Raw genomic sequence first — 144,179 nt, forward strand, 5'->3', positions numbered from 1 at the left:
TCTGATTCGAAGAGAGACCCCACACTCTGAATTTGGTAACGTGTTTGGATTGGTAGAACTTTTCAATACATTTGTCCCTGTCTTACTGTATATACACAAGTGTATTATCCCATTGTTTCACTTCTTAAGACAACTCAGGCAAAGATGTCGACTACTGCAGAATTTTGTACGCTTGTTTTGAACATGCTGTTTTATCATTACCACCTAGTCTTGCTGAAGGCAACATGGACGATCACCAAGATTACGGACCTGGTTTAATGGGGGGGGGGAATCTATATAGAGAGGTAAGGATGACTGAAGCGAGAATTTCTCTACGGGCCCGGCGTGCGCAAAAGCTTGAGAACGAGAAGAACAGTGCACACTGAATAGGTTTTTGTATTTGTTAACTCACTTTGGTTAACAACTTAAACCAACCTTGGGTCACCAGTATCTCTAGAAAAGAGAGATGATAATGATAATTGCCAAAATAATTTGTGTTGTATGTATGTATGTATGTATGTATGTATGTATGATATTGACAAATTAAAAATTAAAACTCCCTTTTAACCCTTCTCTTGCGATAATGTGTATTTGTGTGTAATGGTATAGTAGTGTGTCAATAAACACTCCCTACCCTGAGAGAGAGAGAGAGATAGGGTGGGTTGGTGGGTGTGTGATAGTATGTTTGTGCGAAAGTATGTGTATATAAATACTTCTACCTTTTCGTTCGATGGTGTTTGGGGTTTGAACAGTAAGTTAAAAATTTGTTTTTCCATGACTCTATCACCTCTCGATCTTTTTTTATTTCACCATTTTAATATTACCATTCCCGTTTCTACCCATAAACACTTTTGACCTCATAATGCCATTCCCATGTTAAACCTACGGGCGCCTGTATAATCATTAAACCCACAAGTGCTACCCGCATGTTAACCTATGGGTGCCCCCCCCCCCCAAAAAAAAAATTGTGTTTGTCTTATATTTACAGTGGGTGTATTTAAGGCAATTTTCCATTTTCATTGTTGTGCGTAATTAAGAAAGTAATAATTATTATTTCTAATAAATTTGTTATGGTTCTTTTGATTTTATTTGCAAAAATTTAATAGAAATTTGTTACAGTTCTTTGGATTTTATTTGCAAAGGATTAGTTGAAAAGTGTAAAAGGTTTTCTCATAGTTTTATGATGAAAGTAGAGACTGACTTCAGATCGTCCTCTTAGATCATCACAAACACGTATTATCTGTTTTAGAAAAATTCATCAAAATGACAATATTTTTAATTTATAACAAAGGTATCCAGTTCTAAGAGTTTAATTTAAACAAATTATCTTGAAGTTTAGGATGTCCATGTATAAATTTCGTATATGAACAAAGAAAACACACCACATGTCAGAATAATCTTTGTTTGACAAATTCATGTTTACTCTCTCTCTCTCTCTCTCTCTCTCTCTCTCTCTCTCTCATTTGTTATATCTCTCCCTTTTTATAACACTATGATGGTTCCTAATATAATAGAACTTGATTATGCTAGGTTCATATACTTATATGTATAACCTGAGTATATGGTCGGATGAGATCAAGTGGGGACGGGGGGGGGGGGGTCAAAAGTTTATATCGGCCCGGTCTTTCCTCGAAAGGGCACCAAAGCTAATGTCTATGTGTTTATTTGCTCAATAAACTTACGCAAGAATAAAACGATGGCCGAAATTAAAGAGACTGTGTGCGTGTGTGTGCGTGTATGTGTGTGTGTGTGCGATATTTGTTAGTCGGGAGGGGGCCTATAACCCCGTACTCCTCCTCTATCCGGTTCTGTGAGTATGATTCTTTTCTAGTAGATCTCTGTTGCATTTTTTTAAATCTTTTCTGTTACAGATATCTTTCATTTACATAAAGTGTCATATTTTCTATTCCCAATTGAACCACTAATTACATGCAAAATTAGTTGCGGCTTGTTTAAGTTGATATCCACGAAGTTTTGGACCAATCATATCAAAATCTCGAAGAAAGGACAATGCCACTAATCATTTTTGAAACAACAGCTTAATGTAGCACATATAGAATGTTCATAATACATAATCGTTCATTAAAAAAACGATAAAAAAAACATGAAAATATCACCTTTTGATCGTCACTTTAACGGCTGATGACAGGCGCAGTTAGTTACGGTCTAATTAAACCTTTAAGAAGTTTTTGTAAAATTGATGCTCAATAACGACCGTGATTAGAATATTTGAACCCTGGACAAATATTGTGCCCATTTAAACTGAGGGAAACATTATTCCTCTTTTACTGTGATTTTTCTTAATAGGAATAACATTATATCTGTACTCAGTTTAATTACCTTTGACTTAAAGAAGCAATATTTTTTTTAAATTTTAAATTTCCATGCATTATTTTCACCATAAAATGATTTGTGAAACGCATGTAATTTTGCGGTTCGATCACACAATCTGGGGATTGCGAGCGACTCTTGTTCGCGATGGCAGCAGCGCACCTGTGTCCAGGTAAATTATCTATAACATTAATAACACTACTACTGCTACTACTACTACTAATAATAATAATAATAGTAATAATAATAATAAGAAGAAGAAGAAGACGAAGAAGAAAAAGAAAAGAAGACGAAGAAGAAGAATTGTAGTATTGTCAGCATTATTTAAACATCAATATATAGTATATTCCAATGAAAACACCATTATTGAAGAAGCATACTATATCTCTATTCGTGTCGGCTGAATAGTCTTGACCAATAGTAATCTTCAGGCCAAATCGTTCCGGGTCGAACTTTTTGGGATGCGAAATTACCTATACCTAGTATTAGTCTAGTCCTTGTGCTCTATCATTTGGGTAATCTTAGTCCTTTCCCTAGTACCAGATTGGAGTTGATCACCACCCAAATTTTCGTTAGTTTGTAATGTGAATCAGCTGTTGAAATAATGCAGTACAGATGAGTCTCTTTAAAAGACGAGGTTTGTGTAAAATAATAAGTTTGACGTGATTAGTGTGTGAGTTAGGATCAGGAATGTTTATTTCTGTTACCGAAATTGCGGCAATGTAGACATTTATTTTTCAGTAGCCAGGCTAAATAAGTTCGATAGACTACTGTATAGTCTCAATATACCTCCCCATTTGTTTGTACCCTACTATTGATTTAAAAGACAAAAAGCACAAATGAGATAAAAGATGCACAGAACATAGTTAGTTCATTTATTGATTTATAATTTCAAACCTGAGTATGCCCAGGTGGCTCCCTGATACCATTATCGTTAGTCCTACATGTTACACATCACGTTGATTTTGTTTAGGTACTATGTCTCGACCAACAAGTTGTTCTCCACCTTTTTTGTTTTGTTTGACTGGCGGCGGAAAAAGATATCACCGAAAATGATAAACCATGGCAAGATGTATATACACTACAAATATTAAATCTGGCTTGAAATTTGCTTGGAAATCTAAAGATTCTAAAGTTATGAACATGAATTTGTAGTTAAATTTATCGAATGCCTTCTCCTGATTTAGGCAGATGAAGGGGCAGGGGATTTATTTTTACTATGTATTGTAGCATATTGAATGTTCCAACCAAATAACCCATTTTCACATACCTTGTGACCAAAGAACCTTCGAACTTGTGTTCAAACTCATTTTTCAAATATTTTCAGTCAAGTGAATCTTTGATCCAATGGGTACTTTGTTATCAGAAAGCTTCAGACTAACCAAACCTTCAAACTTAACTTTGAACTTTTTGTTCAAAGTTACTAACTCTTGGATCAGTGAACCTTGAGAATGATGACCTCTTTGAGCTTGTGAATCTGGAGCAATTAAATCTTGGCTTAAAATGTTCAAAAAAAGAGCTGTTGTACAGTAATAGTTCAGACATTTTGAACAGTTACCCTAATTAAGAGTATCAGTCGATGGATAAAGTGCTTGGCAGATCCAAACCTATACCAATATAACAATGTGATATATTGGTACTGGTTTTGATGTCCCTGATATGTTTAGTTTCACTTGTAACTAGCCTCTTTACTTCACTCTTAAAACTTGGTAAAATTTCCTTTGATAGACATCATCTACCAAGGAAGATAAAAATTGTGTTTGCATGCAGAATGAACAAATAAAAATAACACCACTGCAAAAACATCTATCTATCGTTCCTTCATTTGTTAGCATGCTTGACACGTCACTGTGGTATCTATTTCAATGGCAGATTTGAAGTTATCCAGGCTTGGAGTATACCAACAATTTGTTCTCTACCATTTTTCTTTTGACATATATTTGGTGGCCACTAGTCATGTCAGAAAAAAAGGCAGAGAACAATTTGCTGGTCTAGGTTGGGAGCCACTGCTGCACATATTGGAAGTTAGTTCCAGTGAGCAACTGTCTGAGGAAAATATGAATGCTGATAAACATTCACCCTGCTCTGGTATATGATGCAGTGAATTGATGTGTCTTGTAGATCCTGCTGAGATGGCATGGCTGTATGGTACATTTATGCTGAGATGGCATGTTTCTATGGTACATTTGTGCTGAGATGGCATGGTTCTATGGTACATTTATGCTGAGATGGCATGATTCTATGGTACATTTATGCTGAGATGGCATGGTTCTATGGTACATTTATGCTGAGATGGCATGGTTCTATGGAGATATTGATGACTTAAAAAAGAAGTTAATGTTAGCATAGCTTATCAGTTGTTGCAATGAGTGATTGCCATTGTAAGTTGTTAAGCATGGAGGAAGCATGCTTAGAAGAAATACCAGCACACTAGTGGTTTTGTTGGTGATGTTATACTTCAAATTGTTACATAAGTTCTTCTATAAAGTGTGGATTATTGTGCACAATATGAAGACCTTTATCTTTGATGGTGAAGGTAAAATGCTGTGTGGATGTTTACCTTTATGGCATATTTGTGTGTCAAGTTTATTCTGTACAAGTGAGAGGTCATTGTTGTTGTTGATCTGCCAGTACATGGCTCAGTCATCAGCAGAAAGGCAGGCAGTTGCATGAAGGTTGTGAGCTGTCATTTATGTTGATTGGGATCAGAACTGGACCAAGCGCTGTAACCTGTGAAATGGCAGATATGTAATATGGTAGCAAATATTGATGTGGCACTGACAGTACATTTGCAGTAATCAATATTTTTAAAATAATGCAACAGATAGCATCTGCAATATTTGGTGCCACTTAACACAGTTGAGGCTTGATCTCAAGGCCTCAACAAATTCTCCATGTTTTTAGTGTTTCTGTTCAGTAACAGTGTATCAGAAAATGGGTGTTTATATTGTTCTGGCCTCTGTCTCAAAATGACTAAATCTTTTGAGTATTGAGAGTTATTTCAGAGTGTGAATTCTTACTTTAAATATACATATATCAACCTTTGATTTGTCATAGTATTTTTGTATTAGTTTAGACTAATGTCAATATTTGTGATAGAGGGGCCCAGTCTGTTGATCTGCTACAGTCCACTTCAAAACAGCTTGGTTATTTTGTTTGTTTATTGGGGATTTTTTTATTTGAAAGATCTGCAACATTACTGGCAATATAGTTGTCAAACTTGTTTGCCTTGATGGATTATTTTTGGTCTTTTTGGGGTTAAGAAGTCTGAAGTGGGCTTTTCCAGGCTTAACCATACATCCGATTTATACAAAATGTAAATCTTTACAGTTTTGGTCTTTGGTGCAGGGATCAGATATCATTGTCAACCAACATTCTGATAACACATCCTGTGTCACAGGCTTTGTGATCACCTTTGAAATGACAGGAAAAGCTGTCATATATGTTATAATTATAGCAACATCTGTTTCATTGTTATACACTGTATATAACAGTAGATTACATTTTCAGCTGGAAATATTCTGTTATGATTAACTGTGATATTGTTGTACATCTGATTCAGCAGAAAAATACTGTAATGAATCAGTCATAATATTGATAATATTCCTGTTGGGTGTCACAAACTCTAAGTATTGATACTGTTGTGAACAAAACTGAAATGAATAATCAATAATGAATGTCATAATAGTGATAATATTCCTGTTGGGTGTCACAAACTCTAAGTATTGATACTGTTGTGAACAAAACTGAAATGAATAATCAAACATTTGAATCAAAATACTTGTTTGTGAATTTTTGAATAAAAGACATGTTCATATATTTCTTTGCCAATGTTTAGAAGCAAACAAAGTGAAATGTAAACTACCCTTATGTTGAATTAGTCAACAGGAGTTCAAAATTAGTCAACAGGAGATCAACTTCAGCTTGTTGAAGTGGATATTATTATTTGGATTTATTATGAAAATTGTATAAATTTAAACAACCAGGGAGGTCATCAAACAGTTTTTGTCACTGCTGTGTTACATGACATAAATTTTAGCTTTATAACTTGTACAGATGTCTGTGTGTTGGATTTAAACTTAAACTGTACAGTTGTAACCTTTTGAATCAATATTTTCACTCAACTGGAATTTTTATTTATAAAAAGGTTACATGGGAGATAGACATACTTGAAATTGGTTGGATTATTTAATCTCTCTAGTTGTCATCCATTAGTCAAAACAACAGTCTGTGGCATACCATATGTCACAGTGAGAATAATAGAAAGGAGATTTACTTGAAATGAGTCAATAACTGATATATTTCTGGATGTGTGTGAAATTACTTTTTTCACCCATGAGATGAAATACATGTCATTAGCTCAGAGCACATACATTTTCTTTTTGTTTAATGTGCAGATATATTGGTTAGCAACATAACAAATTGTATTAGTATTTTTTCCAGTATCCAGCATAATATCAGCTGATTTACAGTGTATATTTTACTGTTTTGTTTGTATTGACACAGAAATGATCAGTATTAACATAATTCTCACACCTAATTCAAGGTAAAATACTACCAAAACAGCTGAAGAGATATTATGTATATGTACATTGTGGGATTTTTAACTTGGTTCATGGGGCCCCAAGTGGCCAAGTGGTCTAAAGCGCCCACCATTCCGGATCACTGCCATCTCACCTCTGTCTGTGTGGGTTCGAGTCCAAGGCTCAGCTAGCATGAGTACATGGGAAAGCCTGCCAGTAGCTTCTCGTGGGTCGGTGGTTCTTCTTCCACCAGTTATACTGGCCACCATGTATAGCCTATCTTGTGCTGAAAAATGGCGTTAAGCCCTACAACAACAACAACTTGGTTCATCTGTATGGTGGGTGGCCATACTCCACTCAACCAAGCAGGCATCAGATTTCTTGGTCATAATGTTATCAATGTCTGTCGATAAGGCAGTGAAAAAACATTTTGTTCATTCCACTCCATTGGATTATCAAATTATTTCTCTTGAAAAATCCTGAAATTGACAGCCTAGCATAAAATTTAATGTCAGAATTGGACGGCTATTTATGTTTTATAAATATGGTAAATTTCAAGGATAACATGCCTGTTGTAGAGGTTTAGCTTTAGACTTTTATTACCATATATACTTGCTTATAAGATGAGTCCAACTGTTAACAGCACAGACCCAAATCTGATGTTGCATAATGTGCCAGCAGATCTGGGCCTGTGCAGTTTGTTTGGAGTAATCAGTAGAACAAACAGCATTGAACCTGATCTGCAGGTGCATTATGCTATGGCAGATCAGGATATTTGCAGTTTGACTCGACTTATAAGCGAGTACAGATGGTACTATTATAATTGCACAAATCCAAAACTAAACTAATTTCTGTTTGTTGTTTAACATTTATGATTTTAAACCAGGATATATTGATAGATGTATAAAAAGCCTTGCAGAATTGCATCATATGTCTTATTGTATGTTTAAGTTTCTATCACAGAACTGCCAAAATGCATTGTATTACCTGTAAATTATAGTCTTAAGTTGATAATTTTCTTTTCCAGGTCCAAAAGATAATGAGATTGCTAGAGAAAATGAAATCAAGAGGAATATCACCCAGGAATTGTCAAAAGCTGTGAAGGCACTCCAGAAAGACAATGTTGCCAAAGCAGATCCTGTTTATAGGTAGGAAACATTATATACCATAGGCTGCTGTATTTATTGTTAACATTATATACCATAGGCTGCTGTATTTATTGTTAACACTATATACCATAGGCTGCTGTATTTATTGTTAACACTGTATACCATAGGCTGCTGTATTTATTGTTAACACTGTATACCATAGGCTGTTGTATTTATTGTTAACACTGTATACCATAGGCTGCTGTATTTATTGTTAACACTGTATACCATAGGCTGCTGTATTTATTGTTAACACTATATACCATAGGCTGCTGTATTTATTGTTAACACTATATACCATAGGCTGCTGTATTTATTGTTAACACTATATACCATAGGCTGCTGTATTTATTGTTAACATTTTGGATACATGCTGATATTGTTATGTACTCCGAGACCTCTTAAACTATCACTACTATAAAATGGAAAAATGATGTCATGGAATTTTAATTCCAAAATAATTAATATTACATGTACACATTTCAGGTCCCTTTTAGTTAAGGTATGCACTAATAGCTACCTACAGGGTCTCAATTTGTGAGGGTGGATGTCCTGGTAACTTCCACAAATTCTATCTGCATTCCCAAACAAACACAGTAGGACATCCTTATAAATATGTACATAAGGATAAAACCTGTTTTCCACACAGTTAGCAAGGTATTAGGAAAAGGATTATTGATTATAACTTGCTATTAATGTAATTAGATAGTTTTGCTGCAGTCTTCTTTCATTAGCGAAAATGGCTGGGTGCAAGTATGGTTACTTTATTGCATCTGGTAATGCTGTAATATTTTGAAGAATGAACCATTTTAATCATTTTCAAAATTTCCAAACTTTAGTACAAAGTGTCAGTCTTGCCGATGAGTATAATATATTATTCTGGTAGTCGGTTTACTGTCATTTCGCAATGTAGTTTGAGTGACTTTACAAGTATTAGCTGTTCTATGAACCAGGATCTTTTTGTGTTCTGTCATTTGCCCCCAAAATATAAATGATTGGTCCCCAAGTTGAATTTTCTCTAAGCTCAAAGAATATGTAAAACATTTAGACATTGCAAATTCTCAACAATCTCATACATATTTTAAAATCAGGTACTTTAAAAGCAGATGGTTGGAATACCTTGATTGGCTGCCTATTTAATATGCATTGTTTGCTAGTTTTTTAATTTATTATATGCTGTGGGTTATATAAAATTGTACCTTGTAGCCGATCATGTCCAAGATCAAGTTCGTGAGTGTGGGTTTAATAGGATCATTGTCAATAGAAGTAAACATTTACCTTGGTCTGAGTCTGGACATTGTATTTACCAGGTTCTTTATTTCAACCCTAGTAACAGATCTTGTTTAATTATTGCTTGTATTATTCTGGAAATGAACTTTAGTCCAGCATCCTGGCTGTTATATTTTTTTATATTAATTTTTTAAAACTATAATCTTGTTTACTGGAAAAATTATTTATTCCGACAATAACATCAGGGCAGAAATCATTTATATTTTTGTATTCAGATTTTGATTTGGTTTAAACTATTCTCTGGAAGTGCAAAGTGCTATATAATATTATTGGAAAGAGACATTAACTATGAATTCTAATAAATTAAAACAAGGAAACCTTGGATTATATTACTGTGATTCAATAAAAGAATGTTGGCACAGCAATACAGTTCAGGCCATTGGTACAGTCATTAGAGACTTCCAGCCACTAGAGACACATCAACACCTTCAGTGTTTGAAATTATTTGGAATACTACTAAAGATTATTCAGAACTTTATTCATTAGGAATTGTGTAAGTAATTTTAGGACTATTTGGGATTTAATTTGCAATAACATACATTTTTTTCTTTACATTTTCACTTTGTATTCTAGGTAAATAAATCAGGTTTTGAATTTCACACAGCTTGTTCCTTCTCGCACTTTTCTGTTACATAGTTTAAGACCATAGAGTTGTAACAGCTGAAATTCGTTATTAATTTGAAGATGTTTTGCAAAGTTTGACATGTCTCAACATCAAATGACTTTGCTAATCATTTCATGTAAAAATAATATTAATCTGAAGATTATATTTTGCCAGCATCAGGACAAGTAAAACGTTATTTTTTTTCTTCAGTATAATTTATTTAGAAATTTTCGTTTGTGCTCATGCATGCCTAGGTAAGGTAATTATAAAACACTACTAAGCATTTTCTTAGGACCATCCATTCCGTCTTTGCTTTTTGCAAGGTCTCTCAGTCATTGGATTGAAGAGAAAAGAAACTCTCCAGAAAAATTATATCAGCCAAGGTTTCAAAATATAATTAGTACAGGTTCAGGTGTAAACAATTATAATGTACCAGTCATGTGGTTAAATATATTAATGCTCCAGATGTGTGGTAAATATTTTGTGCTTCTGGAAGATGCAAGACTGTGTATAATTACTTGTCAATTATTTGAAAACTTTGATTGGGCAGATGCTAGAATCTGACATGGTTCAATACAATGATTTGTGTGTATTTGTGTTATCAAAATAAGCATGTCATGTACTTGTCAAGCTGACTTTGTGTTTTGTGTGTAGGATTAGATGTTTGTGCATTCTGAGTAAAGAATAAATGATGTACATCACAGTATTCCAGTTTTAGTTAATTATGTCTGATGCAGCCATCTCCCTCATGCTTCACTTGTGAGCATCCTAAGCTTAAATTTCTGGACATGCCTAAATCCTCTCTTCTCTCCTGTCACTGGATGACCAATCAGTAAATGAATTACCCACTAATTGTTAAGATCTTTACCTTCTACCACTCCCTGACTGTCAGTAAATGAATTACCACTCCCTAGCTGTCAGTAAATAAATTTCCACTACCTGGCTGTCAGTAAATGAATTACCACTCCCTAGCTGTTGCGTAGTACTAACATGATCATGTTAAAGACAATAAAAACAGTAATATCACTGAAAACCACTAAACATCAAGGACTTCCAGCATTTAGAATTGGGGCTTCCAAAAATGACACCCAGGAAGTACTGGACTTCCTGATTTAGGAAATTAGTGGAACCTCTGTCCAAACAGGTTAAGGTTCAACCAGTGACTCTTTTTTAATGACATGGAAATATCCAGTGATGCTGATCCAGTGTTGAACCACTTTCGCAATTTGATTAAAAACATTTGACCATAAAGAAACCAGTGTTGAATTGATTTTTGAATGCTGTTTTTGTCATTATATATATACATATATATATATATATATATATATATATATATATATATATGTATCAAGTACATGTATATCTGTTGCAACAGGTACTACCTTTTACATTGTTATTGCTATTCATTCCCTCTGCCTCTTTCTTGTCCACATTTAGTGTTATTCATTTACACCACCTCCTTCTTGTCAAGCACCTTGCCCACAGTTATTGCCATTCATTCCTTCTGCCTCCTTCCTGTCAAGCACCCCTATCCAAGTTATTACCATTCATTCTCACAACCTCCTTCCTGTTATTTACCTAGCCCAGTTGTTGCCATTCATTCCCATATCCCCTTTCCTGCAAAGCAGTTAACCAGTTATTGCCTTTCATTTTCTCCACCTCCTTCCTGTCAAGCACTTAGTCCATCGTAAGGTGGGATTGGATCACATTCTTTTTAGAAAGAATAAAAGAAGTTTTCATACCACGCTCAGACAAAAAATAAAATCCCCTCTTCCATGATGCTGTTGTGTTTGATTTCATTCATCATCATTTACAGTTCTGATGTAGCCAATGCTGTGTGCAGTGCACTAGAAGCTGTCTTCCTACATGGATTGAAAGGCTCAGTCACAAGAAAGGTAATGAAGAAATTGTCATTCATAATGTACAGATTATAAGCAAGTTGAAACATAAAACAAACCAGAAGATGTGCCGGAGTTCTGTCTTGTATCTTATGATACTACTCTTTATGTTTATTTTTAAGGGTTTGTCTTCCTAATTTGGCTTTGCAGTTTATTATATTTACATTTTTTGATGTTAATATACATGGCATAATATAGCCATTATTGTGTGGATATGCTGTTAAACTCTTTACAGACATCCATAGCAAAATTAACCACCATTATTTTCCTGAGGATTATGAAGCTGGTTTGCACAGTATGGTCTCACTTTCTCTTCCAGTTCCCTTGCACTCTTTCTCTCTCTCTCTCTCTTTTGCTACCGCTCCGGTGGCCTAGAGGTTAGAGCGTCCGCTTCGGATGCGGGAGGTCGTGGGTTCGATCCCTGGCCGAGTCATACCAAAGACTTGCAAAAATGGTACTAACAGCTGCTTCGCTTGGCGCTCAGCATTAAGAAGTTAGTGTTAGGACTGGTCGGCCCGGTGTCAGGATAATGTGACTGGGTGGGACATCATGCTACATGTCTGCGACATGATGCCCCAGTGCTAGACATCACTATAAACTGCCACATTTCAGACATCGTAGCGATATGACTGAAAAATTGTTAAAGCTACGTTAAAAATCAAAATCACATCACATCACACTCTCTCTTTTGCTAACATTTTGTAAAGTCATGCATTGTGTATCTTTCAGCAGTTGCTATTTTATATTTCTCATGTGAATTGCTAAAACTAGAAATATTTGTACATGGCCTGTCACACACCAGTAAACAAAATTTTAGCAAATTTGACAGAAAATGCCATGTTGTATTGGGAACCTTAAAAAATTGATGCTTATCTGCCATCAAATATGACTTCCATTACTAAAAATAGAAAAACACTTAACAATTTAAACAACTTCCTTATATAAAAATTGAACAGAATTTGACCAAAAATGACAAAAAATACTTTGGCATAGAGAGCATTTAGTTGTTTTTCTTTTGACAAATGATGCCAATCAGCAATCAACTATGGCCACCATTGCTAAAAACAAAAAACAAACATTTAAGCAGCGTATTCTGAACACATAATCGACAGAATTTGACCAGAGTTCTGGCAAGAACACCGATTTGGGATTTGTGAAATCACACAACAGAATTTGACCAAAGTTCTGGCAAGAACACCGATTTGGGATTTGTGAAATCATACAACAGAATTTGACCAAAGTTCTGGCAAGAACACCGATTTGGGATTTGTGAAATCACACAACAGAATTTGACCAGAGTTCTGGCAAGAACACTGATTTGTGATTTGTGAAATCACACAACAGAAGGACTGGTGTAAGATCTGTTTATCAGAGGCTGGAAAATAACTGTTATCAGCAGTAACCATTACAGAATGTCTTGGATTTTATGATTAAGTACATTATACAGTGAAACCCTGCTATACCGGTAACACACTTTGTTACAGTGAAACCCTGCTATTCCGGTAACACACTTTGTTACATTGAAACCCTGCTATACCGGTAACACACTTTGTTACATTGAAACCCTGCTATAACACATTGTTACATTATAACCCTGCTATAACAAAACTTAAATAAAATTGTATAACATAGTTGTTGCATGGCTCCTAAATTTTTACATCCTCACTTATCCTCAGTGATTTTTAATCACTGCAGAATATTTTTGGCAAAAGTAAATGGGAGTTTGATTTTTTAATCTGCTGAAATTTGTTGTATTCTTCAAGAAAAGGGTTTGTATTTCTTTAAATAAAAATTGAAAAGTTCTGTTTATAAATATTTGTTACAGATATGTTTGCACTTTGGTGTTATTCTCTTTTTTTTATAAAAGATATCTCCAAAAGGAGTTGTCGTCTTCTGATTGGCATTAACTCATGAATAATAACATTAATAATTCTTCATTGTGTCTGCTTCTAGTAAATTGTGTAAATTGTTGTTCAGTCCTGGGGAAACAATGACTACCAATGCTTGCTCAGTCAACCAGTAAACACACCCAGAATAGACCCCTCACCTGAATCAATAATTAATTTACCTACTTAATAAGTAATTGTAAATCTTCAATATTAATTTCACTGCAAGCTGTTGTTGAAAATACCGGTTGCTGATTAATAACAATTATGAAATGAAAGCTGTCCTTTTGCACATGTGGTTTGGCAATATTGTCTAGCAAATGTTGTGATGAGTCAGCCAGTGGCTGAAAATCAATCAGTTATTCTGTAAATAATAAGCTATATCAAGCAGTGTCTATTAATAAGTGGAATATATATGAATATATTGCAGAGGTCTGGAAAAGTTTTGTTGGACATTTGTAAGAAACAGTTTTGATCATTACCCTATATATGTGTCTGTGTGTGTGTGTGCGTTTCAATTCTGACTGGTTCCTTTTCATTTCCTTAAAGTAAAGTCAGAAATGCAGATGACATCAACTGCAGAACAGTCTAACGTATACAACCTATTGGTTATTGTAATACTACCCTGTTACATGTAATACTACTGGTATTGGATGCTGACTGGAACAGAACCATTCAAGTTTTAGGGATGGAATGATTTGCTCTTGTAGCCATAAAAGCTATTCCCTGTATTGATGAAGGACTTATTTAATTATTATTGTTTTTGTCTTTTATACTGTTTGTTGGAGGTTGCTCATTACCCATGAAATCAAATGGTTACTTCTTAACATGGCTGAGATTAGTTTCTAGGTCACACTATGCTACATGTTTTTAACAGAAAATCACTATGGCATTTTCACACCAGTTGATATGTTCAACTCAAGGACATTATGAGGTCAGATACCATACGAATAGCCTAAGTACAAGTTTCTTATTAGAAACTCCCAATATCCGATTTGGGCATTTTACTGTTGGTCAAATATCTGTCTTGTTGGACATGCCCTGCGTGAATATTTCCAACCATATATATATTTTCTATGGAATTATTATTTGAATACATTGTGATTGGTTAATGAGTAGATCAGTACTACATGCACAATTCAGTTGCCAGTTTTCTTACATGTATTCATCAATGCCAATTCTCTTGTACATATATGTATCAATTCCAGTTCTCTTATACATGTATCAGTGCCCATTCTTTTATACATATATGTATCAATGCCAACCCTCTTATACATGTTATGTATCAATGCTATTTCTCATACATGTATGTATCAGTGCCAGTTCTCTTATACATCTATCAATGTCATTTTTCATACATGTATATATTAGTGTCAGTTCTCATATGTGTATGTATCAGTGCCAGTTCACTTCTACAAATATTATCAGTGCATGGTTTTCTGCAAAATATTGAATATTGCAATAACTGTTTTAAGTATTTCTTGTTCAAGGCGCATCAATTTCAATTTGTAACTGCGTCACAAAGGCCCATGATACCTCCACCCCCAGTCATGTAGCCAAAATGATGCTCATGCAGTATTTTATTTAGTTAACTGACTGGTTGGGTTGATATGTTAAATGTCACAGTCACACTTTGGAGCCAGCCCTCATCTTAAAGGGGGGGGGGGTCACTACAATTTTTTTTACATCCATTATCTTAACTATGTGAATTCATCAGGTGATGTTATGTTAGGATAATGTACACTGACTGGCAAGGGACCTTGAAACAACAATCATGTATTACTGATATTATGTGATAAAATGCGTTTTTATTCTTCAGCTGGTTACCTATATGGTGGGTCAACAGCAGAATGATTCTACGCTATCAATGGTAAGATTATTGGTACGAGTATATGTTCAAGAGGCATATAGTGTTCCTTTTCCCTGCATGTAGTAGGTCGTATTTGTTATCGTGTACAGAAACAGCTAAATTAAAATTTAGACTTGTTTTTGTAAAGTTTGAACTTTTACAGAAGTCATATCTGTAATGGATGTTACTTTCTACTGGACTAAAAACAGCCTTCAAACTATGTGAAGGTTAGAAACATGTGCCTATTTTGGTCAAGGTTAGAACACTATAAGCTTTCATTATTAGGCACTTAATCATGAACCAGTGTCATACATTTCTCCCTCTTTATAATATAACTCCAGATATATTGGGATATTTCTATTGACCCAATGATGGCTGTTCCATTAAAAAGTGCATGGGACCTATGGAAGGCAATTTAATTTTTTTAAATAATTTTAATATGAACTCTGTGAAATAAAATTGCCCCAGTATATATTTTTAAAAACCGCCTTTCCTTGCTATCATGTATGTTTAAATGGAGCAACCCTTAAACTATAATCATGCCATTGTTTAATAATTATGGTTGAAAGAAAATAAGATGAACTTTATTAATATATCTTCATGTTCTTATCAAAACACCATTATTTAACAAATTTTTATAGTACCCATTATACCATGGTTGCATATATTACACTATTATCAATATATCACAGTTTTGTATTTATCGCTGTACTTAGTAGAGCATGGTTCACTACAATATAGTTTGCAGTTAGGGACCCTGATTACTGCATTATAACAAGTCTGAACTGTACTGTATTATATATACATCAGCATGATGTGTATACTGTCTCCAGCATATTCAAAGATCATTTTGGGTATTGATTGAAGGTTTGACCAAAAAGAAGGGAAAATGGTCATTTTGCATGTATGAAACCCCATATGTTTGTTTTTTCAGGCCCAGAATAATTATTTGTTCTGTTTTGGGTCAGTGCTTCAATACAAAATCAACATAATCATTTTGAGTATTTTGAAGATAAGGATATTATAAAAATCACATTAAAACATGACTTTCTGTTTTTGATTATTAAAAATATCAAATAATAAATACTTTGAATGTTTTTAATTTTATCAAGATATGCATTTATGCTGATTATGGCATAGTTTGAAAGCTTTTTAAATAGTAACATTCATTTTTTACATTAAAAAAATTGAAATTCTCTTCTTCAGAATGAAGTTACAATACAGTGAAATCTTGCTGTAACATGCTTTGTTATAACACAGATTCTGACATGGCATGATTGTGGCATGGCTTCAGCAATTTAACAATAATTGCACCAATATCTTGAAGCACTACAAAGTTTTATTGCCAAAATAAACAAGAGTTTGATTCAATAATTTAGCAAGATAAATCTGTTCTTGAAGAAAAAATATCACAAGATTCTTGCTTTTTTTTAAAAGAGGTCAGCTCCTTAAAGAACTGATAATTGTTAATTTGATTATTGTACCATCAACAATAACGCTGGCAAGTGTTTGTTTTCAGTGCATCCTGTGTACTGTCATTGCTTAGTCCAGGGAAGACAATAGCAAGATGTTTGCTTAGTTATCTGGCAAACACAATCAAGCACCAAACAATGAAGTTGTCTGAGAAAGTTTCTCAACCAAATTTATAAATCAATTAATTTACCTACCTATTGAAGAGAAAGCAATAGTCCACCAATTCCAGCCAAGTCAACCATCATACACACTCACTGAAACAACTTATGACCCAAGTTGACATTAACCGTTGTGGTCATTGCTACATACATATTCCCCATCACCACCACTCACTGAAACAACTTTAAGACCCAAGTTGACATGAACCATTTTGGTCATTGCTACATACATATTCCTCCTCACTACCACTCACCTCCTTTCATCATAGTCCTTTCATTTTAATATCAGAATATACAGTTATCAGCTCCAGATGATTAGCATATACATGGTCTACTTTTCATTGTGAATGCTTTAGTATATCAACAGCTGTAATGTTGTCAAACACTGATTGGAACATAATGCTTTTGTTCATAAGGGCTGAGGGATTTATTGTTGTAATTACACATGCTACACCCATTTTGCAATATTGTAAAGTCATAAACTTAATTTTCAGTGAATATAGGAATTATTTAATTTATTTCCTCGGTCTTTTAGAGAATTACAACATTTTTAAGCATATTACTCTTTACCCATGAAGTCGAACAATTTACTCCCAGACTTGCTTTTAGGTATTTAACATCTGTTGATTTTTTTTCATCTCAAGCACCTTATGAGGTCAGTGCCTATGACATGCTGTATGAAGATCATTTAAAGTATTTTCCAAGTCTAAATTCACATTTCATTGTAGAATCCCTCAATGTTTGATTTATGCATTTTATTGTCAGTCGGAAATAAGACCTTTTGGATATGTCCAGCAAATATGAATGGTTCAGGAAATTCAGTGTTTCATAAGTTAGTGTGAGTTTATTAGCAAGAAATGAAGTATTTGGATTTGAATGGACCTGACAGACAAATTATTTGAAATTATGCTTCTTTTTGCACATTTCTGATGGAATTACTATTGAGATTGGATGGTGAGTACACATCCTCTGTTTATTTTTAAGTTGCAGAATTTCATAAACATGTATAAGTATGTACCAATGAATGGTTCCCTGCCAAGAAAAGGAATTATTTTTTAAGTATTCTCTAATATTCATCAAGTTAGTAACTACATCACTTGAGTCTGCACACAGCACCCCCTCCCCCCTCATTCTGCGACTTGGTTGGAAACTACATGATATGTTACATAGCATGGTGGCACTTTGTGAATTGCAACCATCATGTTATAATGGGATTTCACTGTATATCTACTTCTAGGCATATTATAAAATATTACCCTAGGCTGAAAAGAGCCCTTATATTACCCCCCTTTATCACAAAGAAGGTGTATTTATTGTATGCATACATTTATCTGTACACTACTCATAACTCTAATGATTAGATTTGCCTTGAATCTCCGTATCTCATTATCAGCATTTTTTGCCTACTTTTAAAGGTTGGATGAGCTGCTGTTAATAGATTACTTTGTGTTGTTAGCATGCTGTGAATGAATTTTCTAAAACTCTGTCATTAAGAAAGTTATCAGAGGCATATACTCAGTTCTATTGTAAAACCTGATGGAGTGAGTGTTTTTGACATACATCTAGAATAGGCTGATTCAGGGGCTTAAATATATTCTCTTCGGATTATTATTTTTTGACAACCTCAGTGCAAGTTTGTATTGTATTATGTATTGAATCAAAGCATTCACATCAACGGATCATTTCTGAAGTATCTTGCAACTAATTTTGTTTCGTCTCAGCTGTGAATAATGTGAAAACTGAGACATTTGTTATATTCATCATCCATTGGAAATGGCTTGTGGATCAGATTACATGAATTAGAAGAACTTGCAGTAAGGTCCATATTATGGTATGTCAAACTGTTTATGAAATATACAAGTATGACTTTGCCCCATACAAGTATGACTGTATGCCCTATACAAATATGACTATGCCCCATACCAGTATGACTGTATGCCCTATACAAGTATGTCTGTATGCCTTATGCAAGTATGACTGTATGCCTTATACAAATGTGACTGTATGTCCTAAGTTACAAACAGTTGAATAACTTATTGTGTTGTTCAACAAGTTTAATAAGTTTCATGTCAGATGTTAAAGATTCAATTTATTGCACAATTTAAAACACTAGAAAATACTGCCATGTGTTGCATTATAACTTTTGCAAGATGATAGGTTACATTTTGAGATATGTTTATATGTGATGTTATGACATTGTACTATTATGTTTATGGTGTGATGTTATGACACCAGTTAATTACAGTGCTTTCATAATGGGATATATGATCTCTAATCTTCAGACTTTGGGTGGAGGTTGTACAGAAGAAAGATAGATGCTTTAAAATAATAGAAGGTCAAAGTCATGGTGATTGCATTGATTTCTGAACAACAAAATACATTTCCAGATTTTATTCCAAATACTTCTGATCAGATTTTATATCTCATTTCAGAATTTTTGGCAATTTGTCTCCAAGTTTACACATGCTGATGTTGTTGCCCAGTTGAAGCATCTTGGTCAGATCACCACAGAGATTGGTCTTTGTAGGGTGTGTAGTCATTTTTTCAGAGTGTCTTTGCTAATTTGTATACTTAGGGCCCTGCATCAGGATATTTGAGACCTGTAGTCTTTCTATCTGCCCACTGTTGCACATCTTTATGATCCACCACAACTCGGCAACCATAATAGATGAATTGCCTATTACATATAAAGGTTTTAAAGGTTTTCCTGTACAGGTCAAATTTTGATGCAGTTATTGCCCTTTTTCATCAGTATTACATTGTCACTATTGCAGTAAACAGCATAGCTATATATAATATTGATGCTTTTTTGTGTACACATTGTCTCAAGACCTAGATGTTGCAATGATTTGTTTTGTCTCATTAACTACTTGCATAGAGTTATAGACCTTGAAAGTTCATCTCTTCACATAGGATGTTGCTTGTAAGTGGCATAACTCAAGAACCTTAAAAAAATATTCTAATACAATCAATGGCACCTGCTTCAGGAGTCCATGGGAGGTGGATGAAAGGTTAGATCTACAGAATTGTCAATTACAGTGATGCTTTAAAATATTTTCTGATGAAGTTTATGTGTACAGTCATAGTTTGTATACAAAGAGTTTTGTATTAAGTCTCCAAGGTCACCTTTGGGAGGGTGGGTGGGTGGTAGTCTATGCAAAACTGAGCATAAGTGCAATGGATAGTCATTGCAGTTGCTTTGGTCAACTTATGTTTCTGTCGATAAAAGTCATAATTACTTCATGTCATAATATTATCTTTAGTATTAGATTTTGTGAACTCACTTCTGCATATTTGGAACTTATAATTTTTTTAGTGAATTGCTCATTGGTGAATCTATACAACTGAATTTAACCGCTCCGGTGGCCTAGTGGTTAGAGCATATGCCTCGGATGTGGGATGTTGCGGGTTCGAAACCCTGGCCAAGTCATACCAAAGACTTATAAAAATGGTACTAACAGCTGCCTCGCTAGGTGCTCAGCATTACGAGGTTATTGTTAGGACTGGTCGGCCTGTTGTCAGGATAATGTGACTGAGTGGGACATGATGCTACATTTCTGTGGTATGATGCCCCAATGCTAGACATCACTGTAAACTGTGACACTGCAGATATCATAGCAATATGACTGATAAATTGTTAGAGCTACATTAAAAATTCAAATCACACACACACAAGCAAGTAAATTTTAGAGTATTGAACTATCTAACTATATTTGCAAATATATTTTTATGCATGTAAAAATTATGGTATAGACAACAGATAAATTTTAGCTTAACAGAAGACAACACAGGTTTAGGCCCTTTGTCAATTTGAGGCAAAGCGATTTGCAGGAAATAGTTTATAAAATGCCAGATTGTGACTTGGGGTTGAGGCTGAAGCAGTTCATTCATGACTATTAACAGTTCTTTCAGATATTTCTTGATATACTTTTAATTATAATTGAATGTCACTATTTCTGCCCTCAATCTGTATGCACTGTTAACCCAGTGTTTAAAATGACATTTTTAGGCTGATGTCCCTATGGCTACCAAAGGTTTAAAGGTGCGTAAAGAACTGATTGGCAGCAGTTTCCTGTTTGATTTGGACCTTCCTTACACAAAGAATGAGTTTCTGTTTGTGCTATATAAAATCAGATCAGTAGGCTGAATTTAGACCAATTTTGTTAGTACATTTTTCCATAGTTGTTTTTTAAATGAAGTTTAGTCATTTTATTTTTAACATTCCCACATTAGAGTTGTGTTCCTTTCTCGGATTTATAATTACTTTATTTGTAGGTGTTCCTATACACCTTTTTACGAGATGATGCATTTGCATTATCACACATGCAACACTACCTGATGTTGTGAGCTTATTAGTATACAAAAAAATAAAATATGGAGAGAAAAAAATCTTCACACTTTGAAATCTACAAATTATAATCCTCTTGATTTATAAGGTCGCTGTTATTTTGTAATGATTTTTGCAGGCTTGGGTCCGGATGGCAGTCAGTGACTGTTTGATGGAAAGCTATGTTGATGCTGTGATATCTGACAAAGAGAGTCTGCAGTAAGTGGTGATGTGTTTAACATTACAACATTGTATATGGCATAGCTATTTTAGTGATTTAAACTGTATGATTTCTCAGCAGTTTTTTGGTTATTATTGCAACCATTTTTAGTACAGTTCCATTAAGGCACATGTCATGGAGTGGCTTTTAGTATTATCCATGCCAATCCATTCCGTCTGTCAGTTCCCAGTTCCTTGGCTGCTCATTAATTTTTAAATAACTTACCATGTTTACAACAAATTTAGTATCAAGATTTGCATCACGTAATTCTTGGTAAATTTTTATTTTTGTCAACTTTCTCCCACATAAATTGTCAGTTTTTGTCCCCATTTGTCAGTGTACAGTTGTGGTCTCCATTTGTCAATGTACTATATTGTTGCTGGTTTCTGTCTTTTATACATGTATCTTGTCTTGTCAATTCTTAGATTTCTTTAGTAATCTTGAGGCTTGAAAGGATAGATAACTCATCAGTAGAAGCTGTTTGTATTGGTCAAAATTTTTTATATTCATTTTGTGTATTATCCCCTTTTTTTAGTGCTGGGGATATGGTAATTTCCTTTGTTCATCCATCCATTCATTCATCTAGCCATAAGAGGACCTACTTCAAAGCCATTGGATACAGATTTACTAAAATTGTTTAATTAGTGGCCATCTAGTCACTATGAGCACCACCAACTATTGTCCCATATCATTGCAAGAAGCAACCGTGATGCCAGTACCTAAGTGGACCATACTATCACCACCAACTATTGTCCCATATCATTGCAAGAAGCAACAGTGATGCCAGTACCTAAATGGACCAGACTATCCCCACCAACTATTGTCCCATATCATTATCATTGCAAGAAGCAACAGTGATGCCAGTACCTAAATGGACCAGACTATCCCCACCAACTATTGTCCCATATCATTGCAAGAAGCAACCGTGATGCCAGTACCTAAATGGACCAGACTATCCCCACCAACTATTGTCCCATATCATTGCAAGAAGCAACCGTGATGCCAGTACCTAAATGGACCAGACTATCCCCACCAACTATTGTCCCATATCATTATCATTGCAAGAAGCAACAGTGATGCCAGTACCTAAATGGACCAGACTATCCCCACCAACTATTGTCCCATATCATTGCAAGAAGCAACCGTGATGCCAGTACCTAAATGGACCAGACTATCCCCACCAACTATTGCCCCATATCATTGCAAGAAGCAACAGTGATGCCAGTACCTAAATGGACCATGCTATTCCCTCTGACTATCATTCCATATCATTAATAAGCTTTATTTGCTTAACCATGGAATGGAAATTGGGGAGGAAAAGAATGTTCATTGAACTCATCTACAGAACACTAAATTCATAATTTGTCTTTATTCATATTTAAGTTAAGACCGTGCTTTTTATCCTGTCGTTTTCATTGCTTTGATTATATATTGCCACTTTTTTTCCTGTCTTTTCCATTAATATGATTATATAATGCCATTTTATCCTGTCATTTCCATTAATATGATTATGTATTGACACTTTTTATCCAGTCTTTTTCATTAATATAGTTATATATTGCCACTTTTTATCTTGTCTTTTCCATTTTAATTATGCTGTATTGCCACATTTTATCTTGTCTTTTTCATTAATGTGGGTATATATTGCCACTTTTTATCTTGTCTTTTCTATTAATAAGTTTATGTATTGCCAGGTACTACTACAGCAGTCTTTCCTATCTCAGGGACCTGGAACAGCCAGAAATACTGAAGACATATCTCAAAGGTTTACAAGCATTTTATTTTCTCAGATTCCTACAGTCACCATATTTGAATATGATTAGTTCTGCCCTTATAACTGTAACCTTTTCAAGTTGTGTTTTGGATGTTATTATTAGAATATAAACATTTTTCATATATTACGAAAAGTAGTTTCGGGTCATGTCAAAATAATTATTGAAACTACTCATGTATTCTACAGTAAAACAATTTTTAGTCTTGCCTGTTTTGATAGGTTGAGGCTAGCAAAATCCATTATATATGCCAATTTGGGATAAAGAAATCTTGTATGGGGATCAAATTTTGTAGGTAGGAACAAGCCTTGCCTAGATATGATGTTTATTTTTCTTTCTTATTTTGCTTGAAAATCATGTTGGAAAAAAATGGCTTATGTTTGGTATCTGTTGAATTCTTCTTCAAATATATTACCTGATCATAATACCTTAGGAGTACTACCTCTACCTCACAAACCTGGTCATTCCAGGCTAAAACGTTTAGCTATGAAAGCAAAACGTTGTCTGCCCATATAGGTGCCCCTCCCTCCCCCCCCCCCCCCCCGACATTGTGAACTTCCCTTGGTACACAGATTATGGCCAGATCCAGTTAATACTTAAGTCACTGCTTCCACTTGTGCCAAGTAGCATGCTCTTTCCTGGTGAGAGACCCTGCAAACTATGTTGAAGAATGTTGGAAAAGATATTCAACATTAGAACAAGTATGGTTGATTTTTTTGTCTCAGGAAAGTTTACTGTATCTGTATCTTCAATTTTTCATGCTTCTTTCACATGCAGAGTTGTTTTACAACTTTGTCACAAGCATAGGTGCCCTTCTGTACTTACCTGCATGGGTTGTTAGTGCATCGTCTGAGCTTGGGACATTGGTAAAGTAGTTAATAGACACTTTGTTGTGCAGGTAATTTTTGTGCTTTAGAAAACTCAGGGTTGCAGCAGTTATTTTAGTCGATGCTGTATTTGTATCATTGCATAATTTCCACTTTGTTGGATACATACAAGGAAGTTTTCTATGCATAATTTGTAATTTATAGTCATAGCATCTACATTTTAGTTATTATAAGCAAAACTTCAGTGACTTCACCTGCATAGACAGTCTCTTGGATGTTCTTACAGGTAAGTGTACACCTGATAATTTATAGGTCATCCACTTCATAGTTATTGAAAGTAAGCAAGTCACCAAAAAAGCAATTCTCTCAGAGACTTAGGATATATTTTCATTTAGGTAATGAAAAAGATAGAAAGAACACCCCAAGTACACTGCAGACAGCATGAAAAGGATAGAAAGACACAACTTCACTGCAGACAGTGAAGTAATAAAAAGGACAGAAAGACAAAACTTCACTGCAGACAGCAGAATAATGAAAAGGATAGAAAGACAAAACTTCACTGCAGACAGCAGAATAATGAAAAGGATAGAAAGACACCAGAAGTACACTGTAGACAGGGAAGTAATCAAAAGGATAAAAAGACGCTACAATTACACTACAGACAAGTAATGAAAAGGATAGAAAGACACCACAAGTACACTACAGACAAGTAATGAAAAGGATAGAAAGACACCACAAATAAGCTGCAGACAGAGAGACTGTCCTACTGATTCTATACATGGAGAAGGCCACAGTTTTCAAGAATATATGTGGACAAAAAGCAGAGAGAAGAGGTTCATTCTTGCCCCAGTTTCTTCTCATGACAGCCTTTCACATCAAGATATTATGACAGTCTCATGCCTCATCCTGATTACACCACAAAATGGCAAAGATCATTGATAAATGATGTTCTAAATAAGGCAGCAGAAACCCCAAGGAAGTAGTGCTATTTCCTCTGCTCAGCAATCATGATGGCAGGTATTTCATCTGAACTAAGAGCTGTTGAACCTGCACATCTGGATCTTAATAAATAAGCCCTCAGTAACAAATAGTTCTCCAGCAAGTGGTGGAGAGAGTCACCTGAGTGACTAGGTCCTCCATTTTAAAAGTATATGCATACATACCAACCATTACACTTTTGGCTTAATCATTGCACTTTTTTTCACTAAATTATGCCTTACGCATAAACATAAATGGATCACGCAATTTCGGTATATCCACCTTCCCCAAAAAATAAATAATTTGTTTTCTCATTTTTATTAACATCCCATTAATCCCACAGACCTTATTCTAAAAAAGGTGGCTTCTATGTAACTATGATATAAGAGTACGCTTGTCCATGAACTTGCATGCACTTTCCTAACAGTATTATGTTCTGTTTATAGCAGCTATACTATTTTCAAGAAACATGCTGGTTCTGCTTTCAAACTTTTGACCTCTGATTCTATTTATAGCAGCTGTATGTCTTAGTGAGGAGAAAACAGACTGATTTTCTAATTTTTAATCTTTATTCGCAGATTCTCTGTTTTAATTCCTATTTGGTACAGAGCCAGTCTATAGGTATTTGGCGCAGAAAAGCCTAATTTATTTTAGTCAGTGTGTGTTAGAACAGAAATATTTTTTTCTTCAAATAATTTCACAGATCAATTAGAAATAAACAAAAAATAAACAAAACAAAAAATAACAGAATCCTCCAAAGATGAAAACATGAATGACCTAATACAGCGTTCCTTTTGAGGGTAACATCACGTCCATTGCAGGCTGTATGGAAAGAATTTTTATATTTGGTGCTAAAAGTCTTCAGTTGGATTCTAGTTGATGTGTGTGTTAGAGCACAAATATTTTCCCCAATAATTTCACAGATGGATCAGAAAAAGACAAAAAGCCAAATCCTCCAAAGATGAATACATGAATGGCATAATACAGCGTTCATTCTAGGGCAGCATCATGCCCATCGCAGGCTGTGCAGAAACCATTTTAATATTGGTCATGGTGGTAAATTTGAGAAACACTTGAAAACAAAGAAACACATCAGATTAGCTCATCGTACTAACTCCAATACTAAGGTAACTTCTTATTTACAGCAGAACTTAAGTGCGGACATGAATGTTATAAATGCAGAGGTGTCTTTTGCTGAGTTCTTAATAGAAAACGGATTACCCCTAGCGGTAGCAGACCACGCTTGTCCTTTGTTCAGATGGATGTTTCTTGATTCCAGATTTGCTGAAAAATGTGCTTGTGCAAGAACAAAATCATCTGATATTGTTCGGTGTTTAGCAGAAGATACTTTACTTAAAATTGCAGAAGTCATAAAAATTGGGCCGTTTAGTATTGCCACAGATGGGAGTAGTGATTATGTCGACAAAAAAATTGTACCCAGTATGTGTTAGACACTTTGACAATGAAAAGTGCAAAGTCATGAGTGTTCTTTCATTGCTAGAATTAACAGTAGATTCCACTGGAGAAAACATTTTTGATTTGCTTGATAATGCTTTGAAGAAACATGACGTAAGTTGGCAGAACTGTATAGTGTTTGCAGCTGATAATGCATCATTGATGACTGGAATTCATACAGGAGTTGCATCCTATATTTTGAAAATGTCTTCATCAGTGTACATAACAGGTTGTCCCTGTCATTTGATTCAGCTTGCTGCTGGAAAGGCTGCTGATGAATTAGAAGTTACTGTAGATGTTGGTCATTTGCTAATTGATATCTACTACTGTTTGGAGAAAAATAGTAAAAGGAAACAAGCTCTAAAGTTGTTACAAGATCAGTTTGATCTTGAAGACTATAACGTTATAAAGCATATATGTACAAGATGGTTATCCCTGGGCAAATGTATTACTTGAGGTTTGGAGAGTACTACAAGCATTATTTTGAAATGAAAGTGAATCTGCACAGAGAAACCAGGGGGACAAAATGAAGAAGAGTAGCACAAAATCAGAGTCTGTTATTATAAGTCAGAAGAGAGCAAGAGATGAAAGTATAGATAGACATACTAACAATAAAGAGAATGGATTATCAGAAAGAAAGAAATTTAAATCCATGGAATTTTTATTTGAGAATCCTATATCTATCCAGCCTGAGGGCCTCCAGGCTCAGACCAAGATTGTGAAAGATAAATGTTGTGACAGAAAGTTTCTACCCATTGTTGGTAATCTAAATCAGCCAACTGGATCTGGTTCTTTAGAGGATAAATTGAGTACAAATGTAATTAGTAAGAAGCATACTCATTCTCCTAAGGGCAAAAATAGCAAAGTGGATACTAAGATGTCACAGAAAGTAACAGAATCTGTTCACTGTTTGGAGAATCAAAGTGTGAGATGGTTTTCAAAAATTTAATAGTCTATTTACAATGCTGTATTGCTTGTTTATGAAGAGTGCCATTCCATTGTTTGATGCAGCAAATGTTGTCTTACAGAAAGTAGAACCATGCATTCATATTATGCACATGATTCTGTCAAACCAGTTGTCAGATTTGTTAATAAGGTTTAGTAAGCCAGAAATCATTTCATCAGCCAAGCTTTTAACTGATACAGACTTTCATGGCAGAGCAAACCAGAAAGATAATGAAGATCTTGATATTGGTTACAGAAGCAAGAGAATTCATAGAACACAATTCTACTCTTGCTGTGAAGGTGTTCTATGATAATGTTAGAGATTATTATGCTACAGCCTGTGATTACATGCTCCAGAAATTCCCATATGGAGAGGAAGTTCTTTTAAATGCTTCAGTTGCTGATGTAAATGAGAAACAGTCAGAAAGATTTAAAAGTGTTAGATTCTTTGTCAAGAGATATCCCTTTCTATTGCCACCCTTGTCTACCTTGGATTATCTTAAAGGAGAATTCCTGAAGTATCAAGTTGGCATTCTACCTGACAATATACTTAATGCAGATAGAGTTGATGTGCAGTGGCACCTTATTTCCCAGCTAAAAGACCCAATCACTGGAAGATATACAGTTCCTCTTCTTTGTCAGGATATGAAAGGAATATTGGTTCTTTACCACTCTAATACTGACTGTGAGAGATTGTTCAGTATTGTTAATAAAAATAAAACTGAATTCAGATCCAGGCTCAGTAACCCAGTACTTAGTGCTCAACTGGTATGCAAAACATTCATGGTCTCAGCTGGTACAAAGTGTTTTGAAATGCAACATGATAATCTGTTGCTTTCTAAAGGTAAAAGTGCTACATATGAAAACTTGGAGCAGTAAAGGATGTTAAAAGACCAGAGGGGCAAATAAATCATTGTTCATTAAATTTAAGTGGATTACACTTTTTCCTCATCAGGGGTTGGCATGTATGTATATGAGGGGAAGTGTAGAACACTCAAAATGGTGTGAAGATGAACATGTTTCTTAAGACTTCATTACCACAACTATCTTCCTACTTTGGCTCGTTGATGATAAACAATGAGCTCTAATTGCAGTAATCATTCCACAATATCTGACAGATTGTATCATCACAAAATGAAGACCTCTCCAATCTTTTTTCAGATTTTGATTTCACGTGTCCAAAGGCATTGACTCGGTGCCCAGAGTGGAATCTATTAGGGGTTCTGAACTAGCCATTTGAGGCGGTCTTGAGAGCTTAATTGGTTTACCTCTCGTATAAGACTTGGTCAGTAGAATTAGCTAAATACATTGTCAGCTAACCCAAACTACATACAGGTCTGACTGGATGGGTCATGGGCAGTCAGTCCTTTTTGGTGAAACCTCTTTCTAGCCTGGACCCTTCAATTTGAGGTCATCTACAGAACCCGTTGACAGCTTTGAAGTGGTACCAGAAAAGAACTTAGCCAGTTCAAAGAGTGACATCCCATCTTTTCTTACCTCTGAAAGAGGGAAAGGGTGATACCAGTGCAAACTCTATCATCCCGGGTAAGATGAACTCTGCATACTGAGAATGAACCCAAAATCAAATAAATTTGTTACACATTTCAACTCATAGCAGGGTTTCCGCATGGGTCTGGAATTCTGGATAAAGTCTTTAATTTGTAAATTGCTTTTCCAGGCCTTGAAAAGGTCTGGAAAAATTTAAAAATGACTAAAACATCTGGAAAAAGTCTTAAATTTTCATTGTTCTGGATAACAGAAATATGACTGGTCTATTTGGAGCTCTTTGGGCATTATTGTAGAATGCAACATCTCAAGGCGCGTAATGCTGATAAATTTACGGGAGAAGGCCACACAATTTTGACTCGCGTTTGCTGACTCATTGAGGATTAATCATCATTGACATTATTACATCTGAATGTCTTAATGATTTAAAGGTCATCTGTTTATATTTAACATATATGACATTGGGCTTTATGTACAACATATTTGGTGGAAATAAACGAGAATATTATTTTTCAAGATGCAGTAAAACTAAATAAACAAATATATACACTGACCTACGACTACTTTTTAAATACTTCTGATATCATTTTACAAAGATAATGCTACAGTGTGTGAGAATATTTGAGGAAATCCCCCGAATTATGTCTTTTAAAAGCTCACCAATTCTAGCAAGAACAGTAACTCTTCCCAGCACTTGGGTCCATAAAAATGTAAATGCAACAACATAGGTTGAGGTAAAAACACAAAAAATCATTTTATAACAAAGCAAACATTTATACCAATTAATCAGATGATGCACATGTGTTTTCATTTATTATACTAAATGTATTCAAAACGTGTGGTAGAGCATTTTGAGGCTAGACTCAGTCTTGTATTCACAAATGACAGGTGATATCAAGAGGCATTGGTAGGCCTATTTAATTTAGAATTTTCAAATTAAGTACAGGTGAAAAGAGGTAAAATTTAAATTATTTTGAATTAAAGAAAATCAGTTCCTGGCATTTATTGTGAATATCAATCTATTCTGAATATTGACATTATAAAGAGTAAACAGTCGATCTGTACATATCACTTTATTTAAAAATAAAAATAATCATAAATATTTCGTGAGAACTCTCTGATTTCACAGTTTAATACTACTTCATGAACTGTATGATATTGCTCAGATTTGATCAGAATTATGAAGAAAGTACAAAAGATTGACATCCAAAATTTACTGTTGCAACATACACAATTTACACCATAGAAATGCAGATTTACTGTAATAATAAATTAGTGGAAAACCTGTACAGTATGAAAGAGTGAACAAGGAATTGTTCAAGAATTTTGTCCGTGTGACTGATATCCTTTTTAGAATTGTGGAAGTATTCAGTGTAAGTTATTTTTTTGTTTCTTTATTCTTTGTCATTAATTTTAAAGGCATACAAATTGACCAAAACTATCTTATCATAATTTGTTTCTAAATGGCAATTTCTGTTTTCTAAATTGCGATTTCAGATCAACATATAAATGTATAAGAATACTTTAATGATTATGCACTGTTTTACGATATAATTTCAGCTCGTGTATGACTTGTCATTATTATATTATATGAGAAAAATGATTGTGGAAGGGCACTTAAACAAGGCACAAAAAAGCTTCAGAAGTAACCAAAACAATGAAAAAGTAAATTTATTATTAAAGCTGAATGTTCACAAAACATTTCTATATTACCATATGTAAGAAATATGCAAATTTCAGCTTGAAATAACCACGAGATTAAAATTTTGCAAAAAGTGACCAAAGACCAATATTAAAATGGGGGATGGTCCATGGGTTTGGATGCATGGTGTGAATTTATTTGAAAAAATATAAAGATGAGTTCAATTTTGAATTCTGTACACACAAATTATGCATAAAACATTAAATTTTAAGAGCAACATATGACTTCAACATGTGTATATAGTATTTCATACAAACATGGAGGGGGGACCACTTGATAAAAATGCACAGGAAGTCATCCAAAATACCTGGAACAAAGGAAAAGTCTATTTATTCTTCTAGCTGAATGTTCACCCAACATTTCTATATACCCATATGTAAGAAATATGCAAATGTCAGCGTGAAATTGCATGTTAAGATTTTGCAAAAATGACCGAGGCCAATATTACAAATGGTGGATGGTGCGTGTGCTTCCTAAGAATGATATAATGAATATGAGCATGCTTGAATTGTGCAGAAAACATTCCATTTTTATTGATTCTAAAATTCTGAAAAATTCATCCCGTGTTGCTATCATTGGGTCAATAAACTTGTCACATGGTTAGGTCTGGAAAGTTTTAATTTTTGGTTTGGAAAAGGTCTGAAATCTTCAAAATCTGTGGCAGGAACCCTGTCATGGTGTTTGAGTAGTTAAAACAACTATTGCATTCAAGAAAACCTGTTCCCTAGCTGACATTATACAAGCAATGGAATGGAGTTTGGAATCGACTTTCTCTAGATTTTATATTAAAGGTCTTTCACTTTCAGTTAGACCTGGTGGGACCTATCACTGCAGTACCACAGGTTACCATGTTGGGTTGTTTGGCAGCTTCTTAAGGACATGGCATGGTGGCTTCTGCTGAATTTGTAGGAGGGAATATTTTTCCTTTTTCTTAAGCTATGTCTCAGAATATGGAGTCAATCTAGAAGCTGCCTTTACATACATTTAGGGACTGAAGAGGGACTCTCTAGATATGGTGATTCAGCTCCCTTGAGCTCTCTTACCAAGATATCATGGTCAGGTTATGCATTCAAATAAGAAACCTATATTTGGAGTAAAATACGTTTCTTCGATAATACTTACCTGATAAAAATATGTATACACCCTCCCAGCCTCCACACAGTTACATCCTACTAAGAACACATGCTTTTTGCTCCAGTAGTGACTGAAGTATTCATGGATTTGATACCAACCAATTCCTTTATCTAGAGCAGACCACTCCATCTTATGGCCACCTATGTTGGCAGACAACCTTTAGTTTTTATTGCTAAAATTTACCTGGGAAGATTGGATTGGCAAGGCAATCATAGTATTCCTATTAAGTTATTTTGATTGGGCAAGTTTCATCAAAGAAATGTATTTTACTCCTAAAATTGTATTTATAAATGTGTGGTACTTTCTTACAGCTTTTATATCAACACAACAAATCTAATACAAGTGAGACACCCAGTTCTACAGAAGGCTTCTTATAGACTGTATATGTTTTCTTTAATTTTGTTGGGTATTGTTTTTGTTTCAAAATGAAGTGTTATTGAATGTTTAAAATTTCCTCATATTATTAAATAGATTTTATGATCACCTGACCTTAAGGCCAAGTTACCTTATGGTATGACATGTCATGTGTCCTTCATATATTGGGTTGTCTGTGTGGCAGCAATTGCTTTGTATCATGGGGGACGCATATCTTTTAGCTGATTCTTCTTTCTGTCAAACTTGAAATGTGTACTTATCTGATCAAGATCTTGGACAAATTCATTAATGAGTGATATGATGCATTATTAATGAATCAGCCTTGCATTGGATTGGCTGAGTTTGTTGACGCTCTGAAAGTCTTATTTCAGATTGAGCTTTTATCCAACTTAAAATATTGGTTGGCATTGTCAAAATCTCCAATGGGGTCAGTATCATTTTGCTATGCATCAGTCAGGAGGTTAAACTACTTTGAATAGAATTTATCAATAAAGTTTAAAGTTAGCATCACCTTTTTTCTTGCATAATAGTCATTTGTTTTATACTCTGTGATGAACACTGGTATACTTTATTTCAGCAGGCAAGGGATTCTAAAGTTGGTTGCTATGGCAACCAGTTTCTTCCAAGACTTTTTTCAGATTGTGACAAAATCATGTGTTTTCAGACTTTATTTGCTGAGATTTATTCTTTCTTGCAAAATCAGTAATTCTTTGAACTTTATTTATTTATTATTGAGAAAACCTATATTTTGTAATTATTTTACTTAAATTGCCCAAATGTGACCCTAATATAGGCATAGCAAGTATTTTACTTTAAGAAAAGTCTTAAGATTGAACACTTAGAGTCAAAATTTCTTGTACTGTAAATTCTGTGTCTATATTTTCAATTAATTTATTCAGATGGTCTTAAACATTTACAAAATAAGAAATATTTTGGTCAAAAATTAAATTTGTTGAAATTTATAGCAAATAGTTTGGTTAATTTGATAGTTAAAATGCAGTGATAATATTAAGGTATTGGAGATGATTTTATAACAAATGTCCACAGTTTTATTGTGTTTGCATGAAGATGAAAGAAAGCTGAAGAATAATAGAAAAAAATGACATGATATGGAGAGAAAAGTATTATAAATCAGCCATATGCATATTTATTTACATATGAGGGCACACTCTACAATGTGTCAGTTCACTCAGTGTTGTTGAATTGTTACATCATCAGATAACCCTTTTGGCAATTAATTATCTGTGATATGTGTTTTTTCATCGCTTGTGCCCATGCCCAACCAGCCACAAGATATGCTGATAGTTCTATTGGAATTATATCAATCTAGTCTTTTTTTTCTGCATTCAAAATATTCAGATCACATCATGACTGTTACTCAGAAATTTCTGTTTTGGTGAAACTTTGACTGAACTGATTGTAAGGACTTTTAGTAGAAATCTTCTCATCTTATTACAGAAAAGCTGTTGACTGAAATTTTAAAATAACTTCATGTCACAACCATGAGATATTGTTTACAAATAACATACATGCTTTTCCATTGAAAAGATGAGCTCAGATTGAATTGAACTGCTGCAGTTGATTAAAATTTAGATAATATTTACTTTCTAGATTTCTTTTATTAGCTGTAGTTACAAATATATGTGCTTTATTTTGATAGTTCTGTCCGGAGTATTGTAATTAGGGTTGTCAGATATGGTTAGATCATCTTGTCAGATGAAATTGTATAAGATAAACATGTAAATACTAGTGTTACAGATACATATGATATACATGTAAATACTAGTGTCACAGATACATATGATATACATGTAAATACTAGTGTCACAGATACATATGATATACATGTAAATACTAGTGTTACAGATACATATGATATACATGTAAATACTAGTGTTACAGATACATATGATATACATGTAAATACTAGTGTTACAGATACATATGATATACATGTAAATACTAGTGTCACAGATACATATGATATACATGTAAATACTAGTGTTATAGATACATATGATATACATGTAAATACTAGTGTTATAGATACATATGATATACATGTAAATACTAGTGTTACAGATACGTATGATTCATTATATTTATGTAATGTTTTTTTTTATTTTTTAGGTCTTATGGCCTTTGAGTTTAAGCTGTCTTACAATTCCAGTGTCCTGAATTCGTGGGGTACAACTCCACTAATATTAGCAGGGTTTATAACTCCTGATGACTGCCCCCCTGCAATTATTAAACCTGCAGGTATGGATCTCATTAAGCATTGTATGTCATACTTACACAGTCACTTAATTATTTCAGTAATTGAGAATTACCTTTCACATTAATTAAATCATTTGGGAGAGAAAAATGTCCATTCCTCAGAGATAATTCTAAAAGCCTTGTATGTTTTACTGATCTAGATTACTCATATGACTAACAAGCATTGATAAATTGAAATGATATATATATATATATATATATATATATATATATATATATATATATATATATATATATATATAATGGAAGATCTTTATGTCACAAACATACATTATGTTCTGTTTGTGTGTGTATGTATATAAATATGTATAGAAAGCTCATTTTGTCACTAACATACAGTACAGTAAAATGTACAAATTTTGACCTTTGATAACTTCTGACAGAGATATTTTTGGGGGGAATTATTTTTCTTCAAATATTCAGACATTATTTCTCAGAACCATAATTTTGGTTACTGTTCTCAGGATTTGTATTTTGTCATCTGAAAAGCCAGTGATATTATAACATATATACATTAACTTCATAGATTATAAGAACGTGTTATGCATTAAATATAGCTGCATCAGCATTGAAAAAGAGTTGTTGTCAATGGGAACAATGTTATGTATCTACTTGCTTATAAGACAGGGGGGCCGAGTGGACTAAAGTGCGCTCCGTTACGGATCACTGCCGTCTCACCTCTGTCTGCGTAGGTTCGGGTCTTGGATTCGGCCAATGTGGGTATGTGAGAAAGCTTGCCAGTAGCTTCTCGAGGGTCGGTGGTTCTTTCCGAGGATTTCCCGGGTTCTTCCTCCACCATTAATACTGGCCGCCATGTATAGCCTATCGTGTGCTGAAAATGGCGTTAAACCCTACAACAACAACAACAACAACAAAAGCTTATAAGACAAGCCCAAGTGCAAACTGCAGAGACCCAGACCTGCTGTCACATAATGCAAAGGCCAATCTGGGTCTGTGCAGTTTGTAAGTAATAATCAGAAAAACAAATAGGTTAGACCCTGATCTGCAGGCGCATTATGCTATGGCAGATCAGGATCTATGTTGTTTGCAATCGGTCTTGGCTCATAAGTGAGTATATATGGTATATGACAAAGTATGGAATGTAAGTTTTATTGCACTGCTGGAAAAGATGGAAATTTGCTTGTAAACTGGATTGTATGCCTTAAAAACATCTTTTCATTATCAGGAGCAAAACTGCATCAATCATATAAGCCCTAAGATCAGTATCTAGTATTCAGTGTAGATCTGACCCCAAAACTGCATCAATCATATAAGCCCTAAGATTGGTATCTAGTATTCAATGTAGATCTGACCCCAAAAGTTTAAACTATATACTTGCTAAGAAATTCAGTCCAACTGCAAACTGCACAGACCCAGATCTTCTGGTCTTTGCAGTTTGTTAGAAGTAATTAGTAGATCCAACAACATCGACTTTGACGTGATGGCAGATTGGGATCTGTGTTGTTTGCAGTTGTAATTGATTTTTAACTGAGTATATATGGTACTACTCATTTGTTACTTGACAGTTGTACATAAATAAAGACAGTCCAATAATAATGAAAGTTTCTTTAATTTATTAAGCATAGAGACTGATTTCTCTTTTTACCTATGTTACCAAATGGTATTGAAATATGATTTTTATAGTAAATAAATCAATTTCATTTTCAGTAGAAATCTTTTTTATCTGACCAATAAACTTAGTTCACATGTTGTCTATCCAAGTAATTTGTATGCAGAAAGAAAACACCCTCACATGATGTTTAATGACAGACTTCCATAAGAACAATAAGATATTGTTTAGCTATAAAATAACACTTGGATAATCACTTGTTTGAGTTGTGCTAGAGTTATGTATGATTTAAGTCATGACAACAAATACTGACTTGTACGCTTATGGATGAAGCCACTGTTGTCACTTTGCAACTCATTACACAACTTTATAAGACAGGTGGGCAAAATATGGCCCATGGGCCAGATCCAGTTCATGACCTGGTTTAATCCATTAATTTACATCATAGGTTGACTGCTTCTGTGGCCTAAGTCGTTAGAGCCTCCACCTCAGATGCAGTAGGTCGTGGGTTCAAATCCCAGCCAATTCATACCAGAGACTTATGAAAATGGTACTCTCATTAAGAGGTTAATGTTAGGCCTGGTGATCCTGATGTCAGGATAATGTGACTAGGTGGGACATGATGCTACATGTCTGCAGCATGATGCCCCAGTGCTAGACATCACTATAAACTTCTACACTGCAGACATTGTAGCAGTATGACTGGGGAATTGTTAAAACTACATTAAAAATCCAAATCACACACACACATCATAGGGAGTGGCTTTAAAAATAACTTATCTGGTCGATGCCCAAGAGATAGTTGCCCATGCCTGTGAACAGATATTGTACACACAGCAAAGCAAATTTTTTTAAAAAAGAAAAACAATTTTTACCAATTTTTATGTAGGACATGTTAATTTCTGACTAATTAATATGTATGACATGTTAATTTCTGACTAATTAAGGAGTATGGAGCACTTTAATGTTATGATAGTCATTAAGAAGTGGGATTCATGGTAATGCTCAGTTGGAATAATATATAAAGCCACACATCATTAGATAGTATCCCAGATTCTGTCTACTCATATTATGCAGATTATGTTTTATTTATATACTAAATGGAGTGTTTCGCATGTTTTGCTGACTTCAGCCTTTTTTCCTCTCACAGTTTCTTCAACTGTACCATCCAGTTATTATAAAGAACCATCAGTCAATCATAATGGAAGTTCAGACATAGTATTTCCTACAGGAAAGTCTCACCCAAAGGAAAAAAGTAGCTTGACCAAGAACAATCGTGTTCTCAGGGCAATCACAGAAGATGTTGACAACCCAATGGCTAGGCCTGCAATTGGAGCTTCATCTGATACCTCGTACATCGTGTCACAGTCATATTTCACAAGGGAGGATGTTGAGAAGTTTAAGACATTATCTTGCAGAACAAACTCTTTTTTGAGTAACTCAGAGTGTTCTAGCTCAAGTCCCGTTTCGTGCCCAGACTTGCCAGAGCTTAATGTGAGTCCTGCAAACTATATTGATGAACCAGTCATGGAAAAGGCACCGGAAAGGAGATCTCAGCTACATCAGAGTGATCTTTTGATTATACCAAAGACGGACAAGGATATGGAAGATAAATTGTTGTTTAATAGTCTGAATTATTCTGAGATAAGTGAAACTGAAAATGTGAAAGATAGTCAACTCCAATTTTCGGAGGATGGAAGTTTATGTAAAAATGTACAGGACTTGCAAGATACACAGCAGTTTGATGAACCAGATTCATCAGTGCCACCAGACATTTCAATTAGGACAGACCAGGTATCTGAAAACAAGACTAGAGAACCATTCAAAGAAAAGACTATTAGCAATGGCAACATGACAGAAAAAAGTCAAATGGGCAACAAGGTAGGAGCCAATACAGACATCAAGTCCTGTTCTTTGGAGAATGTATCAGAAAGAGAGAAATTACTTGGAAATAAGCACAAATTGAAGCCAGAATTAAGCCCACCCAAAAGTGAGCTGCTGAAGCCAGAACTCTCTACTGCTGTGGCTGTGAATAATGAGAGGATGACAGATAGATTATCGAGACCTAGACTATCTCTTCCTACCACATCATTATCATACATGGCCTCATCTCACCATTCACTACCAAATTTAAATGAGAGAAAGAAGAATGAGGATGATATGAACAATTCTGTTCAGGATATCATGGGTGAGAGAGAGGCAGAAGTAGACATCGATCATGCTTCTGAGGAGGGAAAACAAGATGGAGATTTTGCATATAAAGCAAATGATGAGCGTAGACAAAGCCTTGGCAACAGTCTCGGAGCCTATCGAGGCTGGTCCTCTTCTTTTGAAACAGGTGCTGAGGATACGTTTCATAATACTCAAGAACCAGTGTCTGCTAGAAGTAAAGGTAAAAATATTTAGACCCAATTGTGAGACCCTGTGTAGCAAATTCATCTTGTACAATATCGCTCATTTAATGAACCTATCTTGTCTCTAAACCTGTGAAAGCATAATTAATCAGATATTATGATGCTACTGCCATTGCAAATTTATTTTGTTTCAATAGGTGAGAGAAATATTGCTTTTGTTTCTGTTTTGTGCTGTTGATTCTGTTTTGATCTGGATTTAGCAGATATTGGTTCACAAGGATAAAATAATGTCAGTACACAGACCTCATTTGTTTTGGAATGTAAACATGTGCACTGTGAACTTTTAGGTGTGGGCAGCAGTCACCATGGTAACAACGTTTTGAATTACCGGTTGTCATAACTCAAGGATGGTGGTATGATGCCATTGACATTAATATTGACTGCTTAATAAAATTATGTTATCCATGTAAACCTGTAGTGAGACAAAGTGTCACATTTTCAGTCAAGTAACATCAGTACAGTGGATCATTGTTGTATTGAAAGAAAGTGTCACATTTTGAGTCAAGTAAGATAAGTACAGTGGGTCACTGTTGTAGTGAGACATAGTGTTACAATTCCAGTAAAAATAACACCAGTACAGTGGATCTTTGTTGTACTGAGACAGAGTGTCACATTTCCAATCACGGTAATATTAATACAGTGGGTCAGTGTTGTGGTGAGACAAAGTGTCACATTTTCAGTCAAGTAACATCAGTACAGTGGATCATTGTTGTATTGAAAGAAAGTGTCACATTTTGAGTCAAGTAAGATAAGTACAGTGGGTCACTGTTGTAGTGAGACATAGTGTTACAATTCCAGTAAAAATGACACCAGTACAGTGGATCTTTGTTGTACTGAGACAGAGTGTCACATTTCCAATCACGGTAATATTAATACAGTGGGTCAGTGTTGTGGTGAGACAAAGTGTCACATTTTCAGTCAAGTAACATCAGTACAGTGGATCATTGTTGTATTGAAAGAAAGTGTCACATTTTGAGTCAAGTAAGATAAGTACAGTGGGTCACTGTTGTAGTGAGGCATAGTGTTACAATTCCAGTAAAAATAACACCAGTACAGTGGATCTTTGTTGTACTGAGACAGAGTGTCACATTTCCAATCACGGTAATATTAATACAGTGGGTCACTGTTGTGGTGAGACAAAGTGTCACATTTCCAATCAAGTAACATCAGTACAGTGGGTCACTGTTGTAGTGAGACAAAGTGTCACATTTCCAATCAAGTAACATCAGTACAGTGGGTCACTGTTGTAGTGAGACATAGTGTCACATTTCCAATCAAAAAAACACCAGTACAGTGGTTCATTGTTGTAGTAAGACAAATTGTCACATTTCCAATCACAGTAACATAACTACAGTATGTCACTTTTGTAGTGAGACAAAGTATCTCATTTGTAATCACAGTAACTCCAGTACAGTATGTCACTGTTGTAAAAGTTGTCAGATTTTTAAAAAGTTTCTTTTGAAGTTTTTGAAAGTCTGGAAGAGAAGCCAGAATGCAGTTTAGAGACAAGGTACAGTGTTACTAAAACCACTTGCTGTTAATTCAGTGAATTGTTTGTTCACACTTTAAGTAAAATCAGTATCTGGGGTGGATGCATCTTGTACACTATGAATTAGTTATGTATTAATTTATTTGGATTTTTGGTTTTTTTAATACTTTTAACTTGAATTAAATTTTATTTATATGTTCTTTACGAAGAATATGTTCTGTAGTACTGAATGCCTACTAGTAGTATGTTCTGTGCTACTTAATGCCTACTAGTAGTATGTTCAATACTACTGAATGCCTATTAGTAGTATGTTCTGTACCACTGAACGCCTACTAGTAGTATGTTCAATACTACTGAATGCCTACTAGTAGTATGTTCAATACTACTGAATGCCTACTAGTAGTATGTTCTGTACCACTGAATGCCTACTTGTAATATGTTCTGTATTACTGAAAGCCCACTAGTAGTATGTTCTATACTGTAGTACTGAATGCCTAATAGTAGTATGTTCTGTTCTACTGAAAGCCTACTAGTAGTATGTTCTGTATTACTGAATGCCTACTAGTAGTATGTTCTGTACCACTGAACGCCTACTTGTAATAGGTTCTGTATTACTGAAAGCCTAATAGTAGTATGTTCAATACTACTGAAAGCCTACTAGTAGTATGTTCTGTATTACTGAATGCCTACTAGTAGTATGTTCTATACTGTAGTACTGAATGCCTACTAGTAGTATGTTCTGTATTACTGAATGCCTAATAGTAATATGTACTGTTCTACTGAAAGCCTACTAGTAGTATGTTCTGTATTACTGAATGCCTACTAAGGGTGTAACGATATACTGATTTACCGGTAAATTGCGATACAAAATGTCTGAAACGGTACATCGCAATACGAGTTTAGTAATACCGGTATACCAGTTTTATTTTCTTCACCAACATTAGCCAGTCCATAACTAGCTTTGAGCACACCAATGTCTTTTATTAGTCTTAACGTAGTTACCAAAATGGCGGCTTCTGTGTATGAGCTAGTGAAGAACCCAAGAGCAAGGAGTTCTGTTTGGAATAATTTTTCTCTGAAAAGGAGTTTAGCACTAATACAATTGACAAAACTGTCGCTGTGTATAATATGTGCAAAACTGAAATCAAGCACGCAGGCGGTACGACGACCCTCATTTACGGCGTCACCATCGATCATTACTTTCCATAAGTACTGTGCGACAGTGACGCAACCTCTAACACAACAGCCGAAGGTTCCATTAAAAGCGTACATATTGTTTCAGATCGACAACCAAAGATTGCTGTTATGCAAGGTGCACAGACTAAATACAAATCTTCATCACCAAGGTCCACAGTTATCACTAGTGCCATTGCTAGTTTCATCGTTCACGATTTGCGGCCGTACAGTGTTGTATCAAACAAAAGATTTTTAAACATGGCATCAGTGTTAAGTAATTAGTCTCTCAGGTTCAAACCAAGAAAGGTTGGGAATCACTGATATTATTAATTTACTATATTATTCATTTTTCTAATCAAAGTAGGATATTTATCAATGTGATAATTTGCGATTATGTGTTGTTTTTCTTGTGTTTATCCCTTGTCATGTTTTGTACTACAAGAAATGAATCATTAGGTCATTTTGATTTGAAGACTTTCTAATCAGGCAAAATAATTCTACAACTCTTTTCCATAGTTTGTTTCTTGCTTGTAGAAGTTTTCACATGTTGATATATTTTTATTTTCTAAACAAATGATGTGATTATTACAGTTACTAGATGTTTTGGTTGAATTAAGAGCAAGATGGTTTCATTTTCTTCTTCATATTTTATTAAATGCAAGGAAATTGCTCATTATTTCAGTACAGAATATACAATATCAACATTCCAGTCATAAATGCTATCAATGACCAATACGTATTGATACGTATCACAATACAGACATGCAGGGATCGTCCTGGGCTTCGCCAATGTCGCAAATTGCGATTTTTTTCCTTATTGGCGACAAAAATATCCCATCTGGCGATTTTTTTGGCGACATACTTTTTGGTTATTTAATTTGTACATACAATCATAGATTTGGACTGGATAAATTAAAAGGGAGAACGAAAGGAAGCCACAAACTTGACTAAGCAATGCATTGGAATCAATCTGTTACACAAACAATCCTTTGTTCGTATTGACAACCCCATCTTTACAGTGCATTGTTACATCATATTCTGCTTATGCTGACATCTGGGCTGAGTATGCTGTGATACAGTCAATCATGCTACCGAATTATACCTACAACTGACCGACTTCTGAAGACGCGAATAGAACAGATACAATTAATTGAATGGCTAAATCTTCTGTTGGTTTTTTTTTTTTTTTTTACATATACCAGTACAATAGTTTTGCTGAACCTTCATAGAAAACTGATAACCTTTGAAGTACCGACTACTGTGTATAAATACAAAGCAAATGGAAAAATCTCAATCACAATTATGTCTGTCACCAGTGCAGCATTTTACTCATTGATCTTTTCCTTTTGCCATCAATCCGTGTTACGGCTGCTGAGACTTAAACTCCGAAACAAGAAATAGCACAAAACAAAAACAACAACCAGTTTTGCATAATTAATAATAATTATTTATTTCTCAAAATACAAGAGTGAAAGAATCTCTAAATTGGGTGTGAATTTATGCTTATATATACGGTCCAATATTGCCAGGTGTTGATTCGTGTAAGTTTCATTCGTGGGAATGTAGATCCTATTTTGTTTGTCGAGAAAATTTATACAGCATTCAGTGATCATTCTTGGGATTTAGGAAACAATTCACTACAAGCTTTGTTAAGCTAGCCATAAGGGGGAGGGGGGGGCTGCTGATAGACTACTGGTGTCACCTGTCAGTGCTGTGGACTGTGAACGTGGATTCAGTAAGATGAACCTCATAAAAACTGACATCAGAAATAAACTCTGCATCTCATCTCTCGAGAATTTCATGAGAATCAGCATGTACAGATGTGAAAAATTAGACTTTGAAACTGCATTCAACAAGTGGGCAGCCCTAAAATTGCGACGGATCTTCATGTAACACTTTGTAACATTTTGTTAATGCTTGTTGTAATTAAAGAATTAAGTAACCCATCTTTTGTAATTTTCATTGCCTGTTACATTAATAGACTAAATTAACACTTGGAAAAATGTACACTACTTGTTCTGGCGACACTTTTTGAAAATTGGCGACAAAATATTGAGGTTGGCGATTTTTTTGGCAACAGCTTTTTAAAAGCCAGGACCATCCCTGGACATGCCATATTGCAGTATATTGCAATACATATTTTCCTGGCAATACTCACCCCTAATGCCTACTAGTAGTATATTATGTACTACTAGATGCCTACTTGTAGTATATTCCATACTGCTGAATGCCTACTAGTAGTATATTATGTACTACTAGATGCCTACTTGTAGTATATTCCATACTGCTGAATGCCTACTAGTAATATATTATGTACTACTAGATGCCTACTTGTAGTATATTCCATACTGCTGAATGCCTACTAGTAATATATTATGTACTACTAGATGCCTACTTGTAGTATATTCCATACTGCTGAATGCCTACTAGTAGTATATTATGTACTACTAGATGCCTACTTGTAGTATATTCCATACTGCTGAATGCCTACTAGTAGTATATTATGTACTACTAGATGCCTACTTGTAGTATATTCCATACTGCTGAATGCCTACTAGTAGTATATTATGTACTACTAGATGCCTACTTGTAGTATATTCCATACTGCTGAATGCCTACTAGTAGTATATTATGTACTACTAGATGCCTACTTGTAGTATATTCCATACTGCTGAATGCCTACTAGTAGTATATTATGTACTACTAGATGCCTACTTGTAGTATATTCCATACTGCTGAATGCCTACTAGTAATATATTATGTACTACTAGATGCCTACTTGTAGTATATTCCATACTGCTGAATGCCTACTAGTAATATATTATGTACTACTGAATGACTACTAATATGTTCTCTCTGTTTGTGCAGGTAAACATTTATCATCCATATTCTAATATGTGTTTCAGCTGCAAGTTTCCGCACCATGCTAAATAACTACACTCCTTCCAATGCTTTAACAACTGCATCAATCAAGGATGTTATAGACAGTCTTCCAAGTCCAAATAGTATCCATTATACTTCTACTAAGAGTGACAGAGACAAGGTGAGTCCATTGTTGGCTTACAGTCTTAACCAAATTTGCATCTCTCTCTCTTGGGTAACTTGATAACATCTTTAATTTTGTTCTGTTGTCTATCAACTTGCATTTCCATACCATGTTCAAACTTTTCCTACATTCATGTTCACAATAATATAGAAGTATTTATCACCCTTATGTCTTGTGGTGCACCTGTATTACACATATCCTGTTAGTTTCACTTTTCATTTCAGTTTTGGTAAATTTCTGAGATTGTGTGTAAGACTTTCTTAGTTTGCACCTTTGTTGCCATTATTACTGTGATGTTCAATGTTAAATCTTCAAAAGTACTTGAAATAAACAGAATAATGTAGTTAAAAATTGCAAAGATTTTCTTCAAAAGAGTTATGCTGAAGATGCTTTTATTCTATGTGATATTTTGATAAGCATCTCAATCCCAATTAAGGACCAATAAGTTATTAATAGTTGATTTATGTCTTTTCTTGCAGTAAAATTGATTTTATTAAGATCGAGATAATATAACTTTTTATTTAGTCTGAATTCAGAAACAATTAGTGAAATACTTGCCAAAGATTATAACCTGTCCCAAGTATATTTTCTTTCAGGTACTGGATTCACTATTTTTTGTATGGTACCATTTTCCGTGAATTTGTGGTGGCAACAACTCATCAAATAAACATTTTTCTGTTTAAACAAAGGACTTCTTCCTTATCCCAGACATTGAAGTTTAGACAAAAATGATGAAACCCCAAAATTTATATCCATGAAAATTCTTAAATTAACAGTATCACACGAGTTTTAGACAGTGTATTCCCCAGGGGTTTAAAATTAAGGGTTAAAAAAAATGCCTTGTCAGAACTGTGAGTCAAATAACAAATTGGGGGGGATCAAAAATGTACTGACAAATTTTCAACTGACCCATACTTCTTCAGCTTGAAATAGGATACTGCAACTTGCACAACATTCTCTCTCTCAAAAAAATACAAATAAACCAACACGTACAATTAACACACAAATGCATTGTCCATTCAAAGAATAATTTTATTAGTTTATTTTTCTTTCAAAGTCGTACTTTTAACAGTCTCCTTAGAATCTTTTTGCAGCAATATTATAGACCAACACATTACATATAGGCCAATACAAAAAGCCAAATAAATATTTTTAACCAAATGACAGTTAATTTACTGCCTGTCATAAAATGTGTACTATCATCAGTTTCATTGTACTTGTCCTAAAACACATTTATCCAAAAATCAAGGAGGCTAATGGTTCATCTTTTTAATAAGTTACACTTGAACTTGTAGATCTTTCTTTTGTTGCAGCAAAGTTAAAAACCAACAAAATCTGCAATGACCCCTTGACTTTGTAATCCAAATAATGAATTTGTCTCTGCAAGATTACAGATTTTTCTTTTTGTGAAAGATTGTCTTGGATGGTAATGTGTTCTACAGATATCTTGTGGCGAACAAGGGCAGATTTTTTAAAATTCTTAATTCCTGTCACAAAAGGATTATTCATCTTTGCAGTCTTCGCAATCACATGACCCCTTCTGCATGTAATACCAGGGGTTATAGTTTTTGTTGTGTCCGTCTGTCTGTCTAAGGCCTGCTCATACATATTTTCAGTTCAAGAGCACTAGTTTCATGTAGTTCAAGATGTTTGGCCGAACTATGTACAGCTGCATGTAGGTGTCTTTTTGGTACTCTGAATTTTCTACTTTTAATACATTTCCCAATTACACTAACGTTGGGATAAATAAGGTTGCTATCACCAGAATCCAACCTTACCAAAAAACTAATCATTTTTTCTATGTGTTATATAGACACAGTGAATAAAGTCTTTACCATTGCTTCCCCTTGACCACCACTAGGTGGCACCAATTTTAAGCTTTGGCTTGATTCTATCGAGAAAGTTTACAAGAATTCCCAACATTTGTTTGAAAATCTTTATGGATTCCAGCTTTGTATACATAAAGCCTGTATTTTTTAATGTATTGAGGTTGTTATATTTTGGGCCTTCACCCTAAGATGGCATAATGGAGGATATCGTAATGGCGCCCCCCCCCCTCCAAATTTGCCTGCATAACAGTTACATCAGCCTGCAGAGCTGCTGTTCATGAATTGGTCCCAGACACTGCTAGATGTACAAGTTTGTCAGTTAGTGCTGGGGTTGTTGATGCAGTTTCAAAATGTGGGACAGTTTTTGCCCATACATCTCTAACAGCCCATATAAAGAACCCTCCCCTTTCATCATCTTTAATGATGACCATTCTCTTAGATTTGGAGAAAGTCAAAAATAATTCACAGCTCTCTGTGGTTTTATTCCAGGCTGCTTGCGTTATCAAAGGATCATGGAAAGTTCATGCCAGTTATTGACCTCAGCCTGATCAACAAATACATTGGAATCAATCAGATTTTCAATCTAAAAATATGTCATCATCTAGACTTCAGTTTTGCCTGTCACCCATGCCGGGGGATAGGCTGCCCACAAAAGATAGCCAGAGGCTTCTGTCCTGTGCCATCCCCTTGAGCTCATCCCAGGTGTGACCCATCTTAGTGATGTCTGCTCTGAGGTCGTGTCGCCAGGTGTTTCTTGGTCGGCCCATTCTTCACTTGCTTTGAGGGTTCAACCTCAATGCCTGTCTAGTAATGTTGGTTGGCAGCTTACGTAGGGTGTGTCCTATCCAACCCCACCTTCTCTTCTTGATCTCACCCTCTGCCGGAAGCTGGGAGGTTCGTTGTTACAGGCTGGTGATGCTGATAGTGTCTGGCCAGCAGATCTGGAGAATTCTTCTGTTGATGGAGGTCTGAACTCTCCTTAGGGTTGACTTGGTGGTTCTCCAGGTCTCTTGTCCATACAGTGGGACATTTAGACTTGATCAACATATATTTGTACACCCATATTAACTCGGCTTGGTAGAAAAAATATATCAGGTTTGTGTGCTCCCAGCATAAGCCCATGGGCTTTCACAAAAGTTATAAACGCCTATCATTATCAAGTCCAGGTTGACTTCATCAGCAATGATTGAGGTGTATCTCGACCGAATCCTCTAAAACCAAATGGTCAGTTCTCTTCAGGTGAAGTGCGGGAACAATCTCCTGTCCCTTATAGGGCTACCTAGGCTTTTAAGGTTAATAGGAGTATGTGGTACTAAACCCATCCATTGTTTTGTTCATCTAGACATGGAATTATTTCAACATCGTCCATCTTCCAGTTATACTTGTCACAGATCACATGACCATTAGTAGTGCTGCTTTCAAGTTGGGAGAGCAGTCTACCTTCATACAGGTAATGCAATGATTCTTCACTCAGAGGGTGTCTGTGGTGGAGTTAGGTCCGTCCGACTGTTACTTTTTAACCTGTGTTCAAAGGTGAAAACAAATTTTATTGTAATTTTGTTTCTCTGTGAATACCTAGTCCAATCACATTACAATAAAACCTCTGTGCTGCTTCACAAATGTGAAGGCACCTGTTTGATGTGTCAATCACTTTAAAAGTGGTACCACTCAGTTAGGTTGTCAAGGGTAAGTAATAAATAAGAGTTTCTTCCCTTCTCTGTGATATATATATATATATATATATATATATATATATATATATATATATATATATATATATATAGAAAAGATTAAGTTTTGACTTTTCAGGAGGCTAGCGTCAGCAGGTTGTAGGTTAATTATGCAATCATTAATAAGATCAGGGAAGTACTGTCAGAAAACGTAATTTTCAAAACATTTTTCATTTTCTTTATCCAGTATTTTTTTATTATCATAAAAATAAAGCATGTTATAAGTAGTATAAGAATTGAGAGTGTTGTTGTTGTTGTTGTTTTGGGGCTTAACGCCATTTTTCAGCACACGATAGGCTATACATGGCAGCCAGTATTAATGGTGGAGGAAGAACCCGGGAAAACCCCGGAAAGAACCACCGACCCACAAGAAGCTACTGGCAAGCTTTCTCACATACCCACATTGGCTGAATCCTAGACTCGAACCGCCACAGACAGAGGTGAGATGGCAGTGATCCGTAACGGAGAGCGCTTTAGACCACTCGGCCACTTGGGGCCCCAATTGAGAGTGTTGGATCATAGGCTACTAGCATGAGTAGCATACAAATTGAAACTGCTTGACCATAGTCTTCAGTCTTACAAAAGTTGGGTACAGATGTGGGATATATTATATTTATAAGACTCTTGTTTTTTAGGTCAGCCAACAACCTTTTCATGTAAGGAGGTTTTCATTTTATAAATTTTTGTTAAAAGGATGTCTGTTTGCATAATGTTACATTTATTCCAGGAAAATTTGGAATTCTTAGCAGATGACTTTGAAGTAGTTTCTGCCTTTACAGCATCACTGTCAGTAGATAAACCTGACTCAGTGAGTTAAACTGCAAAAATTATGTCTGCATGCTTTGTGTTGGCCAATTGGATTGTTGTGGCATATTTTCTGTAGATTTCTTCACCAAATTTAACTCTTTTTAAAAAAATCCTTGGATAGCACCAGACCCAACTTGAACAGTTAGTGAACTGGCATTTGTTACTTTGATTTCTAACAGTTTTATAGTTTAGGTTGACATTAGGCTGAACCTCCTTTAAAAAAGTAATTTTGAAATGAACTTATCCACCGCTATCCATTAAATATGGTAATTATTTTATTCAGAGTAAGTTTGGTAAATGAGTAAATTTAATGAACATTTGCACGCTTTTGATTAAGCAATTATTGCTGTGTGACAAATAAGATTTTGGAAATAATTCCGTCTAATTTGCATTTCTAGAAAAACCAAATTAATCTGAAAATCTGCAGAGAGTGCATTAAAATCAAGGTACCTATAATTTGGGGTGGGTGGGTATTTTTCCATAATTCATTCTTCAGATTGAAGTCTTTTTATTTACCAAACATATATGAAGAGAGAAAGAAAGCCTTTGAATGAAGAATTTTGAAGAAAATAAAATATTAGGCATAATGGTTATTAGAAACATACACTTTTGAATTACACTGGACAACAAATTTTTACAAAAGTCATGTTACTGAAATAAAATTAGTCAATTCTTATCAATTTTTATGTGCTGAACACGAATATGACAGTCAAATTGCAAAATTGGCTCTAGTTTTTTTGTAATCTGCAAGAAATTAATGTTTACATAACGAAATGCATTCCAATAGTAAAAGGTCAACTGTAATAGCCTACCTATAAAAAATCAAGTCATTGACTACATCTTAGATTTCTTCGCCTGTCTCTTGTACAGCTGTTCGGGAGCATCTCTGAGGAGTGTCCAGCAGTAGTCAGCCAGCATTGTAGTGGACCATTTTCCCTGGTATCTTTGTTCCATTGTTGCGATATCTTGATGAAAACGTTCGCCGTGTTCATCACTAACAATACCACAGTTGCTAGGAAAGAAATCCAAATGGGAATGAAGGAAGTGAATCTTTAGAGACATATTGCAGCCAAGTTTCTTATACTTCATCAACATGTCTTCTACTAGTTCCTTATAGTTTTCTGCCCTAACATTTCCGAGGAAGTTTGTAGAAACTAGGTGAAAAGCATTCCATGCTTGTTTCGCGTCACCTTCCAGCAAGTTGTTGAACCGGTCATCTTTGAAAAGCTCTCGAATCTGAGGACCCACAAAAACTCCCTCTTTAATCTTTGCTTCGCTGAGTCGAGGGAATTTTTCATGCAGGTATCGGAATGCTGGCAAAGTCCGGTCAATGGCTTTCACGAAGATCTTCATCAAACCTAGTTTGATGTGAAGGGGTGGTAGCAAGATTTTCTGAGCCTCAACCAGAGCTGGGTGTTGGATATTCTTCTCTCCAATGGCTACATTCTGCCTATGAGTCCATTCCTTCCTCATGTAGTGCATTTCCGTTGCTCGGCTATCCCACTCGCATAAGAAACACATGTATTTTGTATATCCTTGCTGCAGTCCCATTAAAAGGGCAACTACCTTCAAATCACCACAGAGGTGCCAGCTGTACTTGTTATACTCAATGGAATTCAGTAGCTGCCTTAAGTTATCGTATGTCTCTTTCATGTGGACAGCATACGCTACTGGAATAGATGGAAGAATGTTTCCATTGTGCAAAAGCACAGCCTTGAGACTCAGTTTCGAAGAGTCCACAAATAGTCTCCATTCTTGTGGGTCATGAGTGATTTTTAAAGCATTCATGAGGCCCTCAATATCGGAACAGAATATCAGATTACTTTCCTTTCTGAAGAAAGGCTCCAATTGCTGGTGGCGCTTTCGATATGCAGTAATTGTGACATCTTCTTCTAGAAGATTCCATTGTTGGAGTCTTGATCCTAGCAATTCTGCCTTGTTCTTTGATAAGTCCAAATCACGAATCAGGTCATTTAGTTCTTCCTGTGTTATTCTGTGTGGGGTTGATGATGCACCACAGTGAAAATCTGGATCACTGCATGCTGATGGACCAGGAGAAGAACAGGTCGACTCACCTTTGTCTTCGTCAGATGAATCAAGAGAATATTCTGCTGGAGGTTCTGGAATAGGAAGTCCCTCACCATGTGGAACTGGTCTCAATGCAGACGGAATGTTTGGGTAGACTATTCTCGACTTCTTTCGCTTCGTTATTCCGCCGGAAAGAGGAGGAACCAAGCAGAAGTAACAGTCATTTAGGTGGTTGCTTGGCTCTCTCCACACCATTGGGACTGCAAACGGCATTGATGACCTTTTGCAATTCAACCACTGTGAAAGCTGTGTTGTACATGTAGCACAGCATATATGCGGAGCCCAAGGCTTGTCTTGGTCACCAACCTTGCATCCGAAGTAAAGATGATATGCCTTCTTCACTTGAGAATTGATACTTTTCTTCTGGTTGGCAAATGTCACTTCCCCACAAATATAGCAAAAATTGTCCGCGGTATTAACACACTTTCGAGGCATTACTGTTCTTTATTGTACGTAAATGGATAAAATAATAAGTTTTATGTAACAGTAGCTTGAACTGTCTCGCACAACGTCTAAAATATTTTAAATGCTGAACCTATCTGATTGGGCTTTATATAGTACACTGCTTACGTCAGCTTCAGCAGCCGCCTGGCATTAGTATAATAGGCCTACACATGTATAGTACACTGCTGACGTCAACTTACTTCAGCAGCCGCATGGCATTAGTATTGCATTGCATCAGAAAATGATGCAATCAACTGTGGATGATGTGAGCATGATGGTATTATGCAATGTTACATCATTATTCCGGATGTTGCTGCAATCCTACTGGAGAAATGTACACAGTGAAACATAGAAAATGAGGTATATGAATATCTTCAAAACGAGAGCCAATACAAATTTTTCACGGTTATATTCGTGTTCGGCACACCAAAATACTACAGATTAGGGCCTTTTCAAGTCAGTAATGATTTCACTGTTGACCAGTGTTATGTGTCCATATAATCAGCAGCTATAAACACTTTTGGATTATCTGTCTGTATAATCAGTGACTATGCACATTTTTGTTTTATAATCTGTCCATTTAATCAGCAACTATGATTAAAAAGTATGTTAAGTGAAATGTGTGCATTTGGTTGTTGTTGTTGTTGTGGGATTTAACACCATTTTCCAGCACACAATAGGCTATGCATAGTGGCCAGTATTAATGGTGGAGGAAGAACCCAGGAAAACCCCGGGAAGAACCACCAACCCTTGAGAAGATACTTTTAAGCTTTCTCACATACCCACATTGGCCAAATCCTAGACTCAAACCCATGCAGACAGAGGTGAGATGGAAGTGATCTGTAATGGAGAGTGCTTTAGGCCACTCAGCCACTTGGGGCTCCTGTGCATTTGGTCAATATTGATTGTTAATATTTTGTAAATTTTATATTTCTGAATAAATATAGGGGTTAATTATTCATTTAATCCTAAACCTGTAAGTTTAAATTGAAAGTAATCAGATGTTAACATACATGCACTGAGGAAAGTTGAATTGTAGTGACTTGAAAATCAGTTACTACAATAAAAAGAATTTGCAAACTTAATTTATTCAGTTGTTACTTTCAGTTATTGATCATCAGCTCTTCAGATCTCTTCCCTGCATTTACCATAAGATTTTCAGACAAATATGTTGGATAGATTTTATATTAAGGAACATAATTTTCTGTGCATATTAAAAATTACATATTAAATCACATGAGAAATAGAATAATGCCATAGAAATGAAGCAAATACAGTAAAACTTCGTAATTTAGAAAACCAATCATGCTGTAGAAAATATGATCATAATTGACAAGTGTCCCCAGTCAGTAAATAGGATTTAACAAACCTAGTTGCTGTCGGGAAGTGATCTGTAGTTCTGGATATTTACAATGGGATGTTTTACTTTACAAAGGTTAAAACTGACATTATCCCAGTGTTGGTATGATCACTGCAGATTACAGGTAAATTTGGTTGTTCAGCAGTTTAAGACGTATCTGTATCTTTGTGTATGTGAGAGACTCATTATACCATCATATAAAAAACTTATGTCATTCTTCAAAGTGATTTATATCTATGAGTACTTAAATAAGCCATCCTGAGCACATGAAATCTTAATACTTGTCTTTTCCTCTCATTTGACATTAATACTATCTGAGTGTCCATGGATAATAAAAAAAAGGGTTGAATATGGTATACATGTAGCTTAACATAGTAGAAGCATTTAACAAAGCAATGCAGGATAATAACTATATTTCTGTCATTTTTAACAGACAGAAATAATTCAAAAGGAATATATAATAATCTGAACTGTATCATATTCAGATTTTATTAACACGCTTATCAAAGTTTTCTGGCTAAGCTGTCTTTAGCTTAGTTTATGTGTATTTTGTTGGTAGATATATAGAACGATGGTTGGTTTTTGTCTCAGTGCCATTGTCATGGGGACACATACAATAGATATCACTGTGTCATTATTGTGGTGACACATACAGCAAGTATCACTATATCATTATCTTGGTGGCACATACAGCAGCTATTACTGTATTATTATCTTGGTGACACATACAGTAGCTATAACTATCATTGTTTTGGTGGCATATACCACAAGTATCATGCATCATTGTGACACAAATACAGCAGGTATCACTGACTCTATCATTATCATGGTGACGCAGTAGGTTTTGTGTTTTTTTTTAATTTTTAACATAGCTTTAACAATTGTAGTCATATCACTATGATCTCTATAGTGCTGCAGTTTATAATGATGTCTGGCACTAGGGCATCATGCTGCAGACATATAGCATCATGTCCCACTTAGTCACATTGTCCTGACACCAGGCTGACCAGTCCTAAAACTAAGCTTTTAATGCTGAGTGCCAAGTGAGACAGCTGCTATTTGCATTTTTACAACTCTTTGGTATGACTCAGCTGGGGTTTGAACCCATGACCTCCTGCATCTGAGGTGGAAGCTCAAACCACTTATGCCACCAGAGTGGTCATTCAGTAGGTATCCCTGACAAATCAGCATTATGGTGATGCATACAGTAGATATCACTGTCATTATCATTGTGAGACATGCAGTAGATATCACTGTCGTTATCATTGTGAGACATACAGTAGATATCTCCATCAATATCATAGAGACACATACCATGGATATCACTATCAATATCATGGTGGCACAAAAGATAATATCATTATATGGTGACACATGCAACATATATCACTATCTATATCATGGTGATACATACAGTAGATATCACTATCAGTGTCATGGTGACATATACAACAACTACCACTGTATTATGATTGTGACACATACAGCAGTTATCAATATATCAATATTATGGTGACAAATACAATAGGTATAACTTTTCTGGTGATGATGGCATTATTTTCAACAATGTTATGTTTTGTATTAACAGTTTTGCAACTCATATACAGGGGGATATTCATATACAAGACATGACACAAGGTGCCACAAAACACTTTGACATACTTTTTACACCAGTTTTAGATGCCATATTAACTTCAGTTTTGCATAACATATTGACTTCAGTTTTACATACCATACTGACTTTAGTTTTACATACCATATTGACTTTAGTTTTACATACCATGTTGACTTCAGTTTTACATACCATACTGACTTTAGTTTTACATACCATATTGACATTAGTTTTACATACCATGTTGACTTCAGTTTTACATACCATACTGACCTTAGTTTTATTTACCATATTGACTTTAGTTTTACATACCATACTGACTTTAGTTTTACATACCATGTTGACTTTAGTTTTACATACCATACTGACTTGAGTTTTACATACTATATTGACTTTAGTTTTACATACCATACTGACTTTAGTTTTATATACCATATTGACTTTAGTTTTACATACCATACTGACTTGAGTTTTACATACCATACTGACTTTAGTTTTACATGCCATACTGACTATAGTTTTACATACCATGTTGACTTTTTTTTACATACCATATTGACTTCAGTTTTGCACACCATGTGTGAAATACTATCCACACATACTCTCATAAGCGCACAACCATCTTTGGTCAAGTTTTCATATAAAAATTAATCATTTTTAAGCTCACATGTTTCAGTCCATCTTGCATTAAAAGAAGGAAGCAAGCATGCATTGTAGACAGAAAACAACTACATACATATGCCCATAATCAGCTTAAAGAAGGAAGCAAGCATGCATTGTAGACAGAAAACAACTACATACATATGCCCATAATCAGCTTAAAGAAGGAAGCAAGCATGCATTGTAGACAGAAAACAACTACGTACATATTCCCATAATCAGCTTAAAGAAGGAAGCAAGCATGAATTGTAGACAGAAAACAACTACATACATATTCCCATAATCAGCTTAAAGAAGGAAGCAAGCATGCATTGTAGACAGAAAACAACTACATACATATTCCCATAATCAGCTTTTGTTCCATTATGAATCAAACTCCACCTTTGGTCTCTGAAAGTATTTACCAGGCACAATTACGGTCATCCTGAGAATTAATTAATCTCTTCATACCCTAATATTTAAAATCATGCCTTGCCCCATTCGCAGTCACAACCTCTTAATTCATAATTTGGATAAATTTAGTCAGTGGCAAGCCCAGTGTGAAATCCATGCTAATTTTAGGAGACGGAGCAGTCTAATGTAGACAGCAAACTGCTGAGCTGTCTTGTGGACTTTCACACAGGTGAAAGAAAGTTAAATACATGTATGCATTATATTTACCATGTTTAATGCCTACTGCTACAATGGCTGCAATGAAAATGTAGATAAACCAGTTACAAAATTCTCTGAAATATAAAATGTTCTGCAGGTACAGTATAGATTTATTTTTTCCTTTTTTTATTATATGCCAATTATTTCACAATAATGCAATCTCAAAAGAAGTGATTTACCTACAAACATTTTTGATTCAAATTTGGTATTTTTGGGGGGGGGGGCTTTTGTTGGTTTTAATGGCACTTTTAAGACATTATAGGCTGTATCTTGCCACGGAAATTAGAGCTAATTGCCAAGGACACTTTAAGGTAGATGGTGTTTACCATTACAGTAATTACACTAACACTGAAAAGAAGATGTAATGCTGACATCATTTATATTAATATTATTATTATTATTATTATTATTATTATTATTATTATTATTTATTATTATTATAAATTTTGCAATGAACAAAGAATATTTCTTTAAAAAAATTAAAAAAGGAAATAATTTATAATTATTAAAATAATTTGTTGATAGAAAAAACCTGATTAAATTTGTTAATTTTAAAATTATAAAAAATATTTTTTCAAAGTATTATTCTGTTTATAATTATTCAACATTGATTTAAAAAGTAAAAAAAGAAAACATTGATCTTTGTTTCTTTCTATAATTTTAATTATTAGGACTGCCTAGTGGTTAGAGGGTTCAAACCCTGGTCAGGTCATAGCAAAAACTTAAAAAATGCTACTAACAGCGGCCCTGCTTGGTGCTCAGCATTAACACATTAATCCTTGGTGACGAGTTTAAGTGGCAGGAGGTAGTAGCCTACTGCCGAGCTCTATGCGTCAAGGTCATGTATGATACACTAAAGTGGGTGGTATTATAGAAAGGTTGACAGATGTACATCTACAATGATACCAAATAATCTGGAATATTTAGTTGCACTACAAAATACAGAGGGAAAAACTTCATCTTTTTTACCTGATTTTTTTCTACCCAAAATTTGCCTGTGGTCAGAATCCACTTTTGTGTCCGGATTTTAGACTTTTTGGTCTCAGATCTAAGGCAAACCGGTATGAACTGCAAACAGACGGATGAACCTTTGCAAAAAGTAGGATAAGATGGGCATTTGGAATAAAGAGTGGTCTCGATACAAAAATAAAGGTTCCATTTAGCAAAACAACCAAAAGAACTCCAACTTTTACCCTTCTGCTCATGCGTGAGCCAAATAGCCAATGCAAAACGATGTTTCTAACACAACTAGCAGTTTGTTATTGAAAGATTACCTGGGATTTGGTGTTTTCGGATCTATTCAGAAATAGCTTTCAAAATGTGTTTCCTACTCGAATTTAAGGCGAAAACGGCAAAAACCATCAGGGGTTAATGTGTTAAGAGTTCTGAATGTCACATAGCTCCTGTATGTCCTTGATAAGAACCAATCATTTTACTCTGAGAAAAGGTTGTTTACTTGACCCTCAATCAAGGCCAGGAACTATGTCAAAAATAGAAACAAGTGTTTCTATTATTAGGTATCTAAGGAAAAACTTGGGTCAAACTGAATTTTCTGGAAAATATCAAATTCCTAGTAAATAAAATTACATTGCATTGACATGTAAAGAAAATTAAAAGGCTCCAAAACCCACAAACAATCAAATCAAATCAAACACAAATTAAATCAGATATAAATTAAATCAAATATATGTAACACTTTAGTGTCTTCAATATGAATAATAATAGTAATAATAATAATAATAATATTTAAATTACTTTATTATTTTAAATATATCCAAAGCATCAAGATTTTAAATACTATGAAAAAAATAATTTAAAATAATTATCAAGCCACTTTTATTCAGTTCGGATTATTGGATGTTTGAAATCCTCTTAGTAAGATGATTTTCTATCTAATATTGGCTGTTTGAATTGCTTTTAGTAAGATGTTTGTTGTATCTAGCATTGGCAGTTTTAAATGCACTTATTAAAATGTCTTTCTATCTAATATTGGCTATCAGAAATGCTAGTAGTAAGATATTTCTTCTATCTAGTTTTTGCTGTTTGAAAAGCTCTTATTAAGATGTTTTTCAGTCTAATACTGGAATTTGGCATTTAAGAAAAACAGGACACAAATTTGTACTATATTTACAGGACATTTGTATGATTCATAGAATTGTGTCACTGTAGTTTGTCTTCCATTTGTAGTCATCGTTATACCAATAGGTATCTTGCATGGTGTATGCAGTATATTTGTACTTTCATTTTTTTTCACCCTGCTAGAGTCTGCATCACAACCCAGCAGTTTGTGAAGTAATTAGGCTGTTCCATCTCAAACAGTATCATGAAGTTAACATTGTAAATGCCATTGACAACTTTATTTTTCTAGATCACAGATGATTACACAGACATAGCAAGGTGTAGTTCAAATTTGAAAGGTATAAGGGGATTAAATAATTCTCAGCTAGGACAGAGCACAGTTCATAAAAGATCGGAAGCGGACTATAGGACATTATGATTTTCTTGGAACATCACATGCTTGTTGTCTCATTACCACTCAACTTTGTGTGATAAATCAGTCTTAGAAACAGATCTTTCACATGTTTAGTGGGCATTGCTGTATGTGGAGAGAGAATGAACCTCCAGAATGGAGAGCTGTCCCTGGAGACAAAGTGTGTTAACCTTTCTAGCATGTGCATATCTGTAATGGAACACTTCATAAAATTGCTGATCTACACAGATTAGGATGAGCTTTAGCTGTATGAAATTTAACCAGGTGATAAGCTGTTGGGTACATAGTGTGGGTTTTACACCAAATATAGTAGCGAAGTAAGCCATAATCCACACCCTGGATTTTTCAGATTGCAGTTCATTTCATTGTAAGCAGTTTGATGTGCTTTATCTTCATAATAGATCCAACATATACCAAGTATAAGCAAATGTTTTGTCTATCATGTTTTTATACTACACAAAGTATCTATAAGTGCACTAAACTTTCAAGACTGTTAATTTCATTATGACCCAACCTAATGACAGGCATGATCCAACCAAATGACAGGCATGACCCAACCTAATGACAGGCATGACCCAACCTAATGACAGACATGATACAACCTAATGACAGGCATGATTCAACCTATTGACAGGCATGATACTGACTTAAACGCATAGGACAAAATTACCACATTAAACCCTAAATTTACACATATTTTGTTCTTGAGAAACCTTGCATATGTTGAACTCCATCAGTGGGGAGCCAATCCCAGTCAACTCCCCCCATGGCAGTTCCTGCCGGGGACCCCATGCTCCATTTTCACATATGTACATGAATGATATGTGTCTCTAGTGCATTTTTCTGCTTGTGTGTTAATATTAATTTGTATAAATGCAAGATATGTGTAAGTCAAATTCATGTAAATCAACTGATTACTATACAGACAAATAGTTACAAATCTTAATAAAAGATGGAAACAAAGAAGAAATCTAATAAATTTACAGAGATTAGTGTAAGTCAGTGACCTTCTCAAGTCACTATAGTAACTTAGAATTTATTGTTATATTCTTATATATAATCTTAAAACACAATCATACTTAAGTGGGAATTAACTTCATCCAAGACTAAAATTGCTCAATCAAAATGGTTCCTGCCATTCAGCAACTGCTGCAAGACAATATAGTCATCCTTTTTTGGATAAATAAATTCAAAACAAAGAATAAACATCAGCAAAAGGAAATGATCACAAAGCTCTAAAGTCATTAAATAAGAAAATCAAAAGTTTGAGTTTTATTTAAATTAAGTCATGAAACAGTTTCTAACAGAAGCTTCTTAGATTGTTCAAAATGCATGTGACATTGTATCATCGGCACAATTATGATAAAAAAAACTTTTGAAGAACGGTGTTGCATACTGCATATCTAAGACTGCATTTCAAATGTGTATTGTTTGAGTTTTCTTATCAAGCTAGTAATCTTTCAGCAAGAAGATATTGCAATCGCATCCCATTATCTGAATTAAAAGATATAACAGTCAGATTTGATGAAAAGTTATCCATCAGGAAACTTTGAAAAATGGGTTTCTAAAACATAACAGATAAAGATATGTAATGCAGATGTGATAAAACCTGCCCATGTGTACATTTCCACATTAAAAGCACACACTGAGCTGTCTGATGAACAGTAGCTTGTAATTTATCAACATGTACATAAGTAAAAACTGTACTGTCTTGTCTAATTTTAGTTAACTTCCATCGTGAAGCAGGTCTCAGGAATTTATATATTGAGGAGAACCTGTCAGACACAAAAGATATTAAATCTCTCCATTACCAATCATTTTCAATTTTGTTAGTGCTTTTCAAGCTTATTAATTTGGAATGTCAGAATTATGTAAAGTGTTAACAAGGTGAAATCAGATTTATTTAGTGCAGTGTGCACATTTGAAATAATCTGTTTTAGCTTGCAGCCACTTAAAATGAAACAAAATAATTGTTAAATTCATGTTTTATATGAATATCATGTTGTGTAACACATAACCCATTAGAACATTAGTTTTTCTCTAACCATGTGTCACCATGTCTTCATTATGGAAAGGAAACTTAATCATCTTTCTATATGCAAGTCTAGGACATAATGGAAACATGTAAGTAGCATACAGTACAATATTTAAGAAATATTTCCTTAATGCTACCACTTTTGATCATAGCATGTCTGGAGCAACAACAAAAATTTCAGTGTATATCTTTACTTTCTACCAATTCATTTGGCATCAAACAAAATAAATAAAACAGTTTGTGTCATTGTCAAAATGGGCATTGCTCATTATTATTCAAAAAGGACATTGGTCATTATGATTCAAAAAGGGCATTGCTCATTATGATTTAAAAAGTGCATTTTGCTCATGATGATTCAGAAAGGGCATTGCTCATGATGATTTAGAAAGGGCATTGCACATTATGATAAAAAAAGGCATTGCTGATTATGATTTTAAAAGGACATTGCTCATTATGATTTGCATGGCAATGTCTTAAATAAAGGAACTTGGGTTGGGAAAGAAAGTCAGAAGAATGGGCATTTAGAGACCATGGCCACAATAAATTATGATGTGAAATGCTGGAAATCTAGCTCACTCATTGTCACATTAATATAAAGCTATGTTTTAAACTTGGCTCAAATCCAACAAGTAATGTTGTAGATGCCAAGTATAATAGGACAGGCAACCAGGAGTCCTAACTTTTCTGAATCTTAATGTGAAATACTGGAAATCTAGCTCACTCATTGTCTCATTAATATAAAGCTATGTTTTAAACTTTTCTCAAATCCAACAAGTAATGTTGTAGATGCCAAATATAATAGGACAGGCAACCAGGGGTCCTAACTTTTCTGATTTTTATTGTGAAATATTGGAAATCTTTCTCACTCATTGTCTCATTAATACAAAGCTATGTTTTAAACTTGGCTCAAATCCAACAAGTAATGTTGTAGATGCCAAGTATAGTAGGACAGGCAACCAGGGGTCCTTACTTTTTTGAATCTTAATGTGGAATGCTGGATATAAAAAAGATCACAATATAAAGGTGCGTGCCAAATTTGGTTGAAATTCAACAATTTGGTAAACTAATGCTGCAAAGCTTTATCATGAGGACAACCAGGGGCCATAACTACAGAAATAATGGCACAGAATGCTTGAAATCAGACTCTAAACCTTATCACTATTAAAATGCACAATAAATTTGGTTGAATCCAAAACTTCCCTAGTAAAGTTATGCTCTGGAAAGCAAGGTTACATTTGTAGCAGTCTAGCTGGTCTGGACTTTTTAGTCTAATGGTATGTGTCTGACTGAGACAGATGAACAGAATTTGGTTCCCTACCATAATAGTTAGGCTTTGTTTCACCTCCTGTTATACCAGAATTATGGGCCATAACTCTTGAATTGCGTTTCTGAATGCTGAAAATCAAGTTCATTCAGTGTCTCATGTATATATATATATATATATATATATATATATATATATATATATATATATATATATATATATATGTATGTATGTGTGTGTGTGTGCCAATTCAGCTGAAACCTAACAACCCTTGGAAAAATAATGTAGCAGAAACAAAAGTAAGGAGGATGGAGAATTAGGGGATATAACTCTTCTACATGATACTGTAAAGTGCTGAAAATCAGACTCTTTTCAAGGTCACATCAACATTTAAGGACAGATTAAATGTTTGATTGAAATCTAAAAACCATTCGTCAAGTTATGCAGCAGAAACTAAAGTCAGGAGTATTGGCAGTTATGGGGCATAACTCTTGCAAATTTTATATAATAGAATGCTGGAAATTGCACAAATTCAAGGTCTTGTCATCAAGTCACTTGCCAGTTTTTTTTAAAAAATCCAATAATTTCAAATCATGGTTATGTTATGCAATGGAACCAAAGTCAGCAGGTCAAGGCAGTCAGGGGGTATAACATCAGTAAATCTTAATCTTTGTGAAACACTTAATGCCAGATTCATTCAGAGTCTCAGCATAAAGGCACACACAATATTTGGTTGAAATCCTGCAATCCTTGGTAAAATTATGCTACAGAAACCAAAATTTCTTGGATGGGTCATAAGGGGGCATAACTCTTGTAAGGATATGTTCTACCACTCAACATTGGATTTACTAATGGTCTCATCATTGTAAAAATGCATGCCTGTATTGGTTGCAATTCTGCAAAACTTTATAAAGTTATGCCATGAAAACCAAAAGTCTGGATGTTGGGCAATATGGGGCATAACTCCTGTGAATGGTGTGTTAAAAGGATTAAAATATAAATCATTAAAGGTCTTATTAGTTGAGAGCAATATGCAAAATTTGGTTGAAATCCAACAATCCTTGGGGATTTTGAACTGTGGAAATAAACATGCAATCAGGGCTGTAATACCTCTAAATGATACATCAAGAGCTTGTCTGTCTAAAGTTGTATACTAGTTAAAATCTAATAATTACCAGCAAATTTAACTTGCAGAAACCAAACTGTTGACAGGTGACTATTGAATAGACAGGGAGACATGATTACTACAGGGCTTTTATTTTGGCAAGCAGGACCCAATTACAATCAGATGTCTGATTAATAAAAATAATAATGATGATGATAATATTACTTTAAAAGGTGTTATTTCCATATGGATGATTACCTGTGATATCCTGTCATGAACACAAATAAGTCGGAGTTAATGCCTGTTTGAAACATTTACTAGAAACTAATAAAATGATGCAAGCAACAGAAGATCAAAAATTGATTATGTTTCAGCCAAGCATATTGGAAAAAACATGTCCCCATCTTGGATTTCTTCAAATATGGTTATTCTTTTCTTCTTTAAGAAACTTTTTAAGAAAAAATGATGCATTGGTAAAGAGATCCATGTTTCATGACACCAGTAACATGGTCAGTGTTCTTTATTAACCATCACATCAGTGGTAGTACAGTGGTAGTGTATATAGTGTCACCCCTGGCCATCCATTTATCCATCTGCCTATCACACCATAGTTAACTTTTGTATTTTGGTCAATTCAGGTACTATGATGGTGCATCTACTTTCCATGAACACATTTTTATTTTATTTTGTTTAGTACTAGCAGCATCATATATTCCTAGCTTAACATGCCTGTATACTCATGATTAAGTGTTAGCTTGATGTGTGAATACTGCTTACTCAGCCTGCTTTTCTGCCTTGGTTTGAATAATATCTATGTTCTGATATTATATCCATTCTGTAGCTTGCTGATTTAAATGCAAGACTGATTAGAAACAATACTTTTCTTAGTCTAGTATTATGCATAACTATGAATAAACACTGTTGTTTATAGCTTGATCAGTATGGTTTTTTTTAATATCACCTTGATGCATGGACATGTCACCTTATTGAATGGTTTAGTGTCAGCTTATTGAATGGTTCACTGGCAGCTTATTGAATGGTTCAATGACAGCTTATTGAATGGTTCACTGTCACCTTATTGAATGGCTCAGTGCCAGCTTATTGAATGGTTCACTGTCAGCTTACTGACTGGTTCACTGTCAGCTTAAAGAATGGTTCAGTGGCAGCTTATTGAATGGATCAGTATCACCTTATTGAATGGTTCACTGTCACCTTATTGAATGATTTAGTGTCAGCTTATTGAATGGTTCACTGTCAGCTTACTGACTGGTTCACTGTTGACATGAATGGTTCACTGTCAGCTTAATGAATGGTTCAGTGACAGCTTATTGAATGGTTCACTGTCACCTTATTGAATGGTTCACTGTCAGCTTATTGAATGGTTCAATGTCACCTTATTGAATGGTTCAATGACAGTTTATTGAATGGTTCATTGTTACCTTATTGAATGGTTCAGTGTCGGCTGAGTCACACTTGTTGGTAATCACTTGTTTTCCATTGATTATCACCACTCCGATATCCTAGTAGTTAGAGCTTCTATCTCAAATGTGGGAAGTCGTGGGTGACTTATATCCAATGACTTATACAAAGTGGTACTAACAGCTGCATCACTTGGCATTCAGCATTAAGAGGTTAGTGTTAGGACTGGTCAGCCTGGTGTCAGGATAATGTGACTGGGTGGGGCATCATGCTTCATGTCTGTGGCATGATGCCCCACTGCTAGACATCATTATAAACTGCCACATTGCAGACATCGTAGCAATATGGCTGAAAAAATGTTAAAGCTACATTAAAAATCCAAATCACATGACTTCACATCCATTGATAACCCTTATATATCTATAATCATTTGCTTCTCAAAAAAGCATTTAACAATATTTTTGTCAATTGGACAGGTAGAGACTTTGGGTAAAGACTCTAACATCAAACTTTGAACCAAGGTTAATATTAATCATCATGGTATAGAAAAAAATTTCAACCAATATTACATTGTGTATTGTACATCAGAAACATTGCAAGAATTATTTATTTTTTAACGTCAGTCAACAAAGATCAATTTTGAGATTCTGAACTACCAAGATAACTTAACTACAATAAAGCAGCCGGTGATGACTTGAGATTGCTTACCAAGTATGTTGGCTTGAAAGATCAATAGCAGAATTGGAAGATTATTGTTAGAGGAGGCATGCGTGGATTATGTGCAGGAAAAAAGTCAGTCCATCAGTTGGGTTGGCTGTACATGCAGTGGTACACCCTCAAAAAAGTACAAATGATACATGCCGGTGATACAGAAATGAAACTTTACATGTATTACTGAAAATAATGTAAAAGTGGGTCACCTTGACCTATAGTTCTTTCTCAGTCATAATAAATGGTTTTGTTGTAGAGAAATTGTATTATGTTTTTGAAGTGAGCATGAATTAAGTAATGTTATCTGTTTGTGTGTTATTCATTTTGTGTTTCTCAGTTTGTGAAATTGCCATTCAAACAGATCTTTGTCATTTTTTTGTGTTGAACATAATTCCAGAACTGTCTTTTAAATTTGTTTTCCATATATTTGCGACTGAAAACTTGCTTCAGTTTTTCTTTTTCGTTTCTTAATCTGCAAGCTAAAGGAATATAATTCTGTATGATGGCATTCAATGGCAATGACTGTCTACTCTTTACTATAGGTGTTTTATAGTTTATTTTGAGAAGTTACGAAAAATTTTCTAGTATCTGTAAAAATTGCCAAAAAAAGCATTGAAAAGTATATTTAACTATATAAGGTAGTTGGAACTTAAGCTCGGAAAAGTCAGTTCAGACATATTTAGAATTTTATCATCAATATATTAACTGATTACAGTAGTTGTTGAATTTGTTAAGTAAACTTCATTGATAAAGCAATCCAATAGTAGTGCCAGAAAGTAATTCTTAAGATTTTCCATTAGGCTTTTGTGACTGTATATTGCCTGTTAATGTATATATTAGCTGTAAACATATAATTGATGAAAAAGATAACATTAGGTCATAATTATTAACTTAAAATTAAGTATTTCACATGATAGAAATCACACTATTGGAAGTTTGCAGATAGAAAGACTAAAATAACACACAGATTGCTCTTTAGAAAGGCAAGAGGTGGTGAACAGCCAGGGACTGTATACAGATTTTGTCTTATTTGCTGAGTTTTCTTTGAAACTAAAATTATCACACCTGTGAAAAAAGGTTTGACAGATATTTTCCCATTTTTTTGTTTCATTCTGTGTGCCACTTTGGTCTGTCTTTGAGCAACTTCCATTTGTGGAAATGCATGATGTTACATGCAAGCAGCAGCAGTATGCAAAATGTTTTGCTAGATTTTTCTTTTTTCTGCAGGCAATGAATTCGTGGTTGCCCATACTTGGACAAGTGTGCAGTGAGAAAGGGCTTGATGCCCAGAATTATCAATGTTTGGGGTGTAAAAGGCCAGTGGGACTTAGTAAGTAGCTTATGGTAATCCCTGCAGATCATGATTCATAAGCCTGTTGATTGTTCACCAAAGTTTAAAAAAGTATTTCATCTTTTTTCAACACCAACAAGGGTTAAGCACTCTTTTTCACCCATCAGGACCATGTCGTGATCATATAAAAGATGTGTGATAGAGAAGGTATGGTTATCATCTTGTGTCCTTACGAGATTTGTGTTGTGCATCCATCAGCAATTGCTATTTTATTCCACTTCCACTTGCCAAAAACCAAAGGATAAGTTTTGACCAAATTCAGTACAGAACATCCTGGCATGAAGGGCTTTTAAATTGTTATAAATGATGAAAATACACCATTAAGTATAGCAACTGTTACTAAAATTGTTATATCCTTTAAATATCTTCTTGTTTAAAAAAACACTGAACAGAATTTCTTCAAATCCGATAGAAAGCATCCTTGCAGGCAGACCTTTCAGGTTTATACAAATGATGTTGATAGACCATCAAATACAGCCATTGTAATTGAAAATAAAAACCTTAATGATTCTTCTCCAAAAACAGAGTAGAATTTTACCAAAACTTGACCAAAGGCTTGCCGACATGAAGAATGAAGACCGTTAATATTTACACAAATGATGCCATTCCATCATCCAATATGGCCATTATTACTAAAATTGGACAAATATAATAAATGTCTTCTCATAAAACAATTCAACTAACTTTGACAGCTTTCATTTTTATACATCTGTCTGATCCACCATAAAATATGGATGCCATTAGCAAAAATAGGAAAACTTTTTAATGACTCCTTCCCAGAAAACTGATAACACAATTAGACCAAATGCAACAGATAGCATTCAGGCATTTTCAGTTAAACTATTCAACACAATTAGACCAAATGCAACAGATAGCATTCAGGCATTTTCAGTTAAACTATTCAACACAATTGGACCAAATGCAACAGATAGCATTCAGGCATTTTCAGTTAAACTATTCAACACAATTAGACCAAATGCAACAGATATCATTCAGGCATTTTCATTTAAACTGTTCAACACAATTAGACCAAATGCAACAGATAGCATTCAGGCATTTTTGTGTAAACTATTCAACACAATTAGACCAAATGCAACAGATAGCATTCAAGCACATTCAGTTTTACACAAATGATGCCAGTCCTACATCCAGTATGACCACTGTTGCTAAAATTAGAAAAACATTTAAACTACTTCTTCAGTAAAATTGTTCTGTAGGAATTGACCAGACTTACAGAAAACATGCTAAAAAAAAGGGCCTTTAAAGAGGTTATTGAATAAGGGCCATTTTCTGCCCTGTGCTTATGGGTAAAACATTTCATGACTATTTGTTTCAGTGTATTATTCCACATACAAATGACACTCTTTTACATTGATTACACTTATTATTCCACATACAAATCACACTCTTCTACATTGATTACACTTATTATTCCACATACAAATCACACTCTTCTACATTGATTACACTTATTCTTCCACATACAAATCACACTCTTCTACATTGATTACACTTATTATTCCACATACAAATGACACTCTTCTACATTGATAACACTTTGTATTCCACATACAAATAACACTCTTCTACATTGATTACACTTATTATTCCACATACAAATAACACTCTTCTACATTGATTACACTTATTATTCCACATACAAATAACACTCTTCTACATTGATTACAGTTATTATTCCACATACAAATCACACTCTTCTACACTGGTTACACTTATTATTCCACATACAAATCACACTCTTCTACATTGATTATACTTATTATTCCACATACAATTCACACTCTTCTACATTGATTACATTTATTATTCCACATACAAATCATACTCTTCTACACTGATTACACTTATTATTCCACATACAAATCACACTCTTCTACATTGATTATACTTATTATTCCACATACAATTCACACTCTTCTACATTGATTACATTTATTATTCCACATACAAATCACACTCTTCTACATTGATTATACTTATTATTCCACATACAATTCACACTCTTCTACATTGATTACATTTATTATTCCACATACAAATCACACTCTTCTACACTGATTACACTTATTATTCCACATACAAATGACACTCTTCTACATTGACTACACTTTGTATTCCACATACAAATAACACTCTTCTACATTGATTACATTTATTATTCCACATACAAATCACACTGTTCTACATTGATTACACTTATTATTCCACATACAAATGACACTCTTCTACATTGATTACAGTTATTATTCCACATACAAATAACACTCTTCTACATTGATAACACTTTGTATTCCACATACAAATGACACTCTTCTACATTGATTACAGTTATTATTCCACATACAAATAACACTCTTCTACATTGATAACACTTTGTATTCCACATACAAATAACACTCTTCTACATTGATTACACTTATTATTCCACATACAAATAACACTCTTCTACATTGATTACACTTATTATTCCACATACAAATAACACTCTTCTACATTGATTACAGTTATTATTCCACATACAAATCACACTCTTCTACATTGGTTACACTTATTATTCCACATACAAATCACACTCTTCTACATTGATTACACTTATTCTTCCACATACAAATCACACTCTTCTACATTGATTACACTTATTATTCCACATACAAATGACACTCTTCTACATTGATAACACTTTGTATTCCACATACAAATAACACTCTTCTACATTGATTACACTTATTATTCCACATACAAATAACACTCTTCTACATTGATTACACTTATTATTCCACATACAAATAACACTCTTCTACATTGATTACAGTTATTATTCCACATACAAATCACACTCTTCTACACTGGTTACACTTATTATTCCACATACAAATCACACTCTTCTACATTGATTATACTTATTATTCCACATACAATTCACACTCTTCTACATTGATTACATTTATTATTCCACATACAAATCATACTCTTCTACACTGATTACACTTATTATTCCACATACAAATCACACTCTTCTACATTGATTATACTTATTATTCCACATACAATTCACACTCTTCTACATTGATTACATTTATTATTCCACATACAAATCACACTCTTCTACATTGATTATACTTATTATTCCACATACAATTCACACTCTTCTACATTGATTACATTTATTATTCCACATACAAATCACACTCTTCTACACTGATTACACTTATTATTCCACATACAAATGACACTCTTCTACATTGACTACACTTTGTATTCCACATACAAATAACACTCTTCTACATTGATTACATTTATTATTCCACATACAAATCACACTGTTCTACATTGATTACACTTATTATTCCACATACAAATGACACTCTTCTACATTGATTACAGTTATTATTCCACATACAAATAACACTCTTCTACATTGATAACACTTTGTATTCCACATACAAATGACACTCTTCTACATTGATTACAGTTATTATTCCACATACAAATAACACTCTTCTACATTGATAACACTTTGTATTCCACATACAAATAACACTCTTCTACATTGATTACACTTATTATTCCACATACAAATAACACTCTTCTACATTGATTACACTTATTATTCCACATACAAATAACACTCTTCTACATTGATTACAGTTATTATTCCACATACAAATCACACTCTTCTACATTGGTTACACTTATTATTCCACATACAAATCATACTCTTCTACATTGATTATACTTATTATTCCACATACAATTCACACTCTTCTACATTGATTACATTTATTATTCCACATACAAATCACACTCTTCTACACTGATTACACTTATTATTCCACATACAAATGACACTCTTCTACATTGACTACACTTTGTATTCCACATACAAATAACACTCTTCTACATTGATTACATATTAAGGGGCCCCAAGTGGCCGAGTGGTCTAAAGCGCTCTTCGTTACGGATCACTGCCATCTCACCTCTGTCTGCGGCGGTTCGAGTCTAAGATTCAGCCAATGTGGGCATGTGAGAAAGCTTGCCAGTAGCTTCTCGTGGGTCGGTGGTTCTTTCCGGGGTTTTCCGGGTTCTTCCTCCACCATTAATACTGGCCGCCATGTATAGCCTATCGTGCTGAAAAATGGCGTTAAACCCCACAACAACAACATCTACATTGATTACACTTATTATTCCACATACAAATCACACTTCTACATTGATTATACTTACTATTCCACATACAAATCACACTCTTCTACATTGATTACACTTACTATTCCACATACAAATCACACTCTTACATTGATTACACTTACTATTCCACATACAAATCACACTCTTCTACATTGATTATATTTACTATTCCACATACAAATCACACTCTTTTACATTGATTACACTTATTATTCCACATACAAATCACACTCTTCTACATTGATTACACTTACTATTCCACATATAAATCACACTGTTCTACATTGATTACACTTATTATTCCACATACAATTCACACTCTTCTACATTGATTACACTTACTATTCCACATATAAATCACACTGTTCTACATTGATTATACTTATTATTCCACATACAATTCACACTCTTCTACATTGATTACACTTATTATTCCACATACAAATCACACTCATCTACATTAATTACACTTATACAGTAATTTTATTTCTCACACCACAGCATGACCTTTGCACATGGGCTAGTGTTGGAAATTGAACATAAAATGCTCCATTTGGGCAGTTCAGATTCAAAGTAAGATCTCAGTGCAGGCTTAGTCCAAGAAGAAATTTCCACAAATTGAGTATTTGTTATGGAAAAGGAGCTTCTTTCATAATATCATAATGGAACAATGTTGTGCTGGGCACTAAAAACTAAAAATTCTTGACTTTTACCGTATTGGTAACATTTTGCTTTTTTTTTTTTTTGCAGAATCTCTACCCATGTATCACAGTGCATGAACAAATAGAACTGCTTTTTCTGCAGTGTGTTATCTTATTTATTAAAGTATTTTACTAAAATTAATCATGGAAAACAAATCACATTCTTAAACAATATTATTCATTCATTTCTTTCTTTATCCTTCCTGAATTGCCTTGGACATGTTAATTTTTGGAAGTGCTCACAGGGAATTTGGGACATGTTAATTTTTGGAGGTGCTGACGGGATTTAGGACATGTTAATTTTTGGAGGTGCTGACAGGGGATATGGGAAAGAAAGTAAACATAGACTGAGCAATGTCAACATTAACTTGAATTTTTAACAAAAAGAATGCTGTAATTATTGAGAAGGTAAGTAGAGTTAGTAGATGGACTTCTAATGTATTATGATTGAGTAAGTATAATTGAAGAAGCACATTTTAATATTTTAAAAAAGTTGGTTTTCAATTACATCTGGGCATCAGTATTCATAGATGTGGCACATTCTTTGGTAAATCACAATCTCTTTCGAATTCTATTTCCATTGTGCAGCAAAAAATTATTTGGAAAGCATAAAAGAAGATTTTTATTAATAAATGCAAAACTACACACGTTTCGTTTAAAGTTGGAGGACAGAACTTTTCTGATATGGTGTATGAATATATCTCAGCTTGATGGCTTCAGCTTGCCCATGCACCATATCAGGCAAGTTCTTTCTGCAAACTCTTAATGAAACATACTATGTAGTTTGTGTATACAGTGATCATCTTTATATATCAGTCAACCGGTCACAATGGCCATTATAATTTCCACCCAGCAAATTTGTTGGATAAAAATCATGTATGTAACAGTCACCTGCTTTACTGGTCAGCATCCACTTTTTCCCTGACAAAAAACTGTTTCATCTTTATGCAATCTTTATGCAATCACTGGAACATATTAACTGTGACCTATGTATGTATGCAAATCAAACTATTGTTTGATGAAAAAGGCATTGTGTAGATAAAGGAATGGCATGTGAATCAATGTGTAAACATTTCTTTCATCATGTGTACTCACCAAGCATCAGTCACATTGTCAGTATAACTGAAAGGTGTTAATATGTCAGTCATCAGTATAACTGAAAGGTGTTAATATGTCCGAGTCATAAGTGAAGCAGTTTTATCTTAGAGAAGAATGGTGGAAAAAGCAATCGTGTAGTTACAGAGAAATGGTTGTCAACATTTATGTTTTATTTGCATGCAAGTTAAAGCTGTCTCTAAAGACAATTAATCTATGAGGAGAGATATGAGTTACCTCCCTTTTCAGAATTCAGTATTTTCATAACTTGTGTGTTAAGGAAATCGTTTCATGTTTTTACTAATACTAGCCACATTAATCAGATTTTAATTCCCTATTTATTTACAGGACTCTCACATAACCAGATTGTCTTTTTTTTTTTTTTTTGGTGACTTGATCAGCTTCTTATGAAATGCTGGTTCTAAGCCTAATTAAATTAGTTAAAAGGAGTCACTTGTCTGTTTCAGTCATATGTAAGCAGTCAGTTAAATTAGTGTTTTGTCATGTTGCGAAAAACAGGCTAATATTATTTGGGTATTTTAAAGAGTCACTGATGGCTTTTCAGATTAATTAAAGTGAGCAGGATACAATCATCTAGTTTGGAACATTGGAAGAGAACAATATGTACATGTATTTTATGATTTTAGTGAATAGTGCACTTAACCAAATATGTTGGCAACAATAATAATAAATAATATGATAATGGTATTCACTGCATAGATTTTTTTTCAAAAACCAAGTTTGAAAGGTGAACCTGTTTACAGAGGTCAGTAATGTTCAAAGGCCACATTAGTCTTTAAACATGGGTGGCTTGTGTTCACAGGTTTGTCTGTATGTTGTTTATTTTGTTTTTCCTAGTTTATGGCAATCCAAGAGTGTGCAGCTATGATGGAGGATATTACTGTTTTGAGTGCCATGAAAATGATGAGGCCCACATTCCTGCTTACATAGTACACAACTGGGACTTTAGGAAACACAGTGGTGAGTGAGGGAAAGTTTTTTTTTATAGATTAATAGAATTAATCATCCACTCATTCACTTATTTGCATTTTATTTGCTATTAGAAAGAAATATTGATTGGCACCTGTTATATAGTCTAAAAGTTGTGACTCGTGATTATTTTGCTTGTCCTCATATAAGTAAAATCCAGTATGACCCCACTATAGCACACTCCATTATAACACAAATTCGAATATAGCTTGCTCATGGTGTGGCTCCCGACATTTCATACACATATATTTTCTCGTACACGAAAAAAAATCTTTCTTAAAAGTACGAAAAAACATAAAATGTTATCATTTTGGGGAAGAGATCGCATAATACAAGACAATCATGGCATGTCTCCTGTAATTTTATATGTATTTTTCTTGTACACAAAAAAATAGTTGTTTTTTCTTAAAAGTACGAAAAAATAACGTGTACAAAGTTTATTTAGGTATTGCGCAGGGCTTCGTCAATATCGTGAATTGTGATTTTTTTTCTTCTTCTTATTCATGGCATAATATACCATTTGGCGTTGGGTTTTTTTTGGTGGCAACATTGGCAACATTGTTAGCTGTTTAAACTTGTATATACAACCATTCATTTGAAGTGTAGAAATTCAGAGGTTCCATGAAAGGAAGCTGCAAACTTGATATAAAATGCACTGAGATTTATTGATTGTTACATAAATGAATTCTTTGTCCATATTGACAAACCATCTTAACAGTGCATTGTTATATCATAATTCGCTTATGTTGACATCTAGCATGAGTACTGTATGTTGTGAGATATCCCCTTTTTTTGTTGTTGACATTTCTGATAACAGAGATCAACCAAATGAGGCATTATCTCATAATCTATCTTTCATCCGATTTACGGCCTCTTGCTGGTAATTAATATATTTACATAGACTGACATTTGTATGTCGATGGTAAGTAAAATTCCTCTTCTTTTCACTCAGAATTAAATCCTTCAGGACAGTTATATTTTCTGTAGACTGTAGTAATCCCTGTCAACAGACCTGCATCTCTATCGTCCATTGACTCTTTTCTAAATTTCTAATGCATGTGTGTAAGACAGCATCATTCTGCTACCACAAATGTAAAAATAAAAAAATAAAAATAAAAAAGCTTTTTGGCCTATTCAGTAAGCAGGGAGGAACGGTAACTACAGTTGACCAAATGACAGCCAATTCCTTTTTTAAAAATGTACCCAGATAAAATAGTTTGCTGAAATTTCAAAGAAAACAGATTACCTTTGAAGCACCAAATGTTATGAAAATGTACTAAGCTTATAAAAATAATCAGTCTCAATACAGTTGCGATACAGTTGTTGGTGTTGCCACCACAAAAAGAAACAGGCATTTGTTTGGTTCTTCAAACCTGTCCTTTAGCGGTGACTTCAATAATGCATGCACCCTTCATCGAAGAAAGCCGACTACAGTCTTCAATAAAAACAAAGAACCTTTCTTCAAAGGAAGTCAGTACCAAACTTAAATAAAAGCAATGGAATCTGATGGATTGTTTCATATTCCAACATGACTGGAACACATTTACTGTGCAGTGAAAGTTTCCTTTTTGCAGGAAAAAAGTTTACGCTTATGAACGCTACCAGTGGAGGCTTAAAATGCAAACTAACTTTTACCGACTTGGGACATACTGAAAAGTAAATGTGCATCATCATTTGTTATGTGATTGTGCTATTTTTTCCACTGAATTCAGACCTATATGACCTGTGACATATTTTTGCTTCTGCATTTATTACATTCCTCCCCTCCCTGCATATTCTTTTGGGTACATGCATCATGTTACACTGGACAACAAATTTTTACAAAAGTCATGTTACTGAAATAAAATTAGTCAATTCTTATCAATTTTTATGTGCTGAACACGAATATGACAGTCAAATTGCAAAATTGGCTCTAGTTTTTTTGTAATCTGCAAGAAATTAATGTTCACATAACGAAATGCATTCCAATAGTAAAAGGTCAACTGTAATAGCCTACCTATAAAAAATCAAGTCATTGACTACATCTTAGATTTCTTCGCCTGTCTCTTGTACAGCTGTTCGGGAGCATCTCTGAGGAGTGTCCAGCAGTAGTCAGCCAGCATTGTAGTGGACCATTTTCCCTGGTATCTTTGTTCCATTGTTGCGATATCTTGATGAAAACGTTCGCCGTGTTCATCACTAACAATACCACAGTTGCTAGGAAAGAAATCCAAATGGGAATGAAGGAAGTGAATCTTTAGAGACATATTGCAGCCAAGTTTCTTATACTTCATCAACATGTCTTCTACTAGTTCCTTATAGTTTTCTGCCCTAACATTTCCTAGGAAGTTTGTAGAAACTAGGCGAAAAGCATTCCATGCTTGTTTCGCGTCACCTTCCAGCAAGTTGTTGAACCGGTCATCTTTGAAAAGCTCTCGAATCTGAGGACCCACAAAAACTACCTCTTTAATCTTTGCTTCGCTGAGTCGAGGGAATTTTTCATGCAGGTATCGGAATGCTGGCAAAGTCCGGTCAATGGCTTTCACGAAGTTCTTCATCAAACCTAGTTTGATGTGAAGGGGTGGTAGCAAGATTTTCTGAGCCTCAACCAGAGCTGGGTGTTGGATATTCTTCTCTCCAATGGCTACATTCTGCCTGTGAGTCCATTCCTTCCTCATGTAGTGCATTTCCCTTGCTCGGCTATCCCACTCGCATAAGAAACACATGTATTTTGTATATCCTTGCTGCAGTCCCATTAAAAGGGCAACTACTTTCAAATCACCACAGAGGTGCCAGCTGTACTTGTTATACTCAATGGAATTCAGTAGCTGCCTTAAGTTATCGTATGTCTCTTTCATGTGGACAGCATACGCTACTGGAATAGATGGAAGAATGTTTCCATTGTGCAAAAGCACAGCCTTGAGACTCAGTTTCGAAGAGTCCACAAATAGTCTCCATTCTTGTGGGTCATGAGTGATTTTTAAAGCATTCATGAGGCCTTCAATATCGGAACAGAATATCAGATTACTTTCCTTTCTGAAGAAAGGCTCCAATTGCTGGTGGCGCTTTCGATATGCAGTAATTGTGACATCTTCTTCTAGAAGATTCCATTGTTGGAGTCTTGATCCTAGCAATTCTGCCTTGTTCTTTGATAAGTCCAAATCACGAATCAGGTCATTTAGTTCTTCCTGTGTTATTCTGTGTGGGGTTGATGATGCACCACAGTGAAAATCTGGATCACTGCATGCTGATGGACCAGGAGAAGAACAGGTCGACTCACCTTTGTCTTCGTCAGATGAATCAAGAGAATATTCTGCTGGAGGTTCTGGAATAGGAAGTCCCTCACCATGTGGAACTGGTCTCAATGCAGACGGAATGTTTGGGTAGACTATTCTCGACTTCTTTCGCTTCGTTATTCCGCCGGAAAGAGGAGGAACCAAGCAGAAGTAACAGTCATTTAGGTGGTTGCTTGGCTCTCTCCACACCATTGGGACTGCAAACGGCATTGATGACCTTTTGCAATTCAACCACTGTGAAAGCTGTGTTGTACATGTAGCACAGCATATATGCGGAGCCCAAGGCTTGTCTTGGTCACCAACCTTGCATCCGAAGTAAAGATGATATGCCTTCTTCACTTGAGAATTGATACTTTTCTTCTGGTTGGCAAATGTCACTTCCCCACAAATATAGCAAAAATTGTCCGCGGTATTAACACACTTTCGAGGCATTACTGTTCTTTATTGTACGTAAATGGATAAAATAATAAGTTTTATGTAACAGTAGCTTGAACTGTCTCGCACAACGTCTAAAATATTTTAAATGCTGAACCTATCTGGTTGGGCTTTATATAGTACACTACTTACGTCAGCTTCAGCAGCCGCCTGGCATTAGTATAATAGGCCTACACATGTATAGTACACTGCTGACGTCAACTTACTTCAGCAGCCGCATGGCATTAGTATTGCATTGCATCAGAAAATGATGCAATCAACTGTGGATGATGTGAGCATGATGGTATTATGCAATGTTACATCATTATTCCGGATGTTGCTGCAGTCCTACTGGAGAAATTTACACAGTGAAACATAGAAAATGAGGTATATGAATATCTTCAAAACGAGAGCCAATACAAATTTTTCGCGGTTATATTCGTGTTCGGCACACCAAAATACTACAGATTAGGGCCTTTTCAAGTCAGTAATGATTTCACTGTTGACCAGTGTTATAGCGGGGTCAGACTGTAGCTAAACAGCTTTGAATATTTGAGTCAAAAATTCATTTCAGTATATGAATTCTTGGATTTGGCATACTGGAAAATTAAGACGAATTCATGAGCAACTAGATCAATAATACCTATATAAAAAGGTAAAACAGTTTTGTTTGATCTGACCTCATATTTTGTAGTGTCCAAGCAGAATTTGCAGTTTCTAAAGGAAGTTGAAGATCAGCCCTTACTGAACTTAGAGGCTATCAACCCCCGGCTGTATGAACATGTACAGGAAATGGAGGAAATCAGGGCATGTATTTAGAAATTAACACATTCCATATATATATCTTTTGTCTTTGGATTTATTTTTTCATGAGTTCTATTGATTTTATTTTGGCTAGCACAGGCTTTTGGGAAGGTTCCAGTAGAGAGGAATGGACAACATTGTTTTTGCCAGTCATTCATGACATTAAGTATAGGCAAAGTAGTCACAGTGCCGTCTGCTGTCTATCAGTTTATGGTCAGGCATTTCTGTATTTTCTTTACATGGTTATATCCTTCATGTTAAACATTATGAAAGGCTTAGAATATTCTTTTTGTTGATTAGTTTGTATTTCAAAAGTACAGGTCATGTGATTAATATTTTTTGTACATTTTATTGTGGATGTTGACAAGTTCTTGGTATATATATATATATATATATATATATATATATACTTGGCATGATCAGGGCATGCATATTCAGTGTTGCCTGTGAAACATGGACATTGAGGAAACAAGACAGAAACATTTGATTGACTTTTGATATGAGGTTCTACAGACGAATTCTACACATCCACTGACAACAAAAGATGATAAATGTGGATATTAGGAACAAAAACTTCATTTGATCCAGCATCTCTGCAGAATGGAGAACAAACAGATGAAGAAAAGTGTATTTTGGAATGATCGATAAAACTGCAGTTAGACAAAGACCAAGCAGAGGATATCCCAATGATATTAAGGAATGGCACCATATGGATGTACAAACTCTTAGCAGGATAGAAAAGGACAATGTGCATTGGAGATAAACTGTATCAAGTGCATTAGACACTGGACATGAATGGAATGGCAGGTGACCTCGAATGATGATTTATTAACTTAACATGTTATACATTGGAAATAAGGTGCCTATAATTACAGCATGCATTCATTTGGTCAAAACATTTCCCATTGTTTAAAGACTCTGTCGATACAAAACACAAAGCAGTGTTGTTGTACTATGGACACTACATAAGCCCATCACAGCATGTAGAAGCTGCAGTGACTCAGTGGTTAGCTTGCAGGTTCTCATCTTAAAATTGGTTCAACCTGGGTGGGTAACTGATGTGTGCCCATGGGCAAGGCACATTATACCTATTTCCTCAGTACTAAATAACCATTTTGTGTTTTTGTGCTATAAAACAATAAACCAGATCAAACCCTTACACCAAGTACTTTTTAACTGTATTGTGTGGCATTGTGTCTGAACACGTAAGACATATAGAACAAAATATGGGCCTCCTAGGCCCTAATAAAAAAGAGAAAAAGATAACAAGTTTTATTATCATCCAACACTTGTTTGTGTTGTATTTATGAGGAAGTAAGTCTCCATGATGTCAATTATTAATTAATTTTTAAAAATAATAGAGCGGTATAAAGTACTGTTGTTAAGTGAAAGTCTTTAGTAGGCTTTATAATAGACGAAGTCATTTATTAAATAAATAGTTTGCGAGAAAATTAGTGAAACTTGGAAGGATACTGAATCTGTTGGTAGTCTTGAAATCAAAACAGCAATGAAGTAATACAGTACTAGCCATTTGTCTTGATATCCTTGGACCCAAGGTAGTGCTGATTTATCTTGACATCCTTGGGCCCAAGGTAATGCTGTCAGTGTAAGTAGCTGTTGAGATAAAGGGGTGGAAGGCTGAAAACTACGAAAATTTAGCATGCAAGTGAAATTCCTCTGTAAGGGGTCATTTTTCATCAGTGTGTAGGATTTACGCTTTGAGAAGATAAACAATGGAAATTTTGATTAAATGAAAATACAAGACCAAACCAGTTTGAAATACACTTGTATGTTGACAACTTACATTTGTATTACCATTATGCTATACAATCCATAATGCATGAAAAATACAGTACACAGACACAAAAATTTCATGAATTTGGGTATAGGTGACATATTAGAAAATTGCTGTATCAGTCACATCCCATTAGAAAATATATACAGTATTTAAAGAAATGACATAATGGAGGCAAATCCCATCACAGCGCACTGCATCAGCTGAGCTTTGAACCTGGAATACCTCAGGAAGAGAGACTTGGGTTAGTTTGTAGGGTTGTGAAGAGATTCCAACACCTGTGTGTGCTACAGGTATGAAGAATATGGGTATAATAGCAGAGTACGTTTAAGTACTGATATAAATTGGGGGTCAAAAGCAAAGTTGTGAATGCATGAAACTTGATAAAGGCCCAGGACAGAGCTGGAAGAGTAAGCTATGCAAGAAATGTCCCAAATGTATGACATGGTGGAAGGAGGTGAGGAGGGTGATGTTTTCTTTTAAAAAATGTGGTCATCTAGTTTTTTGTACTGTATAATCCATTGTCAGCCAAAAAGTACCAGCTTGCTGATATAAATGATAAGGAAGCAAAGACTTTGTTCAAGCTGGGACCTAGGGCTTCTGTTGAAACTTCTGTAGTTTTTTTTTATATATCTCGGCATCAATATAAACATGACAAATTTGGTAGTAATAATAGACCAAAGGACCAGGACTTTGTATTTTTGTAGTAATAATAGACCAGAGGACCAGGACTTTGTATTTTTGTAGTAATAATAGACCAAAGGACTAGGACTTTGTATTTTGGTAGTAATAATAGACCAAAGGACCAGGACTTTGTATTTTGGTAGTAATAATAGACCAGAGGACCAGGACTTTGTATTTTTGTTAGTAATAATAGACCAAAGGACCAGGACTTTGCATTTTAGTATTAATAATAGACCAATGGACCAGGACTTTGTATTTTGGTAGTAATAATAGACTAAAGTAATAGGACTTTGTATTATGGTAGTAATAATAGACCAAAGGACCAGGACTTTCTGTTTTGGTAGTAATGATAGACCAAAGGACCAGGACTTTGTATTTTTGGTAGTAATAATAGACCAAAGGACCAGGACTTTCTATTTTGATCAACATGGGCAGATATAAGTGATGTCAATATAAGTGGGCTTGTTACACCTCCTGTAATTGTTTATATTAATTTTCACAAAGATGTTGTCACCCATTAATTTTTGGAAAATAATGTCCAGCATTGCACAACTTTTGTGAACATGGTAGCTTTCACATTATAGTAAGATTTTCAACCATATTTGCTTTGAAGCCCATATGAATCCTATGATGATCCTATTCTACACACGTCTTCAAGTTATGCCACTTGTCTTCAGGTTATGCCACTTGTTCCACTTAGCAGAGACATACTCTTTGCAGATTTTTCTTCCAACAATGATCCTTAATCATTTTGGGAACAGTTTGGATGAGTTTGAGGATGAGCATGAAACTTTATCTCAGAAATGGCTTGGATGAATTTGAGGATGAGCATTCTTTTCACATCTTTCTTACAGCTATGACCCTTAATCATCATTGCACTGAGATTGCTAATGTAAACATTTTGAGTACTCTAGCTTTCACATTATAATAAATACCAGGTTTCAACTGAAATGTGTTTTGTAGCAAAATGTCAACAAGGGCTCAGCTAAGTTAATGATGAACAAATTTTGTGGATTGTCATTCCTATTGAATAGCATTGTGAATGCCATAGCAACCATATTTTTCATTTTATTTAAATCAACTTTGATGTGAAATTTCACACTCGCAAGAACACTGATGAGTTCTAATATGAGCTGATTTCTAAGATTTATTTTCCTTGACTGACTTAGAATTGGCATACCATTGCTTATGAACAGGTTGGCATTTTCCTTGACTGACTTAGAATTGGCATATTATTGGCTTGTGAGCTGGTTGGCATTTTCCTTGACTGACTTAGAATTGGCATACTGTTGGCTTGTGAGCAGGTTGGCATTATCCTTGACTGACTTAGAATTGGCATACTATTGGCTTGTGAGCAGGTTGGCATTTTCCTTGACTGACGTAGAATTGGCATACTATTGGCTTGTGAGCAGGTTGGCATTATCCTTGACTGACTTAGAATTGGCATACTATTGGCTTGTGAGCAGGTTGGCATTTTCCTTGACTGACTTAGAACTGGCATACCATTGGCTTGTGAGCTGGTTGGTATTATCCTTGACTGACTTAGAATTGGCATATTATTGGCTTGTGAGCTGGTTGGCATTATCCTTGACTGACTTAGAATTGGCATACTATTGGCTTGTGAGCAGGTTGGCATTTTCCTTGACTGACTTAGAACTGGCATACCATTGGCTTGTGAGCTGGTTGGCATTATCCTTGACTGACTTAGAATTGGCATACTATTGGCTTGTGAGCAGGTTGGCATTTTCCTTGACTGACTTAGAATTGGCACACTATTGGCTTGTGAGCAGGTTGGCATTATCCTACAGAGTGTTTGAATAGCTGATGATAAACCAGTGTTTGCACTCTGTAACAGTAGACTCTCCTTTGCTGCACTTATTCCCACAGCTCAGTTACCATGTGCTTCTGCATAGACAATGGTGTTTATCTTGTCTTTTGCAGTGTTTGAGTTTCTTACACAGCCCATGTTGATACTTTGTCTAAAAATATTTATGAGATTCAAGATGAATACAAGACACATTAATACCAGATATATTACTTTGTGTGTTACCAAAATATACTATATTTTAACACATGGCAAAGTCAAGGTTAAAATATATAATTTTCAGTACCACAATATAAAATATATCTGGTATTAATGTTGGAAAAGAAAATACCAGACATGCTAAAGAATCTAAAGTTCAGAAGATTAAAGTCACTTTTTAGCACAAAACACACACCCCACCCCATTTTGATAAATTACCTCACTTTAATAGGAAGATGATATGTGACTTAATAAAGTAGTAGGATTGGCTTGTCCTAATCTGTCACAATAAATTAAATTTTTTTCAATTTGTAAACTATTAGACCTTATCTTAAAACAGTGCATGTCCGCTTCAGCAGTGCATCACAGCAGGTTTGTTGTTGTTATCAAGGAAATAAGGGGAAATAACTTGAGAGAGACATGAATGGCATCTAGTCAGATTTGTTTATAAAAGATTATTTTCCATGCCTGAAATGTAAGGCAGTTTCTATTTATTTGTTCTAGCTCACATAGTTCTCATTTTTGTTGCCACAGGTACAACTTTTGTAGAAACACACAATCAAGCATTGCATGGAATGATGGGAAGTCTTATATTTTCACCAGTGAAAATATAAGAATATATTTTTCACATGTAAAATTATTGGAATGAAAAAACATATGAAAATTATATTGCCAATAAGTCTCTATATTTCACACGTAAGTATATAAGAAAATGAATTGAATATTACCCAAGGAATAATAGTGATTGTGCTGGCAGAGCCATGATACTCTCATGTGATTAACCTAAAACAAAAATCTTTTTCTTTTTTTTTCTTCTGTAAATCACTAATCCTTTTCTGAAAAACGTGGTTTAAAATGGTATGCCTTATGGACACCAAAATAAAATAACTTAGAATTGGCATCCTATTTGCTTGTGAATGCAGGTTTTGAAACTTATTTGATTTAAACACAATTTACAGTGAAGCTTCATCTTATCAAGAGGACATATAACATTGAAAATTACCAGACTTTGATGAATTTTCACTGAGTTACTTAAAATAAACATCCTTCTTACAGAGTTATGGTCCTTGATCAACTTAAAATGAGCATCTCTGTCTTGTGAGCACACAGGCATTGGCATACAGGCATTAGCACACAGGCATTGGCATACAGGCATTAGCAGACAGGCATTGGCACTTTTGTTTAATTCCAGTCAAAGTTGCAGTGAGAATGTAGTTTAATAATATCTTAGATGAATTTGAAGATGACCTGATTTTACCTTGATTTACAGTGTTGTGGTCATTAAATGACTTAGAACAGGACGTTCAACAGAAACATGAAACACTCTTGCATTCACACTTTTTATTTGCATTGGACCAAATAGGCTTTGTGGCTTCATCTCAGGTGACTTCTGTGATAGTGTGATTTTATCAATGTTCTAGAGAGTTATGGCCTTGCATGACCAAGGAATCTCACTGGTTTCTGAACACTAGCTTTCACCTTTTTTGTTTGATTTTAACCAGATTTGATAATAACATTCTCCTCAACATCTCTTATCAGTTTGATAATGGCCAGGTTTTGAATATATTTTATAGAGTTATGGCCCTTGATTGTAATTGAAGCACTCTCATTGTATGGATAATATTTGCATATTAGAAGACAGTAAATATCAAATAAAGCAGCAGATCCACAGAAGGAGGCATAATTTCTCTGGATGAATTCTTCATTTTGTATTGTTGTTCTGTCAGTAGTAAAGCCTTTTGGAATCAAGGCTTCCTTTTACTAGGTGGCAGTGTAAGTTTGCACACAATACAGAGCACCTTGATGTTGTTAAGAGAGTCCAGGTTATGTCTCATCTGCTTTAGGATAGGCAAGACCTTGGTATCACTGTTATGTTGGTAGCATTGGCATAAGCAATGGCTTCAATTAAAATCTTCAATATGATCATAAGTCCCAGGCCCTGGCAGTTGTCATTATCATCAAATGGACCATAAACTCAGAATGATCTGCCCTTTCATGCACCTCTACCTTCCCATTGACTCCAGGCAAGGTCAAGTCCTCTAAAAATCATGGTCAGGTTTTTAGTTCAAGTTTTTCTTTATGATCGTGGATCCCAAACTCTGGAAAGGAAAGTCATCATACTTGGACTTTAAAGTGAGGAAGCTGTCTCCTTTCATACTCATGTACCCATACCCTCCCTGTGACCCTCATGCAAGGTCAAGGTCATTTGAAAATGAAAACATATATGTATCAAGCAGAGTTGTAAGCAAGACATTTTAATTCGTATAAATTTTCTATTTTTGTTTTGCATGTATACTAGTATTGTAATAAAATATTTTGTTTACTTTCAGTTGCTAAGACTACAGTTATTTAGCCTGAAAACATACCTTTTCACCTGCAGGCAGTCAGTAGCTGAGGACCTGAGGAAATTCATATGGCCAAAAGATTATCTGTATGAAGATATTCATCTATACTCCATTTCTGTAAGTTTTATGTTTTTAACTTCATTACTTTGTGCACATTGTATATGCTTGCCTGTATTTTATCGATCAGATCAATATTTTATGTCAGTGTCTCGTTTTTCTTGAGATGATTATGATTAAGTTCACAATGGAATATTTCAGGTTACATGACTTTCATGATGAACAACGGTTTTTACCATATTTTACAAGAAGGAACGCTGAATCAAGTATCTCATATATGCTGCAGATCTTGCATTAAGTATTTCATATATGCTGCAGATCTCAACAAGTATCTTGTATGTGCTGCAAAAAATTATTGCACCAAATATCTCATATATGCTGCAAATTGTACATCAGATATTTCAGATACGCTGCAAATCTTGCATAAGGTATCTCACATGTGTGTTTCTTCTCAGCAAAACTTTTTTAAGTTAATCTAATTAACCTCACAGAATCTGCAAGACTTGTTTAGTCACATTCATATATTGTCTTTCCTCAAAACTTGTGAAACAGATCCCTTTAGAGTTTTGTTTTTAAAAAAACTATATTCTTCATGTTGATGCCATATGAAAATTGTCATTGATTTCCATTTAAGTAATATCATCTCCAAGTTTTAGGCTGACAGAGATTTAATTATTTTAATTCTTATAAGCCCTGGATATGAATTATTCTGTTTATTTATCTAATCTCTGACTTGGGTCAATATTTGGTTTGGGGTTTTGTGGATTGTATTGCCATTTTTTCAGCACATGATTAGCTATAAATATGTCAGTATATTCAGTGGAGGAAAATCCCAGGAAGAATAAAGGAAAAATTACCCATGGGAAGCTACTGGTAATGTTACCCTTTGTGTTCCATGAACATATTTCTAGTCATCAATGTTTAGCTTGATAATATACAATAAATTCCACATCTCTCTTGGTTGCACACAGGACCTATTGCAGGTCCCAACAGGTGCTCTGGCAGCCAGTTTGAAGAAAATCATCAAGTTTGCCACAAAGCATGTGTACACCTGCCCCCTCTGTAACCAGAAAGGTTTCATATGTGAATTGTGCAATAACCCTAAGGTCATCTATCCATTTGAGTTGGAGGCAACCTACAAGGTATGTATGTTTTATGTGTTATGGTTAGGTAAAACTAACAGCACTCTCATCTTTATGGAGCACGTTTATATGTGTATTTATGTGTACATTGTGATGTTTGCTTTGAATATTCTGGGAATGATAAGACTTTTAAAACATTTCAAGCTTCTTTAACCATTTAGAGTGTCATCATTGTACTTGGTCTTGTAATTTGGTAAAGCAAGACCTAGAAAGACACCCAGTGTAATGGTTCCTTTTTTATGGAGCATAATCCAGTATTGACATACAGTCTATACATTTATCATGAGACTGGTTTTCCTGGCCTTGTATCCACAATATGTTATCCAAAATACTGCATTTAGATGTGAGGTGCAGTTTAAAACCTCTACATGCCTTTAAATGTCAGATGCAGCTTCAGGCCTTTAAATGTCTGATGTAATTTAAGGCCTTTAGATGTCAATGGCAGTTTCAGGCTTTTATATGTCAGGTGCGGTTTCAGGCCTTTAGATGTCAGGTGCAGTTTCAGGCCTTTAGATGTCAGGTGCAGTTTCAGGCCTTTAGATGTCAGAGCAGTTTCAGGCCTTTAGATATCAGGTGCAGTTTCAGGCCTTTATATGTCAGGTGCAGTTTCAGGCCTTATTTATTCCAGAATGCTGTATATTATTGTTTCATTATATACCCCCACTTCCTGGCAGGATTGGGTGGGGTACCATATAATAGACATAAATGTCCATCCTTCTCTCTGTCCTTCCTTCTAGCTTTTGTTAGCATGACTAGTCCTGTACCTCTGATGGATTGTCTGTAAATTTGTAAATAATATCCTTTTTACCTGTATTTGAACATATCAACAAATCATTTTGTTTATGCAAATTTTGAGTTATTGCCTTTTTTGTCTTGTAGCATTGCATGATACATTCTTGTTGGTGCAACTAGCCATGTAGTTTTAATAGATTGGCATGAAATGTGGTAAATATTATGATCATCACCAGAAGATGTGCATGTCTACAAATAATGCACTGGATGACCTAGTAGCTTGATGCATTGTAAAATCTAGTAACTCAATGCAGTGTAAGGTCTAGTAGCTTAATGCAGTGTTTATAGGTTACTGCATTTGTATGGGAAAATATGAATGAGTTTTTCGGTTGGAAATACTGCACAACCTTGGGGGTGCAGTATAGCCATCTGACAAAACGAGTTCATATTTTCCCATACAAATGCAGTAAACTTTTTATTATATGCTCATTTTCTTATTCTACCTAAGGCTTAATTATATTTTTAAAAATACACTAGAAGAAACAAAGTAACTGAATGTATGCCATAGTCCAAACTAAATACACAAACACAGATTCATCATTACACAACAACAACATTATTAATGCACACATAACTCTTCCCAGATAAATTTGAACTTAGTCCTGCCTGAGACAAAACTTTTGAAAGAAAATGTCATTTTGGTCTATTTAAAATTTAAATTTGGAGTCATAATGTGAATGAATGCGCATTACAACAACTTTTCCATTTGATCTGGAATGAATAGATTTTGGTATTTTCGTCAATTCTACAAAATTTCTTGATTATGGACTGGATTTATCTGTGCCAATTCTGCATGAAGTACATCTGATTTCAGCAGCATGTTGACATCTGCAAGTGTGTTTCTGTTCTGTCATTGAATGTTTGAAATCATAATGGGGGAAAACATGAAGTCTTTCAATTGGAATTATCAAAAAGACGCTATGGAATATAATGTTTATTTCATTTTGAGTGCAGTAAGGAGGATATAATTGCCCTTGGAATATAGTCGAAATTACAATACAATTTTGAAATGTGTAATCAAGCTTGAGAACCCATGACATGGCTCATGTAATTCGGATTTGCAGAACTAAGAAAGTACATTTTGAGGAAATTCAGAATGTAAAACTGTAAGTATATTTTTTGCCATTCTTTTTGCCAGCTAAAGAATAAAGTTTATGCCTTCTCACTTGCATGTTATTTGTAAGGACCCTGTCTGGCATCTATAGCTAGCCTAAATTCAAAACATTGTATCGAAAAACTTAACGTAGAATGTGGCAAAGCAGCTGGTATGTGGCAGTCCACAAAATATCTGCTTTAGTTCATTAAAAACAAATTTAATCAACCAGAACATAAAGCGCCTATTATGTGAGTGTACATAATTTGTTTACAAAGTAGTTCCTAATACACTATTGGGCACACATGAGTGCAATATAAATTGCATGTGAGTGCAGTATTGTAAAATACTGAACGATTCTGATGGTGTAAAGTTAATGGAGAAAAAATGAGCATGTAGTAAAAGGTCTTGTGACTTAATGCACTGTAACATGTAGTAACTTAATACATTGTATGGTCTGGTAGCTCAATACAGGGGGCCCCGAGTGGCCGAGTGGTCTAAAGCGCTCTTCGTTACGGATCACTGCCATCTCACCTCTGTCTGCGGCGGTTCGAGTCTAAGATTCAGCCAATGTGGGCATGTGAGAAAGCTTGCCAGTAGCTTCTCATGGGTCGGTGGTTCTTTCCGGGGTTTTCCGGGTTCTTCCTCCACCATTAATACTGGCCGCCATGTATAGCCTATCGTGTGCTGAAAAATGGCGTTAAACCCCACAACAATAACAAAAAGCTCAATGCAGTGTAAGGTCTAATAGCTTACTGCACTTTAAGGTTTGGTGGCTTAATACACTGTAAGGTTTGGTGGCTTAATACATCTGGTAGCTTAATGCACTGTAAGGTCTAATAGCTTATTGCACTGTAAGGTCTAATAGCTTATTGCACTGTAAGGTCTAATAGCTTATTGCACTGTAAGGTCTAGTAGCTTATTGCACTGTAAGGTCTAGTAGCTTAATGCACTGTAAGGTCTAGTAGCTTATTACACTGTAAGGTCTAATAGCTTATTGCACTGTAAGGTCTAGTAGCTTATTACACTGTAAGGTCTAATAGCTTATTGCACTGTAAGGTCTAATAGCTTATTGCACTGTAAGGTCTAGTAGCTTATTGCACTGTAAGGTCTAATAGCTTATTGCACTGTAAGGTCTAATAGCTTATTGCACTGTAAGGTCTGGTAGCTTATTGCACTGTAAGGTCTAGTAGCTTATTACACTGTAAGGTCTAGTAGCTTATTACACTGTAAGGTCTAATAGCTTATTGCACTGTAAGGTCTAATAGCTTATTGCACTGTAAGGTCTAGTAGCTTATTGCACTGTAAGGTCTAATAGCTTATTGCACTGTAAGGTCTAATAGCTTATTGCACTGTAAGGTCTGGTAGCTTATTGCACTGTAAGGTCTAGTAGCTTATTGCACTGTAAGGTCTAGTAGCTTATTGCACTGTAAGGTCTGGTGGCTTAATACACTGTAAGGTCTAATAGCTTACTGCACTTTAAGGTTTGGTGGCTTAATACACTGTAAGGTTTGGTGGCTTAATACACTGTAAGGTCTGGTGGCTTATTGCACTGTAAGGTCTGGTGGCTTAATACACTGTAAGGTCTGGTGGCTTATTGCACTTTAAGGTCTAATTTAATGCACTGTAAGGTCTAATTTAATGCACTGTAAGGTCTAATAGCTTACTGCACTTTAAGGTTTGGTGGCTTAATACACTGTAAGGTTTGGTGGCTTAATACATCTGGTAGCTTAATGCACTGTAAGGTCTAATAGCTTATTGCACTGTAAGATCTAATAGCTTATTGCACTGTAAGGTCTAATAGCTTATTGCACTGTAAGGTCTAGTAGCTTATTGCACTGTAAGGTCTGGTGGCTTATTGCACTTTAAGGTCTAATTTAATACACTGTAAGGTCTAATTTAATGCACTGTAAGGTCTAATAGCTTAATGCACTGTAAGGTCTAATTTAATACACTGTAAGGTCTAGTAGCTTCATGAAGTATATGGTCTAGTAACTTCATGCAATGTAAGGGTTAAACACCAAAATAAACCACAAGAAGTAATGGGCAACCACTCTAGTAAAAATTGTAAAACAAAACAGATTTTTGAAAGGCACATTTTAAGGGCATTAACATAATATCCACCTAATTTCATGATAATTAATAAATAAAATTGCAAATAGTCCATCTAGGTTTTGATGCATTGCCTTGCCAAATATTATTGTCTTCAGTTTTTCATGGATTGCCTTGCCAAATATTATTGTCATCTGTTTTTCATAGATTGCCATGCCAAATATTATTGTTATCAGTTTTTCATGGATTGCCTTGCCAAACAGTATTGTGATCAGTTTTTCATGGATTGCCTTGCCAAATGTTATTGTCATCAGTTTTTCATGGATTGCCTTGCCAAATATTATTGTAAATCAGTTTGTCATGGATTGCCTTGCCAAATATTATTGTAAATCAGTTTTTCATGAATTGCCTTGCCAGATGTTATTGTCATCAGTTTTTCATGGATTGCCTTGCCAAATATTATTGTAAATCAGTTTGTCATGGATTGCCTTGCCAAATATTATTGTAAATAAGTTTTTCATGAATTGCCTTGCCAAATGTTATTGTCATCAGTTTTTCATGGATTGCCTTGCCAAATATTATTGTAAATCAGTTTGTCATGGATTGCCTTGCCAAATATTATTGTAAATCAGTTTATCATGGACTGCCTTGCCAAATATTATTGTCATTGCCTAAAGATGTGTACAGTGACAAATCACTCTTCCTCCACAGTTTTGTATTAATTATTGGCCTTTATGTAGATTAATGCAGTGTAGGAAACAATCTAATTAGTATAACTTGTTTAAATATTTCTGTTAAACTTGGTACTTATTATTATAATCATCTAAAAACAAAACTTTGTTCTTTCATGATGTTTGTACCATTATTATGTAAGCTTATTTTTTTCTCCATTTCTTTACATTGTCAGAATCATGAAGTATTTTTCCATACTGCATGGCTTCATATTGCATGACACATGTGTCTAAATATTGTGTAGTGTACTAGGAACTACTTTGATTGTAAACAAACAATGTACCGTCATTTAGCAGATGCTTAAGCTTGTCTTTATTAGATTTGTTTGTGAATAAACTAAACATGCTGTTTCATCCATTTGAAAGTAGAGATGATAAAGTTAATGATGTGGATGAGTTCACCGAGTCACAAATGAAACTTTCAAACAAGCAAACGAATGAATGTGATATTCGCATTGTCCACGGCAAATGTGAGAGATGCAGTGTTGAAAATACCATTCTGATATTTAAACAGTTATTTAGGAGAAATGTTCAAATAGAGTGGTCCATACTATAACTGGTGCTCTCTTGGGTCTATAACAATAGCATAGAAAATTATCTCTATGGTCCATAACAATAGCATAGAAAATTATCTCTATGGTCTATAACAGTAGCATAGAAAATTATCTCTATGGTCTATAACAATAGCATAGAAAATTATCTCTAGGATCTATAACAATAGCATAGAAAATTATCTCTAGGGTCTATAACAATAGCATAGAAAATTATCTCTAGGATCTATAACAATAGCATAGAAAATTATCTCTAGGGTCTATAACAATAGCATAGAAAATTATCTCTAGGGTCTATAACAATAGCATAGAAAATTATCTTTTGGGTCTATAAAAATAGCATAGAAAATTATATTGAGGCCAAGGACTTTCACATATATGCCATTTGACAAGTCAGTCAAAATACTAAATTTATTTTAAAAAATGGAACTGAAGGTTTGGTTGAAAACCAAGAGCCTCAGAGCCAATAAGCTAAGATGGTAAAAGTAGTTTTATTTCTATTAACTGTCACACAGTAGCTGCTTTGCACATTTCCCCATTTAATTTCTTTGGATACTATGTTTTGGATGTAAGCTAGCAATAGAAGCCATATAGGTAATGTACTTAGCTGGGGTCCCTCTAACAGAGCATGCAAGCAACAGGGCATAACATACATTTTTTTTAGCTGTTAATAAGAATTTCAATAAATATACTTTCATTTTTGCATGTTGGATTTCCTTAAAATGCACTTTCTTAGTTCTGCAAATCCAAAATTACATGACCCATGTCATGGATTCCAAAATTTCATACACACCACAAAATTGTACTGTAATTTCAACCACATTTACAATAGAAATCACCTTCTGCTTACTGCACTCAAAATGAAATGAATGTGATATACAGTAGCATCAGTCTGTTAATTTCAGTTGAAAGATTTAATATGTTTCGAACATTATGATTCTAAACAATCAATGACAGAACTGAAACAGGTGCATTTGACTCAATATCATCCCATCACATGTACATTGTACGGAATTGGCTCTATAAAAAAAATAAAAATCCAGTCCATCACAAGCAGAAAAGCAAATTTGAGTTGGATCACCACACAAATAAAACCCATCCATTCCAGACCAACTGGAAAGTTGTTTCAATACACATTCATTCAGAATATGAGTCCAGACTCTATATTACCATTTTAAGTAGACCAAAACAACAATTTTTTAAAACTAATTTCGAGCACATGACAAAGCTCCAAAGTCTCTGGGTAGAGCTATGTGCACATTAATATGGTTATTGTGTATTGATAAATCTATGGTTGTGTATTTATGTGGAAATCAGCATAATTTCAGTTACTTTGTTTCTTGTATTCTTTTTATTATTAAGCCTTGGGTAGAAAAACAAAATAAGTATATGATAAAATGGTTACCGCAGTTGTATGGGAAAAGATGAACTAGTTTTTCAGACTAATACTGCATTTCCATGGTCATACAGTATTACTCAGAAAATCATGTTTATATTTTCCCATACAAATCAGTAACCTATAATTATTGCCCTTCATGATATACATCTGGATGTAATATATGACTTCATTTTTTTAAATATGCAGCTAAACTTGCAGAATTAGTAATTTGCTGTGAAACTTAATATGGTAATCAGCAAAAGATACACACATTAACAAGTTATACTCATGTTATTTTCGGAAGAATTGTGAGCTTTTTGGGGCTATAAATTCATTTTCCAACCTGAAGTATGGGTAGTATGTGGAAAAAGGGGATTGAATTTACGTGAGCAAATTGGTCATCATTTACTCTCATTTTATTACAGTTTGATTTTACTTTAGTAGGCTGCCATATTGTTTTGTACCTGTGCTAAATGAACAATTGCTTAATTGAGATATTGAAATATTTTAAATGATATTTAGATTGATTATCCAGATTAACAACATTGATTTGTTTTTAACCTGTTATGTCTTTACAGTGCCCTCAGTGCAAAAGTGTGTTCCACAAAGAATGTAAAACAGACAATCGGCCCTGTCCTAAATGTCAGAGAAGAATGCAGCGCCAGGCTCGGCTTGGTCAGGAACCAGATACACCAGACTGTGACTATGCCTACATGCCTTACTGACAAATATAATGTAACATTTTCTTAAGAGTACAAAGTTACACTGTGATCGAAACGGGTTAGAGAAGTCAATCTCTAGCTGTAATCCTGCTGTGATTCTGATTTTCTTTCAATGTCTTTCATAATGTTTTTACACAAGAGAGGCAGATAAGACAGTTTTTATTTTACTGGTATTCTACATAATACCTACAATATGCACCTAAGGTATCATTATTTGAGTAAAGAAAACGGTTAAATCTCATCATAAATAATGTCAGATTCACTTGTATGTACATACTAAAGAGTTAGCACCCTTTAACTATGTTTCTTTTTATATATGCATTCTCTATCCCATTATGGTTATGCTGAATCAAATAGATATAATATCCAAATTTGACAATTGTTTGATGCATAAAGTTAAGTGGTAATGCTATATTAGGCATTCACAATAGTAATTATGTGGCAGTGTAACACTAAGCGGTCATGCTAGTAAGTTAAATGGCAGCAGGACACTAGGCATTCATACTGGTTGTTAAATGGCAGTGAGACACCATTCATTAATGCTGTTAAGTTAAATGGCAGTGAGACACCAAGCTTTCGTGATTCTGAGTTTAGTGGTGATGAGATCCTTACATTCATGTTGGTAAGTGGGTAGCTGTCAGTGAGACACCAGGCTTTAATGATGGAAGATAAATGGCAATGGGACATCGGGCATTCAAGATGGTAAGCAAAGTAATAATGAGACTCCAGGCATTCATTATGAAAAGTTAAATGGCAATGGGACAGCAGGCATTCAGAATGGTAAGTTCAGTGGCATTGGGAATCCTGGGAATCCAGACATTTGTGATAGTACGTTCTGAGAAAATCATGATGTTTTAGGTAGCATTTATCAGCTGCTGTCCTTCCACTAGTCATACTTGGATTGTGACATGTACATTGATTTATTTTTAAACAAAATGAGGTATGTGTTCCTAATAAGTATACATATGACAGAACAAGAACAAGAATTTCAAACCAGTATATTTACACATTTTGATCAGGAATATGACTTCCAGACCAGTAGACTTTTTTATTGGCATAGATTTTATGTTCGTCAAGGGGACTGAAAAGAAAACAGGTGCATTTTTTTTGTCATAATATGTATTATTTTCATATCAAAATTAAACAGTAAGTTTTGAAAATAAATCCGATTCAGATTTTTATGGATTAGTAATTAATTAATTAGTATATTGTCAGTTGATGAAAATGGAAGAGTTTAATATCTTTTAGTTTGCTGTAATGATCTTGTTAATAACACCCAATAGCATTTTCAGTTTCCTTCACAGGATCCGTCGGGTGACCACTGATGATATCCACTGTGATCATTAAGCTTCACACGTAACAGGCTCTCAGTAGTTTTTTCTTGTCCATATTCCCCCTTGAATCACTTTGTATTTGGAAAGAATGGAGAATGCCATTTGTGTATCAGCATTAGAATGTTGTAATGACGGGACAACTTTGCTCAGCCTGCAGAAAAGTTCTAACTTTTGTTTTCTTGTTACTGGGTTTGTAAGCTTACTGACTACTCTCCAGTACTCCTTCACATTATATTCCCCAAATTATGTAAGTTCTGTCCTTAAATATCCCTATAAAAATAATCTTGAACAAAATAATAATTAAATAAAACAACAACAAAAATCAAAATACTTACTATAGTGTGTCAGCCTAAATCATGTAATATTCTCAGTCTCCATTTTATCTCCCTCCATCAGAGGATCAGTAGAAATTGTGATGACCTTTTATTCCATTATTACTGGTAACACCTCCAAAAACACATTCCACATTTGGCATTGAACTCTTCAAATAACAGCAGTAAGGTCACCAGTTTACAGCTTGTTGTGTATACAGGTCAACAATTATCTAACAATTCTAACCCTATTTGCTCTTGCATCATCACCCTGGTCAAGGTACTGGTGGAACATTTCCTGTTCCCATTAGACTGGTTCTGGCTGGTTTCTCTAAGGGCTGTTCCATTAAAACATACATGGGACTCAGGGAAGACACTTTTAAAGTGTAGTACTCACCGATAGATGCAATTTAGAATATTCTTATCATTTTAATATGAACCCAGAGAAATCAAAGTACCCTGGCATATAGTTTTAAAAAACTGCCTTCCCTGGTTACCAATGTATGTTTAAATGGAACAGCCTTAATGTGTTGATAGAATACATAAAAAAGGTGTTTGGGGATTTTTGTAATATTTTTTTTTTAATTTTAAAAGCGTTAGATTTCAACTGTAAAACTATGTACAGTAGATGGCTTTTAAAATGATATTTGTGGCCTACCATCAGTAGATTCACATGTATTAATAAAGCATGTTTGGATGTCATGTTGAATACAAATTTTTTTAAACTTTCCTACACAAAAATGCAAGAGATTAAGCCAAACCCCAGATGTCTTGGTAGTATTTGTTATTAACATGGGCATTCAGATTTTTTTGTCCTTTGCCTCTAGAGGCAGGGACACTATATATATGTACTTATAAGGTAGATCCAGCTGCAAACAATATAGACCCAGATTTGCCATTGAATAATGTGCTGGAAGATAAGGTTCTCCATTGTTTGTTCAACTGATTACCCCTAACAAACATCACAGACCCATATCTGACAGAACATTATGTCATGGCAGATCTGAGTCATTGCAATTTGCAGTCGGATCAGATTTATACTTAAGTATATGTGGTGGGCATACTTGTGCCCACTTTTTCTATCTGTCCTCCCACCAGCACATGCTCTTGTAAATGCAACTAGTCCCCCAGCTTTTATTAGATTGCCATGAAATTTGGTAATTGCTATGGTTTTCAGTTAAATATGCAAATCATGTTGTACCCTCAGTTTTTGATGAAAATTATTAAACTTTTTGACTTTCAGATCACTGCCGTGTTTGATAAAATTTGGTGACTGCAACTAGTCTGAGAGTTTTGATGAATTGAAGTGAAACTTTGTACATGTGGTCATTATATTTGTACATATGGTCATTATATTTGTACATATGGTCATTATATTTGTACATATAGTCATTATATTTGTACTTATGGTCATTATATTTGTACATATGGTCATTATATGAAGAAGCTTATACTGACAAGTCACTGCAGTTTTTCTGGATTTAGTGTATGACAGCATCTTGTGAATGCATCTAGTCTGGATTTAGTGTACGACTGTGCTCCTGTGATGTTTGGTAGTTGATGCCCATTTTTACTTGGAGCCTAATAAAGTGTCCGACAGAATCTTGTGCATATTTTCATTAGAGTTATTGACCGCTTTGTCTTGCAGCTGGATACAGTGTGTGATAGAATCTAGTGAACATAACTAGATGTTGTGTTGAAAAATGGTAAATATTATGGTTGTCATTTGATGGTGTGAATATAGACAAAAATCTCTGCTCATGCAATTGGACTTGGAGCTGAATGCAGTGTATGACAAGACATTGTGAATGCAACTAGTCTCACAGTTTTTAGTGAATCACCATAAAGCTTTATGGGTGCCCCGAGTGGCCGGTGGTCTAAAGCGCTCCCCGTTACAGATCACTGCCATCTCACCTCAGTCTGCGTGGGTTCGAGTTTAGGATTCAGCCAATGTGGGTATGTGAGAAAGCTTGCCAGTTGCTTCTCGTGGGTTGGTGGTTCTTCCCAGGGTTTTCCCAGGTTCTTCTTCCACCATTAATACTGGCCAGCATGCATAGCCTATCGTGTGCTGAAAAATGGCGTTAAACCCTACAACAACAACAACAACAATAAAGCTTTGTACCTGTTGTGGTTTATCATCTAAAATCAGTCAGGTCAACAAATCAAGACCCTCAGGCAATTTTTGTGAGAGTTATTGCCCCTTTTTTCCTGCCACTGAATGCAGTGCAAGACAGAATCTTGTGAACACAAATTGTAACAGAAATCTTATAGACTGCTGTGAAACATGGTTCAGTTACGTGCATATATATCCCACAATTTTTGTAAGAATTATTAGCTTTTTTTGCTACGCCCGTTTCAACCGCACCTTCAATCACAGGTATAGGGGTGATGTTTGTATATACAGAAGAAATCCAAGTGAGAGATAGTCAGATTAAACTTGTTCTACAATCAGTGACAAAACTCTAGTTGCCTTTTTTTATATAATCTTTTGTAAAAATTAATAGATGACCTCTATGCCAGTAGCATTACAGGCAGCTTTCTTAAGTAGCTTATTCGAGAAACATAATTTTAAAAGCGCCATAAGAATATGCTATTATATAAATATATATATATATATATATAGATAGATAGATAGATAGAGAGAGAGAGAGAGATTAATATACTCTTCTATGGGAATATTGCAATAATATATGGATGTTGTTAACATTCCATAAGAGATTTTAATTTCTTTTTTTCCTTTTTTTTTTTGTTTTAAAAATTGTATACACATACTCAGTTATAAGTCAAGTCCAACTGCAAACAACATAGACCCTGATCTATCATTGCATAATGTGCCAGCAGACCAGGGTCTGTGTTTGTTCTGCTGATTGCTCCTAATAAGCTGCATAGACCAGATCTACTGGCGCATTATGTGATAGATCTGCAGTTGGAATTGATATGAGTATAGACAGTAAGTAAATAAATAAGATAGTCTGAAGCTCTCGACAAGTGGTTCCCATCCCTTATTTCTTGCTGCAGAATTGGCCACCAACATGACCTTCAAACCCTCAGGGCACTTTTCAACATTAAAAAAGAGCCAAAAACATTAGTTCTGATTACCTTTCTTGACTCTGTTGAGAACCCACCCACGATGACCTTGAATATCTTGTTATTGCTACTTCTGAATAGATGATCATATCAACATGGGGTTTTCATTTAAACACTTCTTATGAGATGTTGCTATATGAAATTTGTGCTGATCAGGGATCTAGTATGGCAGTCATTGTGGACATCTTAAAATTTTGCTATCACTACTTTTCCTGAACAGATCATCACAACAAGGACTTTTTATACTGTGTACTTGTTCCTAGACAAAACTGGTGCCAGTCTGACACCTAACATTGTGGCTATCTTGCAAGTTTTGCCATAATTACATTCTCATGAACTGATGGCCATAATCACACGGAGTTTTCACTTTGAATTTTCTTATGATACGTAGTTAGTCCTGAATGAAAATGGCAACCATGGTGGCCATCTTGCAAATCATATTGCATTTTCTTCATACTGAATACTTGATTGGAGATTGGGTTTTCACTGAAAGACTTCTTGTGATAGCTAATTGGTCTTAAATGAAAACAGTGCTGATTAGACCATGAGCATGACTGGGGTTATTGTTTCTGTATTATGACTTTAGTGAAGCCTGCAAGACCAACAATTTTGGCCAATGTTTAGTCCACATTTTATCTTTGAATGATGTGTATATTTCAAAATCACTCAGCAAATTAGATTAGTTTTCATGACAGATTAGGAGCTTGTCAGCCATAAAAAAATGTGTAATTTCATCGAGGTGCAATTATTGAACTAGATGCTTTGAAAACTAAAATCAATGCATCTTCCTTTACTGTAGTAATTTTTTCAAAGGAGTCAAAAGTTAATTTCAGTGTGAGATGTTTTATATCAGAAAATCAGTTGTAGGATGAAAAACATTGATAAATTGTTTAGATTTGTATAGTTTTGTAAACATTGAACTATCTTTATGACTTTGATCAACCGTAAGGGGAGATAATTGTCCTTAGGCTTTTTATGCAATGTATAAAATGTTAAAAGATTTTTATGCTGTTATATGAAATGAGATTTACTTGAGCCTATTTATCACAAAGAATATATTGTATATACATCCTGCACATATTTTTATGAACATAATTCACCAGTGATTGTTAAAAAATTAAAATTATTACATCATTGCGATTCTTAGTTTTTCCTTATTTCTTTTTCCAGCTTGTATGTGTACAGCATAGATCATACAATTATTCACTTGTTTACTCAGCATGAAATTCTAAATGAAATAAAATATTTTTAGACCATTAATTTCATAGAATGAGTGCTCCCAGAATTTATGCTAATTTTAGCTTATTTTTGAAGACATTAAAGAGTCCATATCCTGGATGGTAACTTGTAGGTTATAATTACCTAGATTTTATAATTGGAACAGAATGTATAAATATTTAAGAGAAAGCCTAATTTTTTGCTCTACCGGTCTTAGCTAATGGGATGGCCTGTTGTCCATCATCTGTCATCTGATACCTGACATCTGTTCATCTGATAACTCAAGTTTGTTATCACTCTGTGATGAATGCAATAAAATTTAACACACAGAGTGTCTAGATGGTCCCAAATGAAAATGATGCTGTTCCAATATCCACTATTGCCACCACTGCAGCCATCTTGAATTTTTTTTATTGCTAGACCACCTGAACAGATCATTCTCTCAGCATTAGGTTTTCAGTAAAAGAGTTTTTATGATGTCTAATTAGTCCTAAATGAGAATGGTACTGATCTAACTCCAGTATGGTTTGTTATCTCTTGTTATCTCTACTCCTCTTGAATGGAAAGTCATATCAGCTTGGGGTTTTCACCAGAAGACTTTTTATGATGTCTAGATTGTTTTAAATGAAAATCGTGCCATTTGGACATTCACTATGGCCACCAAATGTGTGTGTGTGAGTGTGCACATGTGCGTATGAGTGTGTATGTGAATATATGCACCTACTTTGGTAACTCTATCTCTATTTCACATTATGCCTATTTGCCTTTAACAGTTTGTATGCAATAGTTTATCTTAAAGTAGAAAATTCTCTGTGATGCTTGTATATGTGTATCATATATATATATATATATATATATTGAAAGTGTATGACTGTATCCTATTTTTATGCAGTGTATTCAGACCGGAAAGTGTGTCTGTTTTGATAGTGAGATATATACATCGATGGCTGGATGGAAGATGGTTGTATGAACATACACTGTAAATAAAAGTTCATCATAGTATAATTGCAATTCGATTTCACCAATTAATATTTCATAGAATGTTTAGAACTCTTGAATGAGCTAGAACACATGCAAGCCATCACAGCATAACTTGATATTTTAGATCTTTCTAACTTTTTATTCTTTCCCTTGCACAAGGCTCTTTCAAGGTACTGGCATTGGCATATTTAAGCTTGTTTCACAAAGTTTTGTGTGGTACTTGGTTTAGATTCTGTTCCTTGTAGAATAACTGTACTCATAATGAACAGTTGACACAGAAATTATCACACACTACTTAAGGTTTATGTGCCTTCCTTGGTCATTACACCGTATATATTGACACAGAAATTATCACACACTACTTAAGGTTTATGTGCCTTCCTTGGTCATTACACCGTATATATTGACACAGAAATTATCACACACTACTTAAGGTTTATGTGCCTTCCTTGGTCATTACACCGTATATATTGACACAGAAATTATCACACACTACTTAAGGTTTATGTGCCTTCCTTGGTCATTACACCTTATATATTGACACAGAAATTATCACACACTACTTAAGGTTTATGTGCCTTCCTTGGTCATTACACCGTATATATTGACACAGAAATTATCACACACTACTTAAGGTTTATGTGCCTTCCTTGGTCATTACACCTTATATATTGACACAGAAATTATCACACACTACTTAAGGTTTATGTGCCTTCCTTGGTCATTACACCGTATATATTGACACAGAAATTATCACACACTACTTAAGGTTTATGCGTCTTCCTTGGTCATTATATATTGGCCATCTGACTTCAAATTAATGCAGCATAAAAGTACACATTGTAATCATTTGTAACTGATAGGAATACCTAATCACATTTCTGTAATTACAAGTAGGAACCAGTGTCAATCTGAATGCTATGATAAACTTACTTATATTTATATTTATATTCATAAGACTGGCTTCTAGTATAGCTTTTGTGCATCCTCAACCAACCAGCCACATATCCTTAAATTTTTAGTTCTACTTTGTATGAAAATAAAATATTCCAAGTCCATATAGTTTATTGCAGTTAAAATTGTTGACCAAAGAGAAATGAAACCATAGGTTTTTTTTAATTGGAAAAGAAAAAAAGATGAACAGAAACATCATTTTCTTTTAAAGGAGAAAAAAGGAAAACAGTGTTCTCTAATTAACCTTAGATATAATGACAAAAATATCTTTGTGGGGGAAAAAAAGTTTTGTTATGGGCAGATTGTTTGCAAGAATGTAGCAATAACTCGCCATGGAAATCCAACCATGGTTAACTCATTTGAGGAATACATGTTCATCAGTATTGGTTAACAGCTCCAGCTTGAGTTTTCAAAAGCATTGCATCCCAGGCCAGTCCTAGTGATGAGAAGTAATGCATGAGATCAAATTGGTTCAAAAGCATTGCATCCCAGGCCATCCTAGTGAAGAGGAGTAATGCATGAGATCAAGTTGGTTCAAAAGCATTGCATCCCAGGCCAGTCCTAGTGATGAGAAGTAATGCATGAGATCAAGTTGGTTCAAAAGCATTGCATCCCAAGCCATCCTAGTGATGAGAAGTAATGCATGAGATCAAGTTGGTTCAAATGCATTGCATCCCAAGCCAGTCCTAGTGATGAGAAGTAATGCATGAGATCAAGTTGGTTCAAAACGATTGCATCCCAAGCCAGTCCTAGTGATGAAAAGTAATGCATGAGATCAAGTTGGTTCAAAAGCATTGCATCCCAAGCCAGTCCTAGTGATGAGAAGTAATGCATGAGATCAAGTTGGTTGAAATGCATTGCATCCTAAACCAGTCCTAGTGATGAGAAGTAATGCATGAGATCAAGTTGGTTCAAACGCATGGCTTTATCACGAAATATCTCCAAAGACATCTGCAAGCAGTAACATATCTTTGCACAAATAAAGATCATGATAGTCACCAAGGTATTGACAACCAAATGTACACCAGACACTGTTCACATGTTTGAAAATGCCTTCAGAAGACAACAGTGAATGGAAGGCCTCAGTATGTGGCAGATGACTTTCAGAAAACTTGGCACAGTTGCTCACATACTCGTTGGATATATTCCTTTGCAAGTGAGCAGGATGAACTTGGAATTTTCATCAGTGGCATCAGCATATTGACAAGTGATTGTAATACGATTATTACCATACACTGCAAGGCTGCTTATTACTTTAACCAGGTTAGAATTTAGAAACTGCAGTGAGTCCATAAACTGTCACTGACCCAACTAAAATGTCATGAATTTTTCTAGATTGTTGCGGACAATGCTTATTATTGCATTCCGATATTGCTGTGACCCTGTCCATTATTAAGTGCCCGTCATCATACGTGTGCAGATCATGAAGTACAACTGATAGTTTTATTTTGCTGAGGTAAATTCACTGCTGTCAATTGCATGTACTGTGTGTAGTTCCTCTATACACACCAATGAATTGCTGATTTGGTATCGGTCCCAAATGGACCATCATAAACCCAGCAATGAGTGGCTCGGGAAAAATAATGAATGTCATTGTTGGTCATAATCCTGTCTGCAGGCAAGGAAAGCTGTTGTTGGATACATACACTGTAACCTCAAGCAATCTGATAATACCTCAACCAAGTCCTAGCCATGATACAGTATTGGTGCTCAGTTGTTCCTTCGCATCTGACTACAGTGAAACAAAACCCGAATGATACATATTCAACTGACCCACAGAGGTAATGCCAGGAAGCAAAGCTCCTACAGGAATATTCCAACATTCAAAGTCTGCATAGATGAAATACTGCACTTTTCTTGTCTGTTGCACTATGGTGAAATTGAGAATGTTTTTCCTGGGTTCTGGCATGATTGTACGCTGAGGCTTTTGCCGGGTTCTGGCATGACTGTATGCTGAGGCTTTTGCCGGGTTCTGGCATGATTGTATGCTGAGGCTTTTGCTGGGTTCTGGCATGACTGTATTCTGAGGGTTTTGCCAGGTTCTGGCATGACTGTACTCTGAGGCTTTTGCCGGGTTATGGCATGATTGTATGCTGAGGCTTTTGCCGGGTTCTGGCATGACTGTATTCTGAGGCTTTTGCCGGGTTCTGGCAAGACTGTATTCTGAGGCTTTTGCCAGGTTCTGGCATGATTGTATGCTGAGGCTTTTGCCGGGTTCTGGCATGACTGTATGCTGAGGCTTTTTTGCTGATTCCACCACAGCAAAACTTTTCTTTCTCAAGTAAGTGTTGCACTTTATAATCCATTTATACAGAATTGTCATGGAAACTATTTATCCCATGCATTTCTGTGGCAGTACATTTTTAGTGGAAAATGTTTTATCCAAACATAATGATACTGTACCACAGAAGATTTATGCTTTTTTATAGATGCTGCCAGTATGTGCATATGTGGTAATCATGCCAAATTTGTAGGAGAGCAGTGATGCTCATGAACTACTGCAAATTAGTTTACACAATTTTTATTTAACATTTAACCCTTAAAGTGCTTGTTGCAATATAAGTCATGCCAGCCAGTAGAGGTATTGTAGTGGTCGTTGCAACATCTGTCTCTTTTCAAGTAGGTGACTGTTCACAGATCTGGGTTCTTTGACTTGACATGAGTGGTTGTTAAACTAAATTTGATTCACACATAGGGCCCTGGAACCAGAATTCTGTCCTAATTTGAACCTTGTATCAAGGAAGTGTTGCAAATGTGTGTTTCGAATATGGGCTACCTAGAACAGTAAAATGTCTGATTCACAATGTGTTTCATTTTCAGATGATGATTTTGTTTAGCAAATAATGGCTGATGATAGAGACAATAACAATGATTTTTAAAGTTATGAACTTTATCAGATTATTGGAACTGGGAAAGTGTTAATGAAGATACCAGTGAGTGATTTTAAACCCAAAAATAATTTTCAGTACGAGTCCAATATGCATGCTGGATGGACAAAAACAGACAGCACACAGGTTAATCCCACTTTCTGCAGTATTTCAAAATTAAATGTTGAAAAGGCAGAATACCAAGTCTGGTTAAAATACAGACAATTTAGAAGTAGAGTACAATTTTTCATTTCTTTTTTCAAACAATTTAGCTCTGTGTGATCTTGTGCTACAAAAACTATAAGGTATAATAGCAAAGCACTGATTTAAGAAACTTTGACAGAGCTTATGTCAGTGAAAAGTCTTGGAGCAGAAGTATCCAAAAGACAACACCTATGAGCTGCTGAAAATTGTTCATAACAAGCATAAAGAACAGTTTCCCACCTTGTTCAAGCTGGCTAAGCTAGCAATGTATATGCACCTTCAGGCAGCAAACTGTGAAAAAAGGATCTCAGCACAGAACAATATTCATACACCGGTAAGGCATAGATTAAGCTGAGAACAAGTCAATGGATTAATGCTTATACAGCAAGAGGCAACATCTTTAAAATATTCTTTATTTCAATCGAGCACTAATAGACTGTGTTAGGTATATTTGATTTAATTTGTGTTTGATTTGATTTGATTGTTTTTGGATTTTGGAATAGTTTTATTTTCTTTACATGTCAATGTAATGTAATTTTGTTTGCTAGGAATTTGATATTTTCCAGAAAATGCAGTTTGACCTGAATCTTTCTATAAATACCTAATAATAGAAACACTTGTTTCTATTTTTGACGTAGTTCCTGGCCTTGTTTGAGGGTCAAGTAAACAACTTTTTCTCAGAGTAAAATGACTGGTTCTTATCAAGGACATACAGGGGCTACATTTTTTTAATATGTAAGCATGATCACACGATCCTCCATTTTGCAAATAGGCACTTCCAGAATTGCGAAATACTTAGTATTAATAGTGATGTTTAGAGAGAGATCGAGATCATAGTTTTGGGGCTTTTAAACACTTGATGTCAAGTTGTTTTCTTCTCTTGTGACTAGTTTTTGAGTTAAATGTTAATTTTTGATCAGATTATTTGGACTCTAAAAGATTAATTCGTTTCTCTGGAAATATTGTATTCATAAAGAATTATACCAACATATCTAATCATTCTGTATCAACAGTTAGTCTAGGTCCCTGGTCTTGGGACTCTCGATTTGGCGGGATATTATTAAACACCACTACGGGAACCAGACTCATAAAAAAATAACAAAAAGCAGTGGCGTAATACAGATTTTTCGCGCACGCGCGATGGTTGTTGAAACCAGGGGGAACGATCTTTCATATGTTGGAGATTTTCAAAATAAATGTTATTTAAACTGAATAACGAACAACTTCATTAGAAAAAGCGCGTTATTAAAAATTATTATCAAAGGCGTTGTAAAATGAGGATTCAGTCATTAAACAGCCCAGTTCCCTAACGCCGCTCCTCCCCCCTTCTCTTCAGCATTCTCGATGTCAAAGAGATATTTTTCTCTCAATTTTTGAAGGTCTTTCGGTAACTTGCGCCTCGCTTATAGTACAGTCTATGTTTGTTGACACCGTTGTGCGCGAGTTATCGAGGGAGATAAGCAATTCCTTTTTTATTCTGACAGCCATTATATATATATATATATATATATATATATATATATATATATATATATATATATATATATATATATATATATATATATAATTAAACAAATCAAACAATGTATATCAGTAAATGATTTTATTGCTCAAAAAATTATGTTGGTGGGTCTGAAAAGCCCCTAATATCTTAGGGTGGCTACCAAGTTTCAAAACTGCCTTCCCCTGGTCCCATGTATGTTTTAATGGAACAACCGTAAGGACTGGTTACCTGTTGTTCGTTGCTGACTTTGTGATTTCCAAGACTTGATGTAGTAACACTATTACATAACTCTCTTGCTTTCCTCCAACCTGTGTAGTAATATCACTCTATTTCCATGGTATAGGTCTACCATTTATTTTATCATTTAAAAAATATGATGTATACAAATTATTACAGCTATTCCTTACACTGTCTCCAGAATGTAAAAAAAAAATCCGTGTTCAGTGGATAGACTGTCTCAGATGTGGGATGTCACAGGTTCGAACCCAATCTGAGTCATACCAGAGATTTATAAAAATGTTACAAACAGCTGAGAAGTCCTAGCACTAACCTCTCAGTGCTGAACATCTAGCGAGACAAATGTTAGTACCATTTTCATAAGTTTTTGTTATGACTCTGCCGAGGTGCAAACCCTTGACCTGCAGCACCCAAGGCAGACATGCGGCATGATGCCCCAGTGCTAGACATCACTATAAACTGCCACAATGTAGACATCGTAGCGATATGAATGAAATTTTTTTAAACTACGTTAATAATCAAAATCTCAGACACACACACACCCATGCTATTTTTATGATCTTAAATTTAGATGTTTTATTTTGTTTTAAAATTTCTTACTGCTACAGTGTCTTTTCCGTTTTTGCTAGAAATCGACTTAAGTCTGAATTTAATTTATTATAATATATCATTTCTGGTTTTATTAGGAAAATCTCCAAGAACTGAGCTTACCAACATATCTAATTGTTCTTTATCTAATGTTTGTTTAGTTTTTGTTTTCAATACTGCACAGCGAACCCACCAAATCATGTGCATGTAGTAACAATATCCTTTTTCCAGGCAATGACTTTGTGATCTCCAAGACTTGATGTAGTAACAATACTATATAACTCTCTTGCTTTCCTCCAACCTGTGTAGTAACATCACTCTATTTCCGTGGTATATGTCTAGCATTTATTTTGTCATTTAAAAAATATGATGTATTAAAATTGTTACAGCTATTCCTTACACTGTCTCCGGAATGTAAAAAAGAATCCGTGTTCAGTGGATAGACTGTCTGTCTCAGATGTGGGAGGTCACAGGTTCGAACCATCTCTGAGTCATACCAGAGATTTATAAAAATGTTACAAACAGCTGAGAAGTCCTAGCACTAACCTCTCAATGCTGAACATCTAGCGAGACAAATGTTAGTACCATTTTCATAAGTTTTTGTTATGACTCTGCCGGGGTTCAAACCCTTGACCTGCAGCACCCAAGGCAGACATGCGGCATGATGCCCCAGTGCTAGACATCACTATAAACTGCCACAATGTAGACATCGTAGCGATATGACTGAATGTTTTAAAACTACATTAATAATCAAAATCTCAGGCACACACATACCCATGCTATTTATATGATCTTAAATTGAGATATTTTATTATGTTTCAAAATTTCTTATGGCTACAAAGTATTTTCATTTATTTATTTTTTTTAGAAATCGACTTCAGTCTGAATTTTTTTTAATATATCATTTTGGTTTCTCTAGGAAAATTTCCAAGAACTGAGTTTACCAACATATCTAATCATTTTTTATCTAATATTTGTTTAGACTTTTTTCCCATAACTGCACAGCGAACCCACCAAATCATGTATTTGTAGTAACATTACCCTTTCTCCATGCACTGACTTTGTGATCTCCAAGACTTGATGTAATAACAATACTGCATAACTCTCTTGCTTTCCTCCGACCTATGTAGTAACATCACTCTATTTCCATGGTATAGGTCTAGCATATATTTTGTTTGTCTTTTAAAAAATGTATTAAAATTACTACAGCTATTCCTTACACTGTCTCCAGAATGTAAAAACAAATCCGTATTCAGTGGATAGACTGTCTGTCTCAGATGTGGGAGGTCACAGGTTCGAACCCTGTCTGAGTCATACCAGAGATTTATAAAAATGATACAAACAGCTGAGAAGTCCCAGCACTAACCTCATAATGCTGATCATGTAGCGAGACAAATGTTAGTACCATTTTTATTAGTTTTTGTCATGACTCTATCGTGGTACAAACCCGTGACGTGCCGCATCCGAGGCAGACATGTGGCATGATGCCCCAGTGCTAGACATCACTATAAACTGCCACAATGTAGACATCGAAGCGATATGACTGAAATTTTTTAAAACTACGTTAATAATCAAAATCTCAGACACACACATACCCATGCTATTTATATGATCTTAAATTGAGATATTTTATTTTGTTTTAAAATTTCTTATTGCTAATGTGTCTTTTCACTTTTTTTTTGTTTGAAATCGACTTCAGTCTGAATTTTATTTTAATTTATCATTTCTGGTTTTTCCAGGAAAATCTCCGAGAATTGAGTTTACCAACATATCTAATCATTCTTTATCTAATTTATGTTTAGGCTTTTTTCCAATACTGCACAGCGAACCCACCAAATCATGTACATATAGTAAATTACCGTTTTTCCAGGCAATGACTTTGTGATCTCTAAGACTTGATGTAGTAACATTACTATATAACTCTCTTGCTTTCCTCCAACCTGTGTAGTAACATCACTCTATTTCCGTGATATATGTCTAGAATTTACTTTGTCATTTAAAAAATATGATGTATTAAAATTATTACAGATATTCCTTACACTGTCTCCAGAATGTAAAAAAAACAAACGTGTTCAGTGAATAGACTGTCTCAGATGTGGGAGGTCACAGGTTCGAACCCTGTCTGAGTCATACCAGAGATTAATAAAAATGATACAAACAGCTGGCACGCTAGAAACTTAGCATAATGAGGTTAGTGTTAAGACGGGTCGGCCTGGTGTCAGGATAACATGACTGGGATGGTCATGACGCTACATGTCTGTGGCATCATGCCCCAGTGCATGACATCACTATAAACTGCTGCACAGACATCATAGCGATATAACTGAAAATTTGTTAAATCTATATTAAAAATCCAAATCACACACACGTAGTAATATTACTCTACTGGTTATCAACTGTGACTTCCTTCCCTAGAAAACATTGCTGATCTCCATGCATAGTGTAGTTATATTAGAAACTATCATATGACTTTGTATAGAATAGGAAAATTCCATGAGAGTTTTAAGTCTTACACAAGGATATGCTGAGTGTTTAATGCAAACTTGTAATCCCAAGGATGGAATTTTTAATCCTACAATACAGCACAATGATGGATTCTTTTTCTTACATTTTTGTGCTAAAAAGTGTAGTCCACATGAAAAAGGCTTACCATGAATACTGCTGTAATTTTCAAGTAGCAAAACAACCACTGAAAACTTCCTTACCATAACACAGAGCATGTAAAGTTAGATTTAAACTGAAATATTCAGTGTAAACTTTCACTGACATTTAAAAACATTTTAGCTTTCAAAGAACAGTACCAGTAGCTAAAATGGCTATAGTAACTGCAATGTATAGTGTCAGAATTGTGTACTGAGTAGAGCTTGTGCAATGATACAGATATCTACAGATCGCGAGATGAAGTCCACTTTTATTGATAAGAATAATCATGACAAATAATAACAACATAGTTCTCGATTCAACTTGAGCGATAATTGATCTAAACTTAAGAAAAACACACAGAACATACATTTTTAAACAAAGATCAATTACAACAACAGATTTTCCAACTCAGAATTTGGACTTTAGAAGCTGTTTATGTAGCCAGGTCAATCAGTGTGAAACATGTTTGTGGGACTTAAACGACTGCTTAATTTCGTATGTAGATTTGTTGAAAATAATGTTTAATTTGATTATTGGGACACAATTTCAAGCGATGATGCAAATAATAAAGTGTTAGATATTGTGTATACAATATGCTCCCAGTAAATTGTCAAAATATTCCGAAGTCATGATAAAGGTCGGGTGTGACACACGAGCAAGCAACATTGCACTGATTTTCTAAAGTGGAAAATACAGCCATACATATATGAATGTGAGAATATTGCTATGTTACCTAGTTGGGGTTAGTTCAGGTAATTAGGATCCTTGTAATTTAAAATTAGATTAATTTCTTCATGATGGGATAGTAGTGAATGGGGATGGTATAGGGTCTATGGGACTTATCATTAAAAATACCCTTGGGAACATATAGGGTCTATGTAAATTTAACATGGAGAAAAATCGTGGGAACATATAGGGTCTATGGGAATTAACATGGCCAAAAACCCTGGGACAATATAGGGTCTATGTAAATTTAACATGGCCAAAAAAACCCTGGGACTGTATAGGGTCTATGTAAAATTGAAATAGGGAGGGTCTCTATTTTTTTTTTTAAAAAAAAATTAAAAAAATAAATAAAAAATAAAATAAAAAAGGGGTAGGCAATTCAAAGGCTATCTCTTTTCGAGAAATATGGGGGCCCTGAAAAGGGCCTTTGGGTTTTCTTCTTCTTCTAATTTCTTCTTTTTCTCCACCAAGTTCTTATTTTATCTCCTACACTCTTCTTCCCTTTCCTTTTTTTCTTCTCCTCCTCTTCTTTCTTCTTCTCTTCCTCCTCTTCTTTCTTCCTCTTTTCATTTTCTTCTTCTTTTTCAATTTTTTCGTTCCATTTGCGTATTCTTATTCTTTCCTCTTCATCCTCCTTCTCCTCCTTTATCTCTTTCATGACACCACTAATCTTGTCCTTTGCTTTTCTTAAGTTATTAATTTCCATCTTTACACGATGGGGACTATAGGAATAATGGTCTTCAACGAGTCTTATTAGCATCTGTTCCATTATTCCTAAGTTGTCTAAAACGTCTTGCGAGGTTTGTATTTTGTCCATTTGGTTTGACGCCATCTTCTTTTTATTCTTTGCAGAATGGTTTGAACAACGAACACTGTGGGTTCTTATAGTAAAAGCGCGGACGTGAAGGAAAACATCCCCCTAATAACATAAAATTGATCTTACCTAGATCATGACCTAACATCGCGCGTACGTGAAGGAAAACATCCCCCTACTTTCTCATTTCATATAACCACAACTATACTCTCTACATACGCTAAGAATCAATAAATAAACCCATAATCTACTATTCACACAAACTTACTTCACCATTTACAAACACAAACTTACTTCAACATTTACAAACAGAAACACACACACACAATCACATACACTTTCACTATTAAAAAAGTGTTAGTGTTTATTTTCACACTACTCTACCTACACACATTGGCAAATCGATCGTTATTTCTTTTCTAGAGTATTGGGTAGCCCTGAAAAGGGCTGTTGGTTTTTTTAAAACTCCAGATGCACCTATCTAATGGTTGCACCTTCCTGGCCTTGCGCCACACACGCATCTTCTTCCCCAGTCTTCTTTCACCTTTCTTCTGGGGAGCGCAGAGGGAGGATGATTCGCTTCAACACCCCAATCCTCTGTCTCGGGAATATTGAACGACATCCTCTCTTCTCTTTTCTTTTCCTCTTCTTCCCTCTCTCTTCTCTCCTCCTCTTCTTTCTTCATTCTTCTTCTTCTACGATAGCCTCCGCTGATAGTTCGTTTACTATGCGCCTGGCATATTCCAGGTGCATCTGGAGTTCTAACAGTTTCACTATTCTGCTATTCATTCTTGTGTTGATCAATCAACAAGGGTAGCTGGACTGCCGAGCGAGTTTCAATTTATACTGAAAGCGCGGACGTGATGGAAAACATCCCCCTAAAAACATAAAATTCATCTTACCTAGATCATGACCAAAAAAAACAACAACAACGCGCGGACCTAAAAGAAACACTCACTCACTTTTTATGCTACCCATCACTATTTTAAAATTTTTTATAAATCACTTCAATAGACTATTTACATACGCAAAGCAATCCAATTTAACCCCAAATATACACCTCAAACACCAAAAAAGACATTATTTTAATCTACTATCCATACCAACTTACTTAATCACTTACAAACACAAACACACAAACACATACCCTGACATTTTTTTTAAAAAAGAGTTAGTGTTTATTTTCACACTACTCTACCTACACACATTGGCAAATGGATCGTTATTTCTTTTCTAGAGTATTGGGTAGCCCTGAAAAGGGCTGTTTTTTTTGTTTTGCTATGGCATTCTTTTTTAGTTTCTAAGAATGCGATGTCCTCTGAGGATAGACTTTCTGGCGATAGGTCTGCTTCTTCAAAAAGAGAAGAAGAACTCTTTGGTGTCGATACGGCAATCGACAAAGCCTCTGTCAGCTTCAGGTTGCTGCTGCTGCTGCTGTTGTTGCTGCTGTTGCTGCTGTTGCTGCTGTCTCTGAAGTCTGTACTTCTCTGTCCATTCTTCTTTTTCCCTGTTCATTTCTTCTCTGAAGAGCTCTTCTATCAGGTCTTCAGTGATTTTTAACATTCTCACATTCTCTATTTCTTCTGGCTTCGGTATCAGACTGTGTCTGACCCTATGCAAATTCACGTAGGCTTCGTTGAGCTTAGCTAGTTTGGAGCACATCTTCGTAGGAGGATGAGTCGACAATGGATGGTTAGACTGGGAACAAACCGGTTCTTAAAGTCAAAGCGCGGACGTGAAGGAAAACATCCCCCACACGGTTTTTCGAGCCGCAACGTTCATGAGAGGGATAGTAAGAAATGAAAGAGCATCAATCCAACATTCTTATAGCTAAACAAAAGACAAAAGCATTTTTTCAAAACACAACATTTTTTATTCAAAAATCACTTAACACTAAACAACAACTCTAACATTTTTAACAATAATCCAACAATATAACATCAAACAATTTTTTTCAAATCACAAACATTTTTTTCTCAATGCACAATCTACTTTAAACAGGGCTGACAACGTTGTGAATGAAATTGTGATTTCCACTGTTGGAAATCATTAGGCCATTGATGGACACTACGTTTCCTAGCTTGAGACAAAAGATAAGCATAATGGTCACAAAACCATCGATCTACTTTCACATCGTTTCTAGCAGAAGAACGAGGATCAAAATGAGTCACTAAATGTTCTAAGGAATAGCCCAGGCTGCGATGATGCAGAAAATACACACAGTACTGTCCACACACCAAGGAATCTGTGCCTTGTAATTTCACATTATTGAATCGGGTGGTTTGAGCATTTCTTCTCATAAAGTCGATGATATCGTCTTCCAAAGGGGGCAATCCGTACGAATCGAAATATTCCACACATCCTTCTTGAGGAAAGTAGACGGCTACCCAGTGGGTTCCTGGGAGATGACTGTCGTCCGTGTTGATCACGTAAGCTTGATGGTCTTTAGGTTTGCGATGAGGGAGTTCATCTTTAGCACAGACGACAGGATTCCAAGAAGCCGTATACGAACTGTGGTTCAAAAGGTAATAAAGTTCCCAGGTATCCATTGTTTTGAGTTTTCTTCTTCACAGGTAATAATAAGTTGTCAATTCGATCCTGACTTTTTGCTTGAAAATGTCTGACGAATAAACGGTTATTCGTTCTGTTTCCTCACTCTGATTCAGGAGAGCTTCGATACGATGGATCTCTTGAGTGGTTAATGGTGGACAAGAATGTTCACGCAAGTCTTTATACCACTGGTGCAACACGTCTTTGTTCGAGATGAGACTCCAAGCTTCGTCCAGATACTCGTCCAATTTTTCTTCTTGACTTAACATTAGGCATTTATCGTGTTGAATTTGACTGGGATGATCGTTTTGACATCCATAGCAATTTTTCTTGATCAATTCCGTCATTTTATCGACCAAGTGTTTGGCAAAACAGGAGACTAAATGGGCTTCTTGTTCTGGCCATCTCGACTTCATTATGATCACTTCTTCTTCCACAGTCTCCTCACATTTCATGTCCAAAGTTTCTCCACTAGGTAAAGAGGGCTAACAGTCTTCCATGACTTCTAGTAATCTAGAATGACTTCTCTCAAACTGTTGATTTCTATGGTATTGTCAAATTCTGCATACAGGATGACGTTCACTGTGTGATCTGGAGGTGGATTTGCAAACTGAAGTTCCACACGAATCTGGCCTGATTTTATAGGGTGGAAATGTCCCTCGTCGCTGCCTTGGTCTGGAGTGAAATCAAAACCCCACAAAGCATAGCCTCCTGCATAATCGTCGTACGAAATACCGTGACTGGTGTTGGTTCCTAACTGTCCCGTGGCTTCGTACAGGGACAAGTACGATCTCAAATAATTCTTTGCGACACCAAAGTTGGGCTCAAAGGGTCGGGTACACAAGGTCTTGCCGTCGCGACTGACTTCGATCTTGGACACATTGTAATGTTGAAACTCAAAAGGATTTTGATCGTGGGTTCCGTTGAAGGCTGAATTCCTGACGATACCAACAATCAAACGTTTGGGTAACTATCCTTGGAACAGATGATCTTCGATCATGGATCGCTGTCCAGCAGGAATGGTGAACGTTTTCACTTCTACGCGTCGTATCGGATACTTGGCAGTCGTTCTGCTCAACGTCTGACTGACGTCGTTTCCCACTTTAGGTAACACTTCCACACGACGCACGTAAAGTCGGGCTTCTTGAATGATAGTTTTGTATTCGTTGGCATGAGCCATCAAATGGAAAGTGGCACTGCTACGATTCAGTCTCAGACGGATATCCACCCCGTTGAGCAAATACTTTTCTTGTAACCACATGTCCAAATGCAAACGATCCATCAGTTCTAAACTTCGCCCTTGCAGAATTTTCTTACGACGGTCGTTAAACCCCACATTGTGAGGATTGTCATCTTCTGTCAGGACTGTGTCGCTAAACGTGCCTACACCTGCTGTGTCAGGTTTCCATACCACGCAAGCATCCAGATGAGTATTCTTGGCTTCTTTTCCGTACGTCAAGAGATTTTCCAAGTAGGCACGATATGGGTAAGTATCCATGCTGCTGCTGACCAGTTTGTTATTCAAGTACAAGTCCACTTCGCTAAATAAGGAATGCATGAAATTGTTGACAGGAGCTACTCTAGCATCGCCTCCTGTATTGGTGTTGTCCGTTTTGATCACTTTCACTTTCAAATACAGGTAACTGCTATTCAGATCGATGTAATCTTCGGGTTGTCCTTTGATTTCAAACTCGATGGGAGCTGATTCCGTCAAAGAGGAGACGGGATGAAATTCCACCCACTGGGATTCTTGCATGGTCATCATGGTGGGGGGCATGGCAAACAGGTCCAGTTCCGTCTTGGAACAAGCGCAAGACTCTCGGTGCATCATTTTTTTCTCTTTCTCAATAATCGAAAACGTCTAAGTCTCGAACGGTTCTTCTTTTCTTGGCCTTTCTCGCTTGAAGTCTGGTGAAAGGGTGTTTTCTTCGTCGTCTCTTTCTGCCTTGTCCTTGCTGAATGCCTGACTCGGTAGCGTGCAGGGCATTTATAGGTGTGTCTCGTCGGCCCAAAATGTCTTTACCCGTTTGCAGCAAGACATTTTTGCCTGCCCTCATGGAGGCTTCTTTAGGGTTTTGTTTGTCGATGATGACATTTTGGAGAAATTCTTTGCCTTGCGTCAGTGCCGCATCTTTCAAGGCGTGCAATCCGCGTGTCACCATCGGTTTCAACACCGGAGCCACCGAACGAAAGGCCGATTTCAGCATGTCTCCTAAACCGTGTCCTCGCTGTCGAGCAACCCCTCGGTACACTGGATACATGACTTACTTACGAATCATGAGAGAACCGTTTTCGAAAATGGAGTTTCACCGTGACTTTTCCTTTGGTGAATGGAATATTTTGTCCCAAATCTCCTTTTATAGTAATGTTGACCGTGTCCAAATACGACTTGCTGACAGGCAAATAGTGAGGATGGACAAATTCGCGGTGGACGTGATAAGTGTTTCCACCTTCCTCGTCAGCGTTCGTGGCAGAATCCACTTTGAAAGGAATGACACGCAGTAACGGTACAGAGGTGTGTCCCACCACGTTATACTCCACCACATCGGAGTACACAAACATCAAATTCAGTCCTTGGTTCAGTTCTACCGGGGCACGAAATAACTTGCTAAAAGACTCGTTGTCGTAAACGATGGGTAATTCGTTTTTCTTCATCATGGCCATTCTCATGTCCATGTCTCCGCCCAACATGTCAAACAATTCAGGACAAAATAAAATGGACAGGATTTTACTCCCGTCAAATTTCATCAAGAAGCGACGAGCTGTTTTGTGGTATTCCATGGTGACACTTTTTTTGACACTTTCCAAAGCTTTCAGAAACACGACAATAAACCTGGAGGTAATGGTGCTGACCAAATGTTGACCACTAAAATAATAGCCTGGGGGAATGAACAAGTGATAGGTGGTGTACTTTTGATTCTTTGTGCCAGGGGTTTTCTTGGCATATTTGCCATAGGTATCCAAGTACTGTTGCAATTGTTCGTCATGAACTTCCACATCAAAAACATTTTGATTGGGAAGGACATTGAGGACTTGGGTCGGGTGAATCATTTCCACTAAAGCCACTTCCCAATGGGCTTCGTGATCTAAGGGGATGGTCTGAGGTAATTTGGCCGTGTAACAGCACAACGTGTTGTGGGGAAACACCTCCATGGAACTGTCACTGGGTAAGGTTAAGTAAAATTGGTTTTGGTGACTCATAATTCCAGAGTTCTGTGGCTGTCCGAGGGGTTATTAATGGACGTCAGAGGCGTGTCTACGCCCAAAATGGGGTTCTGATTGTGGTTGGAGTGGTGACTGGCACTGGCACTGGACACAACGTTCCCGTTCGAGGAGAATTTCAGGGAGGGATTGGGAAGCAGGTAACCGATGCAACTGCTCAATAAAATGGTCCACAATTGTTTGTCTCCTTGTTGCAAACTCAAATTGGCAATGGCTGCCCCGATGACACAATACACCACGAAGATTTGGCAGAAAAAGACGATTTGCGTTTTAGGCACACGTTCTCCACACCACACCCACAAGGGTTGTTTTTGTAAATCTTGCAGAGAAGAACTGGGTGAAGAAGGACTGGTCGACGTAGCTGCGTCTGCTGTGTGAAAGGGCATGATGGTCACTTCTTCTTTTTATAGTCGATGACTTGCGAAGCGTCGATCCAAGAATCGAAACTGGGTGGATATCCTTTCCAACGTACTTTGACTTCTTTGACACGTCGTTTGCCCACTTTACGGGTTCTGCGTTCGAGAATGCTTTCGATGTCGTACACGTCGTCTTCTTTTTTGGTGACACGTTGTAACTCGGGCAAATAAAACGTTCCTTTGAGCACTTCTCCGTTCATGTCTTCCAATTTATAGACGGCAGGATGACGGCCATGCACTCGTCCAGTGACGCGAAACAATTCGGTCGTCCAGTTAGGTAAGTAACCTTTGTCGAAAGTGCGTTTGGTTTTGCCAATGCGCACCCAATCTCCTACGGCCAACATTCCACTTTTCTGGGGGACAGCCCTCGTCGGGGACGTACCAAACAGACGCTCAAACACCAGCACTTCGTTGTCGGGAGTCACGTCTTGCGGGGCACGTCCGATGCTTCGATGGTAAGATTGGTTGTACGCTTGCACCAGGTGCGGTAAGATGTCGATGTACTTCAGAGTGTGGTGATGCGTAAAATATTTCCACATGCGTTCTTTCAAAGTGCGTTGAAAACGTTCCACGATGCTGGCTTTGGTTTCGGGATTCTCGGTGGTAAAAAAATGAATGTCACGTTTCTTTAATTCTTTTTGGAAAGCTTGGTTCAGAAATTCGGTGCCTTTGTCCGTTTGCCATCGAAAAGGGTGACGACCGCTTTGTTTCAACACCCGTTGCAGGGCTCGCACTAACTCGCTGCTCGATTTGGAAGTCAAGGGTACGACCCAGGCAAATTTGGAAAAGACGTCGATGACACAAAACAAATATTTGTAACCACGATTGTAGCTGGCCAAGTGAGAGACATCGGCTAAATCGGCTTGCCATTGATGATCGATGCCTTCCACTCGGGTGCGACTTCTGGCAAACTTGCGTCGAATGGGTTTGTGTAAAGTGTAGGTAGCTTGTTCTTGTAACCATCGTTGCACTTGAGGTAAACGGAGACTTTTCAGTCGAGTTTTGGCAGCACGATACAATTTTTGAACTCCTGCGTAACCTGCAGGATGGGAGGGATCGTAGTAAATGCTGGCTAAGACTTTTTCCATTTTTTGTGTTGGTTGGTGTGTTAATAAGACACCCACTCTTGGAGGATGCTACTCTTTTTCTCTTGGGGTACTTTCTTGGATTGCAATGCTTTGCGTGTGCGGCCGGCAATAGGTGTCGAAGAGGAGAAGGATGTCTGAGCGGGGGATATCGGTTCTTGTTTCACTTCTGTCTTCACTTCTGTCTTCACTTTCTTTTTCTCTTGTGAGGAAGAAGGGGTGGCCATCATCTTTTTAATCCATCCAATTCTGGAGGTAGGTGGTGTTGTTAACTTGCGTACTTTTTCTGGTGGAGTTTGAAACCCTTCCTCTTCTTCTCCTTTTTCTGTCTTGGTCACGGGTACTGGTGGTACTGGTGCTGGTACTGGTGATGGTGCTGGACTTTTCATCAAGGTCTTAAAATCTTTCAAAGTGGGTAGAGCTGTTTCGTCTAAAGCTTTCTGGTGAAAGAGTTGCAGTCGTTGCAAGAGTTGACCGTACTTTTGCGATTTTTCTGTTTCGGACAAATCTTGGCGATCCATCAAGGACTGCAATTCGTGTTGTAACTGGTACATCTCGCTCAAATTGGGATTGGGAGGTAAATGCGGGGTGCGTTGTTCTTGACACCGATGGTATTCCATCCATCGTTTGTAAGGCACTAAAGCTAGTTTTCGTCCTTCCATGGGGTTGTCAGGGGTCGATTCTGAGATCTTGGGACTTTCGAAGGCCTTTTTATCTTGCTCCCACCAGTCCTCCCAACATGGTTCCCAAGACTCCTTTCAGTATGGGGCCTAGCAAGAGAGGCAAAATGCCTCCACGTTGCACTAACATCTTTTTTTGACGAATGGGAATTTTCTTTCGAACCATTTGGCGAAGAACGTGACGATGTTTGCTTAAGCATTGTTTCTGGTGTTTGGACAAAGGGATCGTGCCTTTCAAAACGTTCAAACAACATTCGCACACGGTATCGATGACCTCTTTGGAGGCCGTTTGAATGAGTTTTTTTCGTAGGGGTGGAGAAGCTTTGGACAGGACAGATAACAGGTCCCCATGTTTGGCTAAACGTGGTGGCAGTCCTTTCCTTTTCTTTCCTTGGGGTTTTCTGGAGGGTGACATCTTTGAATCTTTAGGAGCACCCAAAAAACACTGATACCCTACTCGGTCACAGGCCTTTTTTTATACTGGAACGCGTCGCCACTGATTGTCTTTACGGCGTATCAGTTTGAGGACAGGCATGACACGTCGTGCATGGGTACGTAACGGACTAAATCGAGCCAGTTCTTGCTTGGACAAATCCAGTAAACTTTGTAACATGCCCGATCTTTCATGGACTTTGATTTTGGGAGAAGGTACTTTGTGAGCAGCAGCCACTGCCACTAAATTGGAGGGTCCTGCCACTGGGGAAGTTCTTTTGGGGGTCATCAACGGAGAAGTTCTTGGTGTGATCAACGTCTCCAAGTACTCTTCAGTTCCTGGTGACATCAACGGAGAAGTGGATAAACATGAGGCTGCCGGAGACGCAGTCACCGCTGTGGCAGGTCGTGGTTTGCGAGTGTAAGGTTGCGTCCTGGCCGAAGTGCCTCTCTTGCGACTAGTTTTCTTCTGTGGACTTTTCTTTTTCTGAGGACTTTTTCTCTGTTTCTTTTTCTGGGGGCTTCTTTTCTTTTTCCGGGGTCGTGGTGTCTGGTCAGAGGAGGGTCCTGCCACTGGAGAAATTCTCCTTGGGGACCTGGTCTTTTTCTATTTCTTCTTGGGGCTTCGTTGGACTTTTGTCTTGGGGATAACTTTGGGGGCATTAGGATCCCATCTTAAGAGTGAGCGAATGATGACCCCTCCTAGAGTACCGCTCCCTCCAGGTTTCAAAATGATTTGTTTTTTGGTTTGAGTGTCGATGCGGGGATCGGCCAGTTGGACCAAAGCGACTTTGTTTCGATCGAAAAAGCGTTTGGTTTGATGAGGAATCTGAATGATTCCTTGGAGTAATTGACGTGCCGTCACCGTGAACCATCGTAAGACTTCTTTGAGACTAGCTTCTAAGACACGAGCTCGTGTTTGTGGATCTTTTTCTCGACTGATGCCATACAAGGCACGAATCAATTTGACGGGAAGATGCGACTGAAGGGACGTCATGTTCACACTGTGTGAGACAGACGAAAAAGGGTCTGAGGTTTTTATAGATTTTTTCATGGGGAGTGAAATGAAGTCGAGGACGGAGACGTGTACAGGACAGGCCCTCCGTCTTGGCACCAGTGGTGAAACAAGTGGGTACGAAATCGCAAATCCTCGGGGGTCGTAGGTTTCAAATCGACGAGTAAATAGGCGTGTGGTGTTTGAGTGGCATCGTCGTACGCCTGAGTCAGCCAAGGCGTTCCTAACTGTTTGGCTAAGACTTGCACTTGCGATTTATCTCGAGGGCTTTTAAACAAGACCACGTAATGAGCATTGAGACTGATGGTGCGATGGGCTTTACTTTGTTGAAACAAATTTTGGGTGATGTAAACGACACTGGCATTACGGTGATGCCCTTTGCGCGTGAACCACAATTTAATTTCTTCTTCGTCTTCTCCTAACATGTCGTCGAAAATGACCAAATGGGTTTGACGGGAGTCAGAGACGATGCCGTCGTCTTCTTTAGGAATGCCTTCCACAAACACGATGGAATCGCCTTGACTTTCTCGCAAGAGGTTGTACGCCGATTGCCACTCTTTGTAACACCACACGATCCGTTGAGGTGGCCGATCGATCAAATGATGTTTATGTTCGATCAAACGTTTGACGAATTCGGTTTTGCCTGAACCGCTAGGTCCAGCAATGAGCATGTTAAAGGGATGGCGAAGATACAAAGCCTCCCAACTGGCACGATCTAAGTGTTCGTCGATGACTTTGACAGTAGAGGAAGAGGGAGCAGAGACAGCAGAGGTAGCCATGGTGTGAGAAATGTCACTTGTGACACAAAAACAAACAAGACAAGAGTTTATATACTTTTTCAGAACACGTTTATTGAATGTTTTTTTTTCAAACATGAATACGAAAGACAAAAATACATAAAAGCCAAAGGCTTAAGTACAACAATAAAAGGCACATGATAACTATGAACGTGGAATAAACACAAGTGTCTGTACAACATGTTTTGGGTAATGTTCTAACCAGTTCTATAGTAGGGGGTAAGGTCACACAAGTGTCCTCCCGAAAGGGTCTTTCAGGCCTGTCCACGACAGTCCTGTCCTGGGTGACGGGTTCTTCTGGCACCGTCACTAACACGGGTTGAAAAGTAACTTTTTTCCTTGAACAACTCTCGTGCATACTGGGCCACTTCTTGGGTCCAAGCCTCAAAACCCCATTCTTTCCAGGCACGGACATCTGTCCAATGGGGATGTAAGTCACAAGCTACACACACATCGTCATACACGTCTTGGGTAGCTAAAAGTTGACGAATCTTTTTTTCCTGTTGAGGTCGAGAAGTATCCAGATGAAACCGCAAGGCTTTGAGCAAAAGGAGTTTTTCGTGACCATTTAAGGCCATGGAAGTGGTAAGTACTGATCGTAAAGAGTCCACAAAGAATCGGCTGGTAAACGAAATCCCAGAAAACAAGTCACTAAGACACACACCACTTGTCGTCCCAAATTGAATGGATACAGTTCTTGTAATAATTGATGGTAATGATCCACGGTTTGAATATGGTCATTGAGTTCCTTCCACGGAATCTGTTGGATGACATGTGACATAAACCGTGGCATGGCAGCCTGTTTTTATATTCTCTTTTTTTCGGATGCAATACACGTACTTTCTAGCCAGAGATCTTCGTTCTCCAGTAGGGAATCTAAATCTTGCATACTGTAACCGAAACGTCAGAGTTCGTTTAGAAGTTTCCTCTTCCGCTAAGTAGAATCCACGTAACAAATGTTGGTAATCCTTTAACTTGTCTTCCTCAATGCGTTGCACTAGGTGAATCTCGAAGTAACCATAATCATGAACATGTCGATCATTAGCGACCTCAAAGTTTTGAACAATGTCTGACCATTGAAAGAATTTCTGACGAATCAGTTCTCTTATACCATTCAGGTACCAGTGGTTAAAGATCTGGTGACGTATCGGATGCAATTGTTCTTTACGTTTCACTTGTATTTTGACCAGCTCTCGGTAAATCCTTTCTCTCAACTCCACAGGCAAAGCACAAATGTTCTCTTGTAAAGTATTCATGAATAGGTCAGTCCGTACAATTCACAAAAGTAATCCACATAGTGAGTAATTTCTGACCACTGCCATTCAGGGTAACGTCCAAGAATGTCACTGAACTCTTTTGATGTAAACGGTCTAAAGCGATACAATAGGAGGAATGCACCGTTGACCCAAAGAAATCTAACACACTGGTTGACTTTTTTCACTTTCCTCTTATGAATTTCTCGACACAAAAGTTCTACAGTGACCCATTGAGATTTCACTCTGGCAAACCCCTGCCAAACTTCCTTGTAAATCTTCTCTTGTAGTTCTTTAGGTAATGATTCAATATCGTTTTTGAAATGAAGTTTAAATACTGGTCTCGGTGATGTCCAACATTTGACTCCTAGCCAATCTGGTTTCTTCTTCGTCAACGACATGGTAAGTTACTTCAATGTCTCGGTCCCACTAAGGGTAAGTAATGACAATTCGGTGACCATCGAGCATGTTCTACGTAGGCCGAATCTTGCGGTTCCCAGTGGTGAAGTGACACACCGCAACTGAAGCACTTGACTTTATCTCCTTCGCCCAAGTAGAAAAATCCGGCTCTGGCTAATTCTTCGGGGGTCGGTCCTCCCAGATATTTAGGCCATTTTCCTTTGAACGATTGAAGACGATTTTCAAAGTCGCAGTATTCCGACAAACGCACAGGAAACGAATATTCGTTTTTCACAGGTTCGTTTCGATGAGGGTTGGGTGACAGGAACAGGAGTTTGCTCAGGGCTGGATGACATCCGTAGGGGGGTAGACGTGAAGGTGAACATTCCCCTTTAAACCCGGTAAAATGTCTAAGAGGACGAGCGGCATCGCTTTCGCATCCCTCAGGTTTGACACGCACAGCATCACTTTCCATGACAGGGGTAGTGAGAACAAAGTTCCCATGATGCTTTACGGCATCGCTCAGGTCACAACGTACAGCATCGTACCCATCGCAAGGCTCACAATCGCACTCGTCTGCAAACTCCGTTACGCAATTACAATGGTAACCACATGGACAATCGCAGTTTCCTTCCGGACATTTTCCGTCGCAATGCATGGGTCTTATCCATCCAATATTAGTCACACTAGAGGAAGATACAACTTTTTTACAATCCCCAAACTGGAACGATGCCTCTTTCAAAGTATTCATCTTGTTCGCTCGGTCTTGGTAGTCACAATGAACTATCGATCTTGCCTAGGGTTCCTTTTTTATATACAGACCAATACCGACGTGACCGTACGGTAAGGTGAAATGATTGGGAAGTCGCACTCGCTTCTGGTATACAATTTGATAGACTTTTTCCAAAGGTCTACTGACGATGTGGTGAGTGGGTAAACGTACAATCTTGTTCGGTTGATAGGTGGTCACTTTAAAGTTTCCATCCTCTCCCGATTGCAAGGCTTCTTTCAATACCCCAAAAGTTGACCACACGACTGGTACGATAATTCAGAGTCAGTCCTTTCACTTTGCACGTCGTGTGCACTTCTCCTTGTTTGTCACGGTATTCGTAGCCGTAATTTTTGGGGCCGCCACTGACGAAACTTAGAATCTTGTCGTCGGGATGCTCGTCTGTCCAGGCTCCTAAACGGTCTCCTTCGATGTCAGGGTGATGTTGAATCGGGTGATGGATGTAAATGCAACTGTCCGTGTCAAAGTACAGGACGCGTTCCCCTAACAGTTCTAAAGCTTCGTACAATTTTAAGCGAGCATGGGCTGTCACGTAAGCCGCAATGATGACATTTCCAAAAGGGTCGTCTTGTACAAAGTCCAGATCTTCTTCGTAATTGACCAAGATCAAATTCTCTCGAACGACGTCCACGTGTTTCATGTATTTGGTTTTGTCGTGAATCATCTGGAAGTAGCGGGAAGGTTCTGTCAAATATTCCGTTTTGGGCAAACACGGTCGTTGTGCCATTTTACCCCACAAGCAATTTAACATCACTTTGGCAAACGATCGCCTGCCTTCGTTTTTCTCGATGTGGTCTAAAGTGATGCCTTCTTGTTCGTAGTATTTCTCTTTGAATTTTATTTGGTCTTCGGGAGTGTGACACCAGGAAGGATAGCCGCTGGCTTCTTGCTTCAGTTTAAAAAAGGCATCCACGTAGTCGGCGAAAATGCCTTTCTGCGTGGGGTCACCCTTGTGGTATTGTTGTGTCTTGGGAAAGTGGCAAATTTCGTACACTTCTAACAGTTGGTATCCCATGTCCAGAGCTTTGAACAATTCTACGCTGACCCAGGTTCCCGTCAAGACCCGTTCTTCCTGGCTGTGATGGCAAGGTTGGTCTTGGTTGCACGTTTCGGCACAAGTACGGCACAAGGGAAACATCAGTTTGCCTTGACAATGGTGAGGTAAGACGGGATGGTATAGGTTCGTGGGAGGCAAAACTTTACACTTGATCAAGCCTTCGTATTGTCGAATGTTTTTCAGGTCGATGTGTTCCGTCAGCAATTGCGGGTGCCCTACGGGAAAGCGACAATATTTGCACACGTAGGGATACAGCGAACACACGTCCAAGTATTTGATTTCTTCTCCTTTCTCTTCGTCGGCTTGGTACAGCAAACAGGTGGCATTGGTCCTTCCTCCGTACAAACTATCCCTCGGGTTCAGCGGGTCCATGAACTGGTAACTTTCCACGAGGCGTTTAAACTCGGGATCGGTTTTCATACGGTGATCGTACTCGTGTTCCCACATTTCCACCACTTGGTATCCTTGCTGTTCTAACTTTAGGCGCCGCTGACAAGTGTCCTGGTACAAGTCTTCCATGGTTCGTTGCAAAAACTGATTTTTAGTGCCACGGTCAGGGTAACAGACGGGACATCCGTGAAATAAGCAACCGTTAAACTCGTACACGATCTTGGGGTTTTCTAAGTCCCAGCCATCGACCGAATACGTTCCGATGGTCTTTTCGCCCCCTCCGTTGCGGGCATGCTGAATCCACTTGTCTTCCTTGTCGCACAAGTAATGTAACCAATGTAGGGCTTTGACCGAGTATTGACGTTTGACAAAGTGGGTCGTTTGAGGACTGATGACAGCCACGGTGTTTTCAGGCATGAATCGTTGTCGATACACTAAGGAACACGCTTTGGCAATGGTGCAAGCTTCTTTCAAAGGATCGACCCCTCCGTGTTCCATGAACAGTTCTCGAAATTTTCCACAGCAACGTCGTAAAATGTCCACGTCGGAACGACAATACTTTAACATTTCTTCCTGAAAGTCGAAAGGGTCCGAGGCGTGAGCTTGGTACCAAGCGTAGAAAGCTTCTCGTTGTTCGGTACGCATGTTGTCGGGGTCGTAGTAGTGAGCCTCGGGTAAATGGGGTAGAACGGCGTGTTGATTGGCTTCCGTATTGAAAAAGTGTGGAAAGTACCCTTTAGCCATTTCTGTCATTCCAAACGTTTTAGGCATTCGACTCAAAGGCATGGCCAAATAGCTTATCGAATCTTTAAACTGTACTTGTCCCACTTGCATGAAAATGATTTTGGCTCCGTTCAAAGTCACTTTAGGACGTTCGGTGCCTTGTTCCGTATAGTACCTCAAAAGAAACTGTCCATCGTATCCGGAGAAATTGTGAGCCATCACCGTGGCATGACGATGACAATCTCCGTAACGTTCGATGTCCTCTTGGCTCCACGTCTTGTCGACGGGGTCTAAGACCCATTGGGCAAAATCGGCTAACGTGTTCGGTCCCCGAAAGATTTTTTCACGCCCTCCAGGAATCTTGCTGCAGTGAGGGCAATGACTGAAGATAGGTTCTTGAATGCACTTCTCGCACGCTCGATGAGCCACGCAGAAATTAGGAATGTGAATGCCAGTCTCTTGCATGCATTCGAAATCGAAAAAGATGAAATTGCCTTTCTTCTTGTGACCGTCCTCTTTCTCTGGTGGGGGTTGGTATTTTTGCACGTAACATTGGTGTTCCAAGTCCACGATGTGGTGACAAATGTGACATTTTTTCTTTCCTCGACATACGTGTGCCTTGGTACTATTGGTACGTATGACTTGTTCACACGTAGGGCACAATCTCAGGAGTTGACAAGCACATTTCTTCTGTGAACCTTGCGTTTTCAGATGTTGTTGGTAACAGGTAGGGCTGACAAACGTGCGCAGACAAGTTGAACAAGGCACTGGTTCTTCGCTCAGACAGGGTGAAGAGGCCAAACATCCTGAGCATTTCCATCCACAATGCTTGTGTTGCTCTCGATTATTATAACCGTAGTCACATTTCTCACAGTAATAACCGTATCCCAGGAATCCAGTGATATTGGTAATGGTATCGAAATGTTCATCGTGATGACAAACATGAATGTATTTTCCGTCCTTAAAGTCTTGCCCTCGAAACAACAAAGACCCGCGCACTTCTTGAGGGTGCACTTTCAAGGTGTATCGTGGAGCTAGGGCATCTTGCAATTTTTGCATCTCAGGAATGCCACAGGGTGTGTCTTTGGACAGTCCAGCTTGTCGTAACAGGAGTTCTGCTTCACTTCGTTGTTTGGCTCGGTCCGATTGTCGAATGTTCTCCCAGTCTCTTTTCCATTCTACCGTGTCGTTCTTGTTGGCATAGGTTCGTCCCACCACGATGGCACGGGCTAAACACATCTGGTCATGAGGATTGTGAATTCGGACAAGGCTACGCTTAATGCTGCGAAGGTCGTTCACCAATAACATCTTTTTGCGTCCGGTCCCTTGAGGAGGAGAGACGTGGGTCATGTCCAATGTGGCTTTTCCATCGGTGATGTCAAACTGGTCATTAGATTGTTGCACGTGTTGAATCTTGTCCATGACTTTGGAAGCGGTCAATTCTGCAGGGGTGCTAAACTCGATCCAAACAGGGGATTTCAAACCGTCGTGTTGTATGGAAAGTCTCAAGCGATCGTCTTCTTTGGGTTGACATTGTCGCTTGAGTGCAGTGAGCAGAGAATCCCACACTCCGGTGATGAACCCTTCTGCTTTCTCTAACGGTACTTCTGACTTGAAATCTTTAAACTTCACCGTGTATTTGTAAGCCGTGGTTCTAAATTTTCTAGAGGAGCGCTTTTCCGTCTCTCGAATGGAATAGTATTTTTCAGGGTTGACTAAGGGTGGTGAACTTGGTTTAGAGGTTTCAAATTCTGGTTCACTCATGTCCTCTTCAAAATCACTGGCATGAATTTGTGCCAAGATTTCAGCCCTGGTTCGAGGCGATAGATCACGTTTCTGCCTCTTACTTTCTTCTTCTTCTTTCTTCTCGAATGAATGGGATCGTTTCATCTTGAAAGCAAAAAGTCAAATGACTCAAGTTCAAACACCATGAGCTACTTTATAGTCATAGCAGACCAGCGTACATAAAAGGGTGTGTGTCTTATCCTTTCACTATTCATTTCACTCTCAAGCCGAGTACAACGATGGAAGAGACTAACCAGATGGAACGTTTCGTCAGAGCTTTGCGAGGGGTCATTAGAAAATTCTCTTCAGACCAGCCTACGGACTACTCTCCTTCCTTTCGAGATAAAAGTCAAGATACTTGCTATATCTGTCAGAAGAAAGGGCATTGGTCTTCAGAGTGTCCAGACCGTCAAAAAAGAACAAAAACAGGGACTAAAAAAGACAAAAGTCAAGATACCTGTTATTATTGTAAAGAAAAAGGACATTGGTCTCCAGATTGCCCAAAAAAGAAACAAGAGGAGTCAGAAGAAAAGAAGGATTCTTCAGAAGAAGAGAGGGATTCTTCGGAAGAAGAGAGGGATTCTTCAGAGGAAGAAGAGGAAGAAAAAAGACAATTCTATTTACAAGAGGCAAAGAAACAGGAGAAGAAGAAAAGAAGAAGGGAAGAAAATGAGGAAAAGACGGTGAAGAAATTCAAAAAACAGAGAGACTAAACAAGGAGAAAGAAGAAGTCAATGAACTTTTTATTAAAGTGTTGTGTTGTGAATTGTGAATTGGATTGTAAAAAATGGATAAAAGAATAAATTAATGATATAAGGTAAGTGTCTTTGAGTTTTGATTTTAAAATAAGAACGTACACTCACGCACTCATACACAGACACGTACTATAAGGGTAAAATGGGTGGGGTTTATTTTTGAGTTATTGGCAAATTGAAATTGTATTTCTTTTCGAGAAATGTGGGTGGCCCTGAAAAGGGCCTTTTTCTCTTTATGATGTAGGGGTGAGTTTAAGCAATCAACTTTAACTGCCTTATGCCTTTGCCACGGCCAAGGCCTACTTCTGGACTGCGTAATGTTGATGATGATGATGATAATGATTGGGTTGAAATCACTAAGGGTGGTACGGTAGGCTTAGTCACAGGGTTGACGTGTTTAGCTCGGGAAGGTCGTATTCTCTTCGGTCGTGATAAAGAAGTCTGATACATTTGTTTCAGACTTCTTAACTCCGCTAAAATGTCCAACAGTACCGTGACCGTTTGATTTTCACCCTCTTGTTTCTTTGCTGCTACTTCTTCTTGCTGTTGTTGCTGTTGTTTTTTTCTTACCTCTTCTTCTTGTTGCTGTTGCTGTAGGAGAAAAGCCTGTTCCGCTTCCTTTTGTCGTTGTATAAATTTCTCCAATTCTTCTTTCTGTCTCTGTCTAAAATTCTCCACTTGCGGTAATGAAGAAGGTAACGAAGGTTCCGGAACAAATTCTTGCGAGGAGAGAAAATCCACAAAATCCCAATTCACCTCTTCTGAAAGTAAGTCCGAGTTCCCTTGGGCAGTCTCCCCTGCTGGTGCACCCCAATGGATCGTTTTCTGAGTTTCCGTCATGTTGAATCACTGTCGCATAGATTGACTGCACACAAGCGCTAGCGAATCTATATAGACTACGTGACGTCACAGACTGCTATCTTCGGATTGGATGCGAGCTGACTGAATTCTGTAACGCGTGTTCGGATTGGTAAATGAACTCAATCCGTTTCAATCCTTCCTGTACCTATAAATAAGCGCCGTTCAATGCATTGATTCACCTATTCTCGGAGCCTCAACATGTGGACCGACGTTGAATCTTCAACCCTTGTGTCAACAATGATGTTCAGGACGGACATGCTCATGTATGTCCGATCCAAGTGGACCGTTGTCCACAGGACCAGCAGCAGCCTGTGGATAAGAAGAGTCTATATAGAGAGACAAGGTTGCCTCAAGAGGACTCTGATGTATGGCCCTGCTGTAAGACGAAGTTTGAGGACAAGAAGATGTCGCAAATGCCCTTTATGTTAAGGGCATATTAACATAAACCAAAGGCCCTTTTCAGGGCCCCCATATTTCTCGAAAAGAGATAGCCTTTGAATTGCCTACCCCTTTTTTTATTTTATTTTTTATTTATTTTTTTTTAAAAAAAAAAAAAAAATAGAGACCCTCCCTATTTCAATTTTACATAGACCCTATACAGTCCCAGGTTTTTTTTGGCCATGTTAAATTTACATAGACCCTATATTGTCCCAGGGTTTTTGGCCATGTTAATTCCCATAGACCCTATATGTTCCCACGATTTTTCTCCATGTTAAATTTACATAGACACTATATGTTCCCAAGGGTATTTTTAATGATAAGTCCCATAGACCCTATACCATCCCCATTCACTACTTGGGATCAGCCTGGCATAGATAAGCTGGGATCAGCCCAGAATACCCACTAATTCTGGGATCAGCCTAGCATAGATTAGGACTGATGGGCCTGGTATCAGGATAATGTGACTGGGTGGGACATCATGTTACATGTCTGCGGAATGATGCCCCAGTGCTAGGCATCACTATAAACTGCCACACTGCAGACATCGTAGTGATATGACTGAAAAATTGTTAAAGCGACGTTAAAAATCCAAATCGCGCACACACACACACACACACACACACACACTTATGACTTAACTATATGTAGTCAATTGCTACATGAGTGTATGCAGGCGTGTCAAATGAACAACAGGTAAACAATTCCTTACTGCCTTTTACCTTAATTATGTGTCCATAGAAGTTGTCAATTGACTTTGTTAACATCAAAACACGTATATAGCATTTAATATTTGCTGGTACAAACAGTTACTCATGTTAAATGCGACTAGTTATTGACTTTTTAAAAAAATCACATCTGGATACAAGACTATTGTCACTTGTACATCAAGTTGGTCATCCTCAAGACCATGATAAGCCTTCTTTGCATGATCAATGCACAGAGGGATACCTAAGCATTGTGGCACTTCAAACTGCTGTTGAAATTAATAGTTTCGATAGTGAGATCCAATGTTTGTAAAGAAGCAAACTACAGCAAGTGTCAAAATACTGTCTTGTCAAAGCAAGTCCTATATAGATTATATCTCGATTTTTTTAAGTTTTAGCATTAAAGATTGGAAATGTTTTTAAATATTGCTCAAAACAGTGATGTTTTGCAAGAATCAAACTGTCCAAGGAAAGTAAATCACACAAATCTTACAAATCCAATTTACATTGTGTCATATGGTTTATAGCGATTTTGCAGAGTATTGTTTCACATGTCAATGACCATTTATGCGGTAAGTCACAGAAATGTTAGCCCTATTTTAAATAATTATTTCAGTTTCTACTTTCTCTTTGTTACATTTTTTAAAATAAAAATTGTACCAATTGTAACATGTCCAGAAAATATATACAACAGATAATCTACATGTATAATCTTTTTTTCGTTTGTATCAAGTTCCATTGTCATCTCCCTTGTGTTGTATATTAAGTCATCGTTTTGCACTTTTCCTGTTGGTGCTTCACATAATTTAAAAATGATTTCTTCTGAAAAAATGCCCAGATAAAAATGTACGTTTTTATATTCGAACAGAGATACCTATTGATCACTCTCTTTCCTGGAATTAAACAGAAATTAAAAATGATTTGAAAATATGAAAACCAGCATCATACCAACTGTGAAGATAATATGAAGCATGTGACTTTTGAGAAACATAGACTTTATTTCATAAAGAACAGGATAAATGGCCCCTAAAACATTTTATTTATACATATGCGGATTCTGTCATACAAGAAAGATACAAGTGAACAACTTACACATTTATGGTATAAGTAGTGAATGGGGATACTAGAGCCTCAATGGGAATTATCATTACAGAGACCCCTGGGACACTCTAGCCTCAATGGAAATTTAACATGGAGAAAAATCGTGGGACACTCTAGCCTCAAGGGGAATTTAACATGGGGAAAAAGTCTTGGGTCACTCTAGCCTCAAGGGGAATTGAACATGGTGAAAAAATCGTGGGTCACTCTACGTACAAGGGGGAATTTAACATGGGGGAATAGAGTTTGGGTTTGTCTAGGGACAAGGGGAATTGAATATGGGATTTTCTTTTTTAAATTGAAATTTAAATTTAAATTTAAATTTAAATTTAAAAAAAGGGGTAGGCAATGGAAAGGCTATCTCTTTTCGAGAAATATGGCTGGCCCTGAAAAGGGCCTTTGGGTTTCTTCTTCTTCTTCTTCTTCTAACTCCTTAACTTCTTCCACCAAGTCCTCACTTTTTCCATTATTCCTTTCTTCTTCTTTTTCTCCTCTGGCATCCAGTCTGGATGGCCCAAGGCTCTAAACTTTTCCTGGACTTTGATCCAATTCTCATTCATCCTCTCAAACTCTGTCTGTTTCTTTTTGCTTTCCACATCTTTTCTTTCTTCCCTCCATTTCACTTTAATCTTCTCTACTTCTTCCTCCATTACTTTTCTCATCAGGTCTTCCCCTTTCTTCACCTTTTCCAATCCCCATTTTACTTTTCTCCACTCTGTCCAGTACAATATTTTTTCTAGGAAGCACCGGACTTGGATGACATGATCCAGCGCTTCCTTCAAACTTCCCACTCTGAAGTAAGGTGGGTTAATGAAGCCTCTTGACTTACTGACTTCTTCTTCAATCATCCCTGCTATGATATCTCTTGCTGTCTTTAGGCCTTGAACTTGACTCGTTACAAAGTCTTTCATATCTCCATGCCTCCATTCCTCTTCTATTCTTCCTAAAACATATTCTACATCCATTATCCAGAAATAGATGTCTCTCAATAAATTAAATAGAACTGATACTTGAGTCATTTTTGTCTCAGTTATTCCTTAGAATGGTTCCAACATCAAACTTTGTGGGTTCTTATAGTGAAAGCGCGGACGTGATGGAAAACATCCCCTAAAAAACATAAAATTGATCTTACCTAGATCATGACCAAACAACGCGCGGACGTGAAGGAAAACATCCCCTACTTTCTCATTTCATATAATAAAACCAAAACTATACTCTCCACATACGCTAAGAAACAATAAACAAACCCATAATCTACTATTCACACAAACTTACGTGAGCAGCTACAAACACAAACACAAACACAAACACACAAAATAAACAATAAAGAAACCCATAATCTACTATTCACACAAACTTACGTGAGCAGTTACAAACACAAACACAAACACAAACACACAAAATAAACAATAAAGAAACCCATAATCTACTATTCACACAAACATACCTTAGCTCTTACAAGCATCAACACACAAACACATACCCTCCCACTATCTTAGAAAAGAGTTAGTGTTTATATTCACACTACTCTACCTACACATTGGCAAATTGATGGTTATTTCTTTTCTAGAGTATTGGGTAGCCCTGAAAAGGGCTGTTTTTTTGGAACTTCATGGACACCTGGTTAATGGTGGCACCTTCCAGGCCTGGCGCCACATACACATCTTGTCCCCCAGTTACGTTTTACCTTTTTGGGGGAGAGAGCAGAGGCAGGATATGTGGCTTCAGAATCCCAATTTTCGGTTTCTGGGATTCTGAAATTTTTTCTTCTTTTCTCCTTTTCCTCCTCCTCTTCTTTGTATCTTCTCTCCTCCTCTTTGTATCTTCTTTCCTCTTCTTCTTTATATCTTCTCTCCTCCTCTTCTTTATTTCTTCTTTCCTCCTCCTCTCTCATCCTTCCGTCTTCCACAATGGCTTCCGCGGCCAGTTCATTCAACAGGCGCCTGGCATATTCCAGATGCACATGAAGTTCCAACAGTTTCTCCAGTCTCGTGTTCATTTTTGGTGTTGATCAATCAACAAGGGTAGTTGGACTGCCGAACGAGTTTCAATTTATAGTGAAAGCGCGGACGTGAAGGAAAACATCCCCTAAAAACATAAAATTGATCTTACCTACATCATGACCAAAAAACAACAACGCGCGGACCTAAAAGAAACACTCACTCACTTTTTATGCTACCCATCACTATTTTAAAATTTTTTATAAATCACTTCAATAGACCATCCACATACGCAAAGCAATCCAATCTAACCCCAAATTTACACCTCAAACACCAAAAAAAAAAGACATCATTTTAATCTACTATCCATACCAACTTACTTAACCACTTACAAACACAAACACACAAAGACATACCCTCACATTTTTTTAAAAAAGAGTTAGTGTTTATTTTCACACTACTCTACCTACACACATTGGCAAATGGATTGTTATTTCTTTTCTAGAGTATTGGGTAGCCCTGAAAAGGGCTGTTTTTTTTGTTTGCTATGGCATTCTTTTTTAGTTTCTAAGAATGCGATGTCCTCTGAGGATATACTTTCTGGCGATAGGTCTGCTTCTTCGAAAAGAGAAGAAGAACTCTTTGGTGTCGATACGACAATCGACAAAGCCTCTGTCAGCTTCAGGTTGCTGCTGCTGTTGTTGTTGTTGCTGCTGTTGCTGCTGTCTCTGAAGTCTGTACTTCTCTGTCCATTCTTCTTTTTCCCTGTTCATTTCTTCTCTGAAGAGCTCTTCTATCAGGTCTTCAGTGATTTTTAACATTCTCACATTCTCTATTTCTTCTGGCTTCGGTATCAGACTGTGTCTGACCCTATGCAAATTCACGTAGGCTTCGTTGAGCTTAGCTAGTTTGGAGCACATCTTCGTAGGAGGATGAGTCGACAATGGATGGTTAGACTGGAAACAACCCCGGTTCTTAAAGTCAAAGCGCGGACGTGAAGGAAAACATCCCCCACACGGTTTTTGAGTCGCAACGTTTAGTGAGTGTCATGAGAGGGATAGTAAGAAATGAAAGAGCATCAATCCAACATTCTTATAGCTAAACAAAAGACAAAGGCATTTTTTTCAAAACAACATTTTTTATTCAAAAATCACTTAACACTAAACAACAACTCTAACATTTTTAACAATAATCCAACAATATAACATCAAACAATTTTTTCAAAACACAACATTTTTTTATTCAAAAATCACTTAACACTAAACAACAACAACTCTAACATTTTTTAACAATAATCCAACACTAAAAGTTTCTCCACTAGGTAAAGAGGGATAACAGTCTTCCATGGTTTCTAGTAATCTAGGATGACTTCTCTCAAACTGTTGATTTCTATGGTATTATCGAATTCTGCATACAGGATGACGTTCACCGTTTCATGAGGGTCTCGGTCTTTAAACTGAATTTCCACACGAATCTGGCCGGATTTTATAGGGTGGAAATGTCCCTCGTCGCTGCCTTGGTCTGGAGTGAAATCGAAAGCCCACAAAGCGTAGCCTCCTGCATAATCCTCGTACGTAATACCGTGACTGGTATTGGTTCCTAACTGTCCGGAGGCTTCGTACAGGGACAAGTACGATCTCAAGTAATTCTTCTTGGTAAAGTCAGGTTCGAAAGGTCGGGTACACAAGGTCTTGCCATCGCGACTGACTTCGATTTTGGACACGCCAAAGTGTTGAAAGTAGAAAGGATTTTTTTCGGCAGCTCCGTTGAAGGCTGTATTCTCGACGATACCAACGATCAAACGTTTGGGTAACTGTCCTTGGAACAGATGATCTTCGATCATGGATCGCTGTCCCTTGGGAATGGTGAAGGTTTTCACTTCCACGCGTCGTATGGGATACTTGGCAGTCGTTCTGCTCAACGTCTGACTGATGTCGTTTCCCACTTTTGGTAACACTTCCACACGGCGTACGTAGAGTCTGGCTTCTAGGATTTTGGTTTTGTAACCGTCACTATCAGCCATCAAATGGAAAGCGGCACTGCTACGATTCAGTCTCAGGCGGACATCCACCCCATTCAGCAAATACTTTTCTTGCAACCACATGTCCAAATGCAAACGATCCATCAGTTCTAAACTTGTGTCGGCTCCCGTGATTCTCTTTCTTCGTTCTACAAATCCATCATTGTTGTCTTTCTTTTCATCAGTTTCCAATATTTCAAACTTGGTAGGTTCGTCAGCTTCCCATACCACACAGGCATTGAGATGAGTGTTCTTGGCATCTATTCCGTACGTCAAGAGATTTTCCAGGTAGGCACGATAAGGGTAAGTATCCATGCTGCTACTGACCAGTTTGTTATTCAAGTACAAGTCCACTCCACTGAACAAGGAATGCATGAAATTGTTGACGGGAGCTACTGCTTCATCGTCTATAGCACATCCAGTCTTATCTAGAATTTTGACTTTCAGGTACAAGTAACTGCTATTCAGATCGATGTAATCTTCGGGCTGTCCTTTGATTTCAAACTCGATGGGAGCGGAATCGGTCAGTGAGGAGACGGGGTGAAATTCCACCCACTGGGATTCTTGTATCGTCATCATCGTGGGGGGCATGGCAAACAGATCCAGTTCCGTCTTGGAACAAGCGCAAGATTCTCGGTGCATCATTTTTTTTGTCTCTTTTCTCAATAATCGAAAACGTCTAAGTCTCGAACGGTTCTTCTTTTCTTGGCCTTTCTCGCTTGAAGTCTGGTGAAAGGGTGTTTTCTTCGTCGTCTCTTTCTGCCTTGTCCTTGCTGAATGCCTGACTCGGAAGCGTGCAGGGCATTTATAGGTGTTTCTCGTTGGCCTAAAATGTCTTTGCCCGTTTGCAGCAAGACATTTTTGCCTGCCCTCATGAAGGCTTCTTTAGGGTTTTGTTTGTCGATGATGACATTTTGGAGAAATTCTTTGCCTTGCGTCAGTGCCGCATCTTTCAAGGCGTGCAATCCGCGTGTCACCATCGGTTTCAACACCGGAGCCACCGAACGAAAGGCCGATTTTAACATATCTCCTAAGACGTGTCCTCGCTGTCGAGCAACCCCTCGGTACACTGGATACATGACTTAAGAGTCGTGAGAGAACCGTTTTCGAAAATGGAGTTTCACCGTGACTTTTCCTTTGGTGAATGGAATATTTTGTCCCAGATCTCCTTTTATAGCAATGTTGACCGTGTCCAAATACGACTTACTGACAGGCAAATAGTGACGATGTACAAATTCGCGGTGGACGTGGTAAGTGTTTCCACCTTCCTCGTCAGCGTTCCTGGCAGAATCCACTTTGAAAGGAATGACACGTAGTAACGGTACGGAGGTGTGTCCCACCACGTTGTACTCCACCACATCGGAATACACGAACATCAAATTCAGTCCTTGGTTCAGTTCTACCGGGGCACGAAATAACTTGCTAAAAGACTCGTTGTCGTAAACGATGGGTAATTCGTTTTTCTTGAGCATGGCCTTTCTCATGTCCATGTCTCCGCCCAACATGTCAAACAATTCAGGACAAAATAAAATGGACATGATTTTACTTCGTTCAAATTTCATCAAGAAGCGACGAGCTGCTTTGTGGTACTCCATGGTGACACTTTTGTTGACATGCTCCAAAGCTTTCAGAAACACGACATTAAACCTGGAGGCTATGGTGCTGACCAAATGTTGACCACTAAAATAATAGCCTGGGGGAATGAACAAGTGATAGGTGGTGTACTTTTGTGTACGGGTTTTCTTGTCATATTTGACATTGCTATCCATCCACTGTTGCATTTGCTCGTCATGAACTTCCACATCAAAAAAATTTTGATTGGGAAGGACATTGAGGACTTGGGTCGGGTGAATCATTTCTACTAAAGCCACTTCCCAATGGGCTTCGTGATCTAAGGGGATGGCCTGAGGTAATTTGGCCGTGTAACAGCACAACGTGTTCTTGGGAAACACCTCCATGGAACTGTCACTGGGTAAAGTTAAGTAAAATTGGCTTTGGTGACTCATAATTCCAGAGTTCTGTGGCTGTCCGAGGGGTTAGTGGACGTCAGAGGCGTGTCTCCGTCTAAAATTGGGTTCTGGTTGTGGTTGAAGTGGTGACTGGCACTGGCACTGGACACAAGGTTCCCGGGGTTCCCGTTCGAGGTGAATTTCAGGGAGGGATTAGGAAGCAGGTAACCGATGCAACTGCTCAATAAAATGGTCCACAATTGTTTGTCTCCTTGTTGCAAACTCAAATTGGCGATGGCTGCCCCGATGACACAATACACCACGAAGATTTGGCAGAAAAAGACGATTTGCGTTTTAGGCACACGTTCTCCACACCACACCCACAAGGGTTGTTTTTGTAAATCTTGCACAGAAGAACTGGGTGAAGGAGGAGTGGTCGACGTAGCTGCGTCTGTGTGAAAAGGCATGATGGTCACTTCTTTTTATAGTCGATGACTTGCGAAGCGTCGATCCAAGAATTAAAACTGGGCGGATATCCTTTCCAACTTACTTTGACTTCTTTGACACGTCGTTTGCCCACTTCACGGGATCTGCGTTCGAGAATGCTTTCGATGTCGTACACGTCGTCTTCTTTTTTGGTGACACGTTGTAACTCGGGCAAATAAAACGTTCCTTTGAGCACTTCTCCGTTCATGTCTTCCAATTTATAGACGGCAGGATGACGGCCATGCACTCGTCCAGTGACGCGAAACAGTTCGGTCGTCCAGTTAGGTAAGTAACCTTTGTCAAAAGTGCGTTTGGTTTTGCCAATGCGCACCCAATCTCCTACGGCCAACTCTCCACTTTTCTTGGGGACAACCCTCGTCGGGGACGTACCAAACAGACGCTCAAACACCAACACTTCGTTGTCGGGAGTCACTTCTTGCGGGGCACGTCCGATGCTTCGATGGTAAGATTGGTTGTACGCTTGCACCAGGTGCGGTAAGATGTCGATGTACTTCAGAGTGTGGTGATGCGTAAAATATTTCCACATGCGTTCTTTCAAAGTGCGTTGAAAACGTTCCACGATGCTGGCTTTGGTTTCGGGATTCTCGGTGGTAAAAAAATGAATGTCACGTTTCTTTAATTCTTTTTGGAAAGCTTGGTTCAGAAATTCGGTACCTTTGTCCGTTTGCCATCGAAGAGGGTGACGACCGCTTTGTTTCAACACCCGTTGCAGGGCTCGCACTAACTCGCTGCTCGATTTGGAAGTCAAGGGTACGACCCAAGCAAATTTGGAAAAGACGTCGATGACACAAAACAAATATTTGTAGCCACGATTGTAGCTGGCCAAATGAGAGACATCGGCTAAATCGGCTTGCCATTAATGATCGATGCCTTCCACTCGGGTGCGACTTCTGGCAAACTTGCGTCGAATGGGTTTGTGTAAAGTGTAGGTAGCTTGTTCTTGTAACCATCGTTGCACTTGAGGTAAACGGAGACTTTTCAGTCGCGTTTTGGCAGCACGATACAATTTTTGAACTCCTGCGTAACCTGCAGGATGGGAGGGATCGTAGTAAATGCTGGCTAAGACTTTTTCCATTTTTTTTGTGTTGGTTGGTGTGTTAATAAGGCACCCACTCTTGGAGGATGCTACTCTTTTTCTCTTGGGGTATTTTCTTGGATTGCAATGCTTTGCGTGTGCGACCGGCAATAGGTGTTGGAGAGGAGGAGGATGTCTGAGCGGGGGATATCGGTTCTTGTTTCACTTCTGTCTTCACTTCTGTCTTCACTTTCTTTTTCTCTTGTGATGAAGAAGGGGTGACCATCATCTTTTTAATCCATCCAATTCTGGAGGTAGGTGGTGTTGTTAACTTGCGTACTTTTTCTGGTGGAGTTTGAAACCCTTCTTCTTCTTCTTCTTTTCCTTTTTCTGTCTTGGTCACTGGTACTGGTACTGGTACTGGTGATGGTGCTGGACTTTTCATCAAGGTCTTAAAATCTTTCAAAGTGAGTAGAGCTGTTTCGTCTAAAGCTTTCTGGTGAAAGAGTTGCAGTCGTTGCAAGAGTTGACCGTACTTTTGCGATTTTTCTGTTTCGGACAAATCTTGGCGATCCATCAAGGACTGCAATTCGTGTTGTAACTGGGACATCTCGCTCAAATTGGGATTGGGAGGTAAATGCGGGGTGCGTTGTTCTTGCCACCGATGGTATTCCATCCATCGTTTGTAAGGCACTAAAGCTAGTTTTCGTCCTTCCATGGGGATGTCAGGGGTCGATTCTGAGATCTTGGGACTTCCGAGGGCCTTTTTATCTTGCTCCCACCAGTCCTCCCAACATGGTTCCCAAGACTCCTTTCAGTATGGGGCCTAACAAGAGAGGCAAAATGCCTCCACGTTGGACCAACATCTTCTTTTTTTGACGAATGGGAATTTTCTTTTGAACCATTTAGCGAAGAACGTGACGATGTTTGCCTAAGCATTGTTTCTGGTGTTTGGACAAAGGGATCGTGCCTTTCAAAACGTTCAAACAACATTCGCACACGGTATCGATGACCTCTTTGGAGGCTGTTTGAATGAGTTTTTTTCGTAGGGGTGGAGAAGCTTTGGACAGGACAGATAACATGTCCCCATGTTTGGCTAAACGTGGTGGCAGTCCTTTCCTTTTCTTTCCTTGGGGTTTTCTGGAGGGTGACATCTTTGAGTCTTCAGGAGCACCAAAAAAACACTGATACCCTACTCGGTCACAGGCCTTTTTTATACTGGAACGCGTCGCCACTGATTGTCTTTACGTCGTATCAGTTTGAGGACAGGCATGACCCGTCGTGCAGGGGTACGCAACGGACTAAATCGAGCCAGTTCTTGCTTGGACAAATCCAGTAAACTTTGTAACATGCCCGATCTTTCATGGACTTTGATTTTGGGAGAAGGTACTTTGTGAGCAGCAGCCACTGCCACTAAATTGGAGGGTCCTGCCACTGGGGAAGTTCTTTCGGGGGTCATCAACGGAGAAGTTCTTGGTGTGATCAACGTCTCCAAGTACTCTTCAGTTCTGGGTGTCATTAACGGAGAAGTGGATGAACGTGAGGATGCCGGAGACGCAGTCACTGCCGTGGCAGATCGTGGTTTGCGAGTGTAAGGTTGCGTCCTGGCCGAAGTGCCTCTCTTGCGACTAGTTTTCTTCTGTGGGCTTTTCTTTTTCTGGGGACTTTTTTCTATTTCTTTTTCTGGGGGCTTCTTTTCTTTTTCCGGGGTGGTGGTGTCTGGTCAGAGGAGGGTCCTGCCACTGGAGAAGTTCTTCTCTTTGGGGACCTGTTCTTTTTCTTCTTCTTGGGACTTCGTTGGACTTTTGTCTTGGGGATAACTTTGGGGGCATTAGGATCCCATCTTAAAAGTGAGCGAATGATGACCCCTCCTAGAGTACCGCTCCCTCCAGGTTTCAAAATGATTTGTTTTTTGGTTTGAGTGTCGATGCGGGGATCGGCCAGTTGGACCAAAGCGACTTTGTTTCGATCGAAAAAGCGTTTGGTTTGATGAGGAATCTGAATGATTCCTTGGAGTAATTGACGTGCCGTCACCGTGAACCATCGTAAGACTTCTTTGAGACTAGCTTCTAAGACACGAGCTCGTGTTTGTGGATCTTTTTCTCGACTGATGCCATACAAGGCACGAATCAATTTGACGGGAAGATGCGACTGAAGGGACGTCATGTTCCCACTGAGAGTGAGACAGACGAAAAAGGATCTGAGGTTTTTATAGATTTTTTTTATGTGGAGTGAAATGAAGTCGAGGACGGAGACGTGTACAGGACAGGCCCTCCGTCTTGGCACCAGTGGTGAAACAAGTGGGTACGAAATCGCAAATCCTCGGGAGTCGTAGGTTTCAAATCGACGAGTAAATAGGCGTGTGGAGTTTGAGTGGCATCGTCGTACGCCTGAGTCAGCCAAGGCGTTCCTAACTGTTTGGCTAAGACTTGCACTTGCGATTTATCTCGAGGGCTTTTAAACAAGACCACGTAATGTGCATTGAGACTGATGGTGCGATGGGCTTTACTTTGTTGAAACAAATTTTGGGTGATGTAAACGACACTGGCATTACGGTGATGCCCTTTGCGCGTGAACCAGTTTAATTTCTTCTTCGTCTTCTCCTAACATGTCGTCAAAAATGGCCAAATGGGTTTGACGGGAGTCAGAGACGATGCCGTCGTCTTCTTTAGGAATGCCTTCCACAAACACGATGGAATCGCCTTGACTTTCTCGCAAGAGGCTGTACGACGATTGCCACTCTTTGTAACACCACACGATTCGTTGAGAGGGTCGATCGATCAAATGATGTTTATGTTCGATCAAACGTTTGACGAATTCGGTTTTGCCTGAACCGCTAGGTCCAGCAATGAGCATGTTAAAGGGATGGCGAAGATACAAAGCCTCCCAACTGGCACGATCTAAGTGTTCGTCGATTACTTTGACAGTAGAGGAAGAGGGAGCAGAGACAGCAGAGGTAGCCATAGTGTGAGGAATGTCACTTGTGACACGAAAAACAAACAAGACAAGAGTTTATATACTTTTTCAGAACACGTTTATTGAATGTTTTTTTCAAACATGAATACGAAAGATAAAAATACATAAAAGCCAAAGGCTTAAGTACAAGAATAAAAGGCACATGATAACCATGAACGTGGAATAAAAACAAGTGTCTGTACAAAAACCACATGTTTTGGGTAAAGTTCTAACCAGTTCTATAGTAGGGGGTAAGGTCACACAAGTGTCCTCCCGAAAGGTTCTTTCAGGCCTGTCCACGACAGTCCTGTCCTGGGTGACGGGTTCTTCTGGCACCGTCACTAACACAGGTTGAAAAGTAACTTTTTTCCTTGAATAACTCTCGTGCATACTGGGCCACCTCTTGTGTCCAAGCCTCAAAACCCTGGTCTCGGTGATGTCCAACATTTGACTCCTAACCAATCTGGTTTCTTCTTCGTCAACGACATGGTAAGTTGCTTCAATGAACAATGAACTATCGATCTTGCCTAGGGTTCCTTTTTATATACAGACCAATACCGACGTGACCGTACGGCAACGTAAAGTGATTGGGAAGTCGCACTCGCTTCTGGTATACAATTTGATAGACTTTTTCCAAGGGTCGACTGACGATGTGGTGAGTGGGTAACCGTACAATCTTGTTCGGTTGATAGGTGGTCACTTTAAAGTTTCCATCCTCTCCCGATTGCAAGGCTTCTTTCAATACCCCAAAGTTGACCACTCGACTGGTACGATGATTCAGAGTCAGTCCTTTCACTTTGCACGTCGTGTGCACTTCTCCTTGTTTGTCCCGGTATTCGTAGCCGTAATTTTTGGGGCCGCCACTGACGAAACTTAGAATCTTGTCGTCGGGATGTCCAGGCTCCTAAACGGTCTCCTTCGATGTCAGGGTGATGTTGAATCGGGTGATGGATGTAAATGCAACTGTCCGTGTCAAAGTACAGGACGCGTTCCCCTAACAGTTCTAAAGCTTCGTACAATTTTAAGCGAGCATGGGCTGTCACGTAAGCCGCAATGATGACATTTCCAAAAGGGTCGTCTTGTACAAAGTCCAGATCTTCTTCGTAATTGACCAAGATCAAATCCTCTCGAACGACGTCCACGTGTTTCATGTATTTGGTTTTGTCGTGAATCATCTGGAAGTAGCGGGAAGGTTCTGTCAAATATTCCGTCTTGGGTAAACACGGTCGTTGTGCCATTTTACCCCACAAGCAATTTAACATCACTTTGGCAAACGATCGCCTGCCTTCGTTTTTCTCGATGTGGTCTAAAGAGATGCCTTCTTGTGCATAGTATTTCTCTTTGAATTGTATTTGGTCTTCGGGAGTGTGACACCAGGACGGATAGCCGCTGGCTTCTTGCTTCAGTTTCAAAAAGGCATCCACGTAGTCGGCGAAAATGCCTTTCTGAGTAGGGTCACCCTTGTGGTACTGTTGTGTCTTGGGAAAGTGGCAAATTTCGTACACTTCTAACAGTTGGTATCCCATGTCCAGAGCTTTGAACAATTCTACGCTGACCCAGGTTCCCGTCAAGGCCCGTTCTTCCTGGCTGTGATGACAAGGCTGATCTTGGTTGCACGTTTCGGCACAAGTACGGCACAAGGGAAACATCAGTTTGCCTTGACAATGGTGAGGTAAGACGGGATGGTACAGGTTCGTGGGAGGCAAAACTTTGCACTTGATCAAGCCTTCGTATTGTCGAATGTTTTTCAGGTCGATGTGTTCCGTCAGCAATTGCGGGTGCCCTACAGGAAAGCGACAATATTTGCACACGTAGGGACACAGCGAACACACGTCCAAGTATTTGATTTCTTCTCCTTTCTCTTCGTCGGCTTGGTACAGCAAACAGGTGGCATTGGTCCTTCCTCCGTACAAACTATCCCTCGGGTTCAGCGGGTCCATGAACTGGTAACTTTCCACGAGGCGTTTAAACTCGGGATCGGTTTTCATACGGTGATCGTACTCGTGTTCCCACATTTCCACCACTTGGTATCCTTCCTGTTCTAACTTTAGGCGTCGCTGACAAGTGTCCTGGTACAGGTCGTCCATGGTCCGTTGTAAAAACTGATTTTTAGTGTCACGGTCAGGGTAACAGACGGGACATCCGTGAAATAAGCAACCGTTAAACTCGTACACGATCTTGGGGTTTTCTAAGTCCCAGCCATCGACCGAATACGTTCCGATGGTCTTTTCGCCTCCTCCGTTGCGGGCATGCTGAATCCATTTATCTTCTTTGTCGCACAAGTAATGTAACCAATGTAGGGCTTTGACCGAGTATTGACGCTTGACATAGTGGGTCGTTTGAGGACTGATGACAGCCACGGTGTTTTCAGGCATGAATCGTTGGCGGTACACTAAGGAACACGCTTTGGCAATGGTGCAAGCTTCTTTCAAAGGATCGACCCCTCCGTGTTCCATGAACAGTTCTCGAAATTTTCCACAGCAACGTTGTAAAATGTCCACGTCGGAACGACAATACTTTAACATTTCTTCCTGAAAGTCGAAGGGGTCCGAGGCGTGAGCCTGGTACCAAGCGTAGAAAGCTTCTCGTTGTTCGGTACGCATGTTGTCGGGGTCGTAATAGTGATCCTCAGGTCAATGGGGTAGAACGGCGTGTTGATTGGCTTCCGTATTGAAAAAGTGTGGAAAGTACCCTTTAGCCATTTCTGTCATTCCAAACGTTTTAGGCATTCGACTCAAAGGCATGGCCAAGTAACTCATCGAATCTTTAAACTGCACTTGTCCACTTGCATGAAAATGATTTTGGCTCCGTTCAAAGTCACTTTAGGACGCTCGGTGCCTTGTTCCGTATAGTACCTCAAAAGAAACTGTCCATCGTATCCGGAGAAATTGTGAGCCATCACCGTGGCATGACGATGACAATCTCCGTAACGTTCAATGTCCTCTTGGCTCCACGTCTTGTCGATGGGGTCTAAGACCCATCGGGCAAAATCGGCTAACGTGTTCGGTCCCCGAAAGATTTTTTCACGCCCTCCAGGAATCTTGCTGCAGTGAGGGCAATGACTGAAGATAGGTTCTTGAATGCACTTCTCGCACGCTCGATGAGCCACG

At 36.9% G+C, this 144,179-nt stretch overlaps 1 protein-coding gene across 2 annotated transcripts; it reads left to right on the forward strand.

Moving 5' to 3' along the window:
- The first annotated feature begins 2,843 nt into the window (after positions 1-2,843).
- Positions 2,844-98,634, forward strand: LOC149781798 (pleckstrin homology domain-containing family M member 1-like). Of its 2 annotated transcripts, XM_089935958.1 has the most exons (17): positions 2,844-2,947; positions 7,861-7,981; positions 11,692-11,770; positions 15,479-15,529; positions 19,572-19,667; positions 21,606-21,685; positions 23,381-23,451; positions 34,511-34,639; positions 37,378-38,619; positions 44,213-44,349; positions 48,639-48,719; positions 65,786-65,888; positions 72,773-72,895; positions 77,288-77,400; positions 84,230-84,361; positions 85,273-85,443; positions 92,619-98,634. In XM_089935958.1, the coding sequence occupies exons 1-17, from the start codon at positions 2,926-2,928 to the stop codon at positions 92,763-92,765; spliced, it is 2,898 nt and encodes a 965-aa protein (XP_089792084.1). In that variant the 5' UTR covers positions 2,844-2,925; the 3' UTR covers positions 92,766-98,634. The 2 variants fall into 2 exon arrangements, with proteins under 2 accessions (XP_089792084.1, XP_089792085.1); XM_089935959.1 differs by lacking the exon at positions 48,639-48,719.
- The last annotated feature ends 45,545 nt before the right edge of the window (positions 98,635-144,179 follow it).

This window comes from Sinohyriopsis cumingii, chromosome 15 (assembly GCF_028554795.1).
Source record: "Sinohyriopsis cumingii isolate HCF-2022 chromosome 15, ASM2855479v2, whole genome shotgun sequence".
NCBI lineage: Eukaryota > Metazoa > Mollusca > Bivalvia > Unionida > Unionidae > Sinohyriopsis > Sinohyriopsis cumingii.

What these genes read in the sequence shown, in the direction of transcription:
- LOC149781798 (XM_089935958.1), top strand. Translation starts at nt 2,926, where the DNA reads ATGAGTCTCTTTAAAAGACGAG. An exon ending in AAAGCAGATCCTGTTTATAG is followed by an intron (nt 7,982 to 11,691) that starts GTAGGAAACATT and finishes CATCATTTACAG; the next exon opens with TTCTGATGTAGCCAATGCTG. An exon ending in TTCATCTATACTCCATTTCT is followed by an intron (nt 84,362 to 85,272) that starts GTAAGTTTTATG and finishes GGTTGCACACAG; the next exon opens with GACCTATTGCAGGTCCCAAC.